Here is a 144,179-nt window from a genome sequence, read left to right on the forward strand (position 1 = left end):
CAGCGGTGAGATATTGTTTCCATTTCTGGAGATCCTGGTTTGTCTGATCAAAAACAATGTTTCAGAAGATGCTGGGAAAGAACCGAGATCCAACCTGATCCTCGCCTCCCTGTCTCTGTATTCAAAAGTGACTTCATAACCCAAACCAGACAGAGCAGACTGTCTGCCCTTTATGAGCACCATCACACAGGACGACTGGAAGACAAAGCCTTTCGGGCCGATGTGTGAAACTAATTCTGTACACAGTACTACAGCACTTTCCCTCCCTCCCTCTGTTCCTAAATTTAGAAAAAGCAAAGTCAATCCAGCTTTAATTTAACTGGCAACTACAAGACAAAAGAAACATTTCGTGGCTAAATGACTGCTGACGTTGATGATCATGACCACGGAGGTAAACTAAAGTCATTACTTTGACATGTCACAGACGCTGCGTTGACAGTTTTGTGATATGGATCAAAATGATGCTGTAATGATATCATGATCAACTCGTTTGTGAGAGAACATAAAGTGCTGTTTTGTGTTTTCAAATAAAAACACATGTGGATGCTGTGCAAAAAAAGCAAATATTTATGCACCAGCTTTAATTAGCAAAGCAATTTCACTATGAAATTAAGCATCTCCATCATAACTCAAGCTCTTACGCAGAAGCCTGTACACACAATACACCAACAAAATCCACAAAATGGGAAGAAGAAATGATGTAAAAATAGCAACAATGTGGAAGCAATTTATGCTAATTAGACTTTTATTTATGGCCCAATAATTGGGTGCATTTGAATTGTTGATGATTCTTTTTTCTCCTTATTTTTTTTCTCCGTTCCCCCATCGCTCTCCCTCCCAGAGAAGATCAAAGCTCTGTGCACTTGAATAGATGTTAATGGTGCATGGCTGTCGTCTTAGTCCTGAGTGGTTGAGATCTCTTCCAGTGAAAGAAAAACAGCCAATTTGGGATCTACGAGGACACAATTAGCACAATTTATGTGTACCTTTCACGACGGCACTCACCGTTTAACCCACGAGAGGGGCTCGGCATTCATGTCGTAACTTTGATTTTCATAACCTTCGCCTCCTTTTTGCCTTTTCACTGCGTCTGAGAATTATAGATCAAACTGCTGGCAGATGCTGCAGAGGCACTCGAATTGAAAGTGAAGCTAATTCAAAAATAACATGTACGATTCGGTAGCGCTGCCGCGTGACATGATGAACTGTGTGATAAATGCTGGCACAGAGAGAGTTGCAGCTGAGAAATGAAGTTTTGTCTAACACAACAGCAATCACATGCAACTCATTCTTCAAAACGTCCCACTGGTCAGCCCACCCACATACGTTTTCCTCCAAAAATAGGCAAGCAAATCATTTTTTTTCTTCTTCTTTTTTTTTTTTCCTTTTTGATAGTAGCTTTGCTTTGCACAGCCTTACCCCGAGGCATTGCTTTTACAGTCCTTCTCCCTCCTGAATTTGAATTAGCCAAAATGGTGCAGCCCAGACTGAGCTGAGGAAACAAGGTGCATTATGTAGGTGGGAGGTAACCGTGCCATTGAGAGACAATTAGCATGAAGCCCAGACCTTTGGAAATAGTGCAGAGGCTGCCGAGAGCAGGCCTGACAGAATGAAAAGATTAAGACTTGAGAAAAGATAGCAGGGCATGGGAAAATCCAAAGGGAACCGGGCGACTGAAGTAGCCAATGAGCAAAGGAGGGACAATGAGGCAATGAGTGTTTTTTTCTTTCTTTCTTTTTTTTTTTTTTTTGCTGAAAATTAATGTGCTCCTATCAGCTGCCAAGTGTGTGCGCATTCCTCCATACCTAAAAAGTGCCATTTGTTTGTACGTGACTTTTGTTTCCCGCTGCATCTACATGCAAGGCTGTCAGGCGGGTGAAAGGCGGTGAAGTGGAGGCTATTGCAAACTATTCAACTACGAAATTCCACCAGGTGTTTAGCAAAACTGGGAATCTGTTATTGGATTGTGGCTAAATGGCTGTCATGTGTCAATGAGAAGCCCATAGTGTGTTAATGGTCTTAATGAGCCGTCCTTTCACATGTTGCTGCATTTTCTTTCCTGGAATTCCAGCTTGGTGGGGCAGATAAATTCAATCTGTATGGTTCTGTAGCATAATAACGGGCACAGCTCCATCGAAACGCTGCCAACTCCCCAGCCACCCGGCGCAGCCAATTTGAAATTTAGGAAACAGATTATCCACGCTCGTGTTGTGGATTGTGACATTTAGACATTGCCATTTCCTACAGGCATCACAACTAATAACCATCCAGGGTTACAGCCTGGAAACAGGCGCATGAGAAGCAACAGACAGGTCAAAAGGAGCAGATACAGCTGTTTTTGTGTACAGTATGTGAGCTGTTTGCTGTACTCATGCACCTCAGAGTGTGAGAGTTTATGTCCGCGCAGTTACACTCTCACACCAGCACACAGGCGGACACACTCGGGTTCCTTAAGCATCACAACAGCAGGCTGCAGAGAAATATGTGGTAATTACATATAGTGTTGAGCAGCTGTTTTTGTGTTTCATAATGTGCTGTCACTGAGGGACGACATCACCGACATGAGTGCGCATGGCTGCAGAATAACTGTGTGTTCAAACAACGAAAAAAGTGTGCTCAACAACGAAACAATGAGTAAGAATGTAGCCCTGTCTGGTTTCCTCAGAGAGAGCACGAGAGAGAGCGTGAGAGAGAGAGACTTTTTATTTGGAATATTGATTTGCATCTCTCATCTATCTCAATTTCAACTAGAAAATTAAAGGAAAAGTCATTTCAGGTGATTTCACTTTGATTGCTGACTGACCTGTCAGGCAAAGAGGTCGTTCTGTAAAGGTTGCAGGTGATATTCTTGGACCATCATGGTATTTGAAGGTTTTCGCTTGTGACGCCTTAATACAAACACATGTCTACTTGTGAACTCTTACCACAGGAGACATATCGACAAGTCAAAGAGTGATTTTTTTTCTCCGGGTGTTGGGATTAATAGTACAATGTTTCATGAGAAAAATAAAAATGATAAATGCAAGCATATCTTTGTGTTGCAGAATTTAGTTTTAACTTACTTCCTGACATATTTGTGGAATTCCAAACCACCACGTTGATTGTTGAATGTGTCCCTGAATTATTAGTAATGTGAACAGTGTCTATATAAGTCTGTTCTGTGTGAATATTAAACCCTCATGGAAATGCTAACATCAGCATGCTAACACGGTCACAATGACAAAGCTGATGCTGAGGTTCTGCAGGTGCAACGTTTACCACATTTGCTATGTTAGTGTTTTGCATGCAAAGCGCTGCACCCATCATCTTTTTTAAGAGCACTCCATCTTTTTGGTGCAGCTGCCCTAAGCGCTGCTGGTGTCATCACTGTAGCTTTTTCATGCAGCTAGTGAGATGGGGTGGGAATCATTACCTAGGTAACCAAGAAAATTGCTTGGACACTGAATGTTGCTGTTGAGTGTTGTGCTTTTACCTCCGCATTGTGAACAGTGTCAAACAAACAGTAATAAAAAGGAAAGGGGGGATGCTAGTCTATCATACAACAGGAGAGGAGACATGTTGTCGAGATATTGTCGTCACAGGAAAGAAATACCACTTGGATTAAGTTCTGGGTGAAGCAAAAAATGCTATATGGACACACACCTTTACTTTAGCATGTTAGCATGCTAACACTTGACACGTGAATTAGTGTACCCAGTAATCTCATTGGTCAGTAGTGGGCTGTTGACAAATTTCTATCTGATCCTCGAAAGTTAGCAGATTAAGTGTGCAGCATAAGTTACCATGGCCATGTACCCCACTAAGCAGTGAACCACCATCATAACCCTGAAAATCCAGAGTTGAAACTTAAGTTACCTCGCTAACCCCAACACACAAAGTTGTTTGTTTATAACGAAAACTCCACTGGGTACCTTTAACAAGCCGCTGAATCCCTGCTCAACGGTGTCTGCGCTCTGATCCTTTCAATTTCAGTTCATCTTTATCGTCCCCAAGGGGAAATTCTCCCTGTAGGCAGATGCATTAAAGCATAACACAAAAACACAAGCTGTAACGCAAGAGTCATAAATTGTAGTCATCCTCCATCATAAAGCGGTATTACAAGAAAAAGTATAAACTCTGTCCTTGGTAGAAACCCTGGTATTGTTTATGTGCAATTTGGCTACAAATTCCCATTTACAGTGTGAGTAACATGGCAGCTGAACTCTTTGGATATTTTCTAAATTTGAGGCAAAGTATCACTGTACTGCATTGCTACACAAAAATAAACCCTTGACCCCCTCTTCTGCTGATGGGCTCTGATTGTGGTTTGGACTGAACAACACCAGCCCTCCCTCGGTTCATCATGGATCTTTGTTTTGCTGAGGTAAGATTTTGGCAGCAGAACTGGCATTGTTTTCAGTTCTCAGTAATCTTCTACCTAACTCAGCACAATAAGAGAAACGCTACTGTCACGACCAAACCTGTGGCACACACACACACACACACACACACACACACACACACACACACACTGACACACAACTTCACAGTCAGCCTCAAAAATCCACAGGAAAAGTGCTAAATGCAAGGAAGAACACACAACTTGCCTTTAAGGTAGAGCAGTGCAGGTAATAGCAGAGGATCTTGCGGCACTAATGTTATTCATTGTCAATAAAAGTTGCAATAGTGAAGCATTCAGTTTCATTTCCTGTTAAAAATAACATAATTGATGTTGATTCAAGTTGCAGAAGTGCAATTAAATAATCCACTTCCTCAATCAAAGACCAATCTAACTAATTATGATTAAGATATGTTGCTCTGTGTGGGATTTTAAGCCATAATCATGCATCTTAAAACTTTAGACATTCACCCTTTTATGCTTTCCATTATACTGCAGCTGAGGCCTTCAAAGTGGGTGTTAGGACGAAGCAGCAGCTGAAGGAACAGTAAACATTTAGATAGCCAGTCCACCCACACCAGGCATATTTGGCCACATGGAGACTTCTGTGTGTGTTAGTTATATTCAGGCCTTGAGGTTTGGGCTCTGCCTGTGTGATTTGCTTGTTGACCATCATCTATGCAGCGTTTTTTATCTGTAGGCCACAGATCATGAGTCATTCGTAGCAGACCCCTCACATCAATTGTTGGCTGGAGATGTGGTCCAACTGAACTCGAGTGTGATTAAAGAGCTGCAGCCACACAGTTTAAAGCCTTGATGAAGGCTAAATCGAAATGTCTACCTTCATGGACATGCCCATTACAATATGTAATGTGACGCGTTGGATCCTTATGTCAGAGCTGCAAGAGGAAACACTGACTCAGACAGGGCAGAGGAACTCAGTCGTATCCAGGGATATAATAATAATACTAATCCTTATTTTTCAAAACAAAGTCACACAGTGCTTTGCAGGAGAAAGGACAAAGACCACATGCTAAAACGATTAAATAACAGAAACGACTGGTACAATTTGACAAATATTAAACTCTTGATCCTGTAATGTATCTCAGATTATTTTTCTGAACAATTTTGAATTCATGAAACAGTAAAAAAAAAAAAAAAAAAAAAAAAGTAATATGGTACAAATGTTTCTAAGCAGCAGAATCTACAGTCAGTGTCCTTAGAGATCATTGCAGACATGATGCATTGTGGATTTGGACACCCCCCTCCCCACCACTTGTGGGTGTGCCCGCGTTAAGTTAAGGACATGGAAACATGGGGATTCAGCTGAGGTTTCAGGGTCTTTGTCTGGGCACTTCCTCAGGTGGTCACATAAGACTGTGTGAAACACAGACAAGACACAGACTCATGAGGCAGCTGCTGAAGGGAAAAAACAATTTACATAGTCATTTGTGCAGGAAACTGAAAACATGTCTGGAAAGCCAGCGCAAGAAGCAGCGCAGACAAACAGGCATGGTGAGTGCATGCCGGCTGGGGAGTACATATACAGGGGCGGCAACTAATGAGAGGCAGGTGTGTGGACAGGTGGTCCGTCAGGTGATGTGTTAGTGATAAAAGCACACTGAGGACAACCAGTGGCCAGGTGAGGAATAGCTGTGGGGCTTAGTGCTGAATGACAAGGATCATGGGAATTAGAGTCAGATGAAAATGAATCTGATGACATAATGAAAGAGGAGATTTCACCAGCAGTGATCCGTTCAGAATAAGATTAGGGTATATTACAAAACAGCTGGTTGAGTTTAATATCATGAAACCAGATATGAATTTAATCCCATTTCATTACACAGTAAAATTGAGTTAGATTATGTAAACCATACTGTAGCCATCATACAGAGCCATCACACAAATACTGTATAGGTCTGAATGAATGAGTTCCAGACTGATTCTGGAGCTCCAGGTTCTGGTCAACCTCTTGATCCAATCTCATTGTTTCTTCAATTATCATATTGCTAACTGCCATAGTTGATATTTATGAGACTGATTCTTTAATGAACTGCTGCGCCTTAAAACTTCATCTGAACTCATGATCCACCTACTTACTTGCTCTGGAGCTTTCAATCATGTCACAGTTATTGGACTTTGGAGTTAGTTTGCTCACTTATCAGTGAAATGTTCAATTTAAAGGTTTTCACTTTCTATAGAAATTTCCATTTGTGTTTTAACTTTCCTCACTCATTCTACATTTTCATGACAACTGAGCAAAATTAACACGCTGGTGACGACTGCGTGATGTGGTCAAAAACTCATGAACATTCTGGTAAGTGGACCCTGAGTTGAGATGTTTCTAAGGCTGAGCTCATTACAAATCTTGTTTCATTCCCTTGTTTTGGTTGGAAACTTTTGCTCTTTTCATTTCAATCAGTGAATTAATTTTTAAAGTTTAACCTCCTCTCCCTAGGTTTAGGACTAAAGACTTTGAATGAAGACTAAAGTTTTGGTGCAACTAAAGTGCAAGATAAAGCATGATTTCATCCAAAGTTTAAGTTAATCTCATCTGGTGCGATCTACAGTGCAAACAGTGCGTGTTAGTCACCAAAGTGTGTTCACTTTAACCAAAGTCAGTGTAAACAATATCAACATCTGTTTTGTCAAAGAGAGAGAAACCGGTGGGACCAGCTGGGAGAATCCACTCTTTCCCAAAGTAGTGACAGCTCTGCCTGCTGCCAAACACACAGTGAGTTAACCAGCACTTAAGTCAGCAGCATCTCCCCGAATTAGAAAACAAAACAAAACTCAGGAATCGCTGAGGCAGCAGAATGTCACATGGGGGATCAGAAACAGATGTGTTGCTCTCTGCAGAGCCTGACAGAGCGGCTCTCTGACAGCACAGTGACACCCGAGCTAGGCCTCTCGTGATGACGATGCTCTCTGTTTAGCATCCATCATACACTTCTATAAATGTTCTCAAGCTGGTGGCAACCAGAGCCTCAGTAATCCAGGCCCCTCAATGCCGAAGTGAAACCACAGAGTTTTGCAGTGATAGAGGAGGGAAGGCACTTTTCCAAAGATGGGACAGTCATCGTCTTCCACACACACACACACACACACACACGCACACACACACTCTCACACACACATCTTTCCCTTTCATTTCCCAACAGCTCCGACCCCTCATTGAAGCTTTCAAGTGTGTTGAAAGGCACCGGCTGGCTGCAGTACACACAGCATTAAAGAACACTTATCTAAGACGAGCCTCGCAGCTTTGATGCAGATGTGGGACGGAGAGTGCCCTGAAGACCGGACGATAATTAAGTGGAGCATTAATGTTGTTTTAAAGCTTCAGAGGATGAACCAATGATTTGTCCTTCAGGTTGCACAGTCATATGAAGACACTCCTAATGAAGACATGTGGAGTGGTGTGGGGGAGCTGAGGGTGTGGGTATGTATACTGTGCTGGGGCAGGAGGTGTGAATACTGTAACCCCTCACATCTGTAAAAGTGACAAAGGCCATTTGGTGATCACATCTGGCTTTTAATAAAGAGTATATGCATATGTTTTTATGCTTGGCAAAGTGCTAAGAGGTGTCTGCATGTATGGACTTTGACCATGATTAAGATTTTGTTGGAAAGCTAAGGCCCAAGATGACAGTGTTGGTAAACTCTGGAGACGAAATGACATCATTTAAAAGGGGTACATCACCAATTTTACGCATAAAGATCAGTTTACTCATCATGAGCACTACTACTTAGCCTCATTCTGGAGAAGGTTTCTAAAGTCTGAGAAAACAACCCTGTTGATGTCATCAGGGTTATTTTCAGTTATCATTCATTTCTGATGAAACCTGTATGATAAACTTGGCGAATGGCGTCAAGATGAGGCCACTCATTTGCTTTGTGGGAAATTGAAGACCCAATGTTTTTGAGCTTGACTCATTTTGTCTAGATAGCAAAATAGATCCGGCCCAAACTTGGGCCATATGCTTGTTTTGTTCTGACCCAGTATACGCCCGGTTCCATGGCCCACATCTGGCCCACACTTGGACCAATTCTGGCACACACACAGAAAATATTCCGGCTGTCAGTCGACTCCGGAGGATAACAGCTGGAATCTGCTCGGATGCGGAAGGATATGGGCCAGATTCGTTTCAAGGACACAGGTGTTCATTTTGCTATCTTGGTAGGGATTGAAAGTCAGGATAGTCAGTCTCTGCTGCATTATATTGGACCATTCTTTATTAAATCTGTTTCTTCCTATACTTCATGATTGCAAGACTCAGTTGCTGAAGTACCTGTTAATGATGCCCTCGTTGAGATTATAATGCGAGAAGAAAGCGAGAAAATCAAACAGTTGACAATTGATAATGTATCAGTATTGATAATGTTTTAGTCAACATGGGTGGGAAATGGCAGATGTGCTCAGAATCATGGGAAGTCTAAACATCTACAGCCCTGTGACAACTGAGTGAACTAAATCTGCTAAGAAAAACCATGTAGTAAAGTCAAAAGCTCCAGAACAAGTGAGTCAGTGGACCTACAGTTGAGATTATTTTGTCAGCTGTTTCAAAAGATAAAAAAAAAGAACTGTTAAGCTCAATCAATAAATAATTTTAGTCATTTATCAAGCAAAAATGCCAAATATTTACTGCCTCTAGCTTCTGTAATATGGAGATTTGCTCCTTTTAAACGTTTTATGTGAGTTTATTTTGGGTTTTGTGCTGTTAGTCAGATATAACAAGCAGTTTGAGGGAATTTATCATGATTTTTCAAATATTAAAGATTAACAGTTATTATAAATAATTAAAACTGGAGCTATGGCTAAGGAAAAAATAATTAATTGTCAATTTAAAGCAAGTGAACTGTGTCCTACAGTGTGCGCATGGTATACAGGAGTCAGCCCAACTCTAACGAGACCACGTTTTTGACCATATGATGTTTTTCATTGATAATACGTCTGACATGGTTGTTGCCATGAAGATTTACTGGAGTTCTTCTGTCTTGATTTTGATAACAGACAGTAGGAAATGAGTAGAGAGAGAAGAGGAATGACAGGAGTTAAACCGGGGGTTCCTCTGTCTCTCACATTCACAGTCAAGTCAAATATCTGTCCGTACCAACCAATGAGTGAAGGAGTGAAATGTGTTTTTTGTTCCAGCAATGAATGTGCTCTTAATTATGAGTCACTTACGTGAAATTCAGAGAGGCGCTGTAGCTGTGTGATTATACCAAGGCTGACAATAATCAATCTCTATAAACAAGCTTTCAGGAGGATTTTTGGGGAGGAACCCTCTGTTTCAAGGAAGTCAATCGCAGCTCAGTGCCATATCCTTTCATAAATACTGGGGAAACTCTTAAGTAGAAATCATCTTAATGGGAATTATGTTTTGATGACACTTGTGGATTCAGTGGAGAAAAAAAAATGTCATGACTCTCATATGTCTGTGGCTCCATGGGAAATCCAGTGGCGCCTCTTTTGCACCTTCATTCAAGATGATTGAGTTTAGTGTGCAGATCTGCAAAACACATTACGGCTGACTCCTGAAATGACTTTGTTCCAATCTGAACTTTGCATCTTCAGGATTTTATGAGGCACACACATGATTACTTTGCTCCAAAATGAGAACCATGGTTGTGTGTTCCTTGTTGTGCTATTGCTTTGTTACTGACACAACTTATTGCTTACTGAAATAACAACCATCTGAGTTGACAGGGATAACATATGTTGTATTTTTTGTGAGGGGCCACGTCCTATAATGTAACATGCAATGTTCGCACTTCAGATATATATTGCAATTAATCTTTAAACACATCGTAAGCTCCTCTGCCATTCAGTGAAGTCCAGCAGCCATCTGGATAACATCCAAAAACAGCCACCCCCACCCAACACTACCACCCTACCCCCAAGAAAATCAGGAAGACAGATTCATGTCAGTCCTCATGAGTGTTTTACATCCTACCATACTGTAGAACAATGTGCCCTTTGTGTATACAAGCTTGTCCGGCTCACCTATAGGGAGGAGGTAGTGAGGGGGGGGCGTTTACTCCTGAGGTTGCCTCTGCCTGATATCTTTCAGACCCTGCCGTGTGACACCAGGGGAGATGCTGTGAGGTTTATTTGAATTCATCTCCTATTTACTTGGCCCACCACCCACACACACACTCTCATTATCATTGTGAGTGTTATTATTATCTCAGCATCAGCGTGGTACGGCCTTCCCAAAGAGGCTTCGGTCAACAGGGCTCTCCGCAGGCCCAGCCCCTCTGCGAGCTCGTAGTAATTTACCCAGATTCGGGCTGTCACTCTTCGCTGGGTTCACGGCTCCCTGCGTTTTCTCTCGTGGCCTCTCTCCCCTCGATGACAGAGAAGATAAGCATGTTGCATACCGAATCACTGAGCTATGACAAAAAAAGGGTTCTGCTCAATAAGCCAGATGTAAATAATTGCTGAAAGCAATATAGGGCCCTGCATCGTGGACTCTGCTTGATGTTTTGCTTGGCTGTAAGTGAGGTGGCTCAGTTTCATTTGGGTCCCGAAATGCCTTTTTAAATGTTTTGTTCAGACTCAGTATTATTTAAAGACTGCACAGAGTGAGCCCTGAATATAGAACAACACCTTACCACCCAGATGATTTGGAAAAGGAGGTATTCTAAGCTTGAAGGTGGCTTACAATCTACAAAGTGCTTACATGCATCCTCATATGCAAATGTAATATATGTATATATACTGAATGTCTGTCATATGTCATACCCTTAAAATTATATCATAATATATAATAATTATATAATAATAAAATTATATAAGAAACAAATTGAAAATTGGAACAGTTTTCACTGACATATGTGTGTAGCCCATGCAAATATGTATGTTTATGTATGCTTATATTGTCAACATATGTTACAAACACACACACACACACACACACACACACACACACACACATATAAATATAAATATAAACATAAAATCTATGTTATTGTGCCTATGGTTGCAACATGTTATACCATAAAAAATAATCTAATTTTCATGTATGTGTACAAATTTTACTCTGGATATTTCATGTAAGTTATAAACTTCATATATCCAGTGGATGTATATATGCAATAATAATAAAAGTGACACATATGGCAACACCACTCTTGATATAGGGACAAATATGTCATATATTATATTTCTGTATGGGTCTCAATGAGTTGCTTATGCTTGCAACAAAGAAAAAAGTTTCTAGAGCAGCTTTTAAATAAATACTTTTTTTATTCTGTTATTGGCTTTTTACAGGTACAAAGCATACAGCATGTTATAGTTTTATCAAAAGTGGAAAATACTGATGTTACATATGTAACAAATGTAAAAAATAAGTCTTCAATCTTACTTTCCCCGAAAGTAAGAACATACATTTCAGCATATGAAAATATCCATAAAAACACAGCTTAAGTAATTTAAGTTAATAAACAGTACAAAAATGTAGAAACCATACATGTCAAAATAATGGACAAGGACACCAACAACAAATGACTCCATGATTTCTCATGAATTAAAAAAAAAATGTACACAAGTTCATAGTGTTTTAGTTGGGGTCATGTTTATAGGATCATCATCATCATCATCATCATCATACATCATCAACATCAACATTATCATCGTTGCCTGAAAAACACTTGGCTGGTCAGAAAATGCAAATTTGTGACAGACAACACTAAACACCACCCACCCCCCCCCAACCCCTCACTCTCCCAGGCATCCCTCCCAAAAAACCCCTCCCCTCCTATGCCAGAAAAACAGAAGAGGAAAAGTTCTCCCCCGTACTGAAATCCTCAAATGTCTGTAAGGCAGGAGACTTCATTAATCCTCACTCTTGGAGCATTTAGCCAGTCTTCTGTGAGAAAACACACCAGAGCAAAGACAGTCAGAGTGAAAAGGGATTACAACGTTGGTGGGGTCTGCAATACCGTGCGAGCAAAACGGTGTACTCATTTTCACACCGAGGGCTGTATCCTGTCAGTTACAGGTGCAGTCAGATCAAACACACATGCTTCCTTTCAACCAAATTAAAAAGTGACCCTTAAAAAGATGGAGACGGGGAGTTTTCTTTTGCTTTACGGCCCATTGGAATTCTCTTCCTGTGAGTGTTAATATTATCTACCTACTTATCGCTCAGCTGTGAATGTGACAGAAGTTTTTGGAAAGGAGAGGCAATATTGGTAATACAAAACAGAAAAGTTTGATCAAGATAATGCGAATGGAGCTTTGCAGTCACTAAATTGAATTCAGACATGGATTTCTTTTTTTTTTTTCACTTTTTCAACCATTCTGCATCAATGGAGACGTTGTAATGAGGCCTCAGTGAGATGAATGCACAACTGTACAGTTAAGTTTGGACCTAGAAAAGACTGGTAAAGTATTCCAAGGTGGCTAATGACAAAATCTGTCATGTTACAGGTGCCATTTTTCTGCCTTACTGCATTGAAAGTCGTCTTATTATTTTTTGAATAATGTAAAAAACATGGAGTCCAATGCTCTCTCGAAATATACAGTCTTCCTTTTGTTTTTTAAATGGAGAACATCACCATATTCTACATCATAATAAATAGTCTCATACATATTGCTCAGCTTCTCCTTCGTTTAGAATGGTCACCGATCCATCCCCACTGTTCATTTCAATGTCTTTTGCCGCTGCATTTTCGGGAAGCAGGGCTAAGTCCTTGAACACGTCTACATAATGTCCAAAGCCGGGGCCCCAGTTCAAGAGATTGTCCCAGTTGAAGCCCCCGGCTTGGTGGCCCAGCTTGTGGGGCAGGGTGTAGTGCTGGTCACTAGGGGGCATCTGGGCAACACCAGGCCCTCCTTCTGCCCTCCGACTTGAGTAACGCCTCTGCTTGAGCCTCCCGCCGTACTCCTCATCGTCAGCGTCTGACTCGTTGACTTGTGAGAGCTTGGGAACCCGGGAGCTGTAAGAAACCGGTTTTTCCCGGTCATACTCCATCTCCGAGCAGGTGAAGGAGTCATGAGAGTCACTTTCTGAAGAGGACTCTGGGGCCGGGATACCATCGGCAGGATTGCGGACCCTTGACAGTGGCCTGCGGCAGTCCTCCTCTGAGCTGGAGCGCCCGTGGTCAGCACTGCAGATGCTTGGGTTGCGTGGACGAGGAGTGTTTAGACGCTCCACTTCCTCAATGGACAGCCCCACAGGAGGCCCTGTCTCCAGTGGGATCTGCTCGATCGGCTGCTTCAGCCGACTGCTGGGCCTGGAGGTGTGGCCGTGGCCCGCCATGGTCTGCGGACTCTTGCTGCGCCTCCCCAGCCGGGTGGCGTAGTTGAACATGGGTGGTGGCTGGCACATGTCATTGTGTAGGTCCAGCGGGCTGCCCTCACGGCGAGCCAGGTTGAGTTCTCTGGTTGGAGTGTTTCGGTAAAAGGAGGAGGGCTTGGTGAATGGGGCTGGGGAGTGTCTGGACAGAGGGTTCGGGGTGGGGCAGGCTGAGTGGGAGTGGCTGAGCGGAGTGGACCTCAGTGCTTGGGTGTACTGAGGTTGGTAGGTGTAGCTTGTTGCTCCGAGGGGTAAGGGGGACTGTCTGGCGAAGCCCAGTGGGCTGTGTCTCTGAATGGAGAACTTGGGCGTGTGGCTACGGAACTGTTTGTAGTGCTGAATGATGTCTGCATCTGAAGGAGCGATACTGCTGGCATTGTCTATGTCATAGTGTTCAATATCTGCCTCTGGGCCAGTGCAGGGGGCACAGGGAGCACTGGGGACAGTCTCATTGTTGTGGGGAATGTCTGTTTCATCATAGATCAGATAAGGGTTCTCCCTCTCAATGATGTCTGGTTTGGGATTCCCTTCTGGTTGTTTTCGTACCGTCATGTCATCTCCATATGGGGGGATGTTATCTGGGTCATCGAATGCTACGTTCTCGCTACCCTTCTTCTTTTTCTTCTTCTTTTCCTTGGGTTTCTTCTCCTTGGGTTCCTTTGGCACTTTGGTCTTGTTGCGGTCCTTGCAGTGGTTGCACAGGATCAGGCTGAGGACCACCAAGGCAAGGACAGTAGCACAGCTGCCGACAATAGCAGGCACCGCCCAAATGGGGAGGACCATTGTCTCCGCTGTGGGGCTGGGGCTGCAGACAAATCCACCATTGTTGGCTGTTTTGCAGACAGTACCCTGAGGACACTGGACACCAAGACAGGCCACCAAGGTCTCACAAGTCTTTCCTGTGTAGAACTCGGAGCAGACACAGGTGAAACCTGAGCGGGGGTCCGGCACACAGCTGCCATGGTTCTGGCAGGGATTAGAACTGCAGTCACCGGGCGGGACACACTGGTACGTGTACCACTGGTTGACACACATCAGGCCATCCCAGCATGGACTGCTCTCACAAAGGTTGGGACCTCTGCAGCCGATCTTGACAGATGAGCTGGTTTTAGTTAAGGTGACAAGGCTGTGTTCTCCAGTGAACGGCAGGTTCTCCCCGTTGTATTTCACATAGGCCAAGCAGCCATCGAAACCTGCAAATGAATAAGAGCAAAAACTGGATCAAAAACACAAGAAACAGCAACCAACAGCTAACAAGGACATAACAATGGCCTGAAGGGGGATCATTTCCGCCACCAGTCTGATGGGTTTTCAAAATGTCTGCCGACACTGGATCGCTTCCTTGTAAATAACAAGAACTGGGAGCTGTAATCAGAGCTAAAGGAATTTTGTTTAGATGGGTAATTGGTTCAAGCTTAGGACAAAAAAAAACACAAGAAATTTCCTTGTGGAAAGCACCTCCTCAAAAAAATCCATATTTTAAAAATGGGCCAAATCAATCACTGGCCAATTTGAGAGGAGAAATATGATTTTTTTTTTCTAAAACAGAGACTCCATCGTCAGGGCCATTATAGCTTCAAGACATACATCTGGGTTGGATGAATGTTCCTGTGTCTAATTCAATCTATTGCATTGTGTATTGCCTAACAGCACTGCTTCACTAATGTAAATAGATTTTTATTGAATTTATCCCAGTGCAGATTAAATCCATTTGTGTCGTTTCATTAGCTCTTGAAAAGTGAGTACACAAGAGAGCACAACTGCTCAGACACACTGAGGTATGAGTTGGTTAACAGGCAGCCTGCCACAGATCTGCGTGCTCAGCATATGTTTGTTTTGAAATATGCCCCGGTCCTTGTGTAAAAGAGGTCAACAAATCATCCAAATTGCTCATTTTTACCATATTAGTCCATAGTATTAGGTTAGTTTTTCCCTCCCTTGAAATTCCTAAATTTACTGTGTTGTATTACCTCCCCGTGGAAACCCTCTCTTTCACCTTTTCCAAGCTGTTCTCAACTCATGTTTCAGGACATCTCATCAGAGATTTAAGCCTAAACTGTGATGAGAGTCCATGGAAATAAGACAAAAACACTAAATGTCCTCAAAGGCAGGCACTCCAAGACTAAGTCAAATTAAATTAATACTTGTTATTTTGCCCATAAATGATGCTCTGATAAAGAAACATTTATTCAACTACTGTAAATTCATAGCAGGTAAATCTCAGCAGTGTCAAATAGAAACAGATTTCAGGCCAGTTCCATAGAGTCTTGTTGGACGGCCACCAAATATGGTCAGCAGTTTGAGCAGCAGACTATTAATTCATTTGGGGGGGAAAAAAAGTTTGTACTGGATTTATAACAGCCCACAAGCTCATGAGTGCTGTGTCACACGTTATGTGCTATATTTGCATGTGCACACACACACTCAGAGTATCTGGAGGAGGTCACCATAAAATGTGAAAACGCTGCTGCATCAGTAATTTACAGTGGATAAAGAGTGGGTGAGTTTCTTGGTCAGTTTCCAGTTTTTGAGAGCTTCAGCATATGTGTTTGACACAGCACGTAAATACACATGTGCATTCACACACACATGCACATGTAACTATAGTGTAAATACAACTAGGGTTTGAATATCATGATTTTGGAGAAAGATTTTTAGCCTTAAATACGACAAATGTCAAAATCCAAAAATTACAAAAATCCAGTGATTTCCGACAAAAGGTTTTCTTGAAGAAGCAGAAAAGCCTCTGAGCATTTAGATAATCATCAGACACTAAAACTGTTTGTTGAAATTCATAATAATTAAGTTCTTTAAGGCTGCATCACAGCTAACAGCTCCTTGAAAGTATATACTCTGAACTGAAACTACATTAAAACATGACATTATATGCATAATGTGAACAAAGTTTATAACTTATTTGGACACTACAAAAAAATCGAATCAAATCTTTGTGTCTGGAGCAGTTCAGGGTTAAGGGGTTTGCTCCAAGCCACCTCAGTTGTGGTAATGTGGAAAACTGCTCTTTCACTTTCCCTGCCCAGAATAATTCTCCCAGGTAGGGATCAAATTGCAGATCTTCCAATCACAAGCCATAAAACAAGTCTTTTAGCACTCAGTTATAGACAGAAACACCTTCAAGCCTCACCTGCTGCAGTTTTCTGCTGAGCTGGTCCAGGTGGGATCCCTCCCAGGGAAAAGGTTAAAACGCTGAGACCTCCAAAGTCCTGCGTGGCATGCTGGATGACCCTGGGATAGCCGCTGTCCACCTGCACCACAGTGGCTGAGCTGTTCTTGACCAGCTGGAGCGTGTGCCACTGACCGTCTGACAGCACTGCATCCCCCACAGTCCGCTCCACCTTCCCACCGACACCCGCATCCGAGATGTAGTGGATGTTGCCGTTCCTCAGCTGAGGGAAATGCAAAAGTGATGGAGGTTGAGTGCAACTGTCACAAATACTCCACTTAGGGTTAGTTGAAGATGGGTTCAGAGGTAACTGGCCACACAAAAAAATAGCAAAGTAAACTGGTAAACTTCAGGTGCTTTGATTTTGTTGGCTACTGTAAAAACACAAGCAGCTTTAAATCAGTGTTGAAATGGCTTGATCCCATTTATGGGTCGGAGTAAAGCATTAAAATGACATTAAAATGAAAGTAAGTATAGTAATAAATCTCTGTTAATATGCACATTAAACAGCATATCATAGATCAGAAATGACTAGACAATGACTAAATAAATCCTTCACTGTGAATCTGTAATCTGGTATAACTAGTAATTTCATGTATAATTAATAATGTTCTCTGAGAAGAATCTACATAAACTGGGGTTAAAAATGCAGTTTTTATGATTAATGCAATGACTTATCATGTCAGCGTCAATCACAAGCGATGAGAGGAAGTTTTCTCTCAGTCTCCACAAAACTACCACCACGCTGCTTTCCGAATCTGCTGTTGAGGTCAGAGATTGAAAACAAAAATGCAGCTTGACGCTCGTAAATCTTTTCCCCCAGCGGGACACACCACAGTTAATCATGTTCTCACGACTTGTGTGTGTGTCTGTGTGTACGTGTGTGTGTATATCTTATGTTATTCAGCCAGATGACGATCAGAAATTCACTAACAACAAATTCAGAGAAAACACGCTCATTCAAACACCAACTGGAGGAGAACCTTTTCCAGAAAGGAAAGGACAGAGTGTGTCTTTAAAAGAAATTAATCAAGCTCACTTTGGCATGGGCAACAAATTTGCGGTGTATGATAATCTCATATGTGCACTCCCCACTTCGATGGAAAAGTAATCCCGTTCTCCTCCCTTTTCAAAGACCCCAAAAATCAGCAATGATAAGTAGCTTCCGGAGGAATTGATTTAAAATGGGAAAAGCAGAAAGTCCCCCAAGCCAAAGAATACTGAGTGCTCTAAACCTGGAAAACCAATCATGAAGTTTATCTATTAAACATCTTGTTTTTTTATATCTCAGTATATATAGTTCTCTCTCTCAACATATGTACATATAGTGTATGTATTCCCCTGCCGCTCAACCTTTTTTTTAAGCACTTATAATACTTTTCTTGACTGTTTAGGAAGCTGTGATGGTGATTCAATGAGCACCAGAAGCTGCTCAGAGCTGGAAAACAAAATCATAAGAGAGAAAGTCTGATACAAAAAAAAAAAAAAAAAAGTGGGAAGGGGTTGGTGGTGGTGAGGGTGGAGGGAAGGGAAGGGTCTAAAAAGGAAAACTGAAGAGGATGAATGAGCCCTCAGGCCTCTTTGGGCAGCTGCCCAGGATCAGTCAGGGGGATGGAGGGGGGGTGCTGAACAGGATGAGAGGAGAAGAAAGAGGAATGGGACTAAAGGGAGGTGGCTGAGAAGGACCCATGTAGTTTGCTTATAGTTTGTACTGAAAGAGAGTGTGTGGGGTGATGATTTGTGGTGTAAGGGTTAAAACAAAGTAAGCAGATGGTGTACAGATATGTAGACATGTTTGTACTTCATCTATTACAACTCACATACTGTACGTACAATATCAAACTGATGTTGGGATCCTGGGATCCAAATATTCAGGGGACCTTTCAGTAACAGACCAACACGTGCTCATGACTGCAGATGCTTTTGGTGATGCAACATATCATCTGGCAGCCACATTGCATGACTTGAGTTCTGTCATCTCCAATAAATGGATTAGTCAAAGCTGATTTGTGCGCTGGCACTGACTGGGAACTGATCATGATCACAAAACGCCTTAAAAGTCAGCACTGTGGCCAGCAGCTGATGCTAACGCTAACACTGGTTGCTTTGCAAAGTAGCTGGCTAATTTGATAAGCAATTATGAGCATATCACATGGGTTTGAGGTTATTCAAAAAGCAGCATCAGTGAAAAAAGTAATGCTTGTGAACTGACTCCAAACCACAAAGTATATCCAAAAAGACAATTTGATCCAAGTTGGATCTTCATCAGGCCAAAATGCTGATCCTCACAAAGATCTGATTTGGATCGATGGCTTGGCATCAGTGTGCAGGCGTTATGATTTTCATTAGCCAGCTAAATAACATAGCAGAATATGTGCTACTCATTGTGTTTTTAAGCAGTGATTTGGGACAGAGCCACTATGTCAACATGGCACCACTTTCTGTGTGACAGTATCCTAAATAAATCTGGATGCACACGTACCTTAAAACACAAATCTGTGCCACAATCTTTATCAGCCTCAACTGAAAGAGTTCTTTCTCTGTGACACACTATTATTAGAGTTTGTATTAGCTCTGTTTAATAATTTTTTTTATTTTTATGTTTTAATAGGAAGCCTCCCTGTTCTTTGATCTGTTCCTGTTGTTCCTGTTGTGTGCTGATAACTCCTCACATCCCCCATGGACACCTGTAACAGTTCAGGGGCACTAAGCTGATGCTTTTATTGTGAAATCACTACCTGAGGTGCTGTGCTTCATGATTCAGAAGTAGTCTGAATTTACTAATACAGTGCATTAGAACAGTACTTTGGTTAAAAACAAAAAGTCTATGACGTTCCTGTACTAATAGATGAAATACATTAAAATGTAAATTATGATTAATTTACTGTACTTTGTACATTGTACACACAGTTTCACACTTTCACTTCACTTCCCCTCTCTCACCTTCACAGTAGTGTAGTTGCTGCTCTCCTGCACATGCAGCAGGGTGCCGCTCTTGCTGCGAGTCCTGAACTTGACCTCCAAGCTGCTGGGACTGGCGGTGTCAGAGGACACGCCCTGCAGTGACTGTCTGAGCAGGACGTCACGTTTAGGGCCCAGTTTCAGAGAGTAATCCAGACGGCCGGTACCATCCAGAGACAGGGCAGTGTCAGCTGTCATGTCTGTGGGAGAAAGATAGAGAATAATCCAGTCTGACTTCACACAAGCTTCACAGGCAAGTTTAAAATATTAAAATATCAAATTTATTTCCACTCTTCTGCTGGCGGAGAAGACAGGTCCAAATGATTTTCCTAATCCGACTGCCATAACCACAAATTGGTCCTCACATTCTCACCAGTGGTTACGAATATCTTCCTATGACTGCAAGATGAAGGCCAATCCCCAGAACAGACAATTTGCCATTGAGCAAGGCACTGAATGCTAACCTTTACTGTCATACTGAACGTGGGTTAGGAGCGTCAATAGCTTTACCGCAATCCTTGAATTGTAAATATAATCCGAAAGATTTCAGGTATGGATTTCATATGCTTATTAGCTGTGTGAAGCTTTGGTAATAATTAGAAATGATTTCTTTTTCTACAGTTATGATACAATAATTGGGTATAATTCAAACATTACTGATTTGAGAGGCATTATGACTCCTCTTTCCAAGCTGATATCTTCAACATCTTAAATTTTGTTTCAATTCAGAAAAATCAGGTTACTAGTGCCAGGGAGTCCAAAAGAGACAAAGCTATTGTGACTTATCAGCTATTATTGCACCATTCCTCTCTTATAAAACCTTCCTGTGCTGGAGTATAAACTGCTCCACAGTTTGTAGACAGTCATGGGACAGGAGTTGATGGTGCAAATGTGTCAAATGTGGTTTTTGAATAACTGACATGACCTTTAATTGTCCTGTTAGTGACCAAACTACCCAGCTTGCTAACTGACATATAGCTAACTGACAGTTAGCAAGCCATCTAGCTTGATCATCTATTCTGCCCAGACACTGCATGCATCAGGCTACCATTTTAGCGATTAGCTTGCCAGCTACAGCACTTCAAGCAGTTACCAAGCTCTAGCACCACAAAGACATGAGGAATAATATTGCTGTACCATCTTCTAATGTGACCAATGCTTTACAACAACAACAATATTCATGCATCATTAACAAATTATTGTGATGCTTCGCTAAATTTACTGAAACCAAAAAGATGACTGAGCCTCTACCCATTATTGCTGTCGCTGTTACAATAGCACAGTCTTTTTGGACCTATGCTTTTTGAACTATGTTTATTTTATTTTTTGTTTTCTGTAGTTGATGCACGTGACTGTGACAGAGTACGCTCCATTTGTATTAGATGAACACAGTGTTCTGATCCAGTTTCGTGCTTCAAAGCAAACCAGCAGGTCTCCCACAAAAACAAACCTGATGGCGAGCAGAGAAAAATCCAGTGTGGATTGTGGTGGAAATTTTTCTCAGTAATGATCTTGTTTGTTTCCAGTAATAATACGTACATTACTAAACAACGTCCTGCACCTCAGACAGAAGCTAGGCTGCACGATTCTGGCAGGTTTTATGAGCCTCAAAGCTTCCTTCCTTTAGTCCTCTGATGTTGAGTCTGGATTTATATATTTAAATACATAATTGCTTTGAAATAAAGCTCAGAATGCAGCAATGTGGCCTATATTAAGCTACGTGGTGCAGTTTGATGACTCATGAGGGGAGGGTCATAAATAATCATGATAGAATATTCCTTAGTAAATGCAACCTCAGCAATTAAAAGACACTTCAAAGGCATATACTTACATTTCTCACAGAATTTGCCAGTGAAGCCATCCACACACTGGCACTGCTGCCAAGACCAGTGGTCCAAACAGGTGCCCCCATGTCTGCAGGGGCTTGCGGTGCAGGCTCCTTCCAGTCTCGGACATCTACAGACACAAACCATAAACAAACTGACAATCAGACAGTCAGTTTGACAAGTCAGCCGCACAGTCAGCAGCCGGGGGGTCCGCTGAAAAAGAAACTCCAAAAAAAGGGGGCAGATGAGCTGTGATTTCTCTCTATGTGCGGCAATACAAAAAACCCATAATGAACCAGGGAGAATTAGCATATTAAAAGATCTGCCCTCGCCTCACTATTCACTAGTAAGACAGAAAAGTAAAAAAAAAAAAATTCTCTGGAATTCTGCAGTTGCTTTCCCCTGTCAAAAATCTCCCATTTGTATTAAAAAAAACATCTTTTTAAAAACGCTCGAGAGCGTCTGAGAGTGTGAACAGATGTCCCACAGTGAGAGTTGAGGAGGTTAGAGAGGACGGACAGATGAGAAGAAGAGGGAGAAGATGGAAGAGATGGAGAAAGCAGAGAGTAGACGGGGTGGGGTTGAGGAGCGGGTGCAGACCTGTCAAGGATGCCACGCGATGCCAGCGCCTGACTGGGCTCCAGTGGGCGGCCATTGACGGCAAACTCCATGATGCAGCCGACAAAGTCGTGGGTGGCGACCTGACCGCGCCGATGAAGGACAGGTTCTATTGACCTGACGCCTCCCACCGAGAGCCTGTTGGGCTGTACGTCCAGGATCCTGCGCGCACACACACACACACACACACACACACACACACACACACACACACATGAACATGCACACACACATGAACACGCACACACAGACAGATGAACAAAAGCACACAAAGACTTTAATGCACAGAAATCCAAAAGCTCACAAATGCATTCAAGTGTTCAGAGGTATGCGCATGCACACACACACACACACACACACACCACACACTCACACACACTTACAACAGAAAGACACTGCGGGTCAGTGAGTTTCACAACAACATGGTCCCGAGACCCTTACAAAATAAACCTTCTGGAGACCTTTCTGGCCCCTCCTCATCTGCCAAATCGATCTCTCTCTCACACACACACTAACACACACGGTCAAACACACACAAAGTCTCAAGTTTTCACCCCACAAGGCCTGGCTCAGCTGTCTGTGTGTTCAGGCTGTGATCATCCAGTAATTTAATGAAGGTTTACATCATATATTGCATATTTACAACAGATGACTTCATTTTGACTTTGAGTCATTTTTTTGTAATATCATTGTAAAAATATGTCAGAGAATTGCATATAACATTGAAGGCAATTTGCTTTCATCCAGATACTATCACAATAACGCAACAATAAGAAAGCAAAAATGAAAACTATAAGCTTTGATTTTCTATACTATATCAGATTCTGTTGCTCTTTCCTTTATATTATACATAATTTGACATTTTAAAGAACACTGTGGCGAAAAACTGAGGGCAAACTTTGAATGAAATGAGCAGAGTTTTAGTTTTTACAAACATTTGTTGGGATCAGAGTAAATTTCTGTCTCACTGGATGAGATGGAAAAAGTGGGAAGTCCCTTTTTACACTGACTTCCAACACACAATGGATCATAGGATGGATCTGAGGGGTTTCCCTGATTAATAGGCCAGGAAAGGAGAAAAAAAAAAAGAAGCTTTTTTCTTCTGAATTGCTGGCCTGTTTTACCTCTTAACGCCTTCAGAAAAAATCTAAATTTAACAAGAATAAAAAAACACTTTAAGCTGTCATACCTGGTAGATGTGCAACCAGTGATGAAAAGTCAAAAAGTCAACACTGCTTTGTTTTAAGCGATCACAAGCCAAAAGGGTTGAAAGTCTAAATCCACTAATGAGAAATACTGTATTCTGTGTTAAGTTAAATCTCCACACTGCTGACAGTATGGTGCTGATTCACTGCACAAAGGGATTCTTGTCAGTTCAGAGTGCAGTGCAACAGCTGTAAAAAATTATACAAATATGTTCAGACCAGGTACATAAAAACTGTTCTGTATTATTTTCCATTATTTTGCAAGACATGGAAAATTTCATTATTCATTTCGTTTTCCAGACCTTGGAAGTGAAACTATCAACAGTATTTTAACGTGTACTCTTGGAGGATAGAGGCAGGACAGTGTGTGTGTGTGATTGTCTCACCAGTCAGTGTGCACTGCCACGTTGCTCACAGCACAGTAGCCTGGTTCTTGGTCATCACCACACAGATCCACGGTCAGGGATGCAGCCTGCATGATGACAGAAACACACACACACACACGTGCATGTCACATGTGATTTTCTTTAAGATTAACAGCTGTAAAATCACCAAATGACACTTTGTTGGACAACATTTCTGGTAGACTGCGGTTGACATGGCTGCTTGCAGAGCATGAACACCAACAATCCATGTCGGTCACTTTTGTGTTGTGGCAGATGGTGACCCATCAAACACTCAATCAATATCAGTCACTCTGTTTCTCCCTCTTTATAATCAGTGTCATGTGGGAGTGTGTTTCTCACTTGTAATGGCCCAGTACAAACACGCTGTTGCTCAGTTAACTTGACTGGGAGTTAAGAAATATTTGTTGGAGGCATGAATGACGATCATGATTTCGTTGGATTGTTTCAGCGTCAGTGGGTGGAGCCAAAGATAGTTAGTTTAATGGGCGATGTATCCTTATGGTGCACCATTTCCACTAACTTGGTTATGCAAAAACCAAAGTGAAAAATAAATAAATTAATGAATTGCCACCTTACAAGGGTTATGTGCTGGCAAAAATGTCGAACTATTCTTTTAAAGCCTGTTAAAAATCAAATAAAGATGACAATGTCTGTGGGAAACCCTGTTCTGTCACTTTCTCAATGAATGATAGTGTCAAAGCAGGCCAATGTAGGTTATATCATTTGACTAGATTTAAAAATGCTCAAAAGCCTCTTGTTTGCAACTTGATGCTGTGTCCAAACACTAAAACTTGATTGTGTGCACATCTTTAGCACTTAAACCCATGAGAGTGTGTCAGACTAAATATCTTCTCAGGGATTGTGGTCGTAACTTTCACTCCAGGCTTCTGGTTCAACCTATTCTTTTCTAACTGAGTATTTGTGTAACTAAGTCATGTTCAATGGTTAGTGTGAGCTTTGTCCACCGCAAGGCATGCAGGCCAATTATTTTTCATTATTCCATTACAGTGGCTGATGGGAGAGTGGCACAAAAATGCCATACATTACAGCAAGCATTTCCTATTTCCCGTTAATGGCACTAAATCTTTTGCCCAGATGTGGGTTATTCTCTTCTCTCTCTTTCTCTCTCTCTCTTTCTCTCTCCCTCTCTCTCTCTCTCTGTGAGCCCTGAGAGGGAACGACCTTATGAGGAAGAAAAGAAATGGGCTGGTGAGGAAACTGTCCGGAAAAGTGTGTGAAAGTGTTGAAAAACCGGGGCAATCACGCTCCACCTCTCCTGGATCTTAAGTAAACACAGACCACACCGGCCCGGATCTCTGTTCACAAATCATCCGGGAGAGCACAACCTCAACAAGCGCACACACACACACACACGCACACACACACACACACACACACTCTTTCTCTTTAGTACACTGCAGTCACACTTGAGTCAGACACGGATACATATGCAGAACCAAATAAACCAGAACACAGATGCACAAACACACCAACATGGTGACAACAGTGAGGAACAATAGGACTCATTCGTGACTCCCTGTGATGCGCCATAAAGAACGTCAGAAACACATGAACATTTTATTAATGTCTTTTGCTGTGATCAAAGGCAGCACAGCCATGCCTTACATACACTGTACTTACTGTCAAGTGTGGTGAAGAAAACATTTAAAAATATTTTTCTCAAGAAGCCCCCCTTGGAAATTAATGCCGAATGGAACACGAAACAGCGGTGTTTTTTGTGTTTGGTTAGGCCTAACACTGAAGGAAGTGAAGAAAACATTGTTTTAACTGTGACTAATATAATGGAGGGACCATAGCATTGCTCTCTGTTGTGGTGCAGGCGCTGAGTAACCACTGTTACGCATTTCTTTTGTGCTTGTTTCTAGGGACAAATAATTCCAGCTAATCAAAAGCACCTGATGAGCTGGTGCTCATCAGGTGCAGCCAATCCTAGTCTGTCAAACTGCATTTGCAAACCTCGTTCACAGAAGATTCTGTTGTTTGATCTGACTTAAAACTCTGATTTATAAAAAAAACCTAGCCTTTTCTTGGATGTTCCCAGCTGTGATCTTTTACACGGTCAGTTACATGGTCACACTAATTCTTATTAATGTGTCATTTCACCGAAATAGCAGTTGTTATTCCTCTACTCACCCCTAGAGGTATCAGGCCATGCAGGTAGTCTTATTTTTATTCGTCCAAGTTTAAAGACATCTGCTTTTTCAGACTTGTTTCTGAAAAGTTGATCTTTTATAGTCTTTATAGTTTTTATAGTATTACATAGCTCAATTATCTGAATTTCCAGTGGTTTGGATATTTATGTATATTTATGATGTGGTTTGTATGTTTGTTTGTTTGTAGTTTGTATGTGTATGATGTAGTTTTTGCCACATCAAATGGACACATTTTGGGACATGGTCCTTTTTGTAGGTGGTGAAGGTGAACTTCTCCAGACTAAGAATGGTGGCACCTAAACATGGTGGCACCCATGTCCTCTATTGAGCATTCCCACCATTTTTTTTCTGTCTCATACTTATTCTATTTAAATGTTACTTGTGATGTGTTCTGTGATGACCCTGATGAAGGCCACAAGCCAAAACGCGTCAACACTTTAAGCGATTCAGACTGTGATTGTTACAGTGTCTGAGAACTCTCTGTTCCCTCCGTTTACTTGGATCTCTCACGACAGAGCAGTGCATGACTGTGTCTGTGGTTTCTCTCTGCTTTTGACATTGGCTCAGGATTCAGGCGCAGGAACTGAGAGCAGAACTCAACTCTGACCACCGAAATGACCCACAGCACCTTTCGCAAACATAGTGAACGGGTTCACTTTTACGCCGCCTGAGGGAGTCGACACTTCAGGCACGATTCTTCAAAAGCCCGAACACGACCACCTCCTCACAACATTCACGGGGCACTATGTACGCAGACAGAATCATGGCTCTCAACGTGTGCTGTATTCCTTTCCATCCCGTCACTCTGCACCATCTCAAAACTGACAATTTAACGATTTTACCAGCTTCCTATGAAACTCCCAGCACACGGTGAGAAATGACAGATTTTAAGTCCAGCAGGAGAGCTACATTATAGAAGGTTTGACAGGGCCTGGTTGGGTTTTTTTCCCCTCTTTCCTTGCCACTGCATTGCTGGCATGGAGACGCCTCTCATTCAGAGCATAGGAGACAGAAATCCAACTTTCTGGGCCATTTTGGATCCACGAATTGTAAATCACAACGGGCAATAAAATATAATTACAAACCATGAAAACCATCAAGCTGAGCTACCCATGGTTTTGGGGGAGTTTAATTATCATCTGATGGTGCAAAAAAGAATATACAGCCAAATTTGGATGCAGTTTTTTGGTGTAAAAGCCCGAGACATAAATGCTGTTGAATGTGCAGTGCACTGTTAACTCCATACCATGTGGCATTTCTCAGATTTTCCTCAGTTTTTTTGCTACTAGACCCATAAGAATTACAAAGTCATTCAATTAAAAGTTTTATGAGAATGCATGATGAAAAACATTTAGCATGTGAGCTAATTTGTACCATATAAATTGGCCTCCTTACCATCCCAGCTCTCCGGGCGATGACTGTGTGGAACTGCCCATCTGCAACTTTTATCATGGTCATGAGTTTATAAGTTCCACTTCCCAGGTTGAAGGAGAAGCGCATCCGTCCCTCGAAGATCTCCAGGGCCAGGAACTCCGCCTTGTCTCCGGTCTGGTTATCGTGGTTGTACATGAGTAGTGCATTGTTCTTAAGGGTAGCAAACTTAATGTATATGTAGTTATTGTTGGGATCAAGAGACGGAAACTCCATGTAGGACAGCTCCTCAAAGCCATAGCTGTTCAGTTCACAGTGTTTGCCGAAAACCCCTGAGGACAAAAACAGACCGAGGGAAGAATCAGAGAGGAAGCCAATGAATGATTCACGGTGATAAAAATATCTGAAGATAAAATGGAATCTTTACTGAGCAATATTATATATTCTGTATTGCAGATATCGCTGCTTTGTTAATGCTGCCAGATAATAATCTTGCATCAAAAGTTTTAGCAGGCTAATTAAAGACAGCAGCAACACGAAGCACAAAGAATGGAGACACAAAATGAAATGACAGTGTCAACGTTTGCTTAAGAAATCATGGAATAACTTTTTTTTCCTTAGGGAGGTTTCACATCTGAAATTGCTCATCTTGCTTTTCAATTTACCAGAGCTCACTAATACCCTGAAAAGTTTCCTACTATTACTTACCAAAAGGACAATGACAGTAATATCCATCCACCCGATTCTGACAGGACCCGCCATTAAAACATGGGTTACATTCACAGTGATTGATGATGGAATCACACGTTTTGCCTGGGTTCACAGAACAACACAAATTAAAATGGATGGGGTGGCAGACAACACAGGAAAACCCTGAGGGGAACACAGTTCACTTTCCCCACAGGCCAAGTCATGCAGGCCTTTCATCACCTCACAGCTGAGAAACACACTGCAAAAAAAAAAAAAAAATCTGGGCTAGAACAAATCCTTTAACCTTGTAGTCAGTAGTCAGTTTTATTTTATTTTATCAAACAACCATTAAACATAATATATATATATATATATATATATATATATATATATATATATATTATAACAATATAATTTTAAGGTGCAATTTCACCTGTTTTAGTGCAGTTTTTCTTATTTTTTTAAATTCCTTGAAATAAGTGATGATATTTTGGATCACTTGTCAAAATATGACATCATTTGAGCCAAAACAGCATCTTGAAACTTTCATAGGAAAAAAAAATGACCTCACTCAATTGGCAGATTCTTCCCACTAAGAATAATCAGATTTACAAACCCATTGCAAAATCTAATTATGTTTGGATAAGGCTGTTTATTTATTTATTTTTTTTTTTGCAGTGTAAATAGACAAACAGGTGCAATGTAAATGAATTGTCATTACATATGTAAGGTGAACATCTGAGTCATGATACAGCATGATAAGGAATGTGATCATGATAAAATAATAGACTGGGGAAAGACAATAAATGATTGGTGCAATGCAAAAAGCCTGACAATGAACAAATATATTTCAGGCTGTAAATCCTGAGACAAGTTGCTTAATGGAGATAGATTCCACCGCCAAAAACCAGGCGGGGAAAACAGGAAGTTGAGAGTTCACCCTGAGGGCATGCAAACTACTGTAAGTCAATAGGTGCATTTCTTCAGCAGGGTCATTCATCTTGATGAAACCTAAAGATTTGTGGTCATTTTTTATCGTCATAATAAAAAGGGACAGTAATGACTTGACTTGAGGCAAATCGCCTGCTACGGCCCGCTTTGAAAATGTCTTTCAGATGCTGCAGTCGGCAGCTGGACAACATGCAGGGTTTAAATGACTGTTCTAAGTAATTCCACTTAAAATCCACTCCCCTTTTATCAAGGGTAATAATGCAGTGTATTAATTACATTTCCAAACTAAAAGGCCTGACTGGAGCTTTTATAAAGCTGCTCATTTGTCATACAACTCAAAACAGAGCCAAATGAGAAATCCTTGATTAAGAAATCCTTCTGTATACAGTTGGATTAGAAATGTATCTGTGTGTGGTCATAACTGCATGCACATGAAGGCACACAAAGAAATGCGATACTGGTGAACTGTGTATGGAGTCTACACTCAAGTCCTGAGTGGGGTCAGCTTCACATCATCCTTTTTATTAAAGCAAACATGGCAGGCTGATAATGCATCACAGCTGATACCCCCCAACTAGTAATCCGAAAACTGTTTCTGGCATCCATGCTTGTATGCTATGGCTACACCACCTCCTGGAAACATTCAGAAGCAAATATTTTCCTTGGACCTAAAGCTGTGTCTGTGAGTACATTATTATGTCAGTATGTGTGTGTGTGTCCCCATGCATTTTTTTTCTAGGCCTAACATAAGTGACTGTGCAGTCAGACATAAAATGTGACTCCTGCGTGTGTAGTACCTGCAAAACCAGATTTGCATAGGCAGTTGAAGCCACCAGGGAAGTTCTGGCACAGCGCTCCGTTCTTGCAGGGATTGGAAAGGCATTCGTTGATATCTCTCTCACAGGCCATCCCGGTGAAACCTTCAGGGCAGGTGCAAGAGAAACCTCCCACCAAATTGTGGCAGGTGCCGCCATTGTGGCAGGGCGATGGCTGGCACTCGTCGATGTCTGTCTCACACAGAGCCCCTGTGTATCCTGGCCTACAGCTGCAGGCGTAGGGCTGCAGGGGGTGGTTGGAAACAAGGATCACTGGGACACTTTCTTCTGTCTTCATATCAGGCCCGACACTGAGACGCCTCTTGCAGCTGCCCCCATTCTGGCACGGGTTATGTGTGCATGGATCATGGTCCACTGCATCTATTTGCACCCCGCTCTGTCTATATAAAATGTCTTTGATACTCTGGAAGAATGTGGCCACGCCACTGGGGTTAACATATTGTCCATGGCCCCGTTTCACAGCTGCCATCAGAAAGGTCTGATTGTTGAGCTCAAATGCCCCATAAAGCAGCACCCCTGTGCCCAGTCCTGCGAGCTGAGAGTTGGCAATGCGTAAGAAGCTGAGGTAGTGGTTTGTAAGGAAGTTTCTGACTCCTTGAGAGTTGAGTCGGATGAGTATGCTGTTGTCCACTGTGGCATTAGTGAAGCCCATGAAGAGGACTCTGGCTGTATTGCTGACTGAACCATGGACGCCATCACTGCTACGAATGGTTAGTTCAAACGTTCCATCTGTTGAGCGGGCTTTAGAGTTGAGGTTGCACGTTCCAGTTGGGATACTAAACAGATTGGATGATGGAGGAATAAGGGAGCAGTGGAACCTATCCTGAATGTCAGGGTCTTGAGGTTTGACATCACCCAGAGAACCTCCGGGAAACATGTTCCCAAAGTAGTGGACATAGATTTCCATGGACCTTGGCTCTGAAGGGTTGTCATTCTGATCATTTATTTTTACGTGGATTGTTCCTGTGGAAGACATTTGAGGCACACCAGAGTCCTTGATCACAACAGAAAGGTAAAAGTCGCTGATCTGTTCTCTGTCGATCTCTCGACTTGTAGTTAACACTCCGGCTGGACTAAGGCTGAAGTAGCTGTTGGCAGATCCAGAACTGAGCAGGCTGTATAAGAAAGGGCCTTGGTTGGGTGGTAAGTCTGGGTCAGATGCTGTTAGTGTTGTAACTGCAGTGCCAGCTCTCTGGTTCTCCATTACCTCAGCATAAGCGGTTGTCAAACTTGGGCCGTTATCATTGATATCTTCCAGATTCACAATCACGGTGGCACTTCCGGTTGCAGGAGGTGTGCCAGTATCCACAGCTAGAACAGTTAGATTATACACAGGAGTTGTTTCTCTGTCCAGCTTTGCAGCCACAGACACTTGGCCAGTTTTCGGGTTGATAGTAAAAACATTCTTATCAAACTCAGGAGCAATGGAGTAAGAAAATCTGCTCCAGCTTGGAACAGAGTCGGAGTCCTCAGCACTAACAAAGGTTACCAGACCACCTGGTGAGAGACCTTCACTAACCTGCACATCATACAGTTCTTGAGTAAAAACAGGGGGGTCATTGGCATCCAGAATTGTGATATTCACAAACACTTCGTCAATGTCTGCTCCACGGATGCTTCCTGCGTTCTTGGCCAGCACCTTCAGTGAAATCTTTTCCTCTTTCTCACGGTCTAGAGTACCTGTGACATAAATCTGGCCCGTTTTCTTGTTGATGCCAAAGCCTTTCTTTCTGCTCTTCCCGAAAATTAGGTAGTAAACCACTCCGTCGTCTCCTTGGTCTCGATCACTGGCGAACACTTCCCCGACCACTGTGCCTTTTGGAGCAGCTTCAGAGATTTCAAAGTAGTACTGTTTGGAGACAAAGCGGGGTACGTATTCATTGGCTCCCTTAAGCTGAATGTTGACATTGGCGAAGCTGCAGCGCTCCTCGTCTGGGACATTGAAGGCCTTTACTGTTAAATGGTAGACCTGCTTAGCCTCGTAATCCAAGAAGCCCTGGGTGGTGATGGTGCCCGTGTTTGGGTCAATAACAAAGAGGTCGCTGTCTGATGACTGTATCACATAAGCCATGACTGCGTTAGCTCCCGAATCGCGGTCTGTAGCATTCATTTTGACCACAGTGGTGCCACTGGGAACGTTCTCCTGCACAATGGGGAAGTACTCATCAGGATCAAACACAGGAGGGTTGTCGTTCACATCAGTTACATGTACTATGACGGACACATAGCTTGTTTTTGCAATCCAACCTCCATCAGTGGCTGACACTCGAAGCTCATGTTGTTGCTTCTCTTCAAAGTCCAGAGGGTGAGCTAGGGATAACACTCCAGTTTTACTATTAAGTACAAACAGACCCTTGTCGTTGCCTGATGTAATGTTGTAAGTAATAAGGCCATTCATTTCTTTATCTTTATCTCTGGCAGACAGAGTCCTTATTGCTGTTCCCACAGCAAGGCTTTCAGGTACAGTGGCTGAGATTTGGCTTTGTGAGAACTCAGGTGTGTGATGGTTTTCCTCCGTGACTGCGATTCGCACTGACGTTCGTGCCGACAATGGAGGATTTCCTCTGTCACTTGCTGTGATGTCAATGAGGAATATTTTTTTCATATCAGATGTAAGAGAGGAGGCAACAGTAATCCATCCACTTGTTTTATCTAGCTTGAATTTACTAGAGCTGTTTCCACCTGTTATTAAGTACTCAACCTCAGAATTAAGGCCAAAGTCTTTTTTGTCTTGCGCTATGACCCTAATCAGTCTGGTGCCAACCTTGACACTTTTGGTGACAGGTGTAAAATAATCAGGCGAATCAAACTCAGGAGGATTGTCATTACTGTCTACAATGTTTACAATTACTGTTGTCTCACTCATCAAAGGCTTGACTGCACGATCTGAGGCTGTCACAATGAAGCTGTGGCGGTTTATATTTATACTACTAGCACCTGTCGAATTCTGATATTTTAACTGCTGCTTCACAAATATCTCTCCAGAGCTGGCATTAATTCTGAAATACTCTGACTGGGACCGAATGAAATAGAAAATTTTGCCATTGAAACCCTCGTCGGGATCCGTAGCAGACACCTGTGTCACCAGGGAGCCCACCTCTGTGAGCTCAGGGTAGTCCAGATAGTAAGAGGGACGACTGAATCTGGGGGCATTATCGTTAATATCCGTTATGAATATGGTGACATCTGTGCTTACTGTCCAACCAGAGTCATGGGCGGACACCTTGACAATGTAATGATCAGTGTCTTCTCTGTTGAGTGGCCTACTTATTGTTATGTCTCCTGTGTTTGGATTAATATTGAATGGAAGGCTTGTATCTGTAATTGAATATCGGCTAATGGCATTTGAACCAGCGTCCTCATCTGTGGTTGTGACTCTGGTGACAGTGTAACCCACTGGGGCATTTTCAGCCACTGTAGCACTAAAGATTTTGGAAAACCTGGGGGCATTGTCATTTACATCCAGTACATTTATTAGCACTTTGACTACTGTGTTCTTGGGTGGCAACCCCCGGTCAGTGGCTTTGACTTTCAAGGTGTATTGAGCCACCTTCTCTCGGTCCAGTGGTCTGGTGGTTCGTATTTCACCAGTTGCCCGATTGATGCTGAAACTGTTCTCCTTGTTGCCGTCGATGATAGCGTATTCCAGCTGTCCATTAGGCCCACTGTCCAGATCAACTGCAGAGACCATCAGTACCCGCTGAGGTGAAAGGTTCTCCAGTATTTCAGCATGGAAAGGATCCTTATCAAACACTGGGTGATTATCATTCACGTCCAGCACAGTTATTTCCACTTTGTCATAAGAGGAATAAGGTGGGAAGCCCTGATCTCTGGCCTCAATCCAAAGAACATACTTCTGAATGTGTTCATAATCCAGTGAGTGTCTAATTGACAGCTCACCTGACAGCTGGTCAATATGAAAAGCATTGTCCAGGTTGCCGCTGGCGATGTAATATGACAGTGGTCCACCCCTCATAGAAGACCCGGTAACCGTGGTAACAACGTGGTTTGTTGGCTGGCTCTCAGGGAATGTGAATACGTGCTCCTTCACCTTGATGACAGGGAAGTTTCCCCCAGTAACAAAACGAACAGTCACAGTGGTCGTATCCGTTTTTGGATTAGTGCCGCCGTCTTTTACCCGGACTGTAAGGGTAACTTCTGAGCTTCCAGTCAGCCTCTCGTTGGCAGTAATGGCACCTCTGACAGGGTCAATCTTGAATTTCTCAGAGTTGCGCCCCATCAGGGAGTAGTGCAGCTGGGCGTTGGAACCCGAGTCCTCGTCAGTGACAGTGACAGCAAAGACCAAGGACCCTGAGGGCACGAATGAGGATAAATTTGTTTTTACTGCAGTTAATAAAAGCCACTATCACGATTTAATCTTACACATAAACATACTTATGCAGACAAGTGCTAGGCCCCAGTTATTAATCACATTTTGTGTAGCCATGCTTTATTTTGTCAGAAAAGAAAAACTTCCATGTGTTGAAAACTAAAGTAAAACTAATGTCTCCTACTTAATCAAAGAAGGGCACCTACATGGTCAAATTAAGCAGAGGCTTAGCCCAACACTGACATTTTAATTAGTGTATAGGAGCACAGTGAAGTAACACTGAGAACAGGTGCAAACCATGACATTTTGCAGCGCCTTTTTAAAGCATGTACTAACCTGCTGCAGTAGAGGCTGGGATGTGGGTTACGTAGGGGTGGTGGTGGAAGCGTGGAGGGTTATCATTGATGTCTGCCACCGTCACAGACACAGTGGCAGAGCTGGACAAGCCCTCGGGCTGCCCTCCATCGGTTGCCACAACCAGCAGCTGGTAATTAGCCCTGTCTTCACGGTCCAGCAGGGAGCTGGTAATAATCTGTCCTGTAGCAGGGTTGATAGAGAACTGGCCGTGCCCTCCAGTCAGGCTGTAGCTGCAGGAGAGAAAAGAAAAGGGCAAGCTACAGTGAGAACTTCGATACTTTGTGAAATGTAATGAATAAGGTGAAGTTTCATGAATAAGGTAATGAGTTTACTCAGATGACAATTTTTGTTGGGTTATCTATGGTGCTAGTAACTCTGTCTTGTGAAGTTATTTCTAATGAATATTCCAAACCATGAGCTGACATTCAGGAACACTAAATTCCAAAACTGCAAATCAGTATGTTTTCCGATGTGAATTGCAGTTTGTGTGAGTGAAACCAACTCTAAGCAGAAGTGCATTAGAAGTGCTTATAGAAAAAGAAACACTAAAAAACATAATTTATAGGCCTTTTAAATGGATTTTTACTGCACTCGCATATATTTATGTGTTTCTTGTTTTTCAAGTAGTTTTAAATTGTGAAAAGACACTAAAACATGTGTTTTACTCCATCAAATTCTCCTTGTTACCTATACTCAGTGGCTATTTAAGTTACTTCAGTTCCTGCATTCCTGCTATTTCTAATGTAAATACTGGCTGTCATGTGATGCATGAGTCATTCCTGTGCAACAGTTTCTACATATTGTTTGCTGTCCTGTCACTGACTGAAGGCTCTTGTTCAGTACTGTCACAGTGTGGTCTATAGAGGGCACTGTTTCAAGCTCCATAGAAACAGATCTAATACACAAACCTGCAGAAATATGCTCAATAATGGTCACCATATTGTACTGGCATGACATCAAATCAGTCAGTTAACTGATTGAGGCATCCAGCTTCATATTGTATTAAATGCAGCCACTGTTTTCCAGTTCACTGCTCACAGGGAGCCCCTGTGGTTCAGACTGCTTTCACTGCTGAAGCTGGAGAACTCCACTGTCCTTTTTTTTGATTTATCATACTCAGTTTGGTTCACATTATTATGAAAGTACTGCTACTTGTAAGAGAAAAAAAAGAAAAACTTATAAAACTATATATCACATACAATACAAATAAACTAAACATAAAACACATACATACATAACATCACACAACATAAAACTCATCAGGACTGAGGGGCCACAGTCTTTGGCTTTCAAACAAATATCATGTTTCACCCTGTATCTCACAAGTCTCCAGCAGGACCAGACATAAATGTAAACTGACACATAAATGTACACACCAGTGCATATTTTGAAAAGGCTTCTTGAAAAAGCATCCCGCTCCAGAGATGGGACGAACAAATTACAGAACAACGTGTGAATGCAGTTTGGATGCAGAGCTTTTGGAAGAGTGTTTGGACCTCATCATAAACATAAACTATCCGCAGATGCATGAGGGCTGAACACAGTCCAGAGACAAGTCTCAGATTAGGACGTACATTTAATGGGCTGTGAGAATCAAAACTAACAACTGAAGGTAACCTGGTTCTGGTCTCCATTAAAGGCCTCAAACTGATGGGAACCCTGATGGGCACAACTCGTACTGTCATAGACAATTAACATCCTCATTATTGTGTTTTGGGAAATTGGAGCGCGCTGCTGTACCCCCCAACGTGTACCCGGTGGGGTTACTGAGGAAAGAGGAGGGGTTGCACTTGAGTCAGCGTCCGGCTTGAGAGAGACCGGCCAGAAGCTCTTACAAGCTCCCCCATGGAGGGGAGGGGGCTGCGAGTGTGAAAAAGCTTTGTCATCCAGCTTGAGAATAGCAACCCAAACAATGACTTCGGGTGTTGACTACAGCTCTACACTCTCCACCTAAACTCCTGTCATCGGCCTGGAATTTCACAAAGCTGGTGATGAGGTTTCACTGAAGCCGCAAGGCAAGCCAAAACCCGGTCCTGTGCATTCCTGAAAGGGTATTTTCACTGCGGGTAATCAAAGCAAACTAAAACATTGAGAATGAGATGGTTTTTGGTACTTAAAACCATAATTATATCTTCTTATGGATATCAACACTTGAAATAAAACACTATACAAGTGTAAAATATGTGACCTTTATATTAACTTCTGTTTCCTACAGGAGTCCCTGGAAAAAATGAATCAATCTATGAGGTAATTTCTGTAATTTGTTATTGGTTGTTACTGCTGTCTTCCTACTGTCATTGGACACAATAATAACCCCCCCCCCTCCCAACCCCAATAAAACTAGTCCCTTGCAAACACTTTTCCTGCCACATTTGCAACTTGAAAAGTCAGAGATCATAGTCAAACCTATGTTTGATAGCTGATATATAAGTTGGGTTGAAAGTGCAGCAAAGTTCTTCAAACATGCAAACAAGGACATTTGTTGTGTGTCGCCACATCTCTGTCTCAACTCTGTAATTAAAGCACAAAAAAGCCCCTCCACAAGAAAATATATGTATATACAAAAAACCCCACACAACTAGGTCAAAAGAAAGATACAATAAACAGAAATTTTAAGAAATGAATCACGTCTTTTATGAGGATCAAATGTTTTAAAAAGAAAAACCCTCTGAAGCCATTGGTTCTCACAAGTGGGATACAAAAAGGCTTTCCCTAGAAATAAAATAAATGAATCACAGCAGTACAAAGGCCTCGTCTCTACCTTATGACTCCATTGATGCCCACATCTGCATCCGAGCTGTTGACTAGCAGCACGTCTGTCCCCGTCGGGGCGTCCTCCATGATGGTAGTGTGGAAGGTGGAGGAGGTGAAAATGGGGACGTTATCGTTCACGTCATCCACCAGAACCGTCACCGTTCCTGTTCCGCTCAGAGACGGAGAGCCTGAGAGATGGAGGGAGGAAAAGGAAAAGAAAAAAGTAACTACTTGTGACAATGGCAGTTTACTTTTTCCTACAGGGATCACGCTAAAAAGAAGTGAAGGAGAAATTTCCTCAGTCGCCAGGACAGAAGTGATTCATTACACTTTCCATTCACATGACAGACCTGAACATGGAAAATTTAGAGATTCCTTTCTGTGCCACTAAAAGCTGGTAAAGGGGGGACAGTGACACGTGAGCACTATTGAGACACATGGCGACTTATTGTACATGACGTGTCATTTGCAGCGAGGTCCACACTGAACCAATTCATACTGCTGCAAAGGTTCAGTCACAATATCCCTGCTGCATTTAACTGTAGCAAATGTCTCTGGCCACCGGTTTGGGTTTCCATCGGCCGTGCTGCCACATCAACACGCATCAGCGCAGAACACATCAAAAGAGCTCAATGTCTCTGAAACCAAATCTTTCAGGCGTCCTTCCTGGGGTCTTGGACACACACAGATTTAATCTCCACAGAAGAGGTATCTATTTTAAGGTGCAGCTAGTCTGTGGAATCTGAGTGAGAGAGGAGTTCTATTTTCAGCAAAAATCTAACCATTTCATTTTTTTCTTCCAGGGTGGGTGACGAAACGGGACTCACTGAGGCCCCCCCGGGGGGATGGATTTAAATCAATAGCAGATGAAAACATGCCGCAATGCAGAAAAACCTGAAGAGAAAGAAGAATATCAGACATCTGCCTTGCTTGAGCTGCCCTTTATAATCCTTCCTTAAATGGCACACTGAACTGGCGGATCTATATTCCAAACATAAACACGCCTCATTCAGCCTCATTACTTAAAGTCACAATAGGGATCTAGGGACATCTTTTAAAGGCCTGAAGGTATTTTGAGCTCTTATTGATTTGCATTTGTTTATAAGGACAGAGAGCACCTGAGGATTGAGACTCTTCCCCACCTCTAACATGCAGTCGTTCCCTCCTGCAGCTCTCCTCAGGAATCTATGTGAACATGTCAGCTATAATACACCAAAACAAAAACATACACAATCCTGAGCTTGTGTCTCCTGCGCCTGTGTACTCAGCTGTTCAAAACATTAGATGCTTGAACTCTTGTACCACGGGGGGCCTGGATTAATAAAAGATAATAAAAAACATTTGGATGGTGGCCACCAGAATTCTCTCTTAATGCGGAGCTGCTCTAAATCAAAACATAAAGAATCTAAGAGAAGAGGGTGTTGAGGGGTGGAGGGGTCAGAAAGAGAAAGCTTCAGGGACGTTGCAGCTCTGTTGCTCAGCCAGCAAGGATTATCTTATAAATGGGAGAAAATCAGAACAATATGCTCATTATATTTGGTGCCAATTATTCTCATTTGAAAGTCAGATGAATGATCTTTCCCCCAGTGTAGTCTCCTGAGATGATACATGAGCAGCTCTGATAAAATGACTCCTCTTTATCATACTATATATCACTACAAGACTGTAAAGGACGAAAAGGATCAAGGACATATGAGACTTACAGTTACTGTGCCGGGACCAGTACAGCTTTTTTGGTACATTATTTTCCTACAAAACCATTTAAATGTTCCATATTGTATAGAGTGAGAGGTCCATGTTTTTTATTTCTCAGTCCACAGAGAAATGCACACAACCTGTATTCAGAAACTGTGACTTAAAACGAGCCGTTAGGACTTCCTTAACTTTGTGATGTCACAACAGAGCATCTTCAAATGAAACACTGTAAAAGTGTAAAAAATGGGGCCGTTAACAAAAGCAAACTTCTCAAATGTAAACTATTGTCTGAACAGCTGTACTCTGAATAAGAATTACTAAAATGTGCAGAATTAGAATTTAAATCAGGAAATATCCAATCAAAGGGTAGTGCAGTTTATATGTATTATTTGTAAGGGACAAAGACAGGAAGCTAATGACAGTTGTAGAAGCAGTGTCTCATTTACTGTACATGTGTATGTAGACAAACAATAACCCTTGATGGACACTGATGGGCCAAGAAATCATTAAAATTATATGTTGCAGTGTAAATAATTATAGAAACCTTGGTGCTAAAAAGTACTCAGGTATACAGGTATATAGATTAATACTTTTCACACATGTGCCAGCATGGTGAGAAACAGGATTTAACCCCCCCTCAAACAGCATCCCACCTACTGAAGTGCCCTCGAGCAAGACATGAAATCCCCTACAAGCTCCGCAGCTGCTGTTAAAACCGCTGATGCTAAACTGTGACCTCCCCATGGGCAGTGAGGAGAGAGAGACTTTCCTTACGAAGATCAACAAATTTGAACATTATTGTGGGGTTTGGAGACCACCGCAGCCTCTTTTAGGAGGGCAGGGGATTCCTCACAAAATGAGTTTTGAGGGTGTTTACTGTAACATCACTTCACTGCCCAGCTTTATGATAATAAACAGACGTCCAACCTTAAGCTTGTCATATGTCCAAGTTTTCTGGTCAGAACAGAAGTGGCTAACATGCGCGTTCAGGATAAACACAGCTGAATTCCAGAAGCAAAATAAATGATACAAACAGAGGTAACAGTAAACAATTTTTTATCCCTGAAAGAGGTTGAGAAACCATACAACAATCTTTAGTGACTCATTACCAAAATGAGTCATGTCCTCTGCAGTTCTAGCTAAGACCTTTTTTTTTTTATTTATTCTTTTTTTTTCAAAAATCCTGTGTTTATAACCAAATATAGACAATGTTGCATTTTGAAGTGAATATGCATTTCCACCTTTACAAATATTTGGGATTAAAAGAAAACTGCTTATAAACAAAATACTGTAAAATCATTGGCGATTCATACTGGAACTTCCAAGTACAGGTTTGGTGTCAAATGCAAAGAACTAACAGCAGAAGAAACACAATCCAAGCAGAATATGTAAATTGTGGTATGCAATTTAGGTAGCATGGAGTCTATACTGTGTCATCACAGAGCTATTATGTAATCAAAGGGCGACAACATGTGGCTAAGAGCCCAAACAAATGTAGTCAGTAGGATTACTTAATCAAAATCATACATGATTGTGGCTGTCTAATCTGCCCACGCCCAAGTCTGTGGTGTCACACGTTCAAGTGGCTGAATTGACAGGTGGTTGTCATGGCGACAGATTAGGGCAGCTCCTCCTCTTCTTCTGCTGATCCTCTTAATTGAGGAGCCATCCAAGTCAGCAAGGTGTCTGTATCACTTTAAATTAGCGGGCGTAGAGCCACTGCTGCCAGGCAAAGTTTGTTTGACAAGCAGCAGCTCTCTAAGACTGTTGTTGATCAAAGATGTTCTGTGCTGGGCTGATAAGTGGCTCTGAGAGCTAAGTGGCTTTGTCTACAGGAGACACTAGCTCCAAACAGGCGAGTGAGTGAATCAAGAACACATTTGTTTTTTGAATATGAAGCCAGCTGCTGTATCTTTCTGAACTCAGAGTGCCTTCTGTTACACAGTGAGCGTGGCTGTTGCTTTTCAATAGCATTGTTTCCCCACTAACAGCGGAAGCAGGCCACGCTAAAAGGCTAGTCCAGTGTGTGTGTGTGTGTGTGTGTGTGTGTGTGTGTGTGTGTGTGTGTGTGTGTGTATGTGTGTGTGTGTGTGTGGATCACCCACTGCCCTCCTTACAGGCGTTTCACTTTTGGACAGGATGTGATGTCACAACCTGTTTACTGCCTTGGGAGGACGAACAGCCTCCTCCGCCACCATTTGTGCGGCCTGCAATGCCTCTGTCACCAAACTGAGGCACAGGACACCATTACCCCAGCTAATCCTTAGTAAGCGCAGAGCACAGACTACCCACCCGTCCCCTTTACTGAAGACCTAAACTGTGCTCAAAGACTGTGGGACTGTGTGACTCTGAACCTGTGCTGACCCTGCCTTCGTCCACAGGCGTGCACTCAATCGAAGCATTTCTCACATCTTTTCTGGCGTATCGCCTCTCACAGCATCATGCGTGCGCCTCTGTGCAGTCTCGGGGCGTGCCGTGCCTTCTTAGACTCCTGGGGTTTTCTGATATCATATAACTCCTGGCAGCTGTCCGTCCCCCGCCCCCCTTCGCCCCGCCAAAAAACCTGCTGTTCAATGTGTAAATAGTCCAGATCTATCTTGTTACATCGCGTGGGCTGACAGATTTAGTCATCAAGGAACACTATATCTTCTGAGGTATGCAAATGTATGTAAATGACAGTTGTTTCAAATGGCTATGGTTAGGGTGAGACATTCTTAAGATGATTCAATGGCGGCTGCTAAATAACGGGGTCAGCGTCACAGCTGAGTACGTCGTCTGTTTCCGATTCTTAAATTCCCTCTGAATACCAAACCTGTAACAGTAAGAAAAACAATCCCAAGGCACTTTTTATGTAAAAAATAACCTCCTCTCCTCCTATTTTTTTTTTTTTGGAGGGAGTGACTCAACAGGAGAGGAATGCTCTCCAAGAGTGCTGAGAAATGCCAGCATCTTCTCCAAACAGTCTTTGCTGGAATCTGGCAAAGCCAAGGGAAGAGTGTCAGGGTCAATGATTTAGACGACTGCAGCCGAGGCGGGTGTCACCTTGTGCACTGTGGCTCGAGTCGAGGAAGAGGAGGGCGGAGGGGGTGGGGGTGGGGGTTATGTCTAAATCTGGCAGAGCACAATCTGGCGCACCACTATACGACAAATGACATCATTTTGCCATGGAAAGAGAGCTGGTGGAAACTTGCTGCAGGAAGTCAGCTGCCTACCGACGGCTGCCATGCAATGCGGTTAGCAAAGTATTTTTTCCATCGGCAAATCCTGCCCCCAGACCCTTTATTCTTTTTCTTCCTGCGCTAGTTCTGTAAATTTTACACTTTTTTTTATAGGCTTGCACACAACCGCAGCCGGTTTTTTAAATCCCTGTTTTCATCTTGTATCCAATGACATTTTTAATGGCACAGCCTTAATGTCATTAGTCTCAGTGAAAAGCAGCCATGCAGGTACATGTCCATCACAATGAAATGAATAAGATCCCAAAACATACTCGAGCCACGGCTCGTGCATGTTCCTCAGAGAAGAAACTGAGAAACTAAAAATGTTTGCATTCTTATTGCCATTATGCCTAAAGAGCTGTAATTTGTAGATGACTTGTTGGCCAAAACAGATAAGGCAATCAAGGCACTACCTCACCTCTGTCTGAAGTTTGTGCCACAGGCATAATCTTATTTCAGGGGTTAATCTTAGGTCAGTTAGGAAAGCAAACCGCCATGGCCTGACACTAACTCTCCTGGGGATTACAGCTTCACATCATTGGTATTTACCCCACATCGAGAAGTTATCAACACCACTGTTTAAAACTCAAGATAAACTTTGTCCTTTTACAACAGCAATTCTGCTGTGGTTAGAAAAATTGTTTTGGAAGCAAATGCCACTCATCGCTTGCTCTCCGATGTGTGTATCCAAATTCATCTTGGTTATAATTGCACACAAGGAAATGGGGTTTGGGTCCAGAGGAGCATGCTCCCTCAATCAGTAAAGAAAATAGTGGCCCTTGTGGTACCGTGTTTCCATGAGGTGGTTTTTACCCCAGAGAGCTGCACTGGAGTCACAAAGCTCTGAAGTGGTATGGATACCATAAAGAGTAAGTCTAAGCTAAGTCCCGGTGATAACCCTGTCTCCGAGACTGACGGCTTTCTCCATGGGAAGACATCAGGCTGATGGTATTCAGAATCAGATAACTGTTTTTATCCTATGAGCAGCCGTTCCATGATGGGATGAAGCAGAAAGATGCTGGCGTCAGTCGTACCTCGTTTCACACAAAGCAACTCGAGCTTCGGCAGAGCTCGAAGCGCCTGAGCCGCGTGAGGATTCCTCCCTGCTTTAATTGAATATTGAAACACCATTACCATTTAATTAAACACAGCACAGTCCCTTTAGATCTGGGGAATGCACAGTTGGGGCAGAGACAACCAAAACAGAGCTCTCTGTTTGATATTTCACAATAATCCCAAAGAACATAAAGCGGTTGTTAAACTTGCGGTTGCGAGTGACATTCAATTCTGTCTGCTAATATTTCATCGCTGCATCTGAGCTCAGATCTAAGTGCTTTGTTTCAGTGTGGATCATGTTTTGGAGAAAATGAGAGAACCCAGAATAACCCCAAAAGCGTTGGCATCCAAAATAACAAGCTTTCAGGACCCTGAGACTAAACTAGACCAGCTGACCATCTGCTGCCTCCTCTTCCCTCCTAAAGATCCACAGACAGTTTTCTCTGTAAGCCTCTCAACCCAGAAAGCATTGTCTAGCATAAACATATGGCAGGGTCTAAGCACCTTATTAGTGTACATTACCACTGGACAAATCACATTAACCTCCAGGAAGGTGCTGTGGCCATACTTCCTGAACCGGAGGGGGTTCAAATACATGTGTTAATGACGATTAAGCTATCTGTTTTCTGAGCGCTGCAGCTGCTACGAGGGCGCATGCTTGCTGTGAGAGCCTCGCAGGGGGCCTGATTTGAAGGAAACAGCAGCACCCCACCTCCTGGGAAAGGCTGCGAGTTGCTCAGTCTAAGCCGCGCTAAGAAGCAGGTTTGAGTGTCTCTGCTGGCACAAGAGATAATCTCTCTCTTCAATATATGATTGACTGATGTTTTATGAAAAAAACAGAAAAGAGTTGAGCTGCACACAGGAAGGATAAAGCCAGGACGTCCAAACAACTGGGTTCATTAAACCAGGAAGTGGAGGACAGATTGACTTAGGGAAGACGGATGAATGTGTAAATTTATGAGACAGCCCATCTGTAGCCCGAAGCTTAAGGCTAAACGGTTAATTACGGTTTATGGACTGCAACGAGATTGTGCTCTTAAGAGACAGCGTAAATAAAACATCATTACTAAGAAGGAGGGAGGGGGGGAGATTGGCCTGCCATCTAGGCAAAATTGACATTTTTCTGCCTCTGAGAACCTGTTGCTTTGCGACAAAGCTTCTTTTAATGCAACCCCGTCCGGCACCCATGAATGGTCTCGGTGGAGCCGAGTGTATGGTGCGAGCTGTCCCACTGCACGGTTTGCCAAACATAACAGAGTAAACAGAGGTTTTCTCACAGTTAACAAGCAAGAGAGTGAAAGGGATATCTCAGCAGAACACTTCAATCTGCTACCCAGTGTAAAAGTGGGGAGAATATTTCTAATAATACAGCAATCTCAGAGGCATTCGTCAAATTAGACCTAAAATGTTATACAGCTTGCGAAGTTATTTATGGAGTGCTACATCTGAACGCTTTTGCATAATTTCTTCCCCATATGTTAGGGATAGGGTTTGGCGGTTTGCAGGCAACCAAGGAAAGCATATTGACAGACAAAAAGTACAGTTTGTTTTTTTTTTTTTTGCTCCTCAAACTTTAGAGCCTGTGGTGAAATTTAATGAAGTGACTTGCCTCTTGTGTTTTTATTACAATAGTGCTTTTATTTGCAGTATTGTTGAATATTTAGAAATCCCTATTTAGCAGTGCATCTGTTGACCAGTCAGTGACTGTTTTCTATTTTATGGTGACAGAGCAACATCAACGGATCATAACCGGCGTGAGAGGTGGAAAACACACACTAGCAGTGTAACCCGCTCATAACACTAGTCTATAATGTTCATACATGGGTCATATAATTCTAAATATGACTTTGGGAAAGTGTTTAAGAGTGAGCGCATGCATACTTCACACACTCGAGTTAGGAACAGCTACAACTAGTTCTGATAAAATTAGCTTTGTGAGAACATGCTGTGCTAACCAGGGTCCTAAGAGGAACGGAGCGAATAAACATCATTAAAACCTGGATTTTGCCAGTTCTGAAGCTCTAATCATCTAACCCACACCACCTTTTTTAAACCCCCCATTACTTACCAAAGCTATTTACACAAACATTCAGATCCAGCAATTGTTAAAGGGTGTACCAGGGAGTGGAAAAGAGAAAACAGGCCATAGGAAAAAACTCTGCAAGACCACATTGTTACTGCAGCGTTTTTTAAGAGCTGATCCAGAATGTTACTGCTCTGTTAAAGTTCATTTGAGGAACCTGATATTTTATTTGGCTAAGTCCTGTGTTGCCACCAGACTGCAGACTGGCTTAAACCTTCAGAAATGGACCCCATTAAAGATTTATTGTGGCAAGCACTGGACAGTGATCTAGCAGCATTTTAACACCGTGTTATCAGTGTTCATACAGGACTTAATTTGCTCTACAGGACAGAGGTGGGTAGATATATGCTCAGGCTGAATTTTATTTGTTCTTGTTCAAAACCAGATGACAGACTGGAGATTGACAGAACATTATTCAGCTAAAATAAGACTGAAGGGTTTACACACCAGATTCATGGGAGCCTTTTAAGAGAATAAAAGATCCTGCTTTTAAATAGGAATGGTCATTAAAATTCTTTATCTGCTAAGCGGTCGTTTACCCCCCCCCCAATACTTCCCCTCATCCAATACTTCCCCTCACCCACCAGCCAAAAGGCCATATACAAACAACGTGGCACTATGGAGCAATGTGCTGGAGGGATGTGAAAGACATGGGATTTCTATGCGACCTTAATAGACATGGGCCAAGGGATTTACTGTGCCTCCTCTTTAATAAATGTGACCAAACGTGGTGCATGTCAATGCGCCTCGAGGATGCTCTCACCACCACATGCAGACTCGCACAAACTCAGAGGCAGAACACATGATTACACAAACAAAAAATGCAAACACGCACAAATACACATGTACAAACACAGAAAAAAAGAAAATGTGTGTGTGCATTAAAGGTCCCATGTTGTATAAAGTCAGATTTCCATGTCTGTTTTGATTATAAAGCAGGTCTAGGTTCTAGATTAATACTGTGAATGTATCAAAGTGCTCAGCCCACAGACAAATGCACACAGCCTGTATTCAGCCTTAAAACGAGCCATCAGGACTTCTGTAACTTTGTGATGTCACAACAAAAAGCTCCAGAAAGAAGCCTGAGAGAGGAGATGTAAAACTACACTGAGATGGTTTTTGGTTCTTAAAGCCACAAATATATCTTCTTATGGATATCAACACTTCAAAAATAGAAAAAACTGGAAACGTCTAAAATATGGGAACTTTAATGCACAGACATCAAGCGTAAAGAAGAAGCATGTGCATACATACAACCTCACACACATCACAATTTAATCTATATATCTCATCAGTTTGAATACTTTCACTTAATTTAAGTTATTTAAGGATTTACAAAAAGGGGGAGGTCAAAGTGAGATAATTTCTTCCAACATCAAGAATGTCAAAGAGAGACAAAGAACCTATATCAAAAATTACCTCAGTGTAAACTAACCTAGAGATTAATATACATAAATACAGCTTTAAATACATCTAACTGATCTAACTGTTGACTGCACATAAGTGCACACCTAAAAATCCCAACTGGAATAGACTGTTCCACATGAGGACACCAGTATTAAAAAGGGCTTCTGGCTACATTATTTTAAATGGAAAAAGGTGGACCCAGTGTCTTCAGATAAAGTTGTTACGGTTATAAGTTATACTGATGAGAAGAGACTTGTTTGGAGCACAGAAAGAATGCTAACAAACGTTTTGGTCCTTTTTAAAAGGCGAATCAGCTGCATGAACCCACAACTGACCAGCTGCAACGTGCATGAAAGTATGTTTTCAACAACCACGGATGCCTACTTAAAGCCATTCCAGCAGCATGGTTTGGCAATAGTATTTTACTGTGCGACTCTGTTGGAGATCTCATTGTTTTACATTCTTCCAAGCAGGCATAACTTGTATGTTGCTAAGCAGTGGCTTAAAAATCTGATTTGCCTGCAGCTGATCCAGATGTTGGCTGAAGAGTAAGATCAACCAGGGACCCTGCAGAACCCCAAATATCTGCCTCTATCTGCACAACTGATTTACTCAGAAATGCTGCAAACAACTTTCCATAAACGAGAGAGAAAGAGAGAAAGAGAGAGAGAGAAACAGAAATATCCCAGGTCTGATCTTCAAGTTTCCTCTCAACAAGATGCCTTGTAAAACACCTTTATGCAGCTTGTATGGATTTTAAGAAGGCTGTGCTCAGATTTTCAAATAATGGCAGAAGTTTGCCAGTTGTGCCGTTCATCCAAGCCAGAACCCATTACGAGAACCAGCACCCGGTGAGCTCTTTTGTTTCCATCCATTTCATGACAGATTTCAGTCTGCACCACAAAGAGGCTCCTGAAGCTCCGCTCAGGCCACGATTAATGAGTTTACCTTCACTGAAAATACTGAAAATGTCCCAGGAGCACGGGCTGCTGTAGCGCTACACACAGGCACACAGGACTGCCCTCAAAATGTGGAAGTCAGTCAATGATCCATTTATGGAATAAGTGAAAAAAAAAAGAAGCTGAGGAGTCAGAGCACATCTGTGTGATCAAAAGTCATGTTGCACTTGTGTTAAAACACAAAATTATCTCTTGTGGTCATGATGAAGTGTTATGTGGGCACAGTGGCTGCTGCAGGACTCCGCCCCGGCTTTTGCATAAACACCAAACATCACAATCAACATATTCTTTTTGTATTTTTAAGTCTTTGGCTGGAAGACTAACACTTTTACAGACTAAAGAGTTTTTAGTCTCTCTCTCTGTTACATGGTGTTTTGGAATAGAACTAGTCAAATAGGGCAGCATGGGAAGATAAAGGCAGACTTCAACATGTTAAGATGAATGTCTGCGGTTGAGAATGGGTCATGGTAGACAGCAGACTCGGAGACATGTCTGCACCAATCCACCTTCAACTGTTTCCTGCCAGATAGCGCCTGGGAGAATCATTTCCCCCCACTGTCTCAGCCGAGGCCTCAAAAATGTGAGAAAATGCTGCTGGGTAATTTGGCCTGTACTATGATTATGGGGTTTTTGATATTTTGATATTCTACCCCAAATCCCTCTTTCTGCCTCTCACCAACATTGTACTGAAATGTCCTGTCAAAATATTTTGGAATTGTTGTCAGGGCTCTAAATATGGAGTCCTTCTGAAGTGCACAAAAAGGGATCGAATCCTAATTAGTATGTTCGCTTGTTGGGCAACTTTGTCCATGTGGCACAGGCCTCTAAACAGTATGTGAAGCAAGAAAACCTTAACAAAATATGCTGTTAAAAAACTTTCATCATATGAAAATTTGATGCTGTAGCACTGTTTTTGATTAATATCCTTTCATGGGAATGCTACTCAAACTGAAACCATCCCTCCCACAAAAAATGAAAATTATTCCAACGCTATGTCAAAGATTTAAAACTCAAGTTTTTTTTTTTGTGTTTATGTAGAAGTATGTAGAAGTAACATCTTTTCATGCAACATTGTCCCAATTCTCACCAAAGCTTGTGCACAGTCAAAAATACACAGCGTTATGAACGGTCACATGGTCAGTCCAGGAATGACACAGAACCGCCCTCAGACCATGACGGCTGTGCCAGGGCAGCTCGAGGAAACATATACTTAGCTGGGATACCATGTGATTTGGCTACAACGGGGATACGCATGTACTCCTTTAACTGCACATTAACTGGCCTCTATGCAATAACAAGTTAACCTTTTATCTGGCTATAACAAGCTCTACCGCCGTATCCAAATAAACAGAGGATGCTATTCAATCGGACCCGCTGAAAGGACTGCTGGGGAATAGGTCAAAAAACACCCACTGTTTTGCAAGCTAAAAACTCCTGAATGTTTAGGTTATTGTGCCACACAAAAAGAGCAGTGTGCACGCTGCGAAATCAAAATGCTGTTTGTTGACATTGCTGTTAGTTTATGAAAATATTCTTTTTCAGCTCAGTTTTGAAGGCTGATTACAAAATATCTTTCTGGCTTTGCTAAAATTCAACAATGCCCATGTAAGGACACATGACATGGCGCTGAGTCCTCACCAGATCAGGGATGATAAGTTGAATGTGGTATGAGTTCAGACATAAACAACTGAAATGTGATACGGCGATGCCAGAACAAAATCATCTTTTACTTAAAAACCATCAAACATTTAAAGACTTTACCAGCCGCCCTCGTACCTGAGTCAGTGGCTGTAATCAGCAGGACGTATTTCCCTTGAGCCTCGCGGTCCAGAGTCTGGGTCAGGCTCAGCTGGCCACTGGACGACAGGCTGAACGCACCCTCGTCATTTCCACCACTTAGCATGTAGCTGAGCTGACTGTTGGCACCTTGGTCATCATCTCTGGCAACAACCTGAAAAACAAAGAAATAATTGGCCTTTAGTTACTTTGCAGAAAAAAGATTAAAAAAACCTGTAACCTCATAGAAAATATAACCCACTATTATACAGTAAATTAAACCAATTGGTCAAATGAGCTCTCCTGCAGCCAGATACATCATCAAATCAGCAATTACCAGTAGTATAATAAATAGGAATGTAACACAGAGGGAATCCATTTTCCCTCCATAAAGAGTCAGTACTTTAAAGCTGATGATACTTACATTATGTTTTATTAGTTAATACATTTTAACTTATTATCAATTAAAGTTTTAAATGTAGAACTTTTACTTGGAACAAAGTGGTATTGTTGTAATGTGGCAAGTTTATTCTCATCTGAAATTGGGGTCTGAGGATGGAAGATATCATATGCTGTGCATCTAATTCATTAAAAGATCAAAACTAAAAATGCTACTATAAAATGGCCACTTTTCATGTATTATCATCATATATTATATTATTATTATTATTACTAGTATTACTAATGCTTTTTAAGGTGGGACAAATTTCAACTTTGCAAACTGTTAATGTCGTTAAATCTTCAACAATGGGTCATATTCTAGTTCTTGATCATATGTTTTGTATGTAAAATCTCATTCTGTAAAGTAAATATAACTATCCAGTGGAAACAGTAATGAAAGGTGACACAACACTTCTTCTTACAAATGAAAAGTTGAATCTATCCAAGTACCTTGCAACTGTGTTTAAGTACAGGTCTTGGATTAACGTACTTCCATCACTGGAGACAAACCTGTTTTTTGAGGTTTATAATTAAACTTTACTTGACATTTCAGTGTGCTGACCAAATGGATTAGCTAACAATAGCTGCTTTTTCATTTAATCCTGGCTGTTTTCTTTTTGCCTTGCAAAAACATGTTGCTCAATTCACACAACCACACAAATTTAAGCCTGGCTGGGAGAATCACAGTATACCCACCATCCTCACTTACTCTTTCCACTGGAGCAGGTTAATTACCATCATGGTGCTCAGCGGCACCATGAAGGTAATTGTTGAGGGAAGGAAGATCATTACTTATTCACTCTGTCTAATCAGACTTTCCCAGGGGAATCCACAAAAAAGAAAACCAGAAAGTCACAAATGCATCCTCTGGCCTTGAGGCTGCTCATTCACTCAGTATTCAGAGTATGAAACTAACAGCTAGTCTGATACTGCAGCACTAAACTACTAAAGCACTCACTGCTGTGCCCAAATGCATTGTGGGCTCCCTAGCCCTTCCCTGCCGTGCGTGCCGCAGACAGGCACAGCCAGGTTAGTGCACAGATGTGAGCTCTTGTGTGGCGAAACCCACCACGTCTGGACCCTTTCCCGCCACTTAACTGTTCTCTCATTTCCTCGGAAGGTACACAAGCAAAAGAAAATGGAATTGCTCCGTCACTGGAAATCAGTCCTCGCCTTCCATTTTTTAAAACTGTGTATGGCTCATTTAGTCATCAGGGTGGTTAGAATCTTAATTGCCTCGTCATGCAATTTAGTTGAGTTTCATATTTCGGTGAAACCTTATAAAGCCCTAATTGTCTAGAGCAAATTGCAGTCATATATCATTTCTTTATCATTTCGGTCAGGTATTTGTTATGGCATTTAGAAAAATAAGACCACCATGCTAAGTGGTTTAGTGTGCTGTTACCGCTCACATACCTGCACTTATTAAGTTGGTAGTACAACAAATTTGGTTAAGGTATTAGTCTGTTTAAGATCTTAGGACTGTCATTCAAAACACTGCCCTCTTTCACTCAGGAAGGTCCTGTCTGTGAATGTTAATGACATCCTAGCCTGCTTAGATTTAAATGAACATTTTGGCAAAAGAAAAAACAAACACACCGACCTGCAGAATGTTTTTAGGTAGACTCTCCAGGTTCTCCTGAACATTGACGGTGTAAGGAGAGAGCTCAAACACAGGTGAGCAGTCGTTGACGTCCAGCAACACGATGTTGACGGTAGCGCGGTCCACCCTGGGGCTGCTGCCACGGTCTGCAGCCTGGACCACGAGTGAATAGGAAGATCGTGCTTCACGGTCCAGCTGCTTGGCCACTGAAATCACCCCAGTGACTGAATCAATCCTGAAGTCAGTGTTTGTGTTACCTCCCGAGATAGAAAATCGGATCTGCCCGTTGGTGCCCTCGTCGGCGTCGCTGGCAAACACCTGGATGACATCAGTCCCAGTCAAGGTGTTCTCCTCAATCTCAATGTCATAGATGTTTTGTGAGAAGCTTGGCGTGTTGTCGTTGACATCCAGAACCATCATAGTGACATCCATGGTTGAAGACAGAGGGGGTTCTCCTTTATCTGTTGCCACGACTGTGAGGGTGTAGTTGGAGAGCTCCTCTCGGTCGAGTTCCCCAACTAACCTGACGTCTCCATCAACTGTACCAATGCGGAACTTGTTACCATAGGGTCCTCTGAGGGAGTACTCGACATAGCTGTTGGGCCCACTGTCGGCATCCGTGGCATGTGCTGTGAACACCACTGTGTCCACAGGTGTGTTCTCCTGGATATAAGTCATCTTCTGGGAGGTGAAGGTCGGCGGGCAGTCGTTGACGTCCAGGAGGATGATGGACACCTGAGCGGTGCTGGTGAAGCGGGTCATGGGAGGTGGAGCCAGGTCATTGACTGTGATTACCAGGTTGTAGAAGGATTGTGTTTCTCTGTCCAAGGACTTCTTGGTTTGGAGGACTCCTTCCTTGGTGATGACAAAGTGATCCTGGGGAGCGCCAGAGGCAATTTTGTAGAGGAGCTGAGCATTTGGGCCTGGAAGACATGCCAAGAGAGAATCAGAAGTTAATAATGATACTAATGATAACACAAATGCCATTTTGATGTTTAGTACCCACAAATCAACTACCGGTAATCTACCGTTACATTTTCTTTTATCTATAAATAGTTAGGTCTATAAAATGTCATGAGAGCGCAAAAAATGCCCCCAATGTATTGTTCGAAAGGCAGCCCAAAATCAAGACACTTCCATTTTCCATCATGTATAACAAAGAAAAGCATAACATCTTCATCTGAGAAACTTCCAACAAATTGTTTTTGCTTAAAAAATGTCAACAAAATGTCTAAAAACTATTTTCTGTTATTTTTTGTCAGTTGACTAATCAATGCAGCTCTCATAAACTACACATAGCATCTACAGAGATGAAGTCAGTCTAATGTGATTCAAACCAAACGATACTGAACAACGAGACAGACTGAGAAATAAACTTTGTATTTTGCTCCCAGGCTTAAATCTGTCATTTTATCTGAGCGGAGAATTAACAAAACGTGGTCCCAAAATGTAAAAGGATGAATTTGGGTGGAGCAGAGGTTTAGTGGGATGCTCTCTCTCGTTACATCCTCTACTTTGTACAGTTAAGCTGATAGTAAGGTTGTGTTTTTAACTAAAAAAATCATGTCAGTGCCAAAAAGGCATTCATCAACATCTTCATCAAGGTATGACCTTGCATTAAAAAAAACAAAACAAAAACAATGATAACCGTACTGTATAACTGAGGTCAAATGCTGATATTCCTGACGGGAATCCATTGTTCCACATGTGATTGTTAAATTTGGTGTATATTTGTCTGAATTAGGCACATATATGCGTTATCAACATCCATTTCCACAAATTGTACATGTGCAACAGCTGCTTCTCTCGTCCTCCAAGTGGACGATCCATTCATGTAGCATGACAGATTGCTATCAAAAGAGAAACACCACTGCAAACCACTTCCTAAACTGACAGTGCCATTTTGGAAAATCCCTCACAACTCAAACATTTGTTTCAATGACATAACTACGGTGTGACCGAGTGGATGGACACAGTAAAGTATCTAACCTTGAAATCTGGCCTAATCCGCAGCACTCCACTGGAACTGGGGGTTAAAATGAGCTTAAATTGAGCGTCTGTAATTCAACTCAACGGGGTATTCATGTGGAAAACGCCGGCACCTTCCCACACTCCAGCGTGTATTTACAGTACACAAGTAATCCCTTATCAAAAGCTTGAGTGCTACTTCCACCCGAGTTTAGGCTACGCCGTCTAGAGACAAAGTCTGGGGGTTGAGGGTCAGGGTTTAGGAAGTGCTAACAATGGCCGTGTTTTATTTTGACAGTGGAAAGCGGCAACTATATATCTGAGAGGATGACGCGGTCAGATTATGTGGACAGTGGAGGCAGAAGCCAGACTCTGGTTGAGAACTAGGCAGCATGTTTCCCAGGAATGTAGGTCACTATAACCACATTAGGCCTGGGTGAAGCGGTAATTACAGCAGAGGAGAGTAGCGGTGACTGTTCAAATACCACACGGCACTTCACAAACACGAAAACCCACCACCTGAAACGCAGAAATAACTCAAGCCACTTCATACGCTGAAGATGCTGTATTTCATCAACTCATTCATACGCGACGCAAAATAAAAATGAAAAATAAAGTGTTGGTTTGAGAGCTGCTGCGTAACAGACTGTCATAACAAAATGACAGGCATACATTAAATTAATCTTCTATGGCTAACTCATACTTGATTTATACACTTTGAAAGTACTTTAGTGCTCAAAACATTCTTACATAGATGTTTGCTCTAAATACACTGACATCTCTGGAATACTTGACCAGGATTTAACTTGCTTTAACTGGGATTTAACTACAATTTAGAATATGATGTATTTTTCTTGCCCTAATAGAACTTATCTTGATTTTGGCAGCACTGCAAAATACTTCTAAATTTAGTATATGGTTAGAAACATGTCCAGAGAGAGTCTCCTTAAGTCTGAGTACGGAGTCAAATCAGTGCCAAAATTCCTACATGTGGATTTGTTTCTGATTTTGTCTGATGAATAACCTTCAATGAATCTCAAACTGTCAACAAACCTTACAACTTAAAAATATGATGTCAATAATAATAAAAAACTATCTAAATATAATAAAAGGCTCTGGACAGATTTAATTTATGACTTTCAGCAGGTAACTTTCAGATAAAATGTTGCTGTTACACAAATGATGAAAAGAAGAAAATAAGCAACAAGCAAATCAATAGTAAAATAGTGCTATTGTAATATATTTATCAGAGCCTGATTAATATATGGTTAATAATTTATATATATATATATATATATATATATAATTTATATTATTTTCCCTGTGTTTGACCATCTTTTTTCTTTTTTTTTTGTTTTACATAATTAACGTATTCTTTTTAAAATATTTTTTTTGTATTAATTAATACTTATTGGTTCATTTTTCTTAATTTCAGTTTGTGTCACCTCAGGTTACACCAAGTTGCTCAACTGCAAAACAATAAAAATGTTTTAGGGTCCCCTGGCAAATATGTTTCCTTGTGCTTTGTTATTATGTTAGAAGGAAATAGGGTTAATTTAATCAATATCAATTTTTAACTCTCAAATATTAATATTAACATTGGCCTGAAATTATTTTGGCTCTAGTGTCTTCCGTATAATTTCCCATAAGCACGTACCATCATCAGCATCCCTGGCCCCGACAGTGATAATACTGGATCCCGGTGGTAGACTCTCAGAGACAGACGCGCTGTACACAGTGGTGTTAAATATGGGCGGGTTGTCATTGACATCCAGTACGTTAAAATACACTCTGACTGTGCTGGCCTGGCCCCCACCATCCTGGGCCTTCGCCGTCAGAATGTAGTACTGCTGAGTCTCATAGTCCAGAGGACGCGTCACATTGAAAACTCCCGTCACTGGGTTCAGGAGGAATGTCTCGTCCTCGTCATCTTCCTCCAGCGAGTAGGTGACCTCTCCGTTCACCCCTGAGTCAGAGTCGCTGGCCAGGATCGCCGCCACGATGGAGCCTGCGAGAGTCAGACAAGTTGTAACACAGAGGCGAGAAGTTAGGTTTTACTGCCCTGTAGAACAAAACGAATTTAATATATCTGCAGGGGGTTACTAGGGTTCTTTATTAATACCAGTGACTCACTGATCACTCTGCCAGTTGCTAAAATAACAAAAAAGTGCTGTTTTAGAATTAAATGTGTTTTAAAGATGAAGATAATGCTATTACAAGGTAGACAGCTAATGATTAAGTACTTTTATTAGTACTCTGCATGATCATATTATAATTACATCTTCACTAGACATTCTTCAATGTCTTATAAGATTACCAAACTCTTTTGTCTCTTTCTTGTAATCGAAGGAGTGAGAGGGATAAAGAAGCTGTGCCAGGCCAGTTGTCAGTGTTGCTATAAATCCTGCAGGCTGCTGATAGATTTCCATATAAATCAAATATCAGTTACAGTGTCTTTGACCTATTAAACTCTTAATTACCCCCTGAAGGAAGATACAGAGGATTTGGAAGAGCTACAAAAGTTATATAAAATTGTTTTTAAAAATGCAAAAAGAAACTCTTTTAAACTGCTACAAAGATGCCGCTGCTAATAATTTGAGGCTCTTGATGACCTTAACAGAGCAGTCTAAGTGCAGTCTAAAGGCTTTTACAGAAGACAAAACATTGCCTGTCTGAATCTGCTTTCTTTGACTGTATGTCTCCATTCTATGCATTTTAGTGTTGCATAGTTGCAATTGGATGCTGAGTGTTACCAAGACCTAACCTGGCGCCATGTCTTCAGGGATATCAAACGAGTACGTTGAACGGGAGAACTTGGGTGTGTGGTCATTGACGTCCTTGACGGTGATGTTCAGCCTCATGTCAGACGACTGTTTTCCATCATCTGCACGCACCAGAAGGGAATATTTTGAACGGCGTTCACGATCCAGTTTCTTGGTGGCAATCAGATCACCAGACTCCGGGTCAATCCTGAAGCTGTCGTCCGCCCCACTGATGATGGTGTATGTCACAAGAGCATTGGGGCCCTGAGATGAAAACAGAAAATTAAATATTAGAAGGTATGGAAAATTATATGTATTGTTAACAGCACAAAAACTTAACACCAAGCACAAATGTGGAATCAATATTTGTTGTGTTTGTTTTGAACTGGCTGAGCTCATCTCAGGCAGCTAGTTCCTCTAGAACATTGTTCCAACTCAGGTTCTCAGGATTCACAGCTATAAAGGAGGCCAGTCAGTAGATTTGCCTCGCTGAACTTTGGTTCAAATATACATTCTCAGGCCATGGAGAGAAAAAGCGTGATGATAATAAGCATCAAAGCAACTCTAACTGGCAGGAAATCTGATTGTTTACCACACATGTTAGCGTGTCAGCGTGTCTCCGGATATAAACTACCTACTCGTCTCACATGAATGAAGCCCTTCACTGTGACTTCTTCATGGAGAGACACTTCATGAAGGAAGGACTTGTGGTTTGAAAAAGGCCATTCAATAGATTACAAATCAAGATGGAGAAACCATCTTGAGGCCGAAGAACAGGAATCAGAAGAGGGCAGATGTAAAGGGCTTATACCGGCTGTACTGCACGAACAGGAGGAAAACTTGTATTTGATTGGAAAATACTAACTCTACTTTAGTATTTTCTCTACTCTAACTCTATTCTCTTTAACTCTCTAAAAACTAAAAATCTTTAAACAAGTTTCAAAATCTGTGCAGATAAAAATGTAATTGATCAAGTTACAAATTCAAAGAAATAAGTGTCAGTATCTTGAATGAGGACAAGATAGGGCAAAACGCTGTACAAATGATGAAAAATTATACTTTATTCTACAAAATTCTTGAAAGAAACTGATTACTATCTGAAACAGATTTAGGTTTATTATATCACTAAATTGGTCAATTGCTTTGCTTTTTTTGAGAAAATATGACTTTAAGGATTCAGGGGGACAAAAATGATTTGATATAATCAGAGTTTAGCAGGGCAGTAAATCTTTCAGTAACTTAAACACAGCTTGAATCCCATATTCTGTATGTGATGCATCACTTGTAAGTCTCTTCTAGAAGAGCACTGGTCACGCTAGAGGGAGATAAAGAAACTCTTCATCTTTGAACTTTCTGGAGGCTATAGTGTTCCTCTATAAATGCAACTAATAGATCCCCTGTTACCTTGGACAAGTACAAGCACCGTGACACATGTGATAGCCATAGCATGAGGCTTTGGAGTAGGAGAGGGGCAGTGAATGTGATATGACAACTGAATGAGTCCGACGACAGAGCTTGACATTTATATTTGTGCCGGGGACAATAAGAGATCAGACGACTGTCTCGCTCGTGTCTTCTGCCAAAAAGGAAAAGCAACATCAAAAAGCTACTGCTATTCATTGAGATGAAGCGAGAGCTCTGGTTACAGCTGGTTAAGAGCGAAGCTAAAAGAGACTCTTTCAGCTATGCCTGATGTCTGTGTGATGCTTTTTGATCCTGCCAGGACAATGGGAAGGCTTATAAAGAGAGGAGCTGCGTTAAGCTGTTGCCGTGTCTGCATATTGACACGTTTACTGCCATGGCGGACAATGGCGCTCACATGACAATCAGTATCTTAAATAACCTGTATGCATGCAATAATGCTGGAGGGTGATATTAGCTGCTGCACAGCAATGTGTTAGCTGTGCATTGTAATACACAGAGAGTGTCCCTCAACTCTCTTTTAATCTGCAGCTTTCAGGACTGCCGAGCACGTATGCTACATTTAATTCTCCTAGACAGTAAACAGTTGTCTGCTGCATTTTGTTTTTCTGTGGCAACACAAATGTTATTTTTGGGTCATTAGCATAAAGCTGGATTTTTCTTAAATCCTTACTGTCACACTGCTTGTCGCTGCTTAGCATCATTTACCCCTCTCATCTTTGCTGTTGCCACCTCTCATCTCTGCAGCGCATTTCAGCATCTTTCAGCTCATTGTTTTTTTTCCCCACAAAGCTCTAATAGACCCATCCAGCAACAAACTGCTAACAAAGTTGGCTACTAGGCTACTAGCATTTAGCAGCTAAAGAGCCAGTTGTCTCTCTTGTCAGTCAGTGGAGACAAAAAACAGAGTAAATATTGGACTTACATTTACCAAGATGAAGGCCAATGTTGCGCTCCGTTTGCTGGATGTTTAATAAGCAAGTTTTTGCTGACACATCAGCCATATCAACTTTGTGGGGGGTTAATATGTCAACTTGTTTACACTACCCCCAAGTGGCTATGAAAAAATCTATTAATGAAGATTTAAATTCTACATTAGCTAGCAATTTAACCCTCTACCAAACACTCAGCCACCTTTAGACAACATACAAAATTCTGAAGCTTACAGTTAATTCAGGAAATGATTTAGAAAAATGAGCACCATGACTGAAGAGACAAGAGTCTTTTTTGACAAATATCATAATTATAATTATTAAAAATATTACATTATCATATACATACAAGTTTTCATAGTGCTAGCAGGTATTTAAAGTTAGACATACTGCTAGTGAGCATCTAGTGTGCACCAGTATCCTGCTGGTAGAAGATTGAGTAGTGAAAGGGTAAAAAAAAAATCAACTGTATAAGGAGTAGATTTTTCCTTATTTCACTCTCTTTAGAGTTGGAATAGTTTGATCAGATTCTGTCCGTCATCAAAGCGCATTAAATATTCTCTTTCTCTTCTGTCTTTAACAGACTTTGTGCAGAAGTGCTAATGTACCAACCAGTCTGAACACGGCGGCCATTGCCAAGCGCTTTAGACAGAGTCAATATCGTCAGGCCAAGTTCATGACTTGCTCTTATCTCTTTCCCGTGGCCTGTTTTTACAACGGATAAAACCTCTGTCTCCTTGACCTCGTCTCTCATTGCATTACCAGAGACCCAGTCTGAGATCCAGGCCCATTAAAAAAATTGAGGGAGACGAGGAGGACGGAGTGAGGCTCTGCTCATCTAAGGACCCTGCTGTCATCAATCAGGGGCTCAAGATCTGGCAATCCCATCAGCCACCTGGGCTGCAGCCCGGAACCCAACACCTGCAGTTTGCCAATTAATTTTCTGATAGGGTTCAAAGGCAGAGCAAGGAAGGTGGGAGAGGCCGCGCAGAGGTTCCACAGTCCAACATATTTATATGAAACTGGGTAAGCATTTACGCCCATAAGAATCACCCATCTCTCTCCCTTTACTGAACTAACATAAGCAATTAAGACGTTACACACACTCACAACACACACCAATACTGGTTGCCCTCTTGACCTTCACTCAAGAGTTTGACTACTTTACAGCTCTCCAAAGACACGGCGGGTTGTTGAGGAAGGGAAAAAAAAAAAAGAGGGCTGACCAATTAAACAGCAGCGTTCCAGGGAGCAAAGTGTACCAGACTGGAGCAGAAGGAAACTCATTTAGCAGATGAGTGGTTTTTGGGAGCACACAGTTCCTATGAGAAGTAAGAGGTGCGAAGCAGACAGCACTGGCGGGGATAGCGAGCTTCCTGTATACAGCACCACAGATCAAGCAAGCCAATCATAACACAGACCCCTGAAAAACAAGCAAAGTGCTGTCACTGAAAGCTTTCATATAAAGCCTTTGAAAGTTAAGAGATGACCCAACCGACTGCAGTGCTGTGTGTGTAAATCTATTTCACAAGTCCAAAAAAAAAAAAAAAAAAAAAAATGGCTACAGATATACTTGCAGTGGATTTGTAGACCTCTGGAACACATTACAACTCATTTTGAGGCTGTGCTTACTTTCAAAGACCTCTCCTAAAACACTCATTGTTGCACTTTTCTTCATTAAAAAAAGGTTTTTACCTGTGACATATTTTCCGCATAAGGTCAGAACTCTAATAAAACATTCAGTGTTTCCAAAAGCACAAAAGGCAGCATATTTCTTTCAAATGAGGTGAGAAACATTTTCAGAGAGGCCTTAGCCTACATTAGACAAAAGACCAAAGTTTTATATTGATTTTCTTTCAAACCTCATGCAGTCCTTTCATTCTTTTCTGGGTGGAAATGGGCATTGCAAAAAACGGATGCATAGAAACAGAATTTTAATACTCTCACACATGAATCCCACATGTAGCACTGTTAAATTGGATAGGATCATTATGATGTCTGAATTCAGCCCGTCAGCTGGCCAACAGCTTGCACTCTTGGCTACTCTGCACTGGCTCACACATGTGGCTTTCTCAACAAGGGTTCCAATGCGTTCCGTACGCTTAGTGTCAGCGCAACTTAAGTTTCCTGCGCAAGGATGTGGGCAAAGACTTGGCTGGACCCATATCTGGCTCCAAGTGAGAGCTGGAATGAAGTACAGGCTTCTATTTAGCAACCTATTCATGGCAGCGCTGAAGTTAGGAGTAAACATTTCTAGAATCTGTAATTCCTAAAAAGAGTCCTCTGCAGTCTCTTTAAGTGTTCCTATGTTTTCTTTTTCATTTGATTGAAGGCAGAATGTGGCTTCTTTTGCAAGACGGCACATACTGTATGTGCACCTAGAAATGAATGCTGAAGTTTCATCTTAGGGACCACAGCTCAGGCTGACACTCCTTTTAACTTCAGATGTGAGGAAAATGTGAACAACTGCACAGTTTGATTTCAATACCATATGCTAAACCTTTCAAGATCAAAGCTGTGAATACCTTGGTGCTGAAAAAAGAAACTAATCAAATAATGTCCTTAAAATCCCCCTACTGAAAAGACTGACCTGTTTCCAGGTCTGAGATTTACAGTCAATATACTATTTCGATAAAAGAAAAATAGCCAGAAGTGGGAGTTTGTACGACGTTTCTCACATTCGGAGTGAAGAGAAGGGGGTTAGGCAACAGCTGTGCAATAAAAAACGTGTGGCCTCATAAGTTAACATTAAATTTGAGTCCATATTGCTTCTTTCTAATCTCTTTCGCCTCTATGGCCTGACTTTTTCCATTCATTTCAACTGTGTCCTTTGGCATGGGTGAGGGACCGCAGACCTTGGAGATGCCGGCAGGGTCTGCGTTTTGCTCACTGCAGGATTTAATGTCCATATCCTGCCTAAAGCAGCTGAAGATGAAGCTTTTAACTAATTGAGAGTGATGCTGGTGATGTAATGCGAACTATGGGGGCCGTGGAGGGACTATCAGAGCAGCAGGCTGAAAAATCAATCGTTGGCTGCTCTCCTCCAGGCTCTGTGACACCAGCAGCCTCAACATGTCTCAGATAACATCAACACATGAGATAGAGAAGGACATTTAATTCTGTGAGTGTGTGTGTGTGTCTACGGGAGAAAAACATATCAAGGCCTGATTTGAAAGTGCTAAATGTAAGTATTTTAATTTAAAACATTCAAAAATGAGTGTGAAGAAATAACTGTTTCGACATTATGTCAAAAACATCTAGGTATTATGCTGCAGAGACATCAACTGACACTTTGTACATGTACTCTAAAGCAGGCAATTCTGTTATGTAATATAAGACTTAACTCATGTTTTTAATTTGTAAGATGTGAAAAATGTCCTGGAGCTGACGGCACCATTTTAAAGTTGTATGTTTTTTCTGACTAACTGTGAAAAACCCAAAGCATCTTCAAGGAATTGTCAGAATCAAGTGATAAATTCAATTACTCTTTCAACACTACTCTCGTGCTTCATGTTTGACATCATATTTTATGTCCAACTAATATTCATAACCTCTAAAACTCTTGCTGTTTCTCCACTCTCCACTTCATATTATTTGCTCTATTGCTCATGTGCATGTAATTCTGAATTAACATATTGGACAGAATGTGAGTGAGACTGGAATTAGCCTTTTTGAAAAAAATAATACATAAGTCTTTCAATGCCATTGAGGTATATAAGATCCTATCAAATCAGTGGCACTTAATAAAAAGATATTGGAGCACAGTGGCCTTGTTTTAGTGTTCGGGAGGTTTTTATAGGTCTAAGGTCATATAACCAGTATCTATGGGATGTTTGCAGAGCCTGGATTATAATAATAGGAGACTGTGCATTTGCTCTCTTTGGCCCCAGACCTTTGGAAAAGTTTACCTCTCTAATTCAACTGACATAAAAAAATCTTCTTAACACTCTCTGTATCTCTCATTGCATATCTCTTGCTTTCCTTAACTGATATTTTTGCTCTTTTGTTTTATTTTATTTGTGATTTTGTCACATTTTGTTGATCTTACAGCTGTTACGATCCTATCAGTTTAATAGTTTGCAGCTATTATTTTGGAAACTGTTGTAAAAACATAACAGTATAATTACTTTTTTACTTACTTTAACAAAATCATAACCTATGTGGTATCACCCTGTCCTTCATTATAAATATTATAGGCTTACCAAGTTTCCCCAGAGACAAAAAAAGTCTCCTCCCATGGCTCTGAATAGCTGCAATTTCTTTGGCATGAAAATAGTCCAACATAAAGACACTAATGTCGACTTAGCTCCATTTCAATACTGACAGCTCCATTACCCTAAGAAACACATTTGAATCTATAGCAATTTCTGCACCGTAGGAACAAAAATTTAGAGCATATTTTTTAATTCAAATCACTCCCAGGACATCAATTCTGAAAGCAGTGGAGCGGAAAACAGCCACAGAAAACTACAAAAACACTGTCAGACTAAATAGAAACTTGGGGAGCTATTACCTCGTCTGCATCCGTGGCTGTTAGCTGCATTATCTTGAAGCCATCTCCGATGTTCTCCTCAATGGTCACATCAAGAATATCATTAGGGAAAACAGGGGGGTTGTCATTGATGTCCTGCAGCGTGATCTCCACCTGCAGAGGAAGAATAAACACCACAGTTTCCGTTAAAGCCCTGCCAAACTCAGCTACCGCTGTTAAGAAAAAAAACAACAACAACAAAAAAAAAAAAAACGCGTCCATTTCAGATGGAGACGCTGGACAATAAGTGGAAAGTTATAATTTTCTACCCCAGCAAGGCTAGAGAAGAAGCAGTGTGAAATGTGTAGTATTTTGACTTGAACGGTCAAAAGACTGAAGAGACTGAGTTATTGTTTTATCTGAAGGTAATAGGACAAGCCTGCCTTTCAAGGCCAAAACACACATACATTAGAGAGTTAACACCAGATTCTTACCGTAAAAAATTATTATGTCACTTAAGTGTGCAAGGTTAAGTAAAACAGATACAAGGACTAGCAAACAGAGAGAGAGAGAGAGAGAGAGAGAGAGAGAGAGAGAGAACTGCAGTGATTGTACTGCAACTAGCTTAAAGCAAGCTAATAAGATAGACTTGGATAAAGCTAATTTACTCACTATTTCCTTTTTCCTGTCAATGAAAAAACAAAACAAACAAAAAGAAAAACCCACAGGAGTAATTAGGTTTATCAGTGACACAAATTAAGAGTAACTAAATGTAATCACAACAGAGAAAAGAAAGTAAGTTTAGCAGAGTTGCAGTAACGCTAATTGGCTGACTAATGGCAGGATATGGCTAAGTTACCTTTAAATCACATACTTTACTGTATTTAATTATAGATTGATTAATTAACATTGCTCATTAGTTCAAATGGTAAATAAGGCTGAAGAAGGAACAAAGACATTTGCAAAGCTTAAGAAGAAATGAGTATTTGTTTGTTGTAATAATAGTTGTACTGTAGTAGTGGTGACAACAACAGAGATAGTATTAGTACTGAACAGAAACTGCCCTGTGGGTCTATGGTAGACCTCGTATACCCCAAAGCCATTGGAGCTTATGGAAACTGTACTATTTACAAATTGACTTGAGGCTCTTTTCCATAGAGACTTACAGCGAGTGTAACAGTAGAGCAAACTAACTGCAGCTCAGGGATTTTTCACTTTCATGTCTTAGAAGCCAAAATAAACACATACTTCAGACCACAGACCCCCCATGTGGATAAACATGGTCCTATATAGCTTTCTGATTGGTTAAATGTAATACAGATGCAGCAGGAGTAAGAGTGAAAACTAGAGTAGATTAATTATTTGTATAAATTATGTGATTTCAAGAATATCAAAGCAACATTTACCTTTTCCTCATTTTGCAAAAGACCATAAGGAGACCCAATGATTCTCTGACCACACTTTGAGAACCTTCTGTCACCAACTCAGCTTGTGGTTAGTACAGTATATGGCCAAAATGATGTGACACTCCATACAATGTGCATCTGATTTTGAAGGTTTTGGTAAAGCCACTTAGTTTAAATTAAGGGAAATTTTAATGCCATAGCACACAATATTTTAGACAATGGTGCTTCTAACTTGATGGCAACAGTTTAAGGAAGGCCCTTTCCTGTTTCAACATGACAATGCCCCTGTGCAAAAAGCCAGGTCCATGAAGGAATTGTTTTCAGAAGTTGGCTAACAGGCCCTGACCTTAACCCCATCCGGCACCTTAAGAGCAAGGCCTCATCACCAGCGGCCAAACTCACAAACATTTGGTTTGACACACATATAAAAAAGAAAAAGAAAAATCCAAGAGCACTAGAATTAAAAAATATATATGTACATATAAATGAGTGCACTGCAATGGTTCCAAAGAGAATTAAAGAAGCCAACCTATATAGCAGCACAATGAGAAGCAGTTACACAAGCTCAACTATGCAAATGTCTGAGGGAAAGTGGAGACCCTGAAGACAGTGAGAGTGAGACATTTATGGTTTCAGATGTTCTGTGTCTAGTGTGGCGATATTACATTTCCACTCATATCCCACAACTTAAACTGCAATCCCCTCCGCCTCATCCACTAACCCAAATATGCATTTCAAAGCCAGTAAACATGACTCGCTTTTGAATCATAACAGACATTTTGCAGCGCATTCTCTGTTTATTGCTTCTATAAATATGGAAAAGCCGTGTTTAAATTCTCCAGTGATAGGATCTCCATTAATGTTGACAGTGATTATGGTAATTCTTGTGCCAGGCATCACAAGATGCCCCCACCTCTCTTTCACAATCCCTTGAAACACACACTCAGATGAAACTACGCATTAGTGAGTTGAAATAGGAAATGGGGAAAAGAGTGGTTGTCAGAAGTCTACAATGGGTGCAGCTTTTTTAAGGCATCTAGAGTTTCCCAGCAGGCATCTACAGGGCAGACAATGGGCCTCAAGGCCATATGACCACCAAGGTATTCATATCCAGCTATTGACAGGAAAAGCCAACTTCACATGTCCCACAAATCTGCTTTACAAACCAACAGAAGCAGGAAACTCTTCATAACAGTTGCTGCCAACTCCTTTGAGAAGAAAAGTTTAGCTCATTAAAGATGACCCAGAACAAAAGGGCCTGAGGGGGGACGTGGCTGAAATGGTGTCAGAGTCAAACTGAATAAAATATGCCTCTCACTGTTTACTACTGTGACACCACCACTGCAGCAGGGCAAGGTCACAATTATAACAAATCTCATCACTGAACACTTATTCATCTGATCTGCCTGCGCCTGGATGGAAATGTTGTCCTCTTATTAAACCGACTCTGCGTTGGTGTCTGTGTGTCTGCATGAGTGGAGATAATTACGGAAGAACAAGACAGATTATGTCCTGAGCACCAGCGATGCAGAAGCCATATAAACAAGCCACAATGACAGCGGCTCTCGACTCAACTTGCGCCTGAGCCGAGGGACCGGGGCAAAGTCAACAAACAATGAATATTTATCTCCCACCCTGTGTGTCCCCTTGATGTGTAAATAATGCAAGGCCCACTTCTGAGGAGTGAACTAATTAGGGTAGAAGTGCAGTTTTGAGAAATAATTACGCCTCACGCTTCCAGTTTGCATTGCCGAGGCTCCCATGGGACGAGAATATATCAAAGAGCTTTGGTGAAAAATTCATTGGAGGAAGAGGAAGCAAGGTCAGGAGGGGGGAGGAAGGCCAAGAGAAGCAGGAAGCGAGGTTTTGTTCATTCCACCTGTCTGTGGTGGACCCAGACAGCCCCGGCTGAGGCAGGTGAAACACATTAGTTTACAAGGTAAAAGATTGTGTTTCACGAACTACTGTTTCAAGTTGCAGGTGCTGCTAACTGGCTGCCAGGGTTTTATTATTTATGGAGAGGTATGAATGATTCACGCGTCAAGTGGTTCCTGAGCGCTGTCGATTATGAGACCTTAAGTGATGGAAGGTATTTGTCCAAGAGGTTGAGACTGGAGCTCCTACTCAGTAGTGATAAATTAATCTTGTCGCAAAAATTCCCAGAGTTTGCATGAAATACAAAGGAATGACAGGTGGGATAATTTAGATGTCTGAGCTCATGTTATGTAATCTAGTCTCCTTTCTCACTCATAAAAGTTAAATTTAAAGGGTTAGTTCATCCATATTACAAGAAGATATATATTTCTCCACTAACCTCTCATATCATCTAGCCATGCAGATACTTTTCTTTCAATGTTTCAAGATATCCACGTCTGATATTTCTGCAGTGACCCCAATATAATGGTTGCGAATGGAATCTCATTTCATTTGTGGGGCTAAAACCATGGGAAAATACATTTTTTTTAAAAATATCAAAAACAACTTGTCTTCCAGAAATAATGTCTCACTTATTTTGGATACTTTACTGACCTCATTGGAGCTACTTTTCTCCAAAGATATAGTCCCTATGAAATCTGTTGATACAGAGGTCTGGGGATTGCACCACCACAGATGAAATTCCACTAACCTCTATTGTATTGGGGTGGAGGCAGACGTTTCAAAGGTGATGGCACTAACTGAATACCAAAACTGTCTCCGAACTCAGCTAGTTGAGACAATATTGTATGACTTATTGTGTTTTGGGTGAACTGACCTTTAAAAACCATCAAAGTGCTGTCGCTTCTTTCATTTACATTTTGTAATTCTGACACTCCACATTTATCCATCTTTATCCATCTTTATGAAGACTTGCTAGTATAAGCAAAAGCAGACTAGAGACATCAAAGTACAGACTTTTACCTCAAGAATAACAGAATATACCAAAAGAAGTCTTCCCACCCCACCTCTCCAAAGTAAGGAGAGACCAGAGTTGCGGTTACAGCTGAAGGCAAAAGTATCACCTGCATCATGGAGAGCAAACAATGTTTGCCATTTTCCCAACACCTGAAAAGGGGAAGTAGCACTGGTTTTCATATGTTTTCCACTTAAAAATGTCTCATACTTGTAGTCCTGCCAAATCCTGTGCAGACAGAAAGACCGGGGGGAAAGTCACTGCAGGAGCGAGAGATGTATTATTTGAGCACAATCCCATGTAGGCTGTGCACATATTTTGTCAGTTACCGACTCAGTTGTTTTTAATAACCAGTAGAGGGTCTGATTAATTAAGTGAGTGATGGTTTGCATTACAGATGAGTAATACAGTGCATACTTGCTCCATTGAACACCATGAATCTCTGAGTGAAAAGGTTAGAATTCACATCATTAGCACAAACATTTCTTCCAAAGCAGACCTTGCTGAAAAAAACACAATGTGACCTCTGAGTGCAACTGATGCAACAGTTGGCCTGTAAACGTTGAGCTCATCTGATCGTAAAAAACTGGAGCAGGGTGCGCCTCCTGCAGGAAACAATCATTTCAAAATGATTAAATGTCTCATTAGTTGCTGTTGACGAGTCGGGGTTAAGGGTTGGGGGAAGCACAGACTTCCAGCTCTCGTTATACTCGGCCTCTGAGATTGAATGATTCCACTTTGCATCATCAATTTTCACTGATGTGCACATGAGTCCGGGTTGGGCTTGATGTGTCAAAAAACTGGAATTACAAATCAATTCCAAATATAACACTTCATCATAGAATCAAAGCCAGAATCATATGCTGTTAAAAGAAATTACTCAGGCTTTTGGCGCAGTATAAACAGTGAAATGGCACAAAGGAATTTTTGCAATGCCATAAAATAGAGTCAGAACCAAAGGCCTTTGAAATGTGCTGATTCAATTGATGTACAATAAATAAATAAGCAAAACTCAATAAGCAAAACTCATTTGAGGTACTGAGGTACAATGTACTGTTTGTTTACAATGACATGATGGTTATCTAAGGTTACATTGGTCTAATGCCTTGGCTGGGCCTTGTGTAATGTGAGGACAGTGCTTCGAGACTGAGGAGAGTCGAAGGCTGGCACAGCCTGGGCTGGTTAGCAGAGTATCCAACAGAGGCAGAAAAATACCAAGCACCCAACAGCTGCATTTCCCAACAGGAGCAGAAGTCACCACTGAGCCTTCTCATATTCTGACGGAGAGGTTGCATCCCTTCCAGCTGCTGACTGTGAAACCTTCAAAGAACCGTACCCATGCAGGTCAGTAAGGACTAACTCCCACAATTGCTTCAAACTTCCAGGAGTCCCCCACCCACCCCCCCGCATGCTTGAAAAACCATCCTTTACCCAAAGTTCCTGCACTATTTAGGAGCCACTGTATTGTATGAAAGAAAATGTCATCCTCTCAGTTTTGGAAATTGATTACTGACTGTCTAGAAAAAGCCCAGACCCATGTCTGAAAACATAATCTGAAAACCGTATGGCATGATCTGCACACATCTGATGAAGGCCCTGCTATGCAGGAGAATTTTTAGAGTTGGGCTGGAGGTGACAGAATGCCACATTCAACATAATTCATTTCCTGCAACTCTGCGGACATACAGACAAAGACCATTGTTACCTTACTCCATCTTCACTTCCCTTTCTTCCTCTCCTTGTGCTTGTTTCAGCTGTTTAGATAGAACGTCATGACCTTAGGCTCTAGATTTATGGAGCTTAAGAACTCATGGGTTCTCATGGGTCAAGGGCACTGGTAAAAATACCAACTTGGCTTTGTCTTGTAACAACAAAAGGAAACACAACTACATAATTAAGACAGGGTCAAACTGATCTCTTCAGTAGGGCTTCTTTAATACGTGTGCAATAGCAATGGCTCGATCTGTCAAACAAATGCCTGCAGAGTAATTCATCTTCCAACCGCAGTCATCAGGCTCGGCAACGTGCATGCGCGCTCTGGAGACAGGAATTTGAGCATGCCGGAGATGGGAATGCGCCCGGGAAAAAGCAGACAAAGCTGGATGTTAGCCAAACCTCAACGCACTGTGCGAGAGAGAAGTCAGGATACGATCATATCCCCCTCAAGTCCCCCCAAAACCTTCTGCAGTCCCGTGGAAATAAAAAAAAAAAAGAGCAAGAGTGAGCAAGAAAAAGAGACAGACAAAACAAAACAGGAGAGCCTGCAAACGATCACAAAGCACCTTGGCCTTATGTAACCAACAAGGGGAGAGAGAGAGGAGAGACAATGTCGGACAAGTGGTTTTTATAAAGGGGATCACTGTCCTCTCAGTGGACCACTTCACCGACTGTTAAAAGATTGTTTGTCTACAGCAGGCCCCCTTCAAGCCCTCTGCAAATCCTTGCCAAGCGAGGTTCCCTCTGAGCATTTCTGGTGGGATATATAATCCAACAGAACGAATAACCCACCAGGTCATCTAGACCAGTGCACTGTTTCTCAAAGGCCCTGGGCTTGTAGACATCTCTGCACACAGGAGAATGGAAACAAATCATGATGGATTGCCATTTTTAATGGTCCCATATCCGGCCATGAGCAGTGCAAACTGGGGTTCTTCTTCACTATGAACAGCTGTAACTCTTGCCCAATTATTCCTACCTGGGAGAGTTGGATGGAAAGTTTAATTAGACCTTGCACAAGATCAGAGTAGAGCTAATGGAGGCGAGACAAGATTTAGCTCTCCTTGAAGCCGGAGCACCATTCAAAGCCATCACTGAAATTACCATAGCCTATTAAATGCAGCACGTTCTGTATCCCTGGATTATAAGGTTAGAAGAACATCAAAACAAGCATTTTCTCCTTCTTGTGAGATGAAAGGTAAAAAACAAAATAATTAGCCTATTTGTGAAAAGTATGCTTTGAAGATGTAAGGACAGAAATGTATTTTCGTTTTATCAGTTGTCTGTCTTTTTTTAAGGACTTTTTAAAAAATGGAAGGAGACCAGAACTGGAGTCAGCCGTCTACTGGGCTCCATGTTGGTGCCACTGACTCTGCGTGAGTCTAGAGCCTTATCACTCCGCTCTCTCCACAATTACCTTCAATTACGGCATTCAAACCATGCAGACCATGGAAAGGAGAGAAACTGAGAAACACAGCACTTTGTAATTGCTCGTAAAAAAAAACCCTCAAATAGATCAAAAACTATTATATTTTCTGATTTTTTTTTACCATTTCTGGGACTTAAAACCTTCAGAATTAAGCTGAAATATATTGTATGTTATTCTATTTTTCTACGTCTAATGGCCATTGTTAGCTCCTTGCCAAAAAACATTTTACATTTAACATAAGATAAGCTCATTTGCAGTTTTCAGATAACAATGTCATCTTTTCAGGGCCTGCCTCGTTTTAATCTTGATGGAAATATATGTTTGACAGAGTTTTACTAAGGATAAGAGGTTAGAGAATGTTTTCCAGACTGTAGATGAGCGTGTAATCCTTCAACTGATATGAAAGGAAGGCAAATCCCCAACACTGGAGATACAAGCTACAGCTTTCATCCAACAGCTGCAACATAGCACATTGCTAAAGTTTAAACGAAGCAGTCAGAGTCATTGCGACCTGGATCAGTTACAGCATAAAAAAATATAGCTTACAGGTTAATGCATCAATAACTTAACACTCAGAAAGGGACCATTCTTCACCATAAGTACTTGTACTTTTGATACATGGGTGTATTTCACTGCTAGAGCTGACTTGTACTTAAAGAAGAGATCTGAGTACTTGTTCAATCAGTGGTGATGTCCAAGAAAGTCTTATTATTTTGATGCAAACATAATTTTATGTGTCTGGAGCCATCATAAATATGTATAAGCTGGGGATCGTTCCACATGGCCCAGTTTGTAATGTCAGGCTTCACATCAGGAGGATTTTAACAGATAAATGCTAAATCTAGGTGAGATACAGTAGATATCAGGCATCTTTTTCCAAAGCCACTGTTGGTTTCCAAGACTTCTAGAAGGCTTTAAAGACTATTATGGCATCCATTTCATAGTTGCTGTCAACCAGTGATAAATGCCTGAGATTTACAGGAGCTGGGGGGGGGGGGGGGGGGCAGAAAAACGCATTAGTGAAAGATCTCTGTCTGGATTTGACCTAATTATTAACAAGTCACATCTGTGATGACATCTCCCCCATGCAGTAAGCCAATTCTGCAGCCTAGAAATCTAGGCTAAACAATTAGCCTACTGAAATGACGTGTGGGGCTGATTTGATTATCAATTCATTAGATATAATTTACATATGATTATTGTTGGAAATTCAGACAGCATCAAATGTACTGTATGTTGTTCTCAGACTTTGACCTATCTACTTTGTCTTTTGGTGCCAGGGTAACAGTTTTCAAATCTGTCTCCTTTTAGTTTGGGGTCAAGAAAAAGTTCAAGGGTTTCCACTATTTATTAGAGTATTAGCACTTTAGTATGACTGATCTGCAAGCCAGTTTCTATACACAACATGAGGTCAGGTCTACATTCACAGTTGAACTAAGGGTGAAGTGAACACCACTGGATGGCAGAGGCTGAGGGGAGAATTGAAAAAAGATGATACTTAACTGCTGTTTACTGCATTTAAACAAGCGTGAGTAGAGGAGTGGAGGACAACGAGTCAGGAATGTAAGTACGTGTGTGTGTGTGTGTGTGCGGGTGTGTGAGCGTGCATATGAGGGTTGGTGTGGAAAGCAGCTTTAATCCAAAACAGGACTCGGATTGTTGTGTGACAAGCCCCAGGCACCCCCTGCAGCAGCCGTTTATGTGAAAAACCGCTGAAAACATTAACATTGGGAGGAGCAACAGAGTAGGGGTGGGCAGTGTGTGTATGTGAACAGGGGGGAGAGTTGGTAGTCAAACTTGTGGCTGACCTATGCTCCAGGAGGAAGCCTGACAGCCACCCACAGCTCCTGCTGACCAAACTAAAAACAAGACAGTACCTTCAGTGATAACTTGGAACAATGATTGTTTAGATTGCACAACTGCATTTTGTTGCTTTCTGAAGATGCTATATATTTGTGTTGGTCTTAACATTTCTATGTGTTGCTACATTTCTGCACCATTTCATTGTATTGTACTTTATAGTCTTGCCAAGTGTTAGATGAGACGATCAATACCACATATCTCATATTTGCGCGTTAAAGCTGGAGCTACAGCTGGGACACGATTAGAAATGTAAAAATGACAATTTGCGGTTTTAACAGGAGTAAATGTTACTACCAACAAATCCATCCACCTAGACCTCCTGGTACTGCTTGAAGTGGATGCAGCTGCTGTTAATTAATTAATATTGTTAAAGCATGAAACACGTGCCCCTGAAACCACACATTGTTTTTATACTTCGTCCAGATTAAACAATTGAGACACAATGTGTTAATTAGAGGCGTCCGTGGGTGTATTTTTGAACTATAAGCTAGCCGTTCCTCCCTGCTGTCTTTATGCTAAGCTAAGCTAATTGCCTCCTGGTTCTAGCTCTGTATGTAACAGACACGAGAGTAGTGACCTAATCACCTAACTCTCAACAAGAAAGTGAAAAAGCCAAATGTCTACAATCCCTCTGAGTTAGGCTTAATGCTTTGTTACATCTTCTGCAAAGCTGTGTAGCCTCTTTTAGATTAACTATGGTCCAGTCTCATTGCACCTCAGCAACTGATGTATGCAAAAAAAGCACTGATAAACCCACTGTGGGATACCTGCCCAGCACCAAATTAGCAGCAAGGTGGTGAAAGACATATTGGAGCAAAAGAACCAGATGCTATTCTCAGGAGTTGGAGTATGCAGTTTTTGAAGAAACATAATAGAATGGCTACCCTAATCAACCTCTTGAAAATACAGCTTCACACCACATAACTTGACTCAGTTATTCTTCATCCAAGAAATAACCCCCTCTATTTTGCCTCATCGTCATTAAAGCTATTGCTCTTTTTGGTGCGCCATACATCTGCAGCGGTCATTTAGGCCTCAGCAGGAAACAGCTTGGCAAGAAAACCTGATCTGAAGACGTTCTGAGGGGCAAAAGAAAAAAAAAATGACGGAGAAATGTTGATGAATTTAACATGAGGTGGTGTAAAAAGGACTTCTGCCAAATAACTTGACAATGAGGGACAGTTTCCCCCTGCTGAGGCCATTCATGGAAACAGACTGGAGGGCCTTGAGATAGCTCCGCTTCTCTTTTCTCTTTCACACACACACACACACACACACAAACACTCTCACACACACAGAGATACAAATGGATGAAAACACAAACTGTGTGCACCAATCACACGGTGGGATATGACACACTCATTCATACATGTGTGACGGTAAAGGCACCCCTTCCCCTTCATGCCGCACACATACCTCCACACGGACCCTCACACTACAAGGAGGTCTTACAAGGCTCCACATGTTTAACTCTCTCTTATTATCATGAAGATGGGCTTTTTAGAAGTACCATCCATCTTAATTAACAAGCCATTTGTATGCACTTCAGCCCCCAGAGACAAAATAGCATGGGAAGAAATCCTGTGGCCAAAGACGAATTCTAGGGCTCTAAGACATCATTAGCGGATTAAAAAAAAACTTCAATAGCCTTCCCATGTTGCCTGCACATTTCATTATCTCCCACTGTTCATGGCAAAGCCCGGCTTCATCCTTTGCGCTTTATCCAGAACTTTCTCCATGGAGGGAGAACCTCGCTTGTCATTCCTTTCGAGTTCCACATAATTTGAGGCACTCTCTTCTTGATTTAAGGCACGGCCATAACATCAATGCATCACTGTGTGTAAAGCAAAAAGCGACTGACATATTGCATGTCGCTCTGCGGCTACTGAAATGAGCGAATATAATTTCTGCCTTCAGACGTCAAGCACGAACAAACAAATGTCAGCCTCAATATGATCTGTTTTCTCTCACCGGTCCCGCAGCTAAACGGTTCGCAATAAGAGGAGTTGTTGAAAGATCACTATTTTATAGTGGCTCTGTTTTGGCAGATGTCTGGTGTTTCAAAAATGGTAACTTCACCGGGTGGTGTGTATGTGAGTATGGGGGTCTTCCCATAGGGCCAATGTCTGCAAAACAAAAAGGAAATGTTTCAAAAACAGCCTTATGGGTAATTTGCCTGCACAGACATTGCTTTTTTCTTTTCTTTTTCTTTTTCTTTTTTTGTCTGGCGGCACGCTTGAACGCAGCTGAATAGCCAAGAAACAATTCGTCTCAATTCCCCATTCAGGAAACCTACAGAGACTATTAATTGTCAACTCATAAAGGGCCCATAGACGCCCCATGAGAGAGGAAACAGCTCATACTCTTAGACTTTTTTTTTTCTCACTCTCCTCGTCCTTTCTGTCCGTCTCTTACTGTCATCCATAACACCTTTAGGTTTTTCTCCAGGGTTTAAAGGGTCAGCGCGCGAGGTCAGGAGGTGATGATTAATTCCGCGGAGCAGTTGCATTGTGGGAGCCGAGGTCAGAACCCCAGTTTAGCACAAGGGTGTCATTTGTTAGTTGACCTCTCCTGCAGCTCTGACATGTATTTTGAGGATGGGAAAAGAAAAGAAAAGAAGGGAAAGCAGATGACTTCTGTTCTTCATTTCTATCATTTCTTTCTTTAAATAAATACTGCAGACTTTTACCTCAAGAAAGAGACAGTCCACCCAGACAACAAGACTTGTGGGTATTTGGGAATTTGACAGAAAGAAATACTCAGACAACAAAAGAGCAATGCTGTCCTTCTCCTGCTCTGACTTGGGAAGTGAAACCAGCAATCAGCAGTCACTCAAACAAAGGGCCTCTTAACACAGTGAACAACCAAAGTCTCACAAAGTTGGTGTTTACTAGCGGGGAAATAGTTTAGTCTAGGAGCAATAGCAACAACAAAAATCGAAACTCATTATCAATATCTGTGGCAAACAATGTGGGGGTGAAACATAAGATATACAGTGTGTCCCCAACTCACTCCATGCCCAGGCAAACACACACACACACACACAAACACAGCCCTGACAAGTGACATATTAATTCAACATTTACATAACGTTTTAAACAGTGCGTCCAGGGAAAAGGCAGATTGTGTTTGGAACCAAAATCTTTATGAGGTATGTTTATACTGAACAGCTTCAGATAACACAAATACACAAATTTGCTGTTGGAAAACACGCAAAGAGGCATATCTTGCTATCGCTAAGGCACATACAATGTTATAGAATAAGATATGTTTTGTTTTTTTCCCGTCAAGTACGTCACTGATGAATCCTCATAATGAAAACAATATTCACCCACAAACTGTCAGTACCACTTTTGTGACTTGTTATGGATTCAGGAAAAAAAACATACGCACAACTACAAACTGTGCCGGTATTATTACCATGCGAGCAGTTGCGGACGCTACGTCTGAAAATCAAAACATTGGTTTGACGGTTGCACGTCATCCAGAACAGCAGAGGGGGAAAAAAAAAAAAAAAAAAAAAATCTACTAATGTCTAAGCCTCTGGACGTCTGGTCGGTGTCAGTCAGTGCAGAGAGGAGGATTTAAGAAGGGCTGCGGCAGGGTAAAAGGGCTTACAGTGTCACATATGATCTAGTCACAGACAGGAGCAGTCACCACCTTCACCTCCACCGGTCCACCCCACCACCGGCATGCTTGGATGAAACCAACCACTTGGCTCGATGGGACAGAGAGAGGGAAGGGGTGGGGGTGAGAGAGTGGAAAAGGGGAATGAGGGCAGCAATTGAGAGACCAGAAAAAGACAAGTGAGGCCCTAAAGTCAATCGGGCCTCTTGTCTCTCCTCTCTGCTCCTTTTCTCTCTTTATTCTCCCCTCCTCTTAACCTCCCTTTCTTTCCTCCTGAACCCCCCTCCACACTTTTTTTTGAGCCCCTCTGTGAGCTGTGCTGCTGGCTTTGTGCTACAGTATCCCAAAGTGTTAGACCGACATGTTGTGCCAATACTGGCCTTTTACTAAATATCAGATATCAGGGGTCAAATCGTGATATGGCGGTTGTTTGTTGTCTACCTCAGCTACAAAAATGACTCAGGATGTTTGTGGTGAATTAGGGCTACTCTTTAAAAATACCTCTCTGTCTCACAGTTACACTTTAAAGACCCCTGTGCCCTAAATTGGCAGTATACACCAGCATAATTTAAAAATCAAACCGATAAAAGACATCACCTCTTTTTGAACAATCCCACCCTCCTGCCTTCAGTCAAACTCAGTAGTTTATATTTTACATTGATCCCTCATTGTGTTACATCCTGCCTACACATCCTGTTTCTACAGGAAATAAATCACATTAAGGAAGTAATACTTTTTTCTTGTGACCTTAAGGGGGCACTCGTAAAAACCATCCACCTATGCAAAAGGTCAATTTAGTCTTTTACAACCGACTGCCTGTGAAAACAGCTGTCTAAAATCTGAGGAAATATCCCTGATGATTTCAGGGTTATCTTTAGTTAGGTTTGAGACCTTGAATATTTGATAGGAAACCTGCAACTGCGAACATGGAGCTTGAAAGATGAGGGCATTTAACATGCATACTAGGGAATACAAGTCAGGAGTACCACATGATGCTGCTCTTTCTAATGCACAAAAAGAATTAAATTCTAGAAGAATCCTTAAAAATGACATGATGATGAAGCCGTGTCGCAGAAACTGCCTGCTCTTGGCAATACAAACATGTTAGAAACCATATCACCCTTCAATGTCCACGGTCAGTCCAACTAATGTCATGTCTCCCTAGTTTTACTTTGCCGATCCATTCACTACCCTCAGACGCACAGCCCCGCAGACTCCTCTCCCTCCCGGGGTCTTAATTCCTGTTTCTATTTTTCCACTGCACACGAGAGCTCCTCTTTCATTTGAGATTCCTCTGACATGTCGCTCAGGTTTCAAGTAAATCCAGCCACAACTGTTTATTCCTACCTGTTTAAACAATAGCCAGAGTGTTCAGAAAAATAATAAAATAATCTACCAAAATAAATGCTACCTCGTCTGTGTAATTTAGCTCACCAGACTGTCGCACAGCGAGGGGTTTATATTCCATTAGAGTGATATAATTTCCATCTGACAGGAGGCTCGGTTCATCGGTGGACCATTGAATTCTCATCTTTCTTGCCAGAGAAAGGTTTTGCTGAGCACACAGTCACCTGCCTCACATTCACACTGTTCCCCACATCCACACCTGGAAGCTGCTCAGTGCGAGCACAGTCATCTACTGTTGGCGACTGAGAAGCTTTATTCGGGCACTTGTGGCTTGAATGAGCGGTTAAGTGCCTTTCTCCAGGGCACCTAAATGTTATTTATTGAGAAGGTGCTTCTCATTCAAGTTCGTGTTTTCCCAGCCAGTGCACAGATTCAAACTGTGGACTTTATGGTCGCTCAAGTTGCTGTAGTTTTACAAGGATTTTTTGAACTCAGAGCAATAATTTCATTGGTTTTTCTTACATCTTACATATGAGAAATGTGAAAATTAGAGACAATGAATTTTTTTCTTGTCTCAGCACTACATTTCTCATGTTATTTTTTTGTACTAGCCAAAAGCCCTAAAACTTAACTGTGCAAAATTAAAGGACCCCAGTGCTCCAAATGCAAGTACTGCAGCTCATTGGAAACTTAAATTGCATATGCTAACAGGACTAAAAATGTAACTGAAAATGTTCATGAAATGTCATTTTTGTAAGCCATTTACAACCAGGAATTGATGATAGTGAAGCTGAAGCAAGCTAACAACCTACCTTTCCTTGACAGCTGTGGGCTAAAATAGCTAATTTGAGGTTAGCAAACTGGCTACACAAGCTAAAAAGCTAGCTAGAAAGAATGCTAGCTCTCTTCTATCCACTTTGCCTTTCATAGGACTTCAGTCTAACCTTTGTTCTTTGTCTCTATGCATAAAGCTTTAACTCCAGCAAAAAAAAAAAACAAAAAAAAAAAACAACAAACTATACTTTTAAGGAATGTTTTCATAGTTAAGACCCAAAACTGCCTTTCAGAGACAGTCTTTCTAACCCTTAGCTACCGCCTCTCTGTATGTCTCCACATTGTCTAGGAATGCCTTTGCATAGCACGGTAGCCCTAAGACTTGGTAGGCCAAAAAAATCTCTCCAGGCCAGATGGTTTGGCCGGACAGCCAGAGGCCTGGATTCCCACGGAGGAAACACTGAAGCTGGAGCTTTTTCAGTTACGCTTCGAGCCTCCCTGCAGCACTCTAATGCCATGATTCAAACTCATTGGGCTGCATGATGTTTAATTGAACCACAAGCTGTTAATCCAAGGAAAGAAAATCAACTAATCCAGATTAAGGTCAGACAGACGGGGGAAGGAATTGTCAAAAGCACTCCCTGGTCTGCTTGTTACCTATACAGATCGGGCTCATTACTCGAAAGCCAAACATGCTCACGTGAAACAAACACCAAATGGACCAGAGCGCGGGGGGGCTGTCGCCCTGTGAGAAGATTTTGACATAATCTCACACCAGTGACTGCTTGTTTGTTTGTTTTCCGCTGAACTAAGGATCTAAATCAGGAAAAGACCAGTCTGAGAAATGTGTGACTGGACTGATCCATGAATGGAATTTTAACAAGAGGAGAGTTGTTAGGTGTGAGAGGCGAGCAGACAGAGGGTGATACGATAGCGTTAGCAGATGCAGTCAGCAGACATACCAGTTCCATTGCTAAAACCTCCTTATCTACTGCACAACGCAAACACACTTTCTCACTCAGTACTTTCTCCCGCAAACACACATCTAAAGTGTATCTCCATTTCTCTTTCACTGTCCCTCTTATCGTCTCTCACAAAGGGAACGACCGGGCCAACGGCGTATCTTTATGAACACAGCGTTGACAGGCAAAATTTGAAAATAGTTCTCCGTTGCTCTGGTGACAATCCCATTCTCAGATTATGTCATTTCTGTTCATCAGATCAATGCAACAGCGGGACATTTGGCCAGGCAGTGTTTGTGAAAGCATAAAAAAAGTGAATGCATTAATACAGCTGGACCATTCTTATACACTTAAAGGGAGGAATCAACTTCAGAAAGTAAAAAAAAAAAGAAATCCACAAAACTGGATCAGAATGTAGACCAAGAACTTTTTATAACACATTATAGTGCAATTGTAAGAGGATATAAAGACATTTAAGTGTTAAGTAATTTACAGTATTTGTTAGAAATTATAATTTCTCCTTACAACTATGTTTTATTATATTTTACTATATATATTTACCATATTTTCATTCATTGTCTTCTGCTTACAAATACATTATAGTTTGTTGTGAAGCATTTATTAAATGTTTATGTATTGCTTATAATTGCTAAGTGTTGCCCAATAATCGTTACTCTATGATAACTTTGTTCAAGATAAGTTTCTTCCTTCAAAATGAAACTTTCCAGCTACATTTTGGAACTAAAGCTTTCCATGTGTTGAAAATTTAAAATGAGTCCCCAACCTCAAATCACCATTTTCAGACAGTCCAATTGAGCCACTGCCAGTGGGACATTTTTTTTCTTACAATGGATAAAATATCTCCATAACAACAAATCACAAATCAATACTCAGTGTCCACTAATTTGATTTATCAGGAACTTTCAACTGCCTCACATGGACTTCATCAGCACATAGAACTGCCCCATGGCAATAGAGTTTGTGATGCATGCAGTATCTCTTCTAGACTTTTGTACTTATTCTCTTCTTCAGTTAACTAGTTTACTTATTCCTACTGTAGTAAAAATACTAACGGCATATTTGTGTTTTAAAGCTCTTAAGGAAGAAACAGGTTCTATTTTTGATGTTGTATTCACTACTGTTGCTTGATAAATGCCAATGATTAGTTAAGGTCCGTGGTTATTAATGAATAAACTTGGTTTATTGCTGTACTGTGTCACTCTGAATAACTGAGGACCCTTGTAGCTCTGTGATTAGAGTATATCATGCACACTGCCAGGTTTGAAAAGGTCTCGTGGCGCTGTTAGGTGCTTTGGATTAATCTGTCAAACAATGACAAATGGCATCAAGTGCAGCGCTTTACATTCTGTGGCTATTACTGCATACCAGAGGGGACTAACCAGTATAAGAATTCAAGTATGTGGAGGCAAGCCCAATGTTAATGTAATATAGAGGGAGCCAATACCAACTTCAAGCCTTAACATGTAACTTTATGATTCTTCAGTTAACATGGTCAACACTGGCTCATATTACTTGTAATGTACTGTAAAGGTACATTACAATAAATTTTAAGGAGTAAAACCTTAAAACAAGCAGCAACTGTTTACAGAATTACATATTTAGCTGACTCATTCATGCTTTAACCTCTTTCAGAAAACAATTTTAAGGCTTTAGAGCATGTCAGCAGATGGGACCACTGCTTGATAATTTACAGTTGCGGACAGTCAAACGTTGTTCCAGCGGCGGACATGGATAATGCATCCCACACTGTGTCTCATACAGCACTTCTCCATACACCACTGAGTGATTTCAGGTGGGCTGGACACTAACATTTATCCACAATGTCTTCGGTTTTTCTTGGGGCAGGGGAAGACGGGGGTGGGGATGAAAATTTGACTAGGCAGCTGTGTTTGGGAAAGGAAACTATTTATCAAAATCAGCGGGGATGATATATGCCATCCTCTCTGTGCTAAGCCGAAGTATGGGTGCGTTGTCTCATCTGCGACTGATCTCATCTGCAACTGTTCTCAGAGATCCATCACGGTCTCAGAGACAGATACGCGGCTCTCCGAGGCCTCTGCAATTAGTGCATCAACAGCTGGGGAGACCATTAGACACTCCTGGGTGTTTGCTTCATCTCCTTTGTTTAGAAAAGGCTGAACAGCATGGACAAATACGGGACACTAATGAATGGGGTCTGTGACTGCGAGTGGGAACGCCAGGATGGGAGTCGGGGAAAGTTTCTGAGGGCACAATGTGAAATTTGGGGGTTAAAATGGCGAAGGAAAGGGGTGGTGGGGGGTGGAGAAGTGATGTCAAACAAAACTGTGGAGAGCCATTTGGAAAATGTTATTAAGATGTGTAATTTTTGCAGATGTTCATTATAGTTTGGCCAGGGGTTAAGAAAATAAGTGATATTACAGTTTTGCCGTTTTGTCTTTGGAGAATAGATCATTGGCTGAAGTCTCGACTATGAGCCATTTGAGGCCATCGTACTGTAGTATGTGCAAGCCAATTAAACCCAAATGTGAACGCAATGCTGCCGAGATGAATACTGTATACTCTGCGTCTATTCAGGCTCACTTTGGAGAATTTCAGTAACCGAATGGGTCACATTACTGGCCTCTGGCCGTTTACGACACTTAAGAGGCCAATTATCTGCATCGATGCCAAGTTCCCATCGCTGACATCCATGTACATGCATGCGGACTACAGGTAGGATCCAAGGAAGAGAACATGGTGAAAGAGTAAGAGTGTGGGAGTCTGAGAACTGTCCACCTTATCTTATAGAATTAAGATAACCCAGAAGTGAATCACTCAACATGGTCTAAACCTAATCTAAGCTCTGGCTGACGTATTCTGCGTTATCTCACCTACACTCACACATCGCCGAGCGCACACACTCTCACAGACACACACATAAAAACAAACAAAGATTACACACGCCATTTATCCTCTATAAGTCAAACCGAGGGCAGGGTACAGTGTATGCACAAATGATAAAACTTTTACCCCAAATACCCTAAATGCGGTTTAGTCTGCTTTTTAGGAGATACTGAAAGAGATGAGATAAAGGCAGAGTGCTTGCTTCCAAAAGAACGACAGTGACCAGCTTTTTTTTTTTCTTTTTATATCGGGCAGAGTTTACTAAAGGTTGTAAATGTAATCCATCCAAAAAGGAGTGCACTCCTCTTTGCAACAGACTCCCCTCATTGTTGTTATTGGCAAACACCCTGGAGCTGGCAATCGAAAAGAGTGATGCTATTTTCTGTTAAACACTCTTTTTTTTGTTTGGTCTCTCTTCTCATCTATTCCTGAAATGTTATACAGTAAATATGTTGATTCTTTGGTCAAGTGTGGGCTAGAAATCGAAGGCCTGTAATCAGTTTTCCAAACCTCTCCGCCTTCGCTTGGCCGGGCTGTTTTATTTCTATCTTCATGATATTATCCAATGTTGGTTCGTGTTTAAGTATGAAACATAAGGACTTCCAAATCCATGCTGCTGTATTATGATTAAAATCTATGTCAGAATAGGCCTGCTCTTTGTTAAAATCAAATATAAACCAGCAGAAATGGCGAGTATGAAAATTAACCTCCTCTCCCGGCATGATCAAGATCTATTTGCTGAGTATGGGGATGTCAAATTTTAGGGTACTACATCTTGGTCATTTTCCATGCATTCCACAAGTGTAACACAAGTGTATTTATACAGCGCAGCACGCTGGCCATAATCTATGACATGAAAACGAATGGGATAATTAAACCACTATTGACACTAATTAAACATTCTCCAGCATCCAGATTTAGAAGATAAACAGAGCTAAGCCAGATTTAGTTCAAACTGTAACCGACTGCGGCCATCATGTCTGTAAATCAGCTTTACAACCAGCATGTGGGATTTACAACCTAACCAATGTTACTCACCACTGGAGGCTATATGCTCATATAATACATGCTATAAGTGTGGAGATTAACAGCAGAGAATTCAAAAGTTTTAACAATGCAACGCCCCACTTAATTTTTTAAGAAAATATTTGAGATCCACGGCGAGCTTGGAGACAACAGCTGGCTCAATTATCCATCACAAGACTGTTTATAATAGACAAAATAAGCTAACCTAACAAAATAACTCATCCGTTTACTCTGATGTCGAGAGTAATTTGGTCAGAGGAAATGTGACAGAGTTTTCAAATAGTGCCTTTCTCCATTTCAGAACAAGAGGTTTCAAAGGAGGAAAACCTTTTAGCAGACCACTTTTACAAATTACTTGGAAGAACTCTGCATGGAAAAAAAAAAAAGACGCTTCTGACTCGAGCAAGAAAGATCAGAGATGGCACCAAGAGTTTCCGAGGCAAAACTTCTGCGTCTGTGTTTGCAATAAGTAACACACAGCACAGAAAAAAAGGACACCCTGACAAAGAGAAGCTGAGACTGAAAGCAGTAACCCTGCAACAATCCAGACTGCAGACATGTTTTCTGTCTATTTTATTTTCTTTTGTACCTTAACTCTCTCCAATACTCTTCCATCTTTGGTCTTGTTTCTAAATTAGGAAAAAAAAAAAAAAAAAAAAAAACTGGACAAACAAACAATCCCTCAGTGACAATGTGACTAAAACAATACCCAGTGCCACTGCTTAGTGTCAAACCACTCTGGGCCAGATCTGACCGAGGCGACACGAGACTGAAGGAGGTCGTAAAGTTAAGTCAGCAGAAGAAGGGAAGGGAGCGAAACACAAGGGTGGGGATTGTTGGAATTCTCGCAGCACAGCCAGCACAGCTTCCTGTTATTTGTTTTGTAGTAAATGCTGAGTCTCAAGGGGATATGACTGACTGGACTGCTGGACACAAGTCGCCGTCTGTCCTCTGACCGCCTCTGTTGTCTGCACGGCTTGGTGTGAGAGTGTGTGTTGAAAGCATAGGTATGAGTATCAGTACATGTATGCGTCTGTGTGTGTGTGTGTGTGTGTGTGTGTGTGTGTCTCCACTTATTTCATGTTTCTGAGCTGGCTTATTTGTGTTGTTTTTCACAATTACGGTCAACATAGAAACAGTTAACAAATGAGGTTTTTGCCGAATGGTGAACTTGTTTCATGCTGCCACAGCATGCTTAAGGTTAATGAACGGCACTGCTGCTAACGGCATATATAAAATACATACGCATACATGGTACAGTAAGCAGGATGTGGAAATCAGTGATTTTCTGGATGGTTGAGGACCTTTAACTGACGATTACATGCATGTCAAGGTGCTGCCAATGTTGCCCTTCAGACTAACTAAAGTCTACATCCTAGTTATAGTCTTAGCCCTACTATGGTGTTTTTGAAACAAAACCAAAATCTCATAACCGGTCCTTCATGGAGGACTGTTTTGCTCTGGGAGTGCAGAGACTTAACATATGAGGAGGACAACTAACTTGGGCTGTCTGGTTCCCATTGCACCTAAATTGGCTACCAAACTGGTACCAAAGGTGGAAAACAGAAGTACAGAGCTGACAGACACCCACCCAACATCAATCCCTGCAGTGACATTATTGCACAGCTGTGGTAACACACTGCTTTCTTTCTTGTTTACTGAGGTACTGAACAGACTCTGAACCATTAATGGATAACAGCAATGTTAACTATTAGATTCCAATCATCTAAAACCCCGCTTTCCTTCCTTTTCTTTCTTGTCGGAGACATGGGAGCAGGTTTCCTTCCCTTCAGAAGAAGCAATTTACTGGCATTTACTTTTCTATTGGAACAAAAACAATTTCCACCCACAGAACAAATGATCAGATCAGAGTAAACACGGTCTCATGACACTTTCTCAGTTGTACCACTGTATTAAAGTGTTTTCACAAAACCAACAGCATGCACTCCAGAATCGCACACAGGGCATAAAGATAAGTTACAGGCTACACACTGCTGTGTTGCTAAGCCACTCTTGTGTGCCTGTGGCCCCCGTGAGTCAACATATCAATATGTTTACCAGTGAGTGATTTGACTCAACTGACTCGACACCATAAAAACATAAAGAGTCATACAAATCTGCTGCTCTACTCCATCGAAAACTAATGGGCCGGGACCTTTCCTCGCCTCATTATCTGGTTCTGCTTCTTCTTAGCAAAATAAGAGAGAAACGGGAAAAAGAATTAAAAATAGAGAAAAGAGAAGACGGATTGCGAAGGAAAGAAGTTAAAGTTATAAGTGGAAGGGAGGGTTGTTGGGAACTACAGTATGTAAAAAAAAAAATAGCAAGAGAAAGAGTGAGACATAAGCCAAGAGGAACAGAAAATGGTTAAAATGTAACAGAGGAAAACATTGTGTACATGGAGAAGAAAGAAAACTGGGAGCGGCAGATAATGCAAAGAAAAGAAACAAAACAGAATAGAAAGAAATAACATAAAGAGGTAAAGAATTAGAATGAAAGTAACAAAGACAAAATGAGAAAAGACAAAAAAATCTAGGAAAAAACAACAAAATAAGGACAAAGCAGTGCAGTGAGAGCAGGCAATGGAGGACCGAGCAGACTCCACGGCGTGAGTTTTATTGTCTAACTATTTAATTGTAAATAACAGGCCAACTCGATGTGAACGACCATTCATTCGCCCAGACAGAGTGATTAATCCATGCTGGGCTTTGGGAGAGCGGGGCAATGTGTGTGTGAGTGTGTGAAAGAGGGAGAGAGAAAGAGAAGGGTCTTTCTTTTCCTTTCTTGTCTCTATCTCACTACCCTGCAGGTCCTAATTGGTTAATTTCATAAACTTCTCAAAGGGGTGCTCACTGAGGCCCTCCCTCCCTTTTATTGAAAAAAAAAACAGGAGCCGGTTTAGCATCGCTACCTGCAGCTCCTCTGGTCTTTGTTGCAGAGGGGGATGAGAGTCAGACGGCGGCCACAGGGGTTCCTTCACAGGAAAATACAGCAGGGAGGGAGCGCTGCACCCCGTCTCGGAGCTGGTCACTTCCCAGTGTTTTGTCCATGGGAAGAGTCTATGACCTGCTCATTATTTCATTCTGGGGTGCTGCCGTGATATCATAGCTGACAAGCTGGTTGGGAAACTGAGTAAATCAGATGTGGTGAAAGGTGCTTTCGGACAACATGCTGCCTATTTTAGGATTGTTTGTAGTTTTTAGTGTCTCATTGCCCTGAAGTTTACGAACTGGTTGCATTAACTCGCCATATGTTCAAAATCTGGCTCGTTACCTTTAGTGCTAACTAAGTGGAAATTTAAGCATTGCTAAATTAAAACAGGTCGCACAAACAGAGATCAGCTAAATATTTACACCCAGAAACTGCCAGGAAAGTTGCGTGGCTGTCAACCATAACGTTAGCTTGCAAATGTAGAATGAACTCTTAGATTGAAGGCCAAATACTCAACACTGTTTAATAATGATGTGAACATGCTAATAAAAGCTGAATGACTGAATAGCATCAGTTAGGTTAGCATAATAGGATATTTCCCACTCATGCTGCACTGCGTGAATACTACTAACTAGCTACATACACTTCTCCATATATATACAGTGTAAATAAAACAATTCATAAGTTGTGCCTAAATTAAAAAAGCATTGAGAGCTAAGTTGTAATCTGCACCACTCAGCCCTCTAACAGTGCTAGTTGTCAAAGTTATGCTACAGTGACTGTTGTACTACAGTGGTGATTGCTTTTGATTGGACCGTGTCTCAAATTCTTCCAAGAAACAGATTTACACATCACTTAAGTCTGTTTCTTAAGTTTAATTGGTTCACCTTGATCAAGCAAATCACAAGGATTGACAGATAGCAGGTGGAACCCAATGTACTTCTTATATGACTGTTTTACTGCACCAGTGTCACCACAATAAATTTCTATTCTGCTTATTTTTTTGAGTCAGTGAAAAATTACTCAAATTCAAATTTTGGTCCAACTGCATTATTTTCATGCAAAGAAGTCATTTGGCTTCATGTACAAAAGTGTTAATGTTTGTTTTCCAACCAACCAGGGAAGTTGTTTCCTCTATATGAGGCTGAAAATAGATTTGATATGCTTGAAATAACATTCATTGAATGAACCATAATTGTGCATTACCAAAACAGCCCACAATAATCACCCAATAATAACTACATTAAATGGCCGCCATCAAAATTGGTGTGGCCAGACATTAAAACGTCTACATCAGTTACTTTGCCCGCAGGAGTCGCCACGTAAATGCTGCTCTCTTGGAAGAAAGGCATTATGGAAACCTCCCTATCACAGCTTGGGATCAGAGTCTTTAAAGTGTTTTGCCCCTAAAATGAGCAAGTGAGCCGAGGCTCTGAGGCCGTGTTTACACTCCCCCTTCACGGCAAAGTGGACCCTGCATATATGTCTGGTCCAGGGGCAGGAGATACCATCGAATCCCCCTTTTGTTGCATGCGACGGGCGCACTGCTGCCTTTCCACCCACCTTGACCGATTATTCCTTTCATTTATTTATTTATGTGATTTTGCACCACAGTATCGAGCTTTTACAAGAGGAATTCCAGCCTTTGTATGGTGGAGGGCCCTTCACAACAGATAAAAACTCAAAGTATAAACAAGCTCCCATTAGGGAACTGGCGGCCAACCAGCCTTTACCTCAAAGGGATCTGTGTTATCTGCAAAGCTGCCTCGGCCTGAGTCCGAGTGATTCACTGCAGGGACCACTGCAGAGGACTTTGAGATGAGCCAGGTCTAGGTGCAACCGCGGTCTAAAGGCCAATCTGTCTCCATAAAATTGACTTGTTCGCCCCAAATGAAAGGACAAAGGGTGTCAGCATGTTTGGATCCATGTGCATTGTCTCTCAAAGCAATCCTACACTTTGCAATGTGTGAACTTTGCGTTTTAAGAGTGCATTAAATCAACAAGTATGAGCCTCATGGACCATTAAGAGTGCAGAATTCTCATGAAACAGCAAGACACATACCTAAAAGGAATGAATTTCCCTCAGGTGGCATTTGGCTTTGGGTTGTTTCACTTAAGGGTTGATAAATATTGTCCCGGGTTTGGTATTGAAGGGGATTTTAAATCGAACCCCCCCCCCCCCCCCCATGGTCATGTGCAACACTAGAGGTACTGTACTGCTGCTGCCATCCATCAGCATCACCAGAGCAGTTTACAGTTCTATAAAAGTGTTACTGTGTCTTTGCCTATCTGTAAATCAGGTGTGTAGAAGACTGACATCATAAGTAACATAAGACTAATAAACCAGCAACTAAATCTGAAGGAGTTTCATAAATAATGTATATTAAGAAGGTAGGGCAATAAAAATGGAGACTGGTGCACCATGGGAATGCTGACCTGCTGCCGAAGCAGTTTTTTATTCCTCGCAGAGTCTTGTGAAAGGATGAAGTTAGATTCAGAGGCAAAGTTGGTTTGAGAAGAGACGAAGTTTGAGACAAAGTTGGAACATGAGCTGTAAAATGAGCTAGCTGAAAAAATAGTTTGCAGGATGTGTTTCAATGAGGGAGCAAAAAAAAAAAAAAAAAAAAGAAACACAAACATTCACATCTGCAACTTTCTTTCATCTCAACTTTCCGTGCCGTTAGCCATGACCACTGTTCACATTTGCATTTACATATACGACTCTGCAAAAGCCATCTTATTTTTTGCTTATTGAGGCCGCTTATCTGTCGCTGTTCCCAACTCGGCATAAATCCTGAGGATTAAAGGACTTCAAAAAAAAAAAAAAAAAAAAGTTTTTGAGGGTGTAGGAGGGTGGGGGGAAAAAGTGGGGGTTCAGGAGGGGTTGGGGGGGGCCAACAGGATGAAAAGAAGTTGGGGGCCCATAGAAATGCTAAGGAAGTGGCCCTCTTTTTTTCCCCCCAAGTTGCTCAGGGGTAGGAAGTTCCCAGCTCCGCCACTTCATTAATTCATGCTATTTAACAAGTGGGATTGTGGTGGGGCTTCTTCGGCCCCCTTCACACTGGAACCAACAACAGTGCCATCAGTAACTGACAACCCCCCGGGCGGAGGGGCTATGGCCTCCGGGGTCCACGCTGCAAACAGAGCCACGGGAAGCAGAACCTTGCCATTCAAGAGTTCAGCCTTTATTTGTCATCCCTGGTTTCTCCCCACCATACACATCCCCAATCATGGGCCTCCGGGGGTGGACGGCGGATTGGAGGATGAATCTCTCCTGTTTCCTATTAGGACAGAATAGAATGGGGGGGGGGGTTGCTCATCAGAGGAATCAGTATGCTCATCCATAACTTCTTAACGTTCGCTGACCACAGGGTTTTTGAGATGCTGGGAGAGGAGGAGGAGGAGGACGACGACGACGGCAACGACAACGAGATTTGAGGTGGCAAGTGCCAGAAAAAGAAAGGAAAAGAAACAAAAATGGGCAATGTGCTTACAGACCAGATCATCCAAACTTTTGTGGCAGATTTGCTATGTTTTTGTGGTGAAATGACTCACAGGGTGTTTTCTCTTCCAGGAGCAGAGAAACAACAACAACCAAAGCCAAAAAAAAATTAACAGCCTGTGAAAAATGCAACAACAAGCTCATTTAGACAATTCTTCACAGATAGAGCTGATTATGTCCCACCCAGTCCCACTGGTTAGAAAAACTGAATATCGACAACTGAACTTTTTTTTTTACTTGTCATTGTTGTTGACACTCTGGCACTTCAAACTCAAACTGTGGTATTGTTTTAAAACTATAAAATACTCACATTTTTATAGAGAGACAGAAAGATAGACAGGAGACATACAATAAACAAAATATAAAACACCATAAATAATCAATTAAAACCTGAGGTCAGACACTGGAGTAATATTAGGACCATACTCTAATGCATTCCCAGCCTGGGGGATCGGGATCCCTTTAAGGGGTCACAAACTATGTCTGGGGTCACAAAATGATTAAGAAAGTAAAAAGAAAAAAAACAAACATGGCTGTTACACAAAATTCTATTACCGATTTGTGACTTTTCCCTAATTGTTGCTTTTTACTCATGAAATACAGGACAAACCTATAAGTAGTTTTTCAGTACAATGCAGTTCAACTGCTATATCCTTTATTCTGCTGCATAAATATGAGAATGAAACTGGTTTGTCCTTTTGGTGAATTTGTCAAAATTAAATTGCATTAATGCCTGTCAGAAAGAACATTACCCAGAATCCCTCAGGAGATGCTGGCTGGGCCCCACATCACTCACCGTGCCTGAAGGTGTTGAAATCGGGGGTGAAATTCCCGTATCTGTAACCTCACCCTCTAAATTTCAGTTGCCCTCAGCTGTTCGGCGATCTGCTCATTTATTATGTTGTGCAACCGTCGAGGGACGGCGACTGAAAATAAACATTGCGCATAGTGTTATATAGTCAAGTGACATTATCTTGAGTCTGTTATCTGTTATGGTGAGACTATAATGAATGAGGGTTAAAGAGTACATGGATGATGTCTTCTCGTAGCCCGTTAAGCTCAGCCGCAGCCGTCAGAGATGAGGGAAGAAGGGACAATCTGTGAAGGCGGCCGCAGGCTCCGATCGTGGCTCGGCCTCATCTCTTAATTGCTAATATAGTTATTAAGGGACGCCAATGGGGAGACCACCAGAGTAGGATTGTCCCTGAATTATCACAGTTGCCTTTCAAGGCCGTGGAAATCCTCTAAAGGCCAGTGATTCAGTGTCACACAAGGCTTTTATCGTCTTCCCACTGGGGCCCGGGAGGATCCCCACTAAGACCTACAAAGCAGCACACCAGCCTCCAGTACACAGATGCACAAGTGCTCACACATACACTGAAAACACTGGTAGTGGATATATATTTACAGATCAATGACAGTTAACGCACTTTCTCAAGCTGTGTTTAACAGAATAATTCTTCAAGCTTTTGAGTATGTGTTTAGAGCTGAAATACTAGTTGATTAAGCGATTAGTAGATTGACAGAAACAAAAGTGGCAACTAACTTAAAAACCAATTCTTCTTTACAGTAAAATTGCAAAAATCAGCTGTTTTTCTTTTTCTTATGTGAGAGCAAACGGAATATCTTTGATGATGGTAATGACATTACCATTACGACTTTGTGAAACCATGATTGGCATTTTTTTTTTTTTAATACTTTTTTATATTTAACAGATCAAACAATTCACTAATTAATTGAGAAAATAATTAGAAAATTTATCTATAATGAAAATAATAATTGAGAAAAGACTAAATGAAGTACTGCAGGCACTCAAAACATGTGAGTATGCAAACTAATTCTGCTTCATTTCTGATTGTGCTGTTGATAAACGCTAATCTCCCACAATGCAATGCACAAAGGAATTCAAGCTATTTACAGCATAAAAATGTTTAAATAGCTCCAGGTGGATCTTAGAAATTTATTTAGCCATTCATTTTCTAAAGTTTAATTGTCAGTGTTGTTACAAAAGTTATTTTGTTACGAAAGTTACAGTTTGATGTGTGTCTGTACACATCTTGTCTCAACTTTCTGTTAATCAAAATCCAGCATGCTAACTTCGAAACCAGCAAATTACAAAAACTTGAAAAATAATAATAATGAAATAATAATTTCAATAGGTAGTTTAGAATTGAGACAGAGTCTGTCAGATCCCCGTCTGACTCTGAAATGGGATAGGGATGTTTAGTTATGAGCATAATTGCCACAGACAGAACTTTCTAACAAACCGAACCATCAAATCCTCATACAAACACAACTTTGATACGTCTCTGGGGAAGACAGCTAAAATTAATGGCCCAATTTCATTTTAAGAGAGGTCATCTTTTAGCTGAAACAGATATGAGCAGAATCAAAAGTGCTGTTTATCCTTCAAATGTACACAAAGCTGAATGGAAATGCTGGCAATTAATACACACATACGTCTCCTCCTCCTTTAGTAAACTTTATTCCCGTCGTATCGTGACAGATGTAAAAGAGAACATACCATTTATACAGCAGCCTCTTCTCTCCCATTTCTTTCATGTCTCACTTTTAAAACTTTTCCCAGGATGGGACACATCTTTTCTGAATGAAGTAATGAGCATTAAGGACGCCATTGCCCTCAGCAACCTCATTTTTTTCAGTTTTTTTTTTTTTTGTGTTTTTTTCCGAGTGGCTGATGACTTTAACATACGTGGATGGGTAGAATGGGTAGACTCCTACTCCTTTCTCCCTTAGCCAAACAAGGGGAAATGCCTGGGAATTACCTGTTGGACCCAAGAGATCTTGGCAAACCCCCATGCCAGGGCAAAAGGGCCGCAGCAAAAACACTCACTTTAACAAACAAAGACAGAGGCAGCTCAGGTCTCGAGGGCGAAATTCACTCATTAATTCCACTTAGCTCGATTTTGCACGGTTTTCACTGAGCACTGACTGACAGAGTTTCCGACAAAGACAGCATTGAGACATCTTCACTTGTGTGGCAAGAAAAAAAAAACAAAAAACAGTTTGATAAGGCTATGGCTGCCGGAGCAGAGAAACTGCAACTTTGACCACCAATTTGGCAGGGAGAAAATTTCCGATCCGCCTCCCCTTACGACAACTTAGGCTCAAAGAAAGGAGTCCTTAACACACTTTTTCCAAATAAAACGCAATATGCCGTTACATCTGATTGCTGGAGCAAGCTTTGCTCAGCTGGGTTAAGTTAACCATCAAAATGGGTCAGTGCTTTTTAATGTAACTTTGTTGCCAGGAAGGACAGCGGCCCGCAATTAATAGTCAAAGGGAGAAGCGGAAATCCTGCAATAAGAGTTTCTAGGACAGTCCTGTCAATAGGCTGTAAAATGGGATGGAAAAAGAAAGAAGGAAAAATTTGGCTTAGCAGATGTGTCACAGTTCATGACTCTTTCCCCCCTTTTCTGCCCTCCATTCATTCATCGTTTCATCTGAGTCATTTTGATAACTAATGGTGGAAAGGACTGACCAGGCGTCCCTTTGAAGGTAACAAAAGCCCCCTGGGCTTGTGACATCTCAGCCTGGTAACACATAATCTCAGCGGTCCCAGGCTGTGCCACTATTAGCATGGCAGCGGCGGTGCGCAGAGAGCCGGCCGACCCCTGTGCTTGCTCAAACCTCGGCTAAATCTGTCTGATTCTCATCAAACACCGAAGGGGGAGAGACTGAAGGTGGGGGGAAAAACTCAAGCCTAGACTCAATACAGACACTGCACCACACAACTCGCCTGGCAGGCAAAGCTGTCACCATTCAGTTTACTCCAGTCCTCCAAAGAGACAAGCCAGCTACAAAAACAGTCTGGTGGTGCCTTGAATCATGAGAAGGGAACAAGAGTACAGAGAGAGGGGAGAGACGGGAGTGAGGTAATGTCAAGTTAATGGAATATGATAAGGAAAAAGTGTCTTTAGCAAAACAAGTCAGGGTGACAATTGAAAGGTTAGCTTTAATGGTGTTATCGCAATTTATTTTTTTTTTTTTAGGGTGGAGGCCTCGGGATTAGTGGGTGTGATGAACGCCTGACCTCAGTTTATGCAAAGTTTCACTTCGTCTCAAGTGGGACAAGATATTTTTTGCCCCTTTCGTGTGACCCATTTACCACCTCGATCCGTCTACCACGTTCGCTCCGACTGCCTTTGTATTTTTGCCCCACCGCACCCCCCACCCCCTACCCTACTCCTTAAGGGTTTAACCTCGGGTCACCACCAACTTCTTAATCAGTTCAGCACATGACCATTCCTTTCAATCCCCACATACCAGGAGAGAAGCACTCCCTGATACAGTATATTACAATAAAGAGCTCAGGACCCAAAATCGAGGGACCATATCCCCCCATATGAAAGCCGGGGCCCTGATACATCAATAGACAGATTTGGGTGTGGGGCGGTGGGGAAGGGCTGCGAAGCACTTCTCCAGAAAATCCACACTTCAAAAGAAGCCAGTATTAGATTGAGGGGGTGTGTGTGTGTGTATGTGTGTGTGAGGAGGATAGAGTCCCTCTACTGAGTCTGCCATGCCAATCCACTGTGGTCACCAAGAGAAAAGAAAGAAAAAGGAAAAACAAAATCTGAAGGGAACCGAGATGTTAATGTGTGTGTTCTCCAAATTCTTTGAAGGATACGGGCCCGAGTTTCAAACAGCATAATGGTTACCAGTTGGCTTATCATCATTTCTGATGTCTTAAAAGTAAAATTCATGGGCTGTGATCTCCTACTGTCAACACTGCATGATTTCAGAGTGTTAGGCTCACCATTGTGATCTCATTACAGCCCTTTCACCAAATGTTGCAAAGATGGTACTGAAGGCAGCGCTGACTTGCTGTCAAAGGGAGCCAGGACAATTTCCTGGGTCAGCCAAACAGCCCAAAGGTTAGAGGTCGAAAAGTGCTCTGAAAGGTCGCAAGCCAAGTCAGGAGGGGTTAGAGTTCAGGATTTTCTGTTGTATTTCTTTTTCCTGCTCATGATACCCCACAGAGTCAAGACCCCCCACCCCCCCCCCACCCCGGGTCTCACAAACTCGCAGCAACTCTGTTTAGCATGCTCTCTTAATCTGGCTGCAAGATTATGGATTTAGGTGTGAAAGGCCATGAGATAAATAAACCTAACTCGCAATGACATACCCTGGGATCATGTCACAGTGATGACAAATGTCTGTCCATATAATTTTTCACCTTGAGCACTGTATCTGGAGGTGAGGTGGTGACATGCTGAGGTCAGGAACCGTTTTGAGTTTGCACCCAGAAATTCAGCGCCACGTTCTTCAGCATCATGTTCAAAATTGTTTTTGGCAAGCCATGGCAATATATTAGTTAGTGTTTTGGAACACACTGAAACACGCACAAGCAGAAATTATTCCATCCTTCACACAACCTGGATGTCTGCCCAGACTAAGCCCACATACAGTATTTATCAGGAGGGAAACAGAGCCAGGGCTTACTTCAAAGAGAGGCTTCGATAAGAGTGACCTGATAACCTTAGTCTTAGTCCAGTGTACTACGCGCTGTGATGAGTGGCCAGGGCTCTTTGTCTGACACGAACTTGTAAAAACAAGAGCGAGTGCTCACGAGCAGGACTTGCCCAGTGTTGAACTTGTGTTTTATGCAGATGTTTTTTGGACAACAGCTACCTCTTGTACCTCTAGTAACACAATGTTATAAACTTGCAAAACCAGCACAATTAAAATTACACACTGGTAGTGTACTAACATCTCCAGAAGGTCTGGATCCTACCAGCAACCTTTGTTAGAAACATTCTACCTGGTAAAAGCCCCTGTCTGTCAAAGCCATTTTCAGAAGTTATTTGTTTTTCTTTTGTTGTTTTTTTTTTCCAATTAGACATAGAGCAACAGCATCGGCCCAGTCCTCAGTACTTCCTAATACACAATTTGTATATATCTGAATCAGTGTTGGATGAGAAAAAGTGGGACCAGTGTATCCCTACTGGTGAGGAATGACACAGTAAAAGACCAATATCTGCCCAAAGTACGAGTCTAACCCCACTTGAGAACACCAGAGAGGCTCCCTGTACAGTCCACAGAGTGATACAAGTGAAGAGTGCTCTCCTGCAAATGAAGATGACAAACAACCTCTGCACTTGGAGCCGATGGGACTCGGAGGGAGAGTGTCAGGGGTCAGAGAATGAAATGGCAACACCTCTGCAGCTACTTGACAGGATGAAAAAAGAGCGGGAGACAGGGGTGGCGGGGTGTTTGAGAGAGGGTGGGAGTAGCACTTGAGGCCAGAATGGAAGACACAAGCCTCCCAGCAGCAGCAGTCAGAGGCAAGGGGACACAGGGGCTACTGTTCCCATTGAGGTCTTTGTCTCCCAAGCGATCTCTTGTTTTTCCTCAGCAAACCGTGGGTACAATGAAGGCGGCATGCTCCCCTCCCCTCGTGCAAAGGGCTGTCAATACTGGACCTATCAGACCCTGAATGGCCAAATCAGCCTTCCCATGAAAATCAAGTCAATGACCTGCTTCCCCTGGCTCTCCTCCTTGTGAAGTGGGTGACAGCTATAATTTCAATAAGTAAAACAGAGGGAGAGAGAGGGAGAGAGAGAGACCAAGGAGAGAATGATGGAGAGAGAGAGAGGGAGTTTTCTCACATGTTGCTGAGGGGACTTTGCCTCAGACTCGGCATCCTCATATAAAATGCATTAATTCCTTCGCTGTGAGCTCACCGTAAATGATTTGATTGTGGCCGATTCGACATACTTTTCCAAGCTTCCCTGAGTGCCATAAAAAAAAAAAAAACACACACTAAGAAAAAACATGATGCTGGGAATGCTAAGACAATTTTGAACCAAACATTTAACTTCAGCCTTCTGACCCAATCAAGTGGAAGAGAAGACAGGCTTTGTCCACCTTGGCCCATCCAAGAAAAGTTAAGGGGAGGGAGGGGGGAGCAAGGAGGAAAAGAAATGTAAAGATTTTGCCAAGCTTTTGTCACGCCTTAAGGACTGGCTTAGTCAATTGCTGTCAGATCAAGAAGACAGAAAGAAAAACAGCCGTGGTTGCCTTATATAAAAAAACACTTTCTCTAGCAGCCAAGTCGGGAGAGTCCCCATAGACAGAATTACACAGTTACTTTTAAAGGATTTGCATTTAAAAGATTGCGTACAGGCCTGAATGCGGGTCGTTTCCCCGTGACCATAGAAACACTAGAAAAGGTGGAAAATTCAGTCCGCTGAACTTTAAACGACTTTATTAAAGTGTCACTAATCAGACGTGAAAGACACAAGGTTTTAGTGTTTGGGCAAAGTTACAGAAAAACTAAAAAAAAAAAAAAAAAAAGCTTAATGACCTGTTAAGAGCATTACTTTGAAAAGCCTTGTTGATGTCCCGATCCATTATAAAGAAAGGCCCATTGCTCACGTCAGGAAAAAAATTAATACCCAAGATATTCCAAGAATTTGACTTAAGTGTTGTGAGGAGGAATTCTGACATCAGACCAGAAGTGTTGCTAAAACAATCCTTTAAAACCTGCCTCTCGTCTCATTTTCACTACAACTATTTTTATAATAATTTAAAGTGGCAGAGTGGCATTTTTGCCCACACAAATCTGTTATTTTTTGTCTAAATACAGGATATCATCATCTCTGTGAAAACAAATATTTTTCATTTCGGGTCCAGGAGACAACTGAGGGAGTCATCTAAAAAGTCACCAGCCATGGAAATGTAATCTAACAATTTTTACAAATTACCGATGATAAATGCTTGATTCAGAAACATTCTGGCATCTATTTCCCCCCAGAAAAAGCCAAATTCCTAAGCAGAAAATTGCTACCATTACAGCGTAATGGGATAACAACCCAAAGAATAATCCCTTACTAACAATGGTGAGGTTTGAAAAGACTCCTGTGAGTCCTGTTTGGTGTCTGCCAGTGGAGCACTGAATTTTACAGCCACCAACCGGCTATGTAATCTCTGCTCAATGGAGACCTGGAGGGACAGCCTCCACACTGGGGTCTCTATCCATCCATCCATTGATCTATCCATCCAACCCCTAAAGAAATGATAGACCTCATTTTCATTCAACACCAAACCGCGTGAAGAGGTTGGGGGGTCTTATGATTGGAAAGAATAAAACTCTCAACAAGACAGGAAGGGATGGGGGGTGGGGGGATTTGGGGGTTGGTAGATGAATTAGCATCGGTGCTACAGAATAAAGAGAGCCTCTGATCTTCCCGGCTGGTCCTAATCATATACACACTAAATGAACCATCCCGGGACTTCTCCCAAGTTAATTTCGGTGCAAGAATTAATGAAAGCGAGAGCGAATTCATGTATGCAGAGCAGCAGAAAAACAACAATGTAAACAACACCAACAATGGGGTAATGATTGCAGGGGGCTAATTTGTGTCATAATGATTTGAATTTGATTTTGTAAGAAAAGATTAATGAGGGAAACAAAAACGCTTTTTTTTGAAGATGAGAGATCTCCAAATGATGAGGTAGAGATGTTGGTACTGATTTGATCTTATTAGCATAAATCCAGAATAATGCACTCTGCATCGTGATACACTGCAAGACGGTACAGATGTTGCTTGGTTTCACTACTGAGAACTGCAACATTTCTAGTTAGGAACCCTAATTTGACACCAATGTCATTCTGTTTTATTACTTGTACACTGAAATGCTCCATATATCCTCGGTTAAAACAGAAAAAAACTCTCAACAACAACCTTGACTCTTACAAACATACAACTAATAAAATTAATAATATGTCAAAAAACGAATTTCCTTCTCAAGGTCAAGAATGAACTTTGAAAGTCAGCTTTTGAACCAACATGGATGAAAAGTCCTCAAAATGCTCAGAAAACTTCCAACAAATTCCAACATCTACAATTTCAGGGAAACTGGGCAATCTCCATCTGCTGATGAAGATCATGTAATATGCCTGAAAGCTCCAGAACGGCTACTGACTAAGAACAGACATTAGCAAATTACTTTTAGAGGAAACATAATTATTGCCTGGACAAGGAACGTGCGGATAAATTTTATTATTTTTGCCTTGGCAGATATGTTCAATATGCAGTAAATGGTTCATCATTATTTTGATAATTTGGAAGGAGGCGTGTTTTCTCCAAAATGTATTTGCCAGTGCAAACTTGTTGGATACGCCTATACATTTTAGAAGACAGAGATTGTTATTAAACTGCTCATCTGCAAGACCTTTGAATTGCTTTACATAGTTATTCTCAAGAAAGACCTACTGCACACAAGAGATTCAGATCATTACAACAGTGACAACACCACCGGGTATCTGCAGTTAATTCACAACCATTAAAATTGAAATTTACTTGGCGTCTGTGTCAAATCGACTTCTCACTTCAACATTTGCCCTCTTGGTCATCTAACCCCCATGTGGGGTAAGAGGATGTAGACTTACAATCCCAACTCTTGTGAGAGACCAGAGCTGTTGTTGTGTTAATACCAAACAGCACCATGTCCACATATGGAGTCGTACGCTGGGGGCAGACGGAGCACTTTGACAGTCAGTGGATCAAACTGGTTCCATATGACCACAGCTGGCATTACTCAAGGCCCGGGGGCAACTACAGCTTCCTCGGAGTCCGAATAAAGGGCTCGTGCAAACACAACAGCGGGAGTCATGTATAAAGCCTGCGAATAAATCTTGAGTTTCAAAGGCAATTCGAAATCTGATGCCCATGGCCTATTATGATTGATTTCCATGCAGAGAGTTTCAGTCCTGAGGAGGATACCCAGAATTCGAAAGGAAAAAAAAGATGACTTGATCTCATACAATTAAAGCTACTATGTGCAGAATTTTATGTGATTATAGCATCTTTTAAATTTTCTGATGGCATAATGTCTTGTTTGTAAAAAGAAACAATTATCCTGAAATTTGGTGATGTCTAGTTATATGTTGATTTCACTTCTTTTTTATTCATTCATTTTCATTTTTTGATAAAAACCACTGGGAGGGCGGCAAAGTTAAGAATTCAAATATTCCGTCTAACTTTAGCTCAGTTTTGGTCTCCACTAACTGCTGAGGAAAATATCTGGCTCCACTATGTTCAACAGCTTCTCTCTGCTGGGCAGCTCGCCTACATTAGGTTTATCAGAGCTTTATGCTGGAACCAGCCGCCTGCTACAGCTGAAAATTTGACTGGAGTAAAGTCGTTTTCTGTAAAACCAAAATAATGAGCCGAAAGAAACTAAAATGCACCATAGAGCTTAAGGGAACTGCGGAGTCTGGTGATAATTCTGGTGATAATCATTGATAAGTGTAACTGTGAAGAAAAACCAACTCTGTTTCAAACATGAAAAGCAGCTAGCAACAGTGACACTCACAGCTCATTAGCATTAGCCACGTTTTTCTTCCCTAAGCACAGGTTATTTAGCCTTAAACCATAGATCTTTTCAACACTGTAACCATCTAAAACAAAATCACAGTCCGATAAGACTTGACAGAAGTAGAGAGGCTTCTATTTGAATCTCTGACAGGTTAATAAGATGAAATCACACTTCAAACTGGAGTACAGTTTTGCAAATGACGTCCCATGAGTGTTTCGGTTAAGTGTCTCAACAGAGTGAAAACATTTCATAAAAGACCAGCAAGGCAGCCCATGAGGGACAAAGAGAATATACTGCGCTCTTTTACGGCTCGGCCTGCAGTGAGGCATGATGGGAAGTAATAACCACATCATTACCAACAGCGCCTCAGCCTTGTCAGACGTCAGAGGAATAAAGGAAGCATGCGGAGTTCACACTCGGGCTGCCAGTCTACCGCGCCGTAGGACTCTGTCACACATGTGAACACACTCACACACACATACACAAACATCTATCGGCCTGATGAAACACAATCACAGTTTATAAAGGAGTATGTCCACACACATACTTACTGACACACATAGCTGGTTGTTTAGCTGCCAAGACAAGAGGCAATACTTCCGCTCAAGTTTTGCCAAGTCAGGTCAAAGGTCACATGATTCAGTGGGAAGAGTCCTGAGAGTGTTGCTTTCCATTGGATCACTCACTCATTATCAAGTAACTGCATCAAATGGCAAGAAGCCTCTGCAGGATCATGTGTAAATCTGCAAGTGGAGGGATTAGCACCACGGCAGCTGGCATGACTGAAGACTGCAGTGGGTTTTGGGTAAGAAGCATACACACACACACACACACACACACACACACACACACACAGTTTGTACAGACACATGTCTAGCCTACTTTTTCCCTCACACATGTAAGGGCTCGCGTCTGCTACTGCCACTCTCTCTTTACAGTTTATACTGCACTGTAGGTATGATGGGTAATAAAGTAATGTCAGCACAACTTAACAGCTCACATTCAATTCAGCGCAAATAAACATAAAAACACAAAAACTATATATGATAAGATCTGACTTATGATAGGATAACCTGCATATATAATGGTGCACTGATAAAAATTGTTTTGTGCAATTGAATTTTGCAATATGAATATTTTAACTGATTTATGACAAAAATCAAGTTGTTTCAAGTATTTTTTTTAAATCAAAATATTTTTTTTCTTGATGCTAGTGCAGCTACGGTTTTTACCTTCGTCTTAATTCATGGATACCAGCATTCATTTATGGTTCATTTGTATTGGAAACAGGTAACTTAAATATTCTTATTGCACTTTTTATTAGAATTCAGTTATTGGGAACTGTCATTTATAGATTTTTGCAGTGTGAAAAGCATCTGAGGCAGATGTTGAGGAGCTAAGAATAAGTTTCATCTGGTGCCTTCTTCTTGTATTCCTCTCTCTCTCTCTCTCTCTCTCTCTCTGTCTCTCTCTCTCTCTCGCTCACATCTACCCACAGTTCTCTGCACTCAGTCTGCAGACCTAAGTGTAAGTGAAGCCCCACTCACAGCGGCAGCCCCCTGGAGCAGATAGAGACATAATGTAATATCTGATCACCCTCCATGTAATACCATAAGAACACAATGTCCTGGGAGAGAGACTTCATTACGATCTGTCCGTCAACAGCAGGGCAGCCAAGTTTAGACAAAGTTTTGGATGATTCATCTTTCACTGGGCTGTTATTTTTTTTTTTTCTTCATCTCGGTGAGCTACGTGTCAGTGCCAGAGACGCCAAGCAGGATAACTGCAGAAAAATGAGGAGAGGGCGCCAAGATTTGGTAGATTGTGCAAAAAGTATGCGAGAACAGCACTGTTTACAGCTGAAGGCATGTACTGTTATAAGGAGGTAGGCATGTAAGAAGACAGACATGCACACACACACACACACACACACACACACACACACACGCACACACACACAAACAATGCAAACAAAGTTAAAATAGCTCAGTGTTTGAAAGGAAAGACCATAACGTCAACTTCAAGGACAGCACTTTTGTTAAATTACACCTTGATGTCCCCACACAATACAACCTGATGAAATTAGGACACTTCACTCATTTGCATAGGAAAATCACAGAGTGGGCAAAAAAGAGAAGAAATAAAAACAGTAAAAATAGCACATTGTCAACGAATATAATCGAAACCAGAGCCACAGCTTTCTCTTTTGCCCTTTAAGAGCTCAGAACAGTCAGACTTTCCTTTTCGTTTGCAGCTTGAGATATCACCAGCTTTAGTAAAAACATAACTTTTGTCTGACAGCAGAGCCAAGGAGGGCAGCTCAGGTACCCCGATTGTGAGCAACAGCCTCAGTCACGTTGACTAGACCTGCACTTCACTGCCCAGAACCCTCACCAGCTGGTTTCAATTAAACAGGCCCAAGTGGAGAGGGGAGAGGAAGGCCGCACTCACCAAAATGGTTAGCTATTTCAAGCCAGGAGTTCTCTCTGCTCTCTGTTGCTGACAGCAGATCAGTTGTTCGAAAAAATTTGTGTAAACACAGTGTTTTGTTTGCTGCGGAGGGCCAGCCTTCGCTCGCTGCCATTCAGAGCCCATACAATATACCGTGCAAGATGGGAATGTTTGAAGGCAAAGCTTGCATCCAGTGTGCTTTATGATATTTCACTGAAAAAGAAAAAAAAAAAAAGATGCTTTAGGATTACTGCCCTGGAAATAGAGAGCAGCAGCGCCAACACAGAGCCCGACTCTGATCCAAGAATCTCCTTGAATGAGATAATAATCCTCCAAAGTGAGGCTCATGCTCCACAGTTATTGTCTTGGTGACCACAAGCTATTTTTCCCTGAGACGTTCCACTCGGCTACGCTCTCAAACAACCACAGCCTTTCTGTAAAACGACCCATGGGAGGATGATGTGTATGGGCAATTTAGCGAGGGAGGAAGCTCATGAGTTCTGGAGGCTTGTAAGGTGCTTCAGAGTCAACAATGCTGCACAGAGACACCTGATCAGAAGCACCTGTCACATCAGTAAAAGCTTAAAGGGTGAGTTCACCTAAATCACCCAAAAAAATATTTGACACTTTTCTGGTGTTTTATTTTAAGTGATGATATCCATAAGAAGATATATTTGTGGTTTTAAGTACCAAAGGCAGTCTCAATGTAGTTTTACATCTCTCAGACTTCTCTCTGGAGCTCTGGTAACAACAGGTGTCACTGTTTACTGATTGATTGGATAAAAATCTAGCAGATTTCATGTAAACACCCAGAGAAACCAAATCCTGCAAGGCTGGGTGGTGGGTCCAGGTGGGCCAGGCCTGAGCCATGGCTGAGAGCAGTGACTGCTTTGTTGTGACATCACAAAGTTACAGAAGTCCTGACGGCTCATTTTAAGGCTTAGTTTCTGAATACAGGCTGTGTGTATTGCTCTGTGGACTGAGTGCTTTGATACTTTCACAGTACTACTATAGAACCTAGACCTGCTTTATAATCAAAACAGGCATGGACATCTCACCTTATACAATTTGGGACCTTTAACATAAGGTTCTGTGGCCTTGAACAATGTTTAGCTATGGAGCACGACTTTTAAATGACTTGCCCCTCGTGGGGTCAATGGGGTTTTAGAGGTAAATAATGGTACAGAATTACTGTGCAGAACTCTGCAAAAGAGGGGTACAGAGAATTTAAAAACAAACATTTAAAACTAAAACTATAACAAGGGGGAAAACCCATTAGATCACACTGGATAGGTCAGGACTTTTTCAAGGTCCAGGACAGGCCAACAAGCTGTCAAATGAAGAGCTTGAACAGAATTACGACTAACACTCTGCATGATTTTAAAAAAACTTAACAACTTGCATAGGCACTGAGTGCCGGAAAAGTCATGCAGGGACATTTTGAGAGTTGAAATATTTCAATTTCAAAATTGAAACCAGCTGCTAATCGACTGTGGCTTGGCTTATTTCTTGGAGTTAAGACCTGCACAGCAGAAAGAGCAAGAAAACGTACGTAATTTTCCAAGCTTGAAAAGTAATAATCCCAACAAACACAGCTAGAAAACATAAAAGAATAAGTTCTGTACAAATGCTAAATCACAATATGGTTAACCTCTTAATAAAGTTGGAGTGTGTGCTGCTGACAGAGCAGGAGCTACAGCGGATCTCCTGATGGAAAACTCATAAAATAAGAGGGGAGATAACAATAACACAGGCTCTCGCTCTCTGGTGCCAGTCTATCTTTGCTTGTCTCTTGTCTCTGACACTAAAGCCCTTCACCAGCTCTCCCTCCCTTTCTCCCAACTCAAACCTCACTGCCTCACCCCTCCCCACCCCCTCCGCCCCTTTCCTCCCTCTTTTTCCTCCCTCCATCTCCCATCTAGCTCCTAAATTATCTGTCCGAGCTGTGGGAGATACCCCTTCCTGCCCGGGGTCGCTTGTCTTACCACAAGCTGGGGGGATGAGGTGTGTGTGTGTGTGTGTGTTTGCCTTTCTGTGTGCACGTGCATGTGAGAACACTGCAGACGAAGCAGAAACGCACCATCCCCTCGCTCCTTCTCGTTTGATGTCCCTGGAGGTGGGAGGATCTGTGAAGGAGGCGACCGCACTAAATGTCACTTTGGAGGTGCCGTTGATGGACGGCCAGCGGGAAGTGAGATGTGCAAAAGAGCAGGAGTGAGCTCTTTTTTTTTTCTTTCTCTCTCTTTTTTTTTTTTTTTTTGAGTCAAAAAGGCAGAGAGACAGGTCAGCGAGGCACCACAGTGAAGTCTGAGCTCTGAAAACAATGGAAATTTGCAGTGTGTGTTTCTGCATGTGGATGTGTTCGAGTGTTTGTTGATGCTACAGAGCTCGGTAAGTCACGTGTAAGAACAAATCATTCTGTAGCTGGGATCCATTATTACCGCAGAGAATATGTGCCAAAATCAACCCTCCACTCTCCCTCTTTCTCTCTAACTCCCTGCGTTTTACAAGTGAAAGTAGTGGAACATTTTTTTTTTTTTTTCAATGCTGGACAGACTTGGTCATATTTTATGGTCCCTTCACAGTCAGAGCAGTGCAGAGAGGAGTGATGAAGAAATCTCTGGGATGTAGTCATACTCAGGCAAAGATCCCTCTGTAGGACTAGATCGGGGGAAAGTGTACATTCATAGCTATACCTGATCATTCCCACTTCCAACTTCTCCCAATCAACCTTGCTGTGGTTGAGTGACTGTAAAGCTTGGAAACTTTAGATCACAGCTTCTGATGGACCTTTCTGATTGCAGCCGAAGAAATCCCTCCCTCCCTCCCTCCCCGTGCAAAAACGGTGAACGGCTCCCTTTTGATCACGCCTGAATCTGCAGACCAAAGGAGAAAGGCATTCTCGGCCGAGATTAATACTATTTCGGTCGCACATTTGGTCCGAACATGTGTGCTTAAGACAGAGGAATGACCCCTCCCAAATGAGGCATGACAATCAAAGTCACAGAACAAGAGAAATGTATCTCCGATGTGAAAATAAACCTGATGATGCAAAACTCTGCAGAGCATGCACAGCTATGGCCACATCCATTTATTATTCTAACCCAAGGTCCTGTATTGACTTTGCATGAGGCAGAAAAGGGGCAAAAATGAAAGAAAAAAAAAAAAGGCTTGCGGACAGTCAACCGCAGAGCTGAAAGAGTTTTCTTTTAATACTCGTGTACATTCCCTTTATAAACATAATTTAGTGGCAAACCAAGTTTAAAAATAGAGTATGTAAATAATTTTTTGTTTTAACCTGTTTAGAGTAGCAGCAGGGTGGGGTTACCACACCAGGACAATTCAGCTTGCCACAAAACACAATAGCATGAGTGCTAGAAAGTTAAAACAATTCCATTGAAATCTCAAGGTCATTTACAGCACTTTCATTTTAGTTTACTTTTACTAAATCTAACAGCGTCAGTTTTACTGATGCAGTCAAACTTACCCAGATCTACAGCTGAGGATTGAACCTCAATACTTCTTTGATATGGACCAAAATGTTACTATAGCATCATCAAAAAGCACCAAAAACAGGGCCTGAATACCTGGTATAAATATGTAATCCTGATTTAAACCAGTTTTATACTATTTTATCAAGTTTCTCTATGAAGCTCTGGGAATAACATGTCGCTGAGCCAATCAGAAGTCCTGACGGCTCGTTTTAAGGCTCAGTTTCTGAATACAGGCCATGTGCATTTCCCTATGGACTGAGCTCTTTGATACTTCCACAGTATTAATACAGAACCTAGACCTGCTTCAAAAAAGACATGGACATCTCACTTTATACAACATGGGACCTTTAAACAACTCTGGCCTCTTGTTTTCATTTTAGTATTGGTACCAAAATCATATTAAGATTGTTTTGGCACATTTCTAACAACACCCAGCCCGACCTAGGTCAAGACAAACTGCTGCCACAGAGGTTGTTCTGCACTGTACAATGTTTTATGAGCCACAATTAAGTCTTAAACTTGAACATTTTGAATTGTGAGCAAGTTAAAACAAATGCCAAACATGAGACACAAAAGCAAGCAAAACCAAGATTAAACTCATGTTATAATACTATGAATTTGATTCAGTCACGTATTAGGATCTGAATCTCTTCTCAAAAATCCGCCTGGTTGGTAAAATACTGAAAGTGAGTGGTGAATTGTGGGATTTAACAGTCTTTGTGGCTCATGGCCAAAAAAAGGTTGGTTTTGCTTTTTCATTAGTAATGTGATGCTTGGCTTAACTTTATAAAACATGGCACAGCAGAACAACATGACCCTGTTTCTGACCTTTCAGCCACCACTTTGATAGAATGTGTATTACGAGCTCTGCCAGTCGCTGCTTTCTGATGATAGAAAAGTGGTGAAATGTGAGACAGCTCGTTGTACACCTACGGTTAAAACTTCAAGCAGTAAGAGCTCTATAGAAAAGCACAAAGCACCATAACTTTAATATTCATCTAATGTGGTCAAACGAGCTGGAGAGCGGCCACGAGTGCTTAATGCTTTTCCAAACAAAGTTCCTCTGTGCCACAAAATAAATGGAACAAGACAAACACTAACAAACAGTCTCATGTAATAAAAGGACATAAACCGCTAACGTCATTAAGGCCTCAAGTTTGAATCTGCAGTATATAAGTCACAAAGTACCCTGGTGATCTTATTTGACAGTAACATAATCATAATAATCTAAATGAAACTGAATCATTTTGACTGTGGCTACCATTTAAAGGTTTCCTGCACTTGAGAAGTAGTTTGAACTTGTGGTCAGTGTGTGTGTGTGTGTGTGTGTGTGTGTGTGTGTGTGTGTGTGTGTGCATGTGTGCGTGTGTGCCTCTGGCAGTGTTTGCTTGCATGCATCTATGCATGACTGAACGTTTATCCAACTTTTATGGCGATTGTCTCGTAAAACGGACAGACGCTCTGGGATAACACTCCGCAACACGGCTCACCCACCCACAGGTTCACCCGGAGCGACCACCTACCAGGAGGGCCTGGCAGATGCGTCACCTCCTCAATGACCAGATTACTGGGTGAATTACAATCCGGCCGGGACTGCAGCAATACCACTCTTTCTCAAGCATGTGTGTGCAAGGAAAGACACTCAAAAATATCACAATTAGACCATGAATTACAATACACAAAGATGCAGTTTGTTCTGCATCGTTCCTTGTCCAGTTCTTGTAAAATGGGCCTTCTGAGGAATACGAAATTTTAATACTAAGCTTGTGTATAATTCAAAAGTAATCAAAGCCTTTTTTTCAATCCAATTTAATTCGATGAACATTAAAACCACCTCTTAGGGGGGCTATCAGTAACACTGTTTGTTCGACCTTTCTCTGGAAACAGCACTCATCAATATTTCAGTTTTTATTAATACCCACACACAGACACTAATACACAAACAAAAACCAGCATCCGTATCGTATTGTCCAGTTGTACATGACCTTCTTCTCCCTGCCTGGTCGACCTTGCTGGCTGTACAGGTTTTATATGTCAGGTTTTTCTTTCCCCTCTATTTCCTCTACATTCTCTGATGCCCTAATCACATTACCCTCCAAGTTCATGTTGGAGGAGGTTCAGCATCACCAAAACACGGGGGAGAAAAAGCAGGCAAGAAAGGGAGACATTCAGCAAAAGCAAAGAGACTTTGAAGTTGGTTGCCAACGAGATTTATGAATCAGACTGATCCACAACACAGAGAGAGAGAGACCCAAACAGCTTCCCAGGGACACAAAGCAGGCAGGCTGACACAAAGGAAATGCAAAGACATGGAGATATACAGCTTAACCAAGAGGAGGATGAATATAATGGAGCCTAGGCTATCCATAGCAACAAAGATCAGCACTAATTTCTATATCTGACTCAGCCATCTGCATTCCCCGACTGTGATGTACAAAACCCCCAGGCAGGGAGATTGAGCCCTCTTGCCCCCACCTTCTTAGGACATGATCTGAAGCCCTGCCCTTGCCTCTTTCTCCGCATGATTCCTTGCTACTATGCCTGTGTCTGGCGCTTCCAGAAACCCTCCTTACACCCCCCACACTACCACCACCACCACTCCTCTTCCTTCATTCCCACAACTCCCAATAACACCGTCTGACATATCCAGAACCCTCCCAAAAACAGTCTTTTCTTTCCTCAATCTCATGAGTCCACACAGCTCTACCGTACATCCCTTGCTGCTCAAGAGAAGGGAGGAAAGGTGGCTGACAGGGGCATCCATACACACTCCTAAATCTGCCACGGCCAGTCACTGGCACAGACAGAAACATAACAAAAGTCTCCCGAATCACAGCCGGGGCTGCGCAACACTTTATCTGCGGAGGCAAAACAAAGGAAGGCCTGCTGAACACTCAGACTGTGTTTACTTTCAAGGGGGAACAATGCCTTTAAGAGGAGGGGGCAAGGACTGATGTTGCACTTGAGGGCCTCTCTGAAAAAAAAAAGCACTTAATTCACATTGAGTTTAAGAAAACAGTTTGTAGCAGGCTGCTCTATAGGGGCTGGTGGGGCTGAAGAGGAGGCAATGAAGGGAGAGAGCTTAGAGGACAAGAAACAGAGACTGTTGAGGTGATGGAGGTGACAGGGAATACTCCACCAAAAACCTGTTTTTTTATGCTTGGAGACTTGGATTTTTTATATATGAAACCCATCTTTCCCTAGCCCTCTAGCTGACTATAGCAACAAACATGCTGTACGGGGTTTAATATATTTCTATTTGTCCAGGAGTCTTTAAAAATCTGATGCACATCCGAAGATACTAAACTATTAGTATGAAAATCACAATGAAGAGTATTCAGCAATAATTTTTACATTTTCGACAAAAATATGAGTCGCGAACATCCTGAGCCTACTGATGGATAATGGAGAAGAGGACTATACTGCAGGAATGGCTTGAGGAGGGTCTGTGAACTTTTTGATACCTTTCATTAAATATGAAATGGTCTTTTTGTAGCTGTTGTGAATTGGGATTGTTCATTATGGGAAGTGTTAGATTTCTCTCTATAATATTGTAAGGTCTTGACCTTATCCTATAAAGATAATGCACGTTATGATTTGGCGTTATACAAATAAAACGGAACTGAATTGAATCCAAGCTGACTATAGCTGCTGCTGCTGGGTTGTATGGGTTTTTTGGTGGAGTATCCCTTTAAGACCTGTCTATCAAGAAACTGTTCTGATAATCCATTCATCTTTTATTAACTAACTAGAGCGCATCTGACAATCTATAGACCGCACAACTTATTTTAATCTAAAATAAACTATAACTACTACCCAATAATGTAAACTTGTTCTTAGTTGCAGCCCTGACATTTGCAATTCTTCTCTTATTTATCTGCAAACATTTCCAATTAAAAATAATTTTGCATGTCGTAAATCAACATATAAAACCCAAAAGTGTCAAAACAACATGAGCTGCAACAGTTGCAAGACAAACCTTTCCTCTTTATTAGGGGGGAAAATAATTTCAATTCTAAATTCATGCTCAATGGCATAGAGCAGTAAACTTCCTCACTTCCCTCTAATCGTGGAAACCTCAAGCACATTGCACTGCCCCATCACCGCCCCAGTCAGTGACGTGCAGGTGTTTTGTCTCTACCAGCTGATGGGAAACAGCTGCTGTCACAGCACTGATTAGGGTTGTGGCTAAAAGTGCAACCAACACCTGAAAGTTTCAGCTAATGGAGAGAAGTCTGCCACAGGTGATCCAGTGTCACTTTCCTCAGTGTCAGTTATGGGGGGGGGGGGGGCGGCAGCTTCCCTCCACTTCTAAATGAGGACATCGCAGGATGTGATGAATCAAAACCTCGAGTGAAATAGAAAACATCCTCCTAAAAACTATGAATGGAATCTGGATTCACCAACAATGGATGAATCTGTTGCCAAGAGATTTTTTTTCAGAACTTCTTTGTCCCAGCCAGTTAGTAGGAGGAAAAAACAGACAGATTTCTGGGTAATGAAGTAATTTGAATAAAATTCAAACTGCCACTTAGAAGCTACTGAAGTAGAATAAACAAATATGACCATCTAACCTATAAGTTGTTGCACACCTACTTGTTATGTTAAAGAAATGACCATCAGACATGACAGTCCTGCAATGATAGAGCTAATCAATAATCATTGACAATCAAACTTTCTAAGATGCCAAAAAGGTCAGGAAATAACCCAGAATTCTATCCCATCTTTCTGTATTTTTTCCAGCAAGGTCCTGGGTTGTTTAAGATCACGTTCACTGATAAAGCATGTCCACCCAAATTCCCTTTGTTTGAGTGTTTCCAAAACATCACACATGGTGCATAGCAGAGGGGAAAAAATGCCAGTTTTCCCTTATGCATCCAATCAATGGGGAGAATGGGAAATAGAGAATGTGAAAAGGTCACAACCCCAGGGATGGAAATAATCCCCCAGTTGCTACCGGGTATATGGTGTATAAACACTGCACTGGAAAAACATTAGTCTAAGTCTGAAAGTTTACACTATTGTACCACAGTGCGCTTTGAGGTCCCACTGACAGAGGACCACAGTACAAATAGTACGAGTATGACCTGTTCATTTGTACTCTTGAAAATATAGCTATAAACGACTGCCCATAGCATTTCATCAAAAAACCAGCCCGTACTTCCAAATGTGGAAGGTAATTTGAATTCCTCTGAGTTATTAGATCTCACGCTTCTCATAGTGGAGAGATTGACTACTCAGCCAGGTGGTATGGTAAAGCCATCTCTCCAAGGGGTGAGAAAGTTCAAGCTAAGCATGAAAGCAATCTAGAGTTTAAAGTTTGGGAATAGAGCACCGAAGCACTATATTCTCTCATTAGGCCAACAGTAGAGTCTGCAGGAAAGCAGATTGCCATCTTCACTGCAGGCAAAGTGAGAGAACATTTGATATTCCCATTTGGCCCAGGCAAAACCTTTAAGTTAACTTAGCTAACACGATTTTGCCAAGTAATCCTTGATTTCAATAATATGTGAGTTTGTCTCCAAATAACTGATTGCTGGATTGGATTTCAAATTCAATATCTGCAGTGGTTGAAAAGGCATCAATAACAACTGTCAAAGGCGTCCCGCTAATCTTGAAGTCTAAAATCATCACATCAGGCGTTTTTGAAAGGCAGTAACACAAACCACATTTCTGAGGAGGAGAAGAAGGTTGCACCTTAGTTTTTTGCTCTAGAAACTCCAATTAACAGGATGAAGTATGTGTGTCATCAAGCCTGTAATAACATGGCATTTTAGGTCCTGGTTAAAATTTCCAAAGTATATATAGAATCACATTTGTTTTTCATCTGAGTGGTGTCTAGGCCTTAGTGACCCAAACTGAGTTTAGGGTTCCTGCACGATCCTGCACCAAATTAACTCATTTTTTAGAGAGGTGCATAGCATGATGCAAACTCAGTGGACAGCTTAAGTTTCACTCTTTCTGCCCTCAATGTCTTTTCACTGAGTCTTAAGAGGTCACCCAATTTTAATGGTCACTTATTGCCTGTGGAGCAGTTCCTGGTGGTTTAAAGGTACCCCAAGACCACCCCAGTGCCAAAACAGCCTCAGGCTCAAAGGCTCAAAGTAATACTGGCACTGATGATGCATACCTGCACTGGAAGACCATATGAATTACTCTCCTTTTCATTTCTACTTGAGACACTGAGGAAACCATCATGTGCTTTGAACCCGAAACAGCAGCCTTGAATGATTTATGTCTACAGTTGGGAAATTAAAATGGGTCTTTTTTTGATTTGTGCAGTTCATATCCGCTGATAAGAATATTTCTGTTCATGAGAACACAAGAGGAGGCTGTGCAGAAGACATGCAACACTCATTTCCCTTTCCCAGACTGCTCAGATATTAGAGGAGGCACATTCAAGATGAATTGTTATGGCTAGTATGTTTTTGGATATGGGGAACAATAAAGTTATCATGCCAAAGAACAAGGCCTTCTTACTCATGTCCAAGAAAATTATGATTTAATATAACGCAGAGCCGTGCGTGAAAAAGGAATTTAATTAATGAGCAGACGAATGCAAGAGGTGGCTCTGTTTTTTGTGTGACTTGGACAGTCTCACTCCCTTTTTTTTTCCAGTTCAAACCTTGATCTCATTACACTTATTCCATCCAAATGTCTCTAGCAAATGCCAGTGGGTGAGTTCATGCCCTCTCCTTGCCAAGCAGATCAAATAGACCCATAGTACAAAATATAAGGTGGCTTTCCAGTACCTGTAGAGAATAGAAAAGTCAACAGTACACTAACCTCAGCACGCTGCGTTCTGGGCTGGCTGGCGTCTGTCTCAATGGCGTACACATCCACGAGGTAGAGGTCGGAGCCTTGTTCTCGGTCCAGCTCTGCAGCTGTCTGTATCACTCCAGTGTTGCGGCCGATGGTGAAAAGGCGCCCAACGGCTTTTCCACCACTGCGCACCGCCACGATGAAATACTCCAGTTTGGACGCAGAGCCCCGTGGGCTCGAGGCATCCAGGGAGATGACGTTGGTGCCCGGTGGCTGGCCTTCTTTCAGGATGGTGATGTATTTGGGCTGGGAGAAAACGGGCCCATCCATCCCTTGGAGGATGATAGTCAGATCAGTTCTGGAGGTCTTGCGGTCAGTGCCGTGGTCAGTGGCTGACACTGTGAGGGTGTACATGAGTCGGGATGGTACCAGCTGGGAGGCCAGGCGAATATCCCCACTGTACCTGTCCATGATGAAGGTGTCTGAGTCCCCTTCCACAAGCTCGTACTCCACTTCCCCATTAGCCCCCTCATCAGGGTCAAAAGCTACCACTGTTGTCAGAATGGAGCCAATGACTATGTTGGGTTCAGCCACAACAGCATTCTGAGACACAAAAGTGGGAACATTATCATTCAGATCTGTGACCCATATTGTGACATTTTTCAGGGCAAAGCGGCGGAATTCAACAGGAACTGCCTGGTCTGTGGCTTTGATTGTCAGCTCGAACAGATTAGAGAATTCCCTGTCAATTTCCTTGTTGGTATATATGAGCCCAGAGCTCGGGTCAATGCTGAAGTGGCTACCCCGAGGAATCTGCTGAACTATGGAGTACTCCAGCTGTCCGTTGATGTCTGCATCTGTATCATGAGCTGAAATGGTCATGACTGAGGCTGAGATAGGAAGGTTTTCAGGGATGGATTTGAAAATGTCACCAGGAGTAAATATGGGAGGATTATCATTAAAATCCCTGACATGAATAACCACAGGAATGGATGAAGAGCGGGGTGGCCTGCCATTGTCCTTTGCAGTGATGTTGAGTTTATAAAATGACTGTGTTTCAAAGTCCAGCCGTTTAACCAAAAAGATGCTGCCAGTGTTGGGGCTGATGCTGAACGTGCCATGGTTGTTTGTGGCTGTGATGCTGTACGTTATATCTGCATTTTGACCTGAATCTGCATCAGTGGCGGTCACAGAGGCAACCAGCTCTCCTATCCTCATGTTCTCCAACACATCCACAGACAGTGAGGATTTCGGGAAGGAGGGGGAGTTGTCATTCTCATCCAAAATGCTAATACTGAGCATGCAAGAGGAGGACAGGGGCATAGCTCCAGCATCAACAGCTATTATTTTCAAAGAATAGGAGGATGTAGATTCATAGTCCAGCTTTCCAACTAACGTAACCTGTCCAGAGCTGCTGTCAATAGTGAACTGCCCCTCCTCATTGCCCTCGGTGATGCGATAACGCACCAGTCCATTTTTGTTCTCGTCCACATCAGAGGCTGAGACTCTCAGCAACTGTGTCATGTTTTGAGCCGACTCTGAGATGGAGGCCTGGTAAATGTCTTTGGTGAATTTAGGCGGGTTGTCGTTGATGTCTTGAATGTAAACTTGCACTTTGGCCTGGTCTCTGAGGGGCTTGGGGAGACCCTGGTCTGACGAGACGACCACGAAGCTGAACACGGCGGCGCCTCTTTGTCTCATGAGCGACTCACGGTCCAGCTGCAGCGTGCTGGTCAACTCCCCTGTGATGGTGTTCAGCTCAAAGTTGGGCTGCGGAGTCTCAAATGTATATCTGATCTCACTGTTTGGGCCAAAATCCTTATCCTCAGCAAAAACCCGTCCAACCAGTGACCCCCTCTTCTGCTCTTCCTCAAAGTGAAACACATAATTGGTGCTGTTAAAAAGAGGACGGTTGTCGTTTACATCATCTAGAATCACACTGACATTGACAGTGGCACTTAGCGGCTCCACAGCTCTGTCTTTGGCCACAACCACTAAGTTGTATCTGTCCTGTATCTCTCTGTCCAGCTCTGCTTTGATGTACAACTGCCCATCTGGAAAAATGCCAAACACATCACCTGTGTTGCCACCGGCGATGTCGTACATAATCTCCCCATTAAGACCAGAGTCTTTGTCGGTGGCCTCCACTTTGAAAAAGCGGCTGTTGACAGGCTCAGACTCCAGGATGATGACCTCATAGGAAAGCTGGTCAAACACCGGTGAGTTGTCATTCACATCATAAACACTGACGATGAGGACGAGGCTGGAGGTGTGCTGAGGGACCCCCATGTCTGATGCGATGACCTCGACCTCATAAGAGCTTGTGGTGACCTCCAGCGGCCCAGTCAGTGTGATGAGGCCGTGCTTCTCATGAATATGAAACAGACCCTTGGGGTTTTGTTTGAGGCTGTAGACCACCATGCCATTTGTGCCTTCATCAGGATCTGAAGCTTTGGCCTGGAATATGACGTGACCTGTGCTCCAGTTTTCCACTGCGCTCACATGCTCCACAGCGTGAATAAAATGGGGAGCATTATCATTTAAGTCCTTCACAGTGATGTTGACAAAGGCCTCTCCTGTGATCTCCCCAGCTCTGGCTACAACTTTCAGCTGATAAAACCCCTGCTCCTCTCTGTCTATCTGACTGGATGCTGTGATCTGACCCACGCTGTTTACAGCAAAAAGCCCCCTCTGGTCCCCTGAGGTGATTAGATATGAAATATTTGTGTTCAGATCTACAGTGGTGGCAGACACTGTCCCTATCACTGTCCCTACGCCTACATTTTCAAACATGACAAAGCTGTAGACTTTCTGGCTGAAGACTGGTGGGTTATCCTGTGTGTCTATGACAGTTACAGTCACGATGGCTTGGGTGTGTGAGCGCAAGCCGCTGCCATCTGCTGCTGTCACCTGCAGCTGGTAAGCAGTTTTCTCCTCTCTATCCAGGGGCACAAGGGTGGTAATTTTCCCTGTGTTGCTATTAATGCGGAATTTGGAAGCATCTCCAGCCGTAATTATATATTTGACTGTGCCATTTCGACCCAAATCGGGGTCTGTGGCCGAAACGGTGGTTACATAAGAACCTGCGGGTTCGTTCTCTTTCACATTGGCAAAATACTGCACAGGGTAGAAAACTGGCCTATTGTCATTGATATCCTTCAGGGTGATGTTGACTTTTCCTACAGAGTGCAAAGGGGGGCTGCCTGCGTCTGCTGCCTGGATGTGGAGTAAGTAGGAGGCCTGATCCTCCCTGTCTAGTTCCATGGCTGTGCTTAATCGCCCTGACACGGCATCCAGGCGAAACAGCTCCTGGACGCTGGCTGGAGTCTCTGCATCAAATGAGAACCGGATAGTTCCATTGGCCCCGAGGTCGTCATCTGAGGCAGACAGCACCACCAGCTCAGTGCCAGCAGGAGCATGCTCCACTAGAGAAACATGATATGTGCTCTGTGTAAATGTGGGCACTTGGTCGTTCACATCAGTGATGTTGACTATCAGTTTAGTATAAGAAATCTTGGGCTGCAGCCCCTGGTCTTTGGCACTAATGTTGAGCACAATTTCAGATGCTATTTCCCTATCCAGCAAAGCGGCGCTGGTAACCAGACCACTGTTTTCACTGATGGAGAACCAGCCCAAAGCGTTTCCAGACACCAGGGAGTAGCGCAGGTTGGCATTCTGCCCAGAGTCACCATCTGTTGCAGAAACCCCTTTAATGTAGCTGCCTTTTGGTATGTCTTCACTGATATCTACTCTGTACAGTGTTTCCTGAAATATTGGTGGGTGATCATTGATATCATTCACAAAAATAACTAGACTGGCAAAGGAGGACCGGGCCATGGGCTTGCCATTGTCTGACACAGACACAGTCAGGTTGTATGAGGAGATTCGCTCTCTGTCTAACACACTGGCTACTTTGATCAGACTTAAATTGGGCACAGAGGACGTGTGCACTTCAAAGTGTCTCTGCTCGTTGCCTCCTAAGATTGAAACAGATATGTTTCCATTAGCTGTGGGGGAGTCTGAATCGGAGACAGTGAGTAAAGCCACAACTGTGCCGATCTGTGCGTTTTCATCGACAGAGGCAAATTTTGAAGTAGTGGGGAAATACCTGAACTTCACGACGGGGTCATTATCATTAACATCTAAAAGTTTTATTGTGGCTTCTGTTCTGCCAGACAGAGAGGGCACCCCGTTATCTACTGCGTGAATAGTCAGAGAATACTCTTTCTTACTCTCATAATCTAAACCCTCCTTTATAATAATAGTACCTGCTTTAGGGTCAATCTGGAATGGCGTCCCCTCATCTAAAAAGTACCTGATTTCAGCATTGGCTCCCTCATCCTGATCTGATGCTGTAATCTGCAGAATACTGGAACCTACTGCTGCATCCTCAAAAACACTGGTTTGATACTGGTCTTGCTCAAACATAGGGGGGTTGTCATTTATGTCTTGAATGGTAACATTTACTTGCAAGCAGCCAAACTTTTTCGGGTCTCCTTTGTCCTCCACTTCAATCAGGAGCTGGTAGAAGGGAGTAACTTCCCTGTCCAAACCTCCAGTTGAAACAAGGTGCAAGAATGCCCCCTCTCCACTAGGATTGACTGTAATATCCAAGCGGAATTTCCTCTGCTCGTTGCCTTTCACTATTCTGTACGTGGTGTGATCGACTCCGTTAGTTCCAATGTCTGAATCTGTGGCAGTGTCCAGGATCACTTGTCTGCCGCTGCTGGCGTCCTCCTTAAAAGACACGACAATTGACGCGTCTGGAAACACCGGGGAGTTATCATTGATGTCCAAAACGACTATCCTGACCTCTGTGGGGTAGGTGGGCTGGCTGGACAGCACCACGACGTTGATGATATCACTTTGCAAAACCTCTCTGTCAATCACCGACGAGGTGTAAATGACCCCCGTCGTGCCGTTAATTGCAAAAAGTTTGTGGTTCTCGCTGAAGCGGTACGTGAAGCTGGGCTTGGTCTCTATCGTGCCCACGTAGGTGCCGATGGGCTGCTCCTCCAGGACCTGGAACTCTTGACGGACTTGGCTGGATGCTGAGTACTGCGACAGAGTCCATAACATCAATAAAACCAAATGAAACCGGCCTAAACCCATACCTGTGAGCGCCATGGTCAGTTAGCCAGTCCACCTTTCTCAGACAGAGTCCATGCCTATGATGCATCAACTTTACTGAGGTCGGACGAGACACCGAGGCATTGTATTCCAACAAAAGTGCGGAGAAAACTCAATGGGAAACCCAGCAGCAACTCTGTCCACACTTCTTCAGCGTCCCGCAGCACTCCAGAAGTGTCGCTATGTTATCCTGCTCTCTCCACTCTCAGCGCGACAATGTCATCTGAACGGAGAGAATGACTCCTGCAGATCAGGGAAGTTTCATTCCAACTCCTAAAATAGCATTTTCAGGACGGAAACTGTCAATTCCTTGAAAGGGAAAACAAAACAAAAGTTCCTCGCTCCTTTTAGATACGTGGGGGGAAAAAAAAAAAAAAAAAAAAAAAAAAAGTTTATCCAAAGTTAGGGTTGCAAGTCAGCGGTGTTCAGTGGGTGCAGGCGGCTGAGCCGACGCACAGTCCCGTGGAATAACGGTGCAGGCGCTTCAGTCATATTGTGCTCAGGAGTCCCAGTAAGTTAGGACAAAGCTGGAGTTCGGCAAACTCCCTCCCATCACCGATCCCATTGGATAGCGGTGCTCCTGCCCGCCCTCCCACCGCCTTTCTCTCCTTCCATTGTGTAGCGGAGCCCGTTTGTCCCCGCTTGTGGAAGAGGATGTCAATCAAATTAGACAGGTAACGGTGCCCCGAGTGCTCCTAATTACCTCAGATCAGATCAGAACCGATCAGACGTTGAGACTGTGCTCATGAGCCCGGGGGATGAACGCAGAGTTCCTGCAGAAAGAAGAAATACATGATAGAAATACTTTGTAAAATATCTTAGCCAAATTACAAATACTGGTGTTAATAGCTGGTGAAACTCGACAGAAGATGTCAGTGTGGTTACTTTAAAATCATATTTGAATACCAAAAAGTCATATCTAAAACATTATAAATTCAAATAATACCATCAAAGATTCAAAATGTAATCATTATATGATGATAATAAAAATATAACATTATATGTCTAAATGCATGAATTAAAGACATCAGTGCCACAGTAATGGTAAACTTTGGTGGTTATTATTAAATAATATTATATTTGTATCTTACTGCAGATTGTTTTATAAAAAAGAAAGAAAAATTGAAGATATTAAAGTAAAAAAAAACTAGTAATGAAATAACTATCAGTTACTTACTTCCCAAAGCAGATGAGAGACAACAGTTCAACACCATTTAAAAACCCATGGGGTTTTTAAATGGCTAATCAGGCCTCATGTTGATGGTTTTTTTTCCAGAGATCGTCCTAGCAAGTTCTTAACTATGGGTAAATAGTTCCATCTAGTGGCCAAATCATGGTAGTACTACAGTTCACTCAGGCTTTGTATAGTAAAAGGAGACAAATGTTAAAAAGTATTAGGCAAGTACTTTTTAGACTTTGAGGTGCTTGGTTTTTTTTGTGTATTTTTCTTTTTTTTCTCAAGTAACCATGCACATATGTATAAGGATGTAAGCACACAGCTGTCAGGAAACAAGACCATACCCACACTAGAATTAGTGTAGAACTTCTCTGGTTAGGGGTATTTATTTGCAATTCTACATATGCAAAAGTCATAGTTCATCCTGCCTGTGATGACAGATGAGATCATCCATAACATCAATGCATCTGATCAGAATTTTGCAACAGAAGCATCAGCACAGGAAAGTTCAGAACAACTTCGGCTGGTATGGACGACATACCATCACATCTCAAACTTCTTGAGCTCTGCAGATTCACATTAAATGGAAGCTGTTTTTGATTTTAGAAGTGAAACAGAGATCTCAGTGTCCTCTGTTACATTTCCCAGATGTACTGACTGTGAAAACCAGTTATTAAATGTTCAAAAAACCCAAGAATATGAACGCTAATTTTTCCAACTTCATTGGCTCCACGTTGAGTGAAATTTAAATACATAATGCAGAAGAGACATTTAGAGCTGGAACTCTTTATATGAAAATTATATGTTGGTCAAAACAGTACTCGGACAAGTTAATGATTACAATTAAATAAATTATTGATAATCTGTACTGGAGCATTTCTTTTCATATTTTGTGATCACTGGCAAATATGCAGTTGGAAATTTGGTCATTCAGAAACCCAAACTTGTTGTTGCCACAAACACACAAAAACTATCTTCCTCTTTAAGTCCTTGCATGTGAACAATAATGATCACACAGAAATTGATCATTTCTATATGTCTATAGGCTCTGGGAAGAGCTTGGGTTCAGGTCAAACAAGTTCATTGAAAAGTCTAATTGCAGAGGGAAGAATTGTTTGAATTTCTAGATGATGTAGGAAATAAACCCTGCTGCTGAACTCCTGTGCTGCACTTCATCTGTCCTATGAAATAACATTACAGAGGATAATTACAACCCTCCTGGTTTTGAGAGACATAAATGTTTATTCAGGTTTGGTATTTGACAGTTTGTGGCTTCCGTAATCAGGCCGTTGGCTGCCTGGATGTTAAGTAGGACATGAGTCAACTAATGTTATTGAATTACAGAGTGGGCTGGACTGGTGGTAGCTGCTCAGCCGGCGAAGGCTGACACAGATTCAATGTTTTGGTAGCAGACAGAGCATCAAAGTAGATTACTTCCTCACAGGAGACATTTAGCTAACCTGATTACCCTAGCTAAGCCTGGAGCTCTCAGGATGCTTTTGATAGAAATATCAAGTTGTTGTTATGTTTGAGCTAATTCCCTTATGCTGACTGATGCTTTTTCAGACTGTCACTGATCCGAGTATTATTTTGACATGGAAGAGATGTTGATGCAACAGCCCGCACCGGCACTGAAAACACATGCAAATACAGTAGCACAATGAAAGCTTGAGACGACTGCTGTGTGAGCCCATTTACAACAGTTTGTAAAGCTGTCTATGTAGTTCTGCTATCGTGTCACATAATTGAAATGCTGTGATAGTTGACGTTGAACTTTTCCTTCTGTGGCTCTTTGCTATCTCACATCCTTGCTGGTAAGACTTTTGCCCGTGCAAGTCTCAGGACTTGAAGACTTGAAGTCTGTTAGTGTGACCATCAAACCAACACTTTGGTAAAAAAGCAGATATGCATGACTTTCATGGCCCCCAGAAGAGGATTCGGTGACCTCTCATCTGGTGTTATCTAGCTCTAAATTTCCACTTATCCATCAGTAGGTACAGTATCATCAGAGAGCCCAATGTTTCTGCCTAAACTTTCCTCTAGTGCCACAACCAGACAAATGTTCTAATGTTCAAATGCTCTTGACCACAAAAAACAATCAAAACCATATGTCTTATGGGATTTCATGCTCCTCCACTGGGCACTCTGTTCAAAATCCTCCTGTGCCACCCTCTGGCAGAAATGTGAACTACTCTATGCACAAGACACCTGATAATTCAACCTGACAATTAACATATTAACATTGAATATTCTTATTACATACGTGCAGCCGAGGGGGGATATGCCCTTTTTGATCTTAATGACCCAATGGTCTTTGCTCTAGGACAAACCTTTTACATTTTTATTTTCATTATAGCTCCCTTGCAACTGATAAGGGCATCTAGTAGAGCCTTGGTTATCAAGTACATGTATTTTTATTTCAGTTTGAGTTATCTCATAAATGTAGAAAACTAAAGCAGAAAAGTACTGCACTACAAACATGGTTACATGTTTGGAGGGTAAATCAGATGACCCATGTCTGGAACTGACCTACAATTGAGACACACTGTCATAGTGTCCTTGAGCAAACAAATGAAACCCAACTGCTCCTGACGGATAGACCCGTACCTTGACACTTGGTCTGCTGTCAAGGTGGAAGCTTGCTGCCATCGGTGTGCAAATGGGTGAATGATGGGGAAAAAATTGTAAAACTCTAAGGATTAAAGTGCAATATAAATGCAGTCCATTTATCATTTACCAAATGTCTTGGAGCCTTAAGATCTGCAGCTGACCAAAGTTTGACCTCCTCAGAAAACACATAACACTAAAATATCTCATTATCGTAAGTGCTTTTAAAACTGCAATAGGTAAAGTAGTCAGTCGGTAAACTGCAAACAGCACACTCATGTTTATCATGACCTTAAAACCAAGAGAGACACATTATCAGAGAATCATGACTGAGCTTCTTCTAATCACTCATCAGAAGACAGTTTTTATTTTAACTTTATATTTCATTTGACAGACACTTCTCTCCAAAGCAACTTTACTACATATGCACATATGAAGCACTTTTGGGGTTCAGTATCTTACTCAAGGACACTTCAACAGGAGTCCAACCGCTCACTCTTAAAACTTTTGTGGATGCGGCATGACCAAAGTTTGATTCAGGCAACCCTCTCTGGCTGATTAAATGTTTGGATTTTGACATAAAGATAGTCACCTGGCACTGACCAGGTCTTGTAGACCAGTCATTTACAAACCTTCATTTAGTTGGTGATTCCCTGAGGCCCTGTAGAAATTTGCACGCAAAACAAATTTACGAGGATGATAAAATGAAAGTGAAATGAGATTTTCTTTGGCTCTGTTGATAACCAAACATGTGGAGCAGGCAGACAGACGTCAGATAGAAAAGCGAAATCCCCTCAATAAGATTACTCCAGACCATCAAAGGCTGTTTCCTCCACTCCAAAAAAGCTGAGTGCAAGTACAGTGCCTACTCTCATAAAATCTATCAACATATTGTAAAGTCAGACCTCGGTCATAAAGATCAAATGCAGGAGTCAATGAGAAGATGAAGGGCTGCAGTAATCCAAAGCAGCCATTCATGCACCATGTTCTGTCTCCTGTAAAGTGCACGGAAATGGGATCTGACCTGAATGAACTGATGCAAAAAAGGCAATCAATGTGTAACTTGAGTTGAATTAAATATGAGGACAGATAATATGATGCTAATCATCATCTTTTCATTCAGTGGCACTTCAGCACAGTTTTCAGGGTCACAGTTCTCATCCTTCAAGAAACACTGCTGAGGAGGAAGGTAAATGGGTACTTTTTTTTTTCTTGTTTGTTTTTTTACAAGCGAATCATTGGTTTCAGTCTCAGGCAACAGGAGTTGAGTTGAATAGGCTTTTAAAAAATGAGCTACAAAAAGGTTATTGTATGCCTCAGGGCAGTGAGAGCCAGCAAAACAACGCTGCCCTCTTCTCTAATAACAAGTGTGTGAACGGCCAAGCATTAATGCCGACAGTGGATCTATTGCATGTCTGTATTTGTTTAACATGCTTCTGGGTTTTAAATTGTCGTCCTGGTTTTCTGCTGCAGTTTTCCCAGCGACCCCTTGTTGCAGAATCTAATGTGAGGCCCCGCTGTTCCTAGTGTGCACGCCTTCTCCCAGTTTCCATCTCCGTCGTCTGCTCATGCTGAGGAAATCTCAGCGTGAGGAAATAAATATCAATCAATAAACTCCAGCGTCGGGTACATTAAATGGGCGTTTGCACCGGCATTTGCCAAACAAACCAAACAGTCATTCATTTCGGGGTGGAGGGCCGAATATTGCAGCCATGTTGAAATATTGAAATGTACAGTTACACTATACAAATGAAATATATGGGAGGTATTTTCATGTTAGACTGAGTCAGAAGCAGGAAAAGGGTGGGATGATGATGACATGTGATGGAGTGGTGGACCCATCCTGGCACTTAAAAACCACAACTAACTCACTAATGAAGCTGCCACTACTGTATGAATTAATGTCTACTCTGAAGACATTACATTTAATCACTTTACAGGCAGATAGGCAGATAAATGCACTATAAGGCCAGAAGTATGCGGATGTACCTTTCTATTGCATGTGTTTTTTTCCCCCCAAGTTTCGAGTGGAAGAACCAAACTGACCTGCACAGAGCGCTGACTTCAACCACATCCATCACCTTTAGGATGAACTGCAATACCCTCTGAGAGCCAGACCTTATAATTCAACGTCAGTGTCCACCCTCGAAAATTGCTCTTCTCAGCCAAATACTTCCAAGAACTGTGGAACCAGAGGAACAAAATTCAGGAACTAAACTAGGAACTAAAAGTTTTGCCATTGTTCTTTCTTTCTTTCTCTCTCTCTCCCTCTCTCTCTCTCTCTCTCTTTCTGCTACACAACTTTCTCTCCTTATCTCACTTTCTCTTAATTAATCACTTGGATATACAGCTCCTCTCTGCTTTACAGAGCTTTATAGTGAGTTTCAGCTCATCATCTAGGTGCTGGGCCGGTAACTTCACTGTTTTGGTTCACTCCTTCATAGCATAGTTCTGCCTGCAGCTGGCAGCTGTTTCCAGCCACAGTTAGCAATGAACCGGTGAAAATAGAAGAAGATTTAGTTGCTGAAGATATTTCCCTCAAGAGTTGATAAAGGGCAAAAACAGAGCTAAAGGAGGTTGAATATTGGTTTTGCATTCACCACATGGCCAGCAACATGACTCCAACTGAATGTTAATGTTTCTCCGTAACTGCTGGATGTGTAAATAAGCAGCAACTGTTCACTATCAGTGTCATCATATCAGCTTCAAAGTTGATGATATGTAAATGTTATGTTCACAACTTGTTTCCACTGCCCACCAGAAAAGTCAGTTATTGCAGGTTTATACTAGTTGGGGAGCCAACAACAATAGTCAAACATTGTTTTTTAACAACATATCCTAAAAATATCCTAATATCAATCCTAGTGGTAGTCAGTACCTCAGTATATTGTGTCTATGTTTAACCAGTCAACTGTACTTTGATAGCTCCTTAACCATCAGAAAGTACAGATCCTTGACCAGGGCCTTTTTGCCACATGCAACAATTACAGAGGAACTAAACTTAGTCCCTTGTTCATCCAGATGAAAGACAGGTAAAGTTAATTAATTCTTTCTTTGTCCCCTTAATAAAGTTCACGTGGTGGACATACTCTATAATGCTGCTGTGGCTCAAATGGGGTGAACGCTTGCAGGCAGGTTATTAATTGGAAGTAGGAGAAATCATTAGTTATCATTAATGCAATATGCAGGTCAGTTGGTAGTAGGTCAATTACCATTATTATTCTAATCATTCAGTGTTTTTGTTTAGTTTACTTTTTACAAGGCAAAAATATCAGGGATAACACAATAAAGCCCGTGACTTATTGCATTCTGTTCTTGATGTATTGTACAGTAAATTCAGCAAAGACACAGGAGACCAGGTAAGGAGGTGACATTATTACAACCCAACACAATTAATACCAATTATATCATGATTACAAGTGGAAAGGAAAATAACCATGAAAAGCAGTGAAAAACACCGGAGTAAATATCTGCCACTCTACATACAATACTGTAGCTCACCCACAGGTGTCACTGTGGTATCATTAAAACAAACTCATCTCCGACAAGCACTACACAGTAATAGTGGAACCATTGAAAAGCAGAATTAGATTTTTTTTTTTTCATCTTTTTTCCCCCCAAAAAACTGTTTATTCCTCAGGACACGGGCCTGTTTATAGCAAAGTCATGCTGATGGAAATCTGGAAAGATCTAAGTATTTTTGTGAGAGTCCAGAGGGGAATTGCCAGTTCTGCCTTTTCATCTCACAACCCCCTTAGTGATGCCAAAATGTTGCCCCACAGGCACAGAGACTGAACCAGTTCATTAAGCAAGTAATTCTGTAATTAGCTTGTCAACAGTGAAGTGGCATGTGTCATACAAAAAATGAGCCCAATCTGCTTGCAAATTATGTGTTTTTTTTTTTTTTTTACACAACATGTTGGTGCTTTGACTAACTCATTGTATTTGTAGAGTGGCATACAGCCATATGCTTACATGAAAATGTTGCAGAATAGTATCTATTTAAAACAAAATATGATAAGCCTTATGAAACGTGACTCATTTAAATGTTGTTTTCATATTCCAGACATTAAAACCCACACAGCAGGCATTTATATAATGATAAAATATTAGTTTGAAGGCCTTCATCAACACAAACCCGTCCAAAATAGTGTCTAAATTAGGTTTTAGGTGACATCTGTTGTTACCATCAGCCAATAAATGCATCATTTCATGAAAAGGTATCTCAATATCTTCCTTGTGTCAGCTGAGAGCAGTTGCCTGACTTGTTATCATATTAATTTTCACTGTGCTATTGTTATAAAACGATTCCCACATCCTCTGATGCAGGTTACACAAAACAAACAATCTGAAGTAATTGAAGTCATTTCAATAACAATCTGACCTTTGATAGATACAGATGAGGATCATTCAACAGAGCAACTTCCGTATACATGCACTGCAAATTGCTTTGCTCATGCATTTCATCCTGATTGAAGATAAGAAAATGAAGAGGACTGTGCTCTTTGATTCCTTTGAAACTAATACGAAACTCTACACTGAGGCTGCAGAGGAGTGAGGCGGACAGTGACAAATTGCAGCGAGTGGAGTGTGGTACTGTTCATTAGAGCCCTTATCCCATTTCACACTTGCACTGGACCCCATTTTTTGGATGCCCTTTCAAAGCACAGTCATGAGGTTTGAGAGTTTGGCGAGGTTTCCTCAAACACCCTGAGGTTTGAAAGACAAATTTATACAAGACAATAGTTGAATCTGTAGTAGTTTTTTTTTTTTTTTTGGTAGAAATTTTCATGTCTCACAGCATTAGAATTTGCCAGTTGCATGTATGTTTCATTATGTTTCAACTAGAAATATGAATTTTACAGCAGTTTATGTCTGGATTAGAAAGTCACATCGTGTGTGTTGGGGTTTTACAGCATGGCTACAGAGAATTTGCATGTAGCAGCTATAGCTGCAACCTCAAAAACAAACTACAAACCAGAGAACCAGTGACCAGAGAAACTGTACCATGTTGGGACCACAAGAGGTGTGATTGGTCAGCATGGGCTCCCTGTGTTTCTTTTAAATACTTCCCAAACTGGTGGAGATTGTTGAAAAAGGCTCCGTGATCATCTCCTTTTCTGTGACACACATCTGGCGAAGCCATCTCCATTGCTATCCTCCTCCTTGTGGCAATCATGGGTTGAAATCTGACAGTGAACTGGAAATCAAATCCTATGCCATATCTAGAAACGGGACTCCAAATAATCTCTTGCATCACCCATGAATCCACCTTTACCACCACTAATCTGTTCCTGCTACCTACTGTTGTCATAGCATTTTGGGGTTGGCCCCTGTGCTTTGCATGTAGTCTGACCACACCTGAAGTCATTTAATGTATAAACCTGCAGCTATCCAGAGGAACAATTGCTCCATTTGAAACTTGCTAACAGTTAAGCTAAGCTAACTGGTGAGAAAAGGAACTAACCAGTAACTCCAAATAAACTTAAAGGAGTTGAGCTTTTCCTTCTTATATGTAATTATATTTTTGTACATCAGAACACCTCCTGTAAATTATTTTCAGTTACAACAAGACCTCATCATGTACTCACTTACTCATTTTGAATGCAAATATAAATTTATAACCTGTTAATACTTTGTAAAATGTGACAGTTTTTCCCTTTATAGCTGTGAGGTCCTTCTACTAGTAAGTTGTTAAGGATGTACTTCATATCATAAAGTAGGTCCCATGTCACAAATAAAGGTAATGACTTGGCAAGAAGTGAAATGAAGGTATTATGTACCTCATCAGCAGAGGAACCATTTCCAAAAGCTATGAAAATATTCCATTTGCAGGAAACTGTACTTAGGAGGGTTTATGATGTTGGTTTAATGACACAGGCTAAAAGGAGATCTGAACGTCACACTGGATTTGTTGTCAGACTGATGACATCTTGGGTTAAGTACTATGCTCAGGTAATTCACTTGGGCCTGGCCTGATTGCCCTTTCATATGAGTTCACATCTGAATTATCCTCAGGACTATTGCACTGCTTTGTGTGGAGTAAAGGATCAATACATGTCGTCTTGATTTCAGATAATACAGTGTTTCCTCCAGGACTTGGCTTGCTTAAATGTGTTTTACTGATGAAATGATCTTCACTAAAAGGCTCAAAAGTTATTTCTGCAATTAGATTTTAACACTAGAGTTGATGACTATACTATCATTATAGAGGCTTATGGGAGGATTATGGTTATGGCTGAGTAACCTTTTTCTGCTGTTACATCAAGAAACACTGTCTAATTGTTCACACTATACATGCTCTCAGTGATGGCACTGTGCTTGGAACAGGTCCGAGGCACTTGGTCTGTACTTATAACATTTTCCACTATATTTTAAATGGAAATATTTCCTTTTTACTCACTACAATTTGTGTCACTAAAAGCCTTACCTAAGTAGGTATGAAAAATATAATGCATATTTGATTAAACTACACAGAGTTATAATTAGCTCCACCTCCACCAGATGCACATTAAAATGCTGTTTACACGTAAAAGCATCACTAATAATAACAATCCCAAATAATAATATAACACCAACAAGGACCATTCATAAAGACTATATGTTCTTTGAAATTAAACATTTATCGGATTTTAGTTACAGCAGCATTAAGTGATATTTTTGGCCCTTTCATGGCTGCAAAATAGATCTGAAAGCATGACACTGGCATATTTTCAACTTATGAAGTTTTTTTCACTGACAACTGTTGCCCACTCTGGCTGGAAACAGGGTTGATGAGAGCGGAGTTAAAACCATGGGTGAAAAGAGGCTAAAAAGCATAAACCAGAGGGAAACTGCAAAGTTGGGTGAAAAAATCTGTGGGTGCCATACTGTATTCAATTAAGGAACTTTTTATTTGGAAATATTGATCAGTGCAGCTTTTCAATGCAGGACTTTACACTTAATAAATAAACTATTCTCACATTATGGTATTACTACTTTTACTGAAAGCAGTAGTAATTGATAGAGGGGCAGTGAAAACAAACTGTAAACACAACATTATCACATTATCACCTTATGTGCTCGCACATAGTTGCCCATTTACCCATCCTGCAGACACAGAGCAATATTACTAATTACTACATACTATTTTGGTCTCCACCAACTCTTGAGGAAAACACCTGACTCTTTAGCTGCTCAATGCTCCACTATGTTCACCATGTAGTTGCTAAAGATATGTCTGCAGTGAGCTGAAAAGAAGTGAAAACTCTTCGACGGGAACCTGCAGAGACAGGAGAAGGTTCTCTGTAGGTTTGTCACTGCCAGTGCCGTAATTCACATTATGCATTTGATCACTCGTTAAGGCAAAGCTATTAATTAGTGCAGCTTTAAGGGAAGGATCTGAACACTCAAGCTGCATGCTGTGTACAGTATATGGTAAGACAGATGCATCACGTAGCAGAGATTTTACAGTGCTTATCTATTTACTCAGATGTGAAGCTTGTAGCTCTGCACAATCAAGTACGTCATCCTCAGTGGCCATGTGAGAGCTGTGTATCATTCACAGATAAAAGCCTGAAGCTGTCCGAGGAGAGGTGTGTAAATCTTTTACTGTACTGTACATTGAGCCACCTCTTAAAAATGCCTCCCGCAGTTTTATTATTACCAGAGGATAGATTTCATGTTTGTCAAGGCAGAAAATAATAGCTTTGAAAGTGTTACGTTCATCCATGAAAAATGTGAAAAAGGAAAGCTCTGTCTGTTAAAATATGCTGACTGTGGGTGAGTGCCCACTCTACCTCCCACAAGGGAGAGGGGATCCCTTGATTTGTGTCCCTCGATTAAGTGATCACATATCATAAATGGTGTCGTGGTGGGAGGAGAAAAAAAAGAGGAGAGGTGCAGATGGATCCCTGAGGCACGCCATTAAACAAAGTTTAACATCGTAAGCATTTCTTGAGTTACACCAGTATCAAATGCACTGCCGTCTATGAAGTGCCCGGGGCTACACTTTTAATGTATGAATAAAAAGGTACATTCAGACTCCGGCCTTGAGCTATTGCTTAAAAAAATGTTGAATAAGGATAAAATCTATTTATAACATCACTTTTACCATGCTCAGTATGAAGCAAAATAAACATCCATCTCCTGTATGATAAGGTAGAAACAACCTTCGGACAGAGAAGTCTGTTTAGCCAGCTTAAAAGGGAAATGGGAGCTTCATTAGACTGCAGGAAGCTGGTCCTGAAAGTTGGCAAGCCCCTGCAGAGAGTTCCACTGAGGTTGGGAGATGTTCTGTAATTTCCGACCCTGAGCTAATCTGTACAGCATGCTGTGTGGTGAGAATATGATTTCCACTCGGGGCAGTGGAATGACGGATTCGCTGCATTTGAACTCCCTCATGTCTTCCTTGTCACATCTGTAATTAAAAATGCGCTCCCTGGGAGACAGAAGGGTTCTGGGTAATGAAAAGACTGCTTTGTGAGCTCGGTCTTTCTCTCTTTCTCTTCTGCTGTTATAGTTTATGTTTGTTGGCATAGTTACAAACCCCCAGACACGTTTTACATGGGATTTTAGTGCTTGCAAAGTTAATCTCTATATTTGCCAAGTACTATATCTGCTCAAACCAGGCCACATGAGTTTTTAGTGCATCTGAACAATCTTGTCTAATCTTGACTAAACAACTCTAACGGACGTCTCCTTTCATACAACTCAGAATGCAAAAGAACATGTGGACATATTAGAGAGGGGTATTTTCTATTTTTACAACACATTGCTTGGACTACTGTACAGTATGTCTTCATGACATTTTTTTTCCACCAGAGTTGTTTGGTTTTGCAAAAAAAAACAAAACAAAAAAAACAAAACAAAAAAACAAAAACAAATTGGTTCTAGGTTCCCAGAAAACTTTAACTGACACATGCACAACATAACTAGTTCTTAGTAAAACTTACACCACTCATTAATCTATCAGTGTGGCAGAGTAAATGACTCATCTGATTTTATGTATTCTACATGACGTAATTTACTACTCCATTCATTTTTTATGCATTAATTTACTTTAGTCTTGTTTGTAATGTAGCTTTAGTCTGAGATTGTTTTTCAGACTTCCTGGCCCAGCAGATTGTTCAAAGTATTTCCAATTACTGTTGTAGATTATTATATTGGTAACAGCTAGTTCTATTGGTAAGTTTTGTGTTAGAGTAATTTTTAGTGTCTTGGGTTCACCCAACTGGGCAAATTCAATAAGACAAGAATAAACAGGTCATGGAGATGTAGTACCACGTCCAGCAGCAATGTCTTCATGTCACCTTTGTGATTTAAGTCGGCATATGAGAAACTCCTGTTTTGCAGTTTGCTTCGTTTGCAGTTAGACTAAGTGTTTCTTCTTTTTTTTAAGCATTTTGTGAAGTTTTGTGCATCTGAAGTTGGCTTCTTGAGATCAGATTTTGTTCTCTTGGCACCAGGCGTTATTTCATTTCATGTGAACCATGAACTTAAGTTAGATAATAAACATCAGGACTGATTTACACTAGTCTGGTTCAGGTCAAGTCAAGTCTGAAGTCTTTACAGGGAAGAGCCAAGTCAAATTTCAAATCTTTAAAGTCTATCAATGGTGAGCATGAAAATTAAAATAACATAACGGCCAAAATTGCACGTGTTATCTTTAATTAAATGGTGCCACATGCACTACCCACTACCATGTCAATTTTTCATTCAAGGTTGTAAGGAAAAAGCCACAGTTTTCAGGTAGTCCAATCTCAGGTAAGTCCAGTCTCATCACCATCACGTCTGACCAAATCCAGTTTAAAATCTTCATTTGTGTGACTTGAGTCTGACTCTTGAGCCCCACGTTTAAGTTCTGCTTAATATCAATTTTTTCCATTTGTAAGAACACATCAAGAGGCAGTTCAGAATGGCTTGTTTGAGTGGTGCAATTTCATCACGTTAAAAAGTTTGATACCTCAACTTGTTCAGAATAGTAGAAAAACTTTCGCTTTCCAAAATACCCACTTTAAGTTACTTGATATTATGACCAAAATGTTTAATTAATTTGTATTCAAATGTGGAACAATACATGAAATGCCATACTTGTGTTACATGTTTTCACAATGGAAGTAAATTAAGTTCCAACAATGTGTGCCTTACAGTGCCCCCCCCCCCCCCCCCCCCCCACACACATTCTACATAACGGTCATAAATCCAGCTTTATCGCTGCTGCATTCCTGAGGATAAATGTCCTCTCTACAAAGCAGTATTAGGTATCACTGTGCAAACACAAAACCGATGATATCTCCTCCATCACATGCATTGCTCAAACAGTATCTCTGTGATCAGGGCTGAGGGGTCGTTTTGCGCTGTGCGTTTATCTCATATTTCATCTGTCTTTTATAACAACATGAAAAGCAGCTGGTTTCTGATTTGTCCTCTCGCTCCACTGATGCAGGTTTATCATTACTCTTTTGTCAGCAGTTTCACACAGCGGTAATAACCATGTTAAGCTATTGTGCCTTTATAGCATGAATTGCGGTCTAGAATGTACATTTTCCCATGTCCTCATAATGCTTGAACGTGGAGAATCGCATCTTAATTTTCATCAGAGTGGAAAATGAATACTGGCTCTGATATTGCCATTTTGACAGGCTTTCCGAGATCATATTTCAGATCGTACATGTGCTTCCCTTCAGCATAAATGACTATACAGTATGTGCAAGGAAGTGGAATACATTCCTGCAAACTGCCCCGCGCTCATATCATATCTCAACTTTCATCAGACTGGATAATGCGCTATGGTTCCACTCTGATGCTATTGAGATTGCAGTTTCAAAAAAAAAAAAAAAAAAAAAACGTCTGAGGGAATCGCAGTGTTTATCATATCTGCCCTGATGCATGCTGTGTCAGAACGTGGATCCTGTGTTTCTCTGTACACAAGCTCAGGCCGTTTATCAAACTTGTTATGATGGACTTGGGTTTGTGTTGTCAACCCAGCAAATGATCTGTGACCGAGTCTGTCTCGGAGCTCTGAACATGCAGTTACCTCAGTAAAAGCATGTTTATTACTTCTGTTATGTGATTTATTTTCCCGAAATGAAAGTTTATATGGGTTGTTATGAGTGTGTGTTGAGAATGTTATTTATTTTTCAGAAATCTCTAGCAAAAAGAGAAAAGCAGCAGTCTTTTTCCATTTCCAAGAGTCATGTCCTTTTTTCAGATATGGATATTTTTAGCTTTTTTTGCTCATTGCTGAAGTATTTGTGTCATCATGGTGTTTATTAACAGCTTCTGCATTCCCCAATGTTATGACAATGTTCATAGTTAACTGTACAATAATATTGTTTCCTCTAAATATTTTGACTTCACTTGTAATGTCGAAGATAATATTTAAACAAGAGACTGCCCTGACAATCATTTCCTAACCAAGTGGTTTTAGTGTCTAAACCTATCTGGCCATGAAAGTTATTAGAGTAACCACGGCAGTGAAGGTAGGTACGCCACTGTTGGTACAGTCTGCGTGTTTATTATTGTAACCGTGACAACCAAAGTCCACTGTGCTTTGAATTTGATTTATCACATGCTGGGCCTATGCTAGCTTGGATAGACAGATGGAAGGCCTATGTCCACCAGATTCCTCTCTTAGGCCAGCAGTAATGAGCTGGAAGATCCCAGGAGGTCTTGGGCCTTACTAGTTTGAAACCCTGGCCGACTTCACACCTTGTAGGTTCAGAGTCCATGGAGGTGACAGGAGTAACAGGTACAGTGATATCTTAGGTATGATTTTGGTATTAGCTATGCTGTTGATTGTCATATTCTCTGTGGAATGGTCATTTCTTCAATGTTAAGACATTTTTATTGGTCATCATGTATTGTAATAATAATGTCATGTATCACCATATTACACCAACAATAACCTGTGTGGTTATGTGTAGGCTACAGTGAAAATAAATAAACAAAAATTTAATGTGGAGTTCCTCTTTAAGTTTATATCAACAATAAATTAATCTGCAGTATATACTGAAGACTAGATTATGTCACTATGGTTTCACCTTCCTTTAGCTCTTATCCAGAGTCATAGTTAAACTGTTGGCCAGTGTTTGAGGTGTCGTCATACAGCATATGGTTTCATTAGACCCCTGCCAGCTGAGATTGTCAGCCAATCCAAAATTTTTTTTTTTTTTTCCAAGGACTTCAATCAGTTTTATGTTTGAATGTGATTGTGCAAGAAGACTTGCATGCAGACCTGGGTTAATTATATTATGGTTTGTTTACTATAGATGACATTGTAGGAGACAAATGGAAAGGGGAGGAGGGGTCATTAATCAGTATAAACGACTCAACATTTGCCATGGTTTGGTAGCCTTGTCTAAACATCTGAATTGTGCATCTACTTGTTCCTGGCAGGGTTTTTCTCCACTCTGTAGTACCAATTTAATTTTTTCTTTCAACATAAAAACACAGAACTCTTCTGGATAAGGAAATGATCATATACGTTTAAGTAAGGAACACTAGTTTCAATTATTTTAACTGATAAATTGTGATAAATAATTTTTATTCCTCAGTTTGGCAATGGCAGACATGGCAGACAACTGTAAATACTACAGTACCCATGAACCTCAGCAGCTGTCACAATGGAGAAGAAAGAAAGCAAAATACAACTTCTGGCCCAACATATGCCTGGGTCCTTGGCCCGAGTCTGGCCCATATAACTTCACATCTGTGCAGATTCTGGCTGTTATTCTCTAGTACTGGCTGAGAGCCAGAAGATGTGCCGTCTGTGTGTCAGAATTGGTCCAGATGTAGAGTCTGACAGTCATGCTGCATATGGGCCAGACTTGGGCCATGGAAAGGGGGTGGGGGGTGGGGGAACTGGGCCAGAAGAAAACAAGCATGTGGCCCAAGTATGGGCCAGATTTCTTCTGCAATCAGTGATGGGCGCAAATCAGAGTGGTAGCAAAATGCTTCATTGTTGTAGTCGATAACAAAATGTATCACCATAGTTGATGAATTCAATTGACCCCAAAATTGAAAATACGAAGAGAGCAAGAGCCAGAGGAACAGCTAGACCCACTACAAACCCTGACAGCTGATCAAATCAACTTACAGAAAAAACAACTCTTACATCACCATATTTCTTCAATTATAATTAAAAACATTAACTGCTGTCAACTGAAAATGACAACAGCAGGGCGAATATGTCACCTGCTACTAATGGATTGGGCAATTTAGCAACAAAATAATCATTATATGTTGATTAACATGCACAGTATGTGAGGCTGAATAATGAAGCACAGCTAAATCGAGGCAGCCTGAAGATTTGAGGCTTACAAAACTCAGTTCCCGACGCATACTTTATCATTTTGGAAACATTTTGGGAAGCGTGACTGACACAGCCACTGAACAATGGAAGATTAGAACAGATCAGCTGTCAGAAAGTCATTGTTATCAATCAAGCCAAAAACACAAACAAATTAGTTTTCTATTCTTGCATTGATGTCGTCGATATGGGGAAGCTTACTAGACTGTCTGCTGTAATGTGCTTTAACTTCAGGCCACTATAATTCAGGGGCACAGAGGGCTGAAGTGGAGTGAAAACAAAGCCTGGAATTAATTGAAAGAAAGTTTGTTCTATTACACAATTGCTTGAAACTAGTGTAATTATGACTGCTTATTCCCAGCCTGTGCAGTAGCTCCAATTTCACAGGACTTGAGGACAATCTTTAAAACAATGTAATGATTAACACATTTCTAATCTAATCGAGCTTTACCGTTCCCACTTGGACAAACAATTTGAGTTTCATTGATAAAATAATGTCCTGGGCTGGTGTTTAAATCACCCAAAGGTGTGGTTTTGCTTTTCCTGGCCATAATGTAACTGAACTGTGGATCATGGTGTGAGCCCAGCTTATTTCCTAACATCAGCGCCAGGTTATTCCTCCATTACTGAGACCAATTCAGAGCTTTCTTTAATGGACACATTTGGGCCACAAGCCAACACAGTCATTTTCAACTCTGCTGCTCTATGAGATGACTCACAATTAGCTCCATTGAGGTAACTGTCAACGCACTAATCTCTGGCTTTTTTTCCTATAATTAAAGGAGAGGCTTTCAGGGTGTTTACCCTAAAACATGATCAGATTCTTGGGAACAGTGGCCTCGTTGATGAGCGTGGAGCTTTGTGTTGTGTTCACAGTGTGTCAGAGACTTGATGGCCTGTGTGGGAAGACAGGTCACCTGCATCAAACAACCAACCCCCCACCCCCATCACCTCCTTCAGAATGAAGAGGGTGGTGAAGAGATGAATGTTGACTAAGTGGTGCTGACTCGTCACTCCTCGCCTACCTGTGGTTGTATATGTGTGACTAAAAAACCTGCCTGTTTGTGCTGTTGTGCACAACAATTAACTTATTATGAAGTATTTTTTTGTTTTAAAGCCTGATTTCTTCTTCCACCACCGAGAAAATGCCTCCCGCAGACTTCTCTGTGAATGACAACAAAACACTTTTGATAGATTACATGAAATCATGTTAAAAGACTGAGGCAAAAGCTACATGTCCTGGATAGCAGTTCTCACCAGTTGAGTATCCATGTACACAAGGAAATAAAGAAGCAGCATTGTTCCTGCATTGCAGGATAGTTGGTCTAAGTGATATATAACAAGTTAAGTAATGATATGCTGACTTCTGGCCTTGGATATAATGTAATACTATAATGTATAATTCTGTAATGTTACTGCTGTATATACAAACCTGTTAGCCAGGGATGCTAACATTTGTAGCTTACATTGATACAGATACATTGATAAATCCAGCCCCTACACTTACTCTCTTGCTCTCGTGTTTTTGGTAGTATCACTCCAACTACAGCAATATGCACAGTGCCTCTGCATGTTAGAAAGCAAGGAAAAAGTTATGAGCTTGTACACATGTAAATAAACTGATATTTTTACCTTTGAATGTCGTACGGAGGAGAGGAAAGGATGAAGGGAAAAAGGAAGAAATTACCCATATGCAAATGTATTATATCTACATATATTTAATGTGCATGTATGAAATATATGCACATTTAAAATAAAAACAGGAAAAAAAAAACACATTAGAAATTGGAACAGTTTCACATATTGACATATGCAGTACCAGTCAAAAGTTTGGATACACTTTCCCGTTTAAGTGAATGGCCATACAAATATGTATTTTTATGTATGTATGCTTACATGTTGCATAAATATATATCCATCCCAAAGCCTGCCAACATGTGTTGATTTTATATACAGTGGGTCTGAGACCACTTTCCCAGAATGGAAAGGTAGACATTAAAATCAATGAGAAATTGATAAGAATAACATCTTACCATATAGATGTTTTATATTATTAACATTATTGTTTTTGTTGTTGTTCTTTAATATATATATATATATATATATATATATAAATCTCAGATATATTTTCATTATATGTACATTATCATTTATCATTACTATTATCATTTTATTACATTTTCATATATGTTATTCACTTATATTTTCATATATGCAGAATATATATATATATAGCATGTGATAATAATACATCCCCTTACTTAAACATATATGTCATATATATTACATTTATTCTGTACTGGCAAAAGGAGAGGGAGGTAAAGATAAAAAGGAGTAGGGTAGGAAAGAGAGTGAAATTAGAGAGTAGAGGAGAGGTGAGGGGAGTCAGAGAGGAGAGGAGGAAAGAAAGTAAAGAAGGAGTGAGGGGGAGCTTGAGGCCAAAGGGCTGTTGGATAGCTAGCTGTCGGATTAGCTTACCACCCTCAGAGGCTGTCTTTGTGAGGGTGGCTGGTTGCTGGTAGGGGGTTAGGGGGTTGAGACCGGGCCTGTACCTGTGACTCACTGACCACAGGTGTCAATCAAACCTGTCCAGGCTGCCAGAGGAATGTGGTAAACAAGCCCGTGTGGTCCCAGAGACCCAGAGCAGAGAGCATCTAATGGCGACCGGTGCAACAACGTGATGGCTGAATCAGACATTCAGCTGCTTGCTACAGTGCAGGCAACACCTGGAGATGAAGCAGACAGAAAATACACCCCTATCTCTGCCTCTGCTTTGTGTGTGTTTTTTTAGGAGTTGTAATCGTATGCCAGGTCCTCCTGCCCGGAGGCAACGTGAGCAGAGGTTATTGTTCAGTCATCTGACAGTGCACCTTTCTTCTTTCTCAGGTTCCACTCGAGCACTTTCATTTGTCTGTTTTCTGTCTACAAGACACTATTATTTCTACAGGCTTAAAACACTGATCTAAGACACACCTGCATCAAATACAGTTCTCAGCAGTCGTCTTTCACCTGCTTTATGACATCAGAAAATTGTCAGTCCAATAATATATCACTTAAACTTACAAATATGTATCAAATATGTATATAACAAATATCTATAAATATAAAAATATAAATATAAAGGAAAACAGATGCATTTAGGCTACATCTCTTGTCTCAGCTTGGTGTTTGTTGCAAGTTGAAGCACCAGACTCTGTAGCTACCACTGAGGACAACCAGTCCTCCAACCTGAACAGCAAAGTAGGTCATTTTCTTGCAACCCACTGATACGACCCATAGGAGTGTCTCCTGAAATAGTGCACCCATGGCAGCAGGCGTAGGCAGGTGCTGGTTGTCATGGTTACATTAATAAACACATGGACTGTACAGACAGCGGTGTACCTACCTTTGTCACCATAGTTACTATAATAATGGTCTTGGCTTGGTTAGGTTTTGGCACAAAAACTACTTGGTTACATTTAGGAAAAGATGATGATTTGGATTAAAATAAGTACTTCCTCAACATTAGACAATCTTTGTTGTCATGGATACAGTAATAACAACCTGGTTAACTAGATAGAAACAACATAACCCATCCATCCACCCAAACATCCTGATGTGGACTTTGTTGCTCTTTATATTACATTATTTTGTCTTTTCCCTCTGCGCCTATCATTATTACTACGGCCGCTAGATGTCGCCTAGCAACAAAACCTAACTATGGGTCAACCTGTGGTCTCGTTTTTTTTTTTTTTTTTTTTACAGGAGGACAGTCTCAAGAGTGATATTTCTGGGAATATGGTTGGTTTTAGGAAAGTAGTTTATAGTCTACAGTTACACACATACACTAGCTGAGCACTTTATTGAAAGACCATACTAAGCCTCCGTTCATTCCATGGCTCCTCATGATGCTGGCAACTTTCCTTCATGTCAACATGATTGCATCACCTCATTTTTTTGCAGATTTGTCAGCTGCACATTCATGTTACAAGTTGCCAAGTCCCAAAGCTGTTCTACTGGACTCAGATCTGGTGACTGGGGAGGTCACTGAAGTTCACTGAACTCATTGTCAGACTTCTACTGTGTGACATGGTGCATTATCATGCTGGAAGGAGCCATGAAGAGGTTGTGGCCGTAGATGGACGCACATGGTCAGCACCAATATTCAGAGAAGCCATGATTGATTGGTTTTGAAGTGTTGTCAAGAAAACATTTCCCACATCATTACACCATCACCACCAGTCTGGAATGTTGACACAAGGCAGGTCCATGGATTTAAGCTGTTGACACCAAATTCTGACCCCTCCATCTGCATCTCTCAGCAGAAATCCAGATTCATCAGACTAGGCCACCTTTTTCCAGTCTCCACCTGTGCCGTTTTGGTGAGCCTGTGCCCACTGCAGCCTCAGATCTCTGTTTTTGGCTGACAGGAGGGTGACCTGGCATGCATCCTGAGATGCTTTTCTGTCAGCTCCAACCAGTCTGACGATTCTTCTCTCACCTCTTTCATCTGGCATTTCTGCTCGCAGAGCTGCTGTTCACTGGATGTTTTTTTGTGGGTTTGTTTTTTGCTCCATTCTGAGCAAAAACTCCTGAGACTGTTGTGTGTGGAAAATCTCAGGAGATCAACAGTTTCAGAAATATTCGAACCAGCCCGTCTGACGCCGACAATCATGCCACGGTCAAAGTCACTGAGATCACATTTACATAAAAAATGTCTCCTGGAGACAAATAAAAGTTTCTTGAATTGAATAAAATGTGACTGACCAGTTAAATCAACAATGACAATGTGAATTTTTGTGATGTGTAAACAGAAAATTTCATAGAGTGTGGTTGGTGGTTAGTCAATTGGGGAAATTTGGATCTCAGAAATTCTGAAGACCTACGTGGTTGCATAGTTTTCCCCATTACTTTTCCTGTGGTATGTATCACATTCATTGTTTTAATTTGGTCCCGGCAGCGAGCAACTGTCCATCAGGAGCATGATCACATCGGGACAGAAACATACTCATCTTCCCAGTCAGCTCCCTTTATTTGCTTGGAGGTGTGAAATTCACTTGTAAATGTGTTGTATATAAATGACAACATTTTGCTCATATACAGAGAACAGACAGTGCTGAACTGTGACAGAGACGTGATGGAGCCGTGGTGCAGCTGCCAAGTGTCACAACCTCATTTGGTGGATATGAGGGCCTGCACTTATTCACTGGTACTAGACTCCTCGAACCTGAGACTCCTTTTTTTCATTTTTTAGTCTTTTTAATCTTTGGTTTGTAATGCCATGCCTTATATTTGCCCTTTGTCTATTCTTGTTGATTATATCTCTGTCTCTGTTATCTCTGTCATGCCACCACATACTGTATTGTTTTTCTTCCTTATTTGAAAAAAAAACAAAAAACAAAACAAAACAAAAACTGCTGTATTACAGTGAATATGAAGCTCTGTCTCAGTTGACCCCAGCATAGAGAAGAAATGCTGATGTTCACTGTGTGTTTGAACATTTAGCTCCGGTTCTGTACTTCCTGTTCTCACTGTTTCCCTGCACTGCTGGGTTTTCTGTTTCGTGTCCTTCAGCTACTGTGGCACCAGAAATAAAAAGGGATTTGATATAAACACAGGGAGCCACAACATATTACATACTCATAGTATTAAATTTTGTATTTTAATGTAAATGTTGTATGAAATGTAGTAAAATGTGAACTTTTTTTGCAGAAACTTGTAAAATCCCATCTGCATGTTGCTTTGAAATTGTGATTTCTACACATTTTCTTTAGTGTTGAAATTTAGAGACTGCTAACTATTCTTTGTATTCAACAAGTACATCAACTGTTAATTTTTTTCCTATTTATTTGGTATTTGTGGAAGGTGTTATTTATAAATTTGGTTTAACCAATAGTAGTCATTTGTTTTTAACTGGAAAATACATTTTTATATTTTAATTTAATATTTTTTATTCATTTTAAGCATATTTTATTATTGTCTCATAAATAATTGTCAATTGTGAAAGTGCTATGGAAAAAAAAAATCCCTCTTAAAATAGCACTTAAACCATTTGTCATGTAAAGACAGGGAAGCTCAGGGATTTTTAAAGCTAAAAAAGTCCCCTTTTACCTTGAAGATGTAAAAGAAATATAACTCATCACTTTTCTATTTTCATCAGATTTTCATTTTAAGCATTTAATTTATAATAGTATGCTAGTAAAAATAATAAATTAAGTTATTTACATAGGATTTATCAAAATCAGAGATTACAAAGTGCTTCACAAGGATAAATTGATAAAACAAGCAATAAAAACATGGAGACTAATTACACAAAATAAAAAATATATATAATTTATATTAAAATTTGAAGAATTACTTGACTATTCAACCATGAAAGCTGAAAATTAAATGTTTCAATATCATTTTTTAAGCAAAAATCCCAAATATTTGATGGTATCAATGTCTCAGATGTCTCAGATTTGCTGTTTTTCTGTGTTAGATATGATAATAAATTAAATATCTTTGGGTTTTGGACTGTTGTGGTCACACAGAACAAGCAATTTGAAGATGTGATCTTGGACTTTGAGAAGCTAAAATGGGCAGATTTGACTATTTTCGAACAATTTATTGCAGAAAAAAAGGGTCAATTGATTAATTGATGCAGTAATCAGTAATGAAAGTAACCATTAGTTGCAGCCCTCATTTATACATGTGTTGTCTCATATAAAATGTGTCTCCTTTGATAACAAATATTATACATAAAATATAAAATGAATGACTTCCAGGACTTTCACGTAAACAGGCAGCCAAGTGTTGCTCTTGTCAGACAGCTGCCAAAGTTATTCCTCTTTCAGTGTGGAAGCGACCAGAATATTCCCACAGAGATGTGTGTGTATGTGTGTACGTGTGAATGCATGTGTGTTTGTCATTTTTATTCGCTCTCTGGTTCTCGCCTGATGAAAGCAGACGTATCAGCTATGTGTGAAATTCAGGTAAAGGCTTTTCCCATCTGTCCCCGGTTTGATTTTCAGAGCATGGAGGATGATTGGCACCTGCAGATTTTCTGCCTGTGTCTGCATGTGTGACGGTATCTCGATGCTCCGTGTGTCTGTGTTTGCTGTTAAACACCTCTCCTCCCTTTCAGTGCACAAGTGTCTTAATGTCTTAAAAGATCCAGAGCTGATTTATTCTGTAACACTCTGCTATCCACCTGAAGTGAACTTGTATTTCATTCAAGCTGTTCTCACTTCCTACAGTTTGAGGTATGATTATGAATTGTGATTATGAAGGATTTTAAGGCACACTCAATGAGGAGCAGTTCATTTGTCATTTGGTCAAGATCGATAGTCTTGGCCCCTGATCCTCCCACGCTGCTCGAAAGCTTTAAGGCTCAGTTTTGACTTTCCTTTTCAGCTCTTATCTTATTTTTATTTTATGGCTGCCCTGGCGCATGGTGCATCAATGATTCTGCTGCCATGGCCCAAACTCGAATAAGAGTTTAAATATCAATGTGGTTAGATAAAAGCAAAATGAACTACTGCAGTGGTTAATAATTTTTTCTTGGATGAAATTCATAATAGGCAACAGGGCGTGTACAGCATGTTTATGCTCAATTGTTTTGGTTGACCAAGGTAAAGACTTTTCACATTCCTTGTTTTTAGCCATGTTAACTGCATGGCTCTGGGGCTCCAGAAATTTTTTATTTGTCCAGTTATTTGATTTATCAATAAATACTTTCAAAACTAATGTTAATTCCATCATCCTCAGCTGTACTGTATTTGCTAATTAGCAAATATTAGCATGCTAACACACCAAGATGGTGGCCACAGTGACCTGTTGCCCAACTGCTTTGAAGATGAGTTTTCCTCTCCATTCAGACTGAGATGACACACGCTCTCAACTGCAGGGAGCAATGTCATCACATGCGCTAACAGAGCGCGCACACAAACACAGACACAGTACAGAAACAGTGAGCTGCTAGCTGTCTTGCAGATTGGTAAAATGAAATGATTGTGTCTCAACCCCAGGTTGGAACCTCCACGTGAAATGCTTCAATTGGTCATTTTATCAGGTTCATTGGCTGCGCTCGCTCTTGCATCCTCAAGTACCATGTAGCCTCAGTGTATCTGGTTTAACAGCAGCGTACTGGGCAGGTGCCAGGTCTGTTTGCAGTGTTTGTAATCTTCGACCCTTTTCCATGCTGTGACATCTTTCAGAACACAATCTCATTTGCAGAGCAAATTTTGACATTGTTGGAAAAGAGACAAGCACTATACATGTGACTACTCAAAGGTTTCTGTACTGTGCTACGCCCCAAGCAGGGACTTTCTGGGAGGTATGAAATTTCTCAGAGCTTAATTTAGTCCCCAAATCTCTGCAGTGGATATGCAGCTAGAGAGACCGAACATGAGAGAAAAAATATCCTTCCCTGCAGTGATCACTGACCATTTTTTTCAGTGTAATGATGTTGATATGATGTTATCATATGATGTCATGATCATTTTGTAAATTACTCTAAATTTAGGTGCCTATATAAAAATGCCCTTTTGCCAAGTTCCGAACAGTGTCCTCTGGAGACATTAGAAATGATCTGACTGGATAATTTAGTTTGATAGTTGGAGGGATTTTTACCAAGGATATATAAAGTTATACATTTGAACCCTCCTCCGTATTTTTTGTGAGATCCATCCAGTTTGCATGCATGCATTACACTGATGAATATGTGATTCGGCTTTTAAAATAAAATGAAGACTATGTCAGGGCTATTGCAGTAATTGAGTCCAATGCATGCTTGCACTGGGTATTACTAAAATTGAAAACATTAAGACATGAACTGAACAAGATTTTTTTCCCTTGCTACATAATAAAAGTATTTTCTAAAGTGAAAATCAAAACAAAAAACAACTTGGGTTTAACTTTGATCATTGGCTTTGTGTTACAAACATCTGACCTTTTCAGAAGTTTTACGTTTTTTAAATTCTTATTCAGTGCTTTAAGTAACAGTGTCTTTCAACACACAAAACAGAGAATTTATGTGACTCTGTCTTTTTGTTTATGTCTGTGGCTCTGTTATGCCTCCAACTTAGAATAAAGTGAGTTCATCTTCAAGACAGGGCATTGATACTTCTGTGGTATGTAGCTAATGTACTCTATGTAGCTACCGACCCGAGATCAAGCAAAACAAAGCTTTAATTCAGCGCTCAGCACTATCTAATCTCTGTGAAGCAGTTCAAACAGTTCAGTCTGCTGGAGCTGGAGAAACAGCTCAGTTTCCTACAACGTTTAAGAGCTAGCGCTAAGTGCTCCACATGGAAGGAGGGATCAGTAGTGAAGTACAGCACAGCAGCTGCCCTGACAACCTGTCCCTGTCCCCCCCCCCCCTCCGATGTGTCATGCAGCAGCGAGGAAAATCAAAACATCAACTGTTCAGAGGTCTGGCACATGTCAACCTGACAACCATTTC

General features: G+C 41.5%; 1 protein-coding gene across 1 annotated transcript; it reads right to left on the reverse strand.

The window, feature by feature from the left end:
• Positions 1–11,604: 11,604 nt before the first annotated feature.
• On the reverse strand, positions 11,605–118,238 carry fat4 (FAT atypical cadherin 4). The gene is made up of 17 exons (XM_071457393.1): positions 112,575–118,238; positions 63,180–63,311; positions 56,315–56,576; positions 55,208–55,558; positions 51,583–52,505; positions 49,539–49,713; positions 37,352–37,532; positions 34,570–34,820; positions 29,865–34,214; positions 28,135–28,239; positions 27,451–27,758; positions 23,861–23,946; positions 22,252–22,431; positions 21,657–21,781; positions 19,808–20,025; positions 16,826–17,087; positions 11,605–14,873 (listed from the first exon to the last, which is right to left on the reverse strand). The coding sequence occupies exons 1-17, from the start codon at positions 117,675–117,677 to the stop codon at positions 12,967–12,969; spliced, it is 14,919 nt and encodes a 4,972-aa protein (XP_071313494.1). The 5' UTR covers positions 117,678–118,238; the 3' UTR covers positions 11,605–12,966.
• Positions 118,239–144,179: the final 25,941 nt, after the last annotated feature.

Source organism: Trachinotus anak, unplaced genomic scaffold (assembly GCF_046630095.1).
Source record: "Trachinotus anak isolate AG129_WGS33_773 ecotype Australia unplaced genomic scaffold, CSIRO_AGI_Tana_v1 ptg000021l, whole genome shotgun sequence".
Taxonomy (NCBI): domain Eukaryota; kingdom Metazoa; phylum Chordata; class Actinopteri; order Carangiformes; family Carangidae; genus Trachinotus; species Trachinotus anak.

Excerpts from the sequence above, each read along its gene's own strand:
- fat4 (XM_071457393.1), bottom strand. The coding sequence starts at position 117,677 with ATGGCGCTCACAGGTATGGGTTTAGGCCGGTTTCATTTGGTTTTATTG. Across the intron at positions 49,714-51,582 it reads TACCTAAAAACATTCTGCAG|GTTGTTGCCAGAGATGATGA; the intron begins GTCGGTGTGTTT and ends TTTGTTTTTCAG. Across the intron at positions 28,240-29,864 it reads ATGCAAATCTGGTTTTGCAG|GCAAAACGTGTGATTCCATC; the intron begins GTACTACACACG and ends CTGTGAACCCAG.